The following is a 142,045-nucleotide window of genomic DNA, read 5'->3' as shown; positions in this document are numbered from 1 at the left end:
GAGGGACACGGGGGAGTGGAGATGCATGGGGGAGTGGAGGTGCAGGGGGAGTGGAGGGGCACGGGGGAGTGGAGGGGCACGGGGGAGTGGAGGGGCACGGGGGAGTGGAGGGGCACGGGGAGTGGAGGGGCACGGGGGAGTGGAGGGGCACGGGGGAGTGGAGGGGCACGGGGGAGTGGAGGGGCACGGGGAGTGGAGGGGCACGGGGAGTGGAGGGGCACGGGGAGTGGAAATGCACGGGGGAGTGGAGGGGCACGCGTGGGTAGAGATGCATGGGCAGGAGGAGGTGAGTGTAGGATCTGAGGACATGAGCTGGCAGAAGAAAAAGGACTCGGAAACTGTGGCTCTCCACTTCCTGGTGTCAGTGGCAGCATGGCATTAAGTAACGAAAGTCTCACTGGCACACATGACAGGCTGGCAAAGCGCCAAGGGATGCTCGCTAAGTGATGGCCGCGGTGTCCCAGCAGCACGGAACCCTGTCTCACTCCAGCCATTAGAGCATCACACGGAGGACACGGCCCGTCAGGTCTGTGCTTCCCTGTAGGCTGTTTGGAGGAGGGCTCTCCGATGTGCTGTAAACACGTATGTTCTTGTGACTTGGCACCATGGCTCACCTTTCACCCTCAGCCAACAGAGCCCACCCAGCCCCATCGCTGGCCTGCTGGGCATGGGCCAGGAGGATGTCCCTTGGCAGTGGTGCACATTGATCCAAATGTCCTGGCGTGCTGGAGCCAGGGACCCACCGAGACTACCCCTCACCCACGGGTCCACGAGACGGGGGTTTTCAACAGCTGGCATTAGCAAGTGGGGGACTTCCACAGCGTCCGCTGGGCTCCCCCCGAGGACCCAGAGCATGCGGAAATGGCCGTGGCAGGCCGACATCCTCCAGAAGAGGCTGTCCTCTGGGGGACTCTGATGATCTGTAATCAAATTGTGTTTCATAAAAGAGAAAGTGTCCAGAGGTTTCCTGCGTTCTTGCAAATTACAGGTAATGGAGTTAACAGGGAACAACTGTAAATCAGATGCCAGGAGGTGAGAGGAGCCCAAGGTAACCACCTCTTCGGATGCTCGTGTGTGGAATGCGGGTCCTGCTCACGCAGCAGCCAGGCTGGAGGCTACCTTTGCCCCAAACCACGGGTTTACATGAAAACCATCTCCGCTGCACCCGAGCCATGTGCTTTGAGCCAGTCTCTGGCCCTGCTTCTCATCTTTAAAACAAGGAAGGTCTGCAGGGTAACCAGCCATCCCTGTCGGGGAGGGAATATTCCCAGGGCACAGGACTTCAGTGCTAAAATCAGGAAAGCTTGGGACAAATCAGGACACGGTGGTCCTCCTATTGGCCTTCCCAAAGTCCCTGCGGCTCCAAGGTTCTGCCATTATTCTGACTAACTCTAATATCTTGGCAATTGCTAAATTTCAAGAACCCGTGAGCCTGCAACAAATGTGTGGCGAGCCCAGGAGAGTTTCCAGCACACAGTAGGGACTCTGCAAGTGCCACCCACCCCTTTCTGGGTTCCTGGCCAAGCACTGTCACCTCTGACCTTCGAGTCCTGTGCCGGTGAAGCCTCCAGAATGTTACGACCCACTGTCCTCACTGCAACCCCAGGGCTGGCAAATTTCTATCTTCCAAGTGAAAAAATGGATGCCAAAGCCGTTATGAGATTTGCTTGAAGCCACAAGAATCCTGTATAATAAAGAGGTGATATGCAAATTGACCATCATGCCCTTGCACAAGATGGCTGCCCCCATGTGGTCACAAGATGGCCACCACAAGATGGCCGGCAGGGGAGGGCAGTTGTGGGCAATCAGGCCAGCAGGGGAGGGCAGTTGGGGGTGACTGGGTCTGCAGGGGAGGGTAGTTGGGGGCAATCAGGCTGGCAGGGAAGCAGTTAGGTGTTGATCAGGTTGGTAGGGGAGTGGTTAGGGGGTGATCAGGTTGGCAGGCAGAAGCAGTTAGGGGCAATCAGGCAAGCAGGCAGGCAGAGCGGTTGGGAGCCAGCAGTCCCGGATTGTGAGAGGGATGTCCAACTGCCTGTAGGATCGGACCTAAACCAGCAGTCAGACATCCCCTGAGGGGTCCCAGATTGGAGAGGGTGCAGGTTGGGCTGAGGGACACCCTCCCCCTTCCCCCCCCCCCCCCCGCTCCAGTGCACAAATTTCATGCACCGGGCCTCTAGTGTTAAATAAAGGAGCTAGGAATCCACCCCAGGTCCTCTGTCCCAAGCTTAGTGGCTCCTTGGCCAGACCAGGCTGCTGTGTGCCTCACATGCACACACCCAGGTGCACAATGGTGCCACCCGTGGATGGCACCATTGTGCCTGCAGACCAGTGAGCTCAGGCCTCGGATGCATTTGGGCCCCCATACCCAGAAGCACCTGTTCTCTGCCTGACCCTTTTCTCCAGAGCTCCCCAGACCTCCGTGCCCACTCACAGCTACATGGGCATCTCACTGCCCAACAGAGGAGGCATGGTCAGCTTCCCAGCAACCTCATGTCCAGGTGTGGGCCTTGCCCCACAGCATGTGTCCCCCAGAACTCAGTTCTTAGTCCTCCTCCTCACTCCCAACAAATGCCCAGGAGGAAGGGAAAGGACCTAGGAGAGTCGACAGGGAGAGGGAAGGGCAGGCTGCCCCGCCCTGCCATCGTCAGGGGCTCCGGGAGCAGAAAGCCCTGCAGCAAGGCGTCCTCCGAGGCCCAAATTGGGCTAGAGAACCCTGAGACTCCAGGCGAGGGAGAAGGAACCCCAGGAGGCACCGAGCCAGGAAGAGGTGGCAGTGTGTGATTTTTAATTTACTTTTTCTTGCCCTGAGACAAAAATTAATTTGAGTTGGGGGAAAAAAAAAAGAGTAACTTTTCACTTGACTTTTGAAAGTAAAATTTCTGCAACTCTTTTTCCACTTAACAGAACATTTCCTCAATTTCTAAGGCATAATGTTAATATGCACTGAAGATGGGGAATTCCCTGGGCTCAGCTCACATATCACTGAACTGGTTTTTTTTTTTTTTTTTTTGGTTTTTTTTTCCTTAATTTTCTAGTCATACTGGCTGGGTTATGCTAACAGGAGAGTTAACAGCTAATTTTGCTACAGGGAAGATAATAACAGGAAATGATCTTTAATAATGAATTAAACAGACTCCTTGGATCCTGGTTTCTTTTATTAGATAAGGTCAACGGCATCTTAAATGAGCAAATCTATCCTAGGCCGGCAACGAGATCGGAGAAAAGTGTCAGGCGGACTTACAGGATCCAGCGTGAGCTCCTCGACCAGATGGTAGAGCGTCTGGCACAGCGGTAAGATCAGGAGCTTCAGGTGCAAAACCAGAACTAACCCACACCAGTGGTGTGACCTTGACCATGCCCCGCCTCTGTGATGTTCTCTCTGGAGCTGTCCATGGGGATTATAATCCCTGCCCCCCTCCTCCCCACCCCACCCCCACCCCCCGCAGCTGTGTGATCATCCTGAGGAAATCACGAAGCCCGGCCCGTGCTTGGCTCACAGTGGGTGCCACCGTGGATGGCACCATTGTGCCTGGCCCATAGATTAGACAGAGGATGAAACAGTTTCGTGTGCGCTATGTATGATAGCCCGAGGCTCACCTCCCTTAACACAGACCCTCCAGACCAGATTCGCCTCATTGCAGGACAAGGAAGGTCAAACATCTCCCAAGGCGATGCTCTGAGCGACAGGGAGGACCGTGATCCTCAGGCAGGTCTTTGGACTGCAACTTATTTCATCTGCATGGTCCTCATTCTTCAAACTGGTTGTCTCCACTTCATTTTTTATTTTATTTTTTATTGATTTCAGAGAGGAAGGGAGAGGGAGAGAGAGATAGAAACATCAATGATGAGAGAGAATCATTGATCGGCTGCCTCCTGCACGTCCCCTACTGGGGACTGAGCCCGCAACCCAGGCATGTGGCCTTGACGGGAATCGAACCCAGGACCTTTCAGTCCGCAGGTCGACGCTCTATCCACTGAGCCAAACCGGCTAGAGCTGGTTGTCTCCACTTCAGACCACACAAATATTCCAGTAAAAAGCTTTTTCAGGACACATCACCAATCTGAGCATCATTATTTATTTATGAGGCATATACACGTTCTACTCTACCAATAGCCACACACACACACACAGAGTCAAACATAGAAAAACAGAAGAAACAGATACAAACTAAAAGTAGATGGAAGTTTCAAGTTCTGGCGGGAAGAGGAAGGTGTAGATAAACTGGAGGAACGGGGAGAGCCAGGCAGAGCCCAGGAAATCAGCACTGCCTTGGGGCTGGGAGCGGCTAGTCCTGCCTCCTGGTTTCATCAGGGAGGCAGCGGAGGGTGGCAAGGTTGGGGATGTGCTCAGGCCACACACAACCCCCCGCTCCAGGCTCCCTGTCTGGTTCCCTTTCTACCACTAGATAGAGGAGGGCTGGTGCTGATGCCAGCTGGCCCTGGGGAGCCACTGAGGGTGTAAGAGAGAGGGCAGCGCAGCACGCAGCCTGCTTCTGAATGCTTACCCAGAATCTTCCTCAGGCGGCTGTTTCATCCCAGCCAAAGCGCTGGCTCAGGTCCTCTTAGCCAAAGCCCACGTGTGGAGGTTCCGGCTCCCGGAAGTTTCCAAAGCGGGGGATGTAATTATGATGTTTTAAAGCAAACAAACACTCACCCGGGTGGGAGGAGTGCATATTTATTTGACTAATTAGAGGGAAATTCTCTGAGAGGAGGCACAATAACATCAGCCTCTTTTTCTTTCCTTCGGTAATCCTAATTGACATTTTTCCTTGACATTTTATTAGTAGCCCATCTTTATTTTTATCGCGCTCTCAACAAGGTACCAAGCAAAGCATCACACTCACCGGCAATAAATGCGTGTGACTCACGCATCGCGGAAATGGCAGTGGCTGGAGCGCCAGTTATCAGCCCGAGGCAGGCGGGAGGGCAGCACAGTTTATCGTGCGCTGTGTCTGCCAATTTGCTGCCTGGCTACCGAGAGCGCTGGTTCTGCTTGACCCGGCTCCCAGAGAGGCCACTGTCAGACCCCCCCAGCGCTGCTGTCACACCCCAAGGACCGAGACGGACACGCAAGTCAGCAGGCACCCAGCCCCTCCTGCTACTCCCACATGCCCGCTGTCCATCCCGGAAAGAGCTGGGAAACTGTGGTCTCAATTCACACAGTTAACACATGTTTCTGAGAACCCAGGATGAGTCCAGCTAAGATGCCAGGCACAGTGTGCCTGAAAGAGCAACGTGGAATCCAACAGATCTGGGTTCGGGGAAGTCTGAGCCCCGCTTTTCCATCCATAACATGGAGATTAAATACCTACACCTCATGGTGGTTCTGAGAATTGTCGGGAAATTACATGAAGCACTTAACACACGGCTGATGCCTTCACACCTCCCAGGAAGAATGACGGACAGCCGGCGGAAAATACAATTTACATAGCTCAGGGAACCTCACAGCAGGGCACCGTGGGTACATAATAAGTGTCCTGTTAGATCCCATAAAAGCTCTTAGTGTTGGACAGCGAGGCAGAAACACAAATCATTATAACATGCAGCTGGCTCCGAAAGGTTGGGCAGTAGGGAGCCACTGAAGGTCGTTGAGCAGAGGCGTGTGATAATAGCTGTACTAGGCAGAGAACCAATACGGCCTGTGGCTAGGCCACATGTGTAAAATACACACACTGGATTTCCATGACTTCATACCAAAAAAAAAAAAAAAAAAAGAATATAAACCTCATCAGTAGTTTTTATATATCGATTACACGATAGTATTTTGAACATATCAGGTTACATAACGTATTATTAAAATAGTTTACCAACTTCCTTTGTGGCTACTGGAAAACTTTGAATTACATGTGGCTCATGTTATGTTACGATTGCACAGCAGCGCCCAGGAGTGTTTGCCGGACAGATCAGAGCCGAGAGCAGCTGGACACACCACATCTGGGCCATGTCATTCCAGCCAAGCTGTGCTGTCCTGTCCGCCCAGCCCGGCCTCCCCTGCTGCCGGTCCAGAGTTAACTGCAAAGAGCCCGGCCCCTGGGTGTGCTGGACCACGCTCGGACTTTTACAGAGAACATCCGGGCGGCGCTCTCGAACGCCGTGTTATCCAGGGCAGGGACGGGCGCCTACGCGCCTGGCTGTCGGCCTGTGCCCTGGTGGCCGTAGCTCACGTGAGCGGCAGCCGTGTCACAGGTAAATGACAAAGCAGCCAGCCTTTTCCTCTCCGACGGGCACCCAATGATTTGTTTTCCGGTGAGCATTTTCCTTGTGGAAAGCTCTCCAAAGCCTGCAAGCCTGATCCCAGCAGATCCCGTGCGTGGTGCTCCCAGGGATGGAGAATGGGCCAAGCACATACCGTTCCCCTGCACCTGGCTTTGGGCTGCACGCCCCAGGCTCAGATTTGAAATTAAACTAATAATGCCGCTGTCCTCCTGAACCTAAGCCTCCCCCTTTCTCCCTCAGCAAAATGTGCCAGCTGGATGGCAGGGTCTGGAACGTTCTGGGGAAGGCCTGTGACCAGATTGGTGGCGTGCCTGTGCTTTGCAGTCAGGGGACCTCCTTGGGAGGCCCAGCTCTGCCTCCTGCTGGGTGCACTACCTGAGGCAAATTACTTAGCCTGCCCGGAGCCCCTGGGGATGTTTTGTAAAATGGGGATGCAGAGAGAGGCCATCTCATGGGTTGTTGGGATGGTTAAATCAGATAAGGGGAGAAAGAAGCAGAGTGCAATCCTTGGCACCTCGTAAGCACCAAATGAAGTCATCCATAAATGAAGACCCACAGTGTGTTTTGAAGATGTTGGTCCAGGCCTCAGAAGGTGTTGGTCAGCACTGGGGCTTGATATCTCTCCCAGCTGCTAACTCGCCCTGAGGGATTCTGAGGCTTCTTCCCGATCAGAGGGTCTGTACCGGGAAGAGGCAGGGGCAGAGGGGTGAAGGTGTCTTTGGACAGCTGGGACTGGGGGGATGGAGGGGGGATGGTCAGGAAATCTGGACAGGATCTGAAGTAGGATGAGGAACGTTGGGGACGGAGCATTGACACTCACCCATTGTTAGGCAAGAGCTAAGATGGCTACTGATCCGCACCCCCAATGCACACACCCAGTTAATTCCCCCTCCTGAGTGTGGGCAGAACCTGGGAACATGGCGGTATTCACTCCCCCGACTAGGTCACATTACCTGGCATATGCTGTCTTTTAGTCCATCACAAGGAACATTACCTTGGTGGGCCTGACCTAACCAGGTGAGCTGTGAGACGAGGGTTTGGAGGTCCGAGATGGAGGAAGTCGGAGAGAGGTGCCCTGCTGCCCTGAAGGAACACACGGCTGAGCTGCGAGGAGGGGTCAGGCGGCAGGGCCTGGGCAGGCTCCGAGAGCGGAGAGCGGTCTCCTGCCACTTCCAAGGTGACAGGGACCTCGGCCCACGCACAGGACTGCCTGACACAGGTGCACTTGGAGGAGGTCCAAGGCTCAGACGAGGACAGAGCCTCAGCTGACCCAGAGGTCTCATCCATGGCACCTGAGATAATAAATGTGGGTTGTTTTAAGACATGTGTTTGGTGATTTGTTATGAAGAAATAAAACACTAATACACCCATTCTGCACTCCATTTCACCCCCTCCCACTTGGATCAGAGAGTGTATTTAGTCAACCCTATTTGCCTAAACCCGTGGTCGGCAAACTGCGGCTCGAGAGCCACATGCGGCTCTTTGGCCCCTTGAGTGTGGCTCTTCCACAAAATACCACAGCCTGGGCGAGTCTATTTTGAAGAAGTGGCGTTAGAAAAAGTTTAAGTTTAAAAAATTTGGCTCTCAAAAGAAATTTCAATCATTGTACTGTTGATATTTGGCTCTGTTGACTAATGAGTTTGCCGACCACTGGCCTAAACCAATCAGCTGAATCCCACCCTCTCTCACATCAGTGGTTGATCCACGGTGGCCATGTGACCCAACTGGCCCAATCAGAGTGCAGCCCAGGACATCAGCCTGGTGGTTGGGGGAAGAAACCGCCTGGGGGTGTAGGGTTGGAGGGAATGAACAGCTGCTGAGGAGGGCAGCCCCACAACCTTCTGGACTTGCGAGGTACACTGCTCCTAAGGACCCCCAACCTTGCACTCTCCAGAATTCCTTTAATCTCCTGTATTGCTTAAGCCATTTCGGTTGACTTTTCTATCTTTGACACTAAAAGCATCCTGGCTGACACATGGGGTGTATGAGCATCCCAGGTGCAGGCCCTGCTGTCCCACCAGCTGCCTCACAGCTGCCTTGCCTAACAGCAATAGCAATAATGCCTCATGCTGTCCTCTGTCCATTCAACAAGGGCTGATTGAGGACCTCTAAGTGCCAGTAACTGCATGGCTGGGATGGAGCAGGGAAGGGCACCCCAGCCCCTGCCTTGCAACGTCACAGCCAGTGGGGCGGCTGGCATGCAGACCCCCAATTACAAACTGTACCCCTGGTGCAAGGCATACTCGTGCCTTGGCCAAATGGCTGAGTGTCGAAATCCGCATTCAGTCCCGACTGACACCAGATGACACAGTCCTGGAATGTACTTCTGGGATGAAAGGACAGCTCTGGCATCTTGCTGTAGAATGTCGTTATTGTTACAATTTCATCATTTACGCTTTTAGCAGTTTGAACATTCTTAGGGCAGGAGCCGTAATTCCTCCACACTGTCTAAAGTCAGGTGGCTCCAGGGCCTCTCAGCTCGAATTTGTGATACCAAATAAATGCTCCCTCTCAGCTGAGGACAGGAGAGAAGCAAGATATTTGGGGTTGCCTCATCTTTCCCCAACACTTTCTCTTTTCTTTCTATGCTATATTCTTAGGTACATTTGGAAAAGATCAATCAGGAACTGCACATAATTTTGGAATTTGTTTCTCCCTATTCTGAGATAGCAAAGGTGACACATTCCACTTCCAATTCATCCTCCCAAGATATGAAAAAATTCCCAAATATTTCTTGAAATCTTCATGACCTAAATAGAATCCTAGGTAGGATTAAATAAATAAAAATTAAATGCCATTATTAAAGTTTATTTTGTTATGAATATATAAAGTTTTGTGTAATTAATTCAGGTACAATAGCAATTCTAGAAATATTATAATTGTGATATAATCTAATTTCTATTATTCTGCTCTGCATTATTATTTAAATTTTATAAACGGTTGGCTCAGAAAGAAAGGAAATAATATTCTTCCTAAAGTTATCTCATTAATACTCTCAATATTTGCATTAATTGTTTTGCTATCTCCCTATTTATTTGTCAATTGAAAGTCTGTTAAGGTGACTTAGCAAATAAAATTAACTTTCAAAGCCAGAATTAATTATTGCAGTACTTTACTCTTGCAATAATTTACACTTTAATTTATAAAATTTCAAAATATAAACAAAAATAAGTGACCCTCTGATACCTCAAGAATGCTTACCTATATATAAAAGTGAATATTTACATATTAACCATAAATACAAAAACGATATAGTCTCACATCATTACTTAATTTTTATGTAAATTAGATGGGATGACAGCCTGCACTGATGACTCACAATTTCACAGATTCCAGAAATGACACTGAACTAAGCATTTGCCTGTTCAGCCACCCAAAGCTGAAGATCAAAGCCAAACTCTCTTTCATCCCTGCATCAGTGAGGGTCTAGCCAGGGAAATGGAAATGCCTTGAACAGAATTAATACAGAGAACTGGTTATACACGTGTGATGGTTCATTGTATGTGTCAGCTTGACTGGGCTGCAGGGTGTCCAGATATTTCATTTAACAGAATCTGGTGTGTCTGTGAGGGTGTTTCCAGATACGATTAACATGTGAATCGGTAGACGGAGCGGAGCAAATCGCCCTCCCCAGTGTGGGTGGGCCTCGTCCAATCCATTGAAGATGGGAATAGAACAAAAAGGTGGGAGACGGGGGGATTCTTTCTCTCCGCCTGTCTTCCAGCTGGGTTATGTGTCTCTGAACTCAGACTGGGGCTGAAACTATACCATCCGCTCTCCTGGGTCCCCAGCTGGCCAGCTGCTGATCTTGGGTTTCTCAGCCCCCAAAATCCTGGGAGCCAATTCCTTATGACATATATTTTATATATAATTGTATAATTAAACCGGGGCCAGTGGCATTCGGAGGTCACACGGGGTGTATTTCACCCAGGGGAGGGGCAGACATCTCCGGGTGCCCTGCCCCAGGAGAGCAGGAATCAAGGTGTAACACCCAGTGGAGGGGGAGGGAAGGTTCCACAAACCCAGCCTTGGCTGCTGGGCTCCCTGAGGTCACTCCCGTGGGTACCCAGGTATTTTACCCAAATGCCAATGAGAAAACGGCCTTTGCACAGCTGTGGCTACAATCAGAGCCTGTTCAGAACGGCGCTGAGGGGACCCCGGAGGCAGGTCCCAGGCGCACAGGGACTCTCCGCAAATGTTTACAGAATAAATAAATCAACAGAGTGGGGGAAATTGGTTTGGGATTTGTCAAAAGTTCTGATTGAACTGAACTCTCTTGTCAAGACTTAAGAGATCATTAACGGATGGAAAAATCAATATGTTTTAACTGGCTGTTACGTGCAAGGTACTCTGTTAGACACATGGAGACAATAGAGCAAAGAATGAATGGGCCCTGCCCTCCATCTGCTCCCAGGGGAGGGTCGTGGGGAACAACCCAAGGGCCCTTGGGTTTGAGTCTTGGCTCCCCAATCCAATAGCTGAGGGCATGTAGGCAACTGTCACCGTTTAGAGTCTTTAAGCCTCGGTTTTCTCATCTGTGAAATGGGGGCAGGAACAATAACCACCCGGCAGAGCTGTGTGAGACTGAACGCGATGATGCTCGAAACATGCCTGCCGGCGCGTGGATGAGAAAGGCAGCTGCTGTTTGTCTAGTGCAGTGGTCGGCAAACTGCGGCTCGCGAGCCACATGCGGCTCTTTGGCCCCTTGAGTGTGGCTCTTCCACAAAATACCACGGCCTGGGCGAGTCTGTTTTGAAGAAGTGGTGTTAGAAGACGTTTAAGTTTAAAAAATTTGGCTCTCAAAAGAAATTTCAATCGTTGTACTGTCGATATTTGGCTCTGTTGACTAAGGAGTTTGCCGACCACTGGGCTAGTGTCTGTGTCGCCACCTCACCGGCCCCCGGTGAGCCCCTCTACAGCAGGACGACCAACTCCAGGCTTCATGACGGTTGGATGTAGGGCCTTCCTGTCATCTTAATCACATCTGCAAAGGCCCTATGTCCAGTCAGGCCATACACACGCACCCCACGGGTTAGAAACTGAACATGTCTTTCTCGGAGACACTCTAACCCGCAGCAACCAGGAGCACCCTCTCCTCCGATGTCCACGTGGTTCACTCGTTCTTTAAGTGCATTTCAGGCTCTGTTCCAACCTGACCTCCCCAGGAAGGTCTCTGGACCCACCTCAGCTGTGGCGGCCCTCCCCACGCCAGGCCCTCGCCCTGCTTCCCTTTTCTTTATGGAACGTGCCACTCCCTGCTATGTTACATGTATTCGTGTTTGTCATCGGTCTCCCCCGGCTAGAACATAAACTTCCCAAGGGCGACGGTTAGTCTGGTATATAGTTGACACTCAATAAATGTTTGTGGAATGACGGGGTCCACGAGTGATGGTACGTTAGTGACTCCACCGGGCCTGGAGTGTTTTCTAAGAGAATCTGAAAGGAACCGAAAGCCAGCCTCATGCACCCACAATTTCTCTGACACACACACATACTTACCTGCACCCAAACACACACATACATACCCTAACACATACGTATTCACACTTACACAAAATCCTCACACATATACTCCTCGAGATCCATGTATGCACACACACACACACAGAAAAACACATGCACACACATTCACACACAACGCTCACCTGCACTAACAGACATTCTCACCCTCACAGACGAACACACGTGCACACTCACACGTGCGCGCACACATTCCCGGACATGAACTCGCATGCACACGCTCACAGCTGGGCCCTGGCCCTGTTCCTGTGCCTCCCCTGCTTGTCTGTCCAGGAAGATGAAATAACCGCTGGCAGAAAGACAGGCTGTAAAACCCTCAGTCTAATCCGGGCTCCCCGCCCATCGATTCCCTTCTGATGCTGCCGTCAGGCGCGTCTGTTGCTGCGACGTGCATCTGATCTCGGCGGAACCGCAGGACCAGTCACCCGGCCTCACACGCGCCCTGCTCGCCCGGACGGGGCTCCCTGGGCCTGACGCCATCTCTCTGGCGTGGCTGATTCTTTCCTCCCGCACAGGACACGGCGTGGAAGGGCTGGAGCACCAAGGCCAGGAACGTTCCCAGCGGCCACCCCGGGCGCGGGCATCAGCATCCTGGGTCTCCCTGCTGTGACACGGGGATAAACATCCCTGGGCCTCGGGACGGGGACGGAATGGAGAGATGAAGCCGAGATCTACTGGAGTCCAGAGAGCAAGACAGAAGGAGCCAAAAAGCAAGTGGACACCGGCCGGCGTGGCTCAGTGGTTGCGTGTCAACCTATGGACCAGGAAGTCACGGCTTGATTCCCGGTCAGGGCACATGGTTGTGGGCTCGAACTCCAGCGTGGGGCATGCAGGAGGCAGCTGATCAATGATGCTCTCTCATCACTGATGTTTCTCTCTCTTTCTCTCTCTCCCTTCCTCTCTGAAATCAATAAAAATATTTATTTTTTTAAAAAGCAAGTGGAGGCAATTGCAGAAAAGGTGTAGGAGCGGGGCAGGCAGAGGGTAAAACAGGAGGCTGCATCTAATTTCGTGTCTGCTCGGCTTCTCGAGGTCTGAACATTTGCCAGGCGGTTCTGAACCCCGGCTTTTTAAAGAGCCCTGCCGCACCCCACTCTCGGCTACTCTGTGCTTGACGGTCACCTCTTGCGGACCCACCAGTGTGAATTCTGCATGTACATGGAGACTAATATGTCTGAGTTAAACCACACAAGACCTGTCTGCCAAATGGGTGCATTTTGAGGCTGTGCGTTCTCATGAGATGCAGTCATGCTCGGCGACCTGGGCCTGGTTCGTGACCCTCCCTGGGGCCTCGGGGCGGGCACTCGGCAGGCCCTCGGACGTTTTCTGAATGATGCTCCTCCCCATCAGCCAGGTCCTGGCACCTGAACCAGGTGACTCAGGAGCCTTTAGTGAAGGGACTTGTATGTATTCGTTTCCTAGGGGTGCTGTTCAAACAACAGAAACTGACTCTCTCTCAGTTCCAGAGGCCGGAAGTCAGAGATCCAGGTGTCAGGCGGGACCATGATCCCCTGGAGCCCAGGAGAGGGTCCTTCCTTGCCTCGCCCAGCTTCTGGGGGCTCCCACGCCCCTTGTCTGCAGTGGCATTGTTCCCATCGCTGTCTCCCCTTCATATGGCCTCTCCCTGTGTCTCGGTGTCTCCTCTCCTGTTCCTACAAGGACTCTTGCCATTGGATTTGGGGCCCACCCGGATAATCCGGATGATCTGATCTCGAGACCTTTAACTTAATTACATCTGCAAAGCCCCCTTTTCTCAATAAGGTCACCGATTCTGGGGCTTCAGACACAGACCTCTTTTTGGAGGCCACTATTGGATCTGCTACAGGACAATTGACAGGCCTAAGGCAGGCTTAAGGCAGACCAACAAGGGAGGGGCCAGCAACTAGCACCCTAGGCCTCATGGGGTGATGGAGGGAGGGGGACTAGACCATGGAGAGTGCGATAAGCACGGTTACCCCTCAGCTCAGCAGTGGGGAGCAGGGACGAAACCCCCAGTTTTCTCCCTTCCGTCCCTGGTCCCCTGCTGCTGCCTCCACTGGCCAAACTGAACCCCAAGCCAAAGGGGGCAGGGATCCCAGGTGATCTGGCCATGGTGGGCAGCACCCCGGCACATGGGAGCCTGGAGAAGCATCTGCCAGGGCAGACGTGAGTATCCTACGCACCCCGTTTCTTGCTCTGAAGCCCTCTGGCGCGAGCAGTTTCCCCGTGAACGAGCATCGAATTCTAGGAGAGACGAAGACTGGGTATCTGTGGGGTTTGCATCTCTTTCAAGTCGCTCCAGACTGGAACCTCTTGTGCTAACCCTTGAACCTTTTCCCATCCCTGTCCTAAGTCATGGTGGCACCTCGTGGGATCTGGCCAGACCCCCACCCCAGCCACACCAGAGAGGAAGAGACCAAATGAGTGAGACTGAGGGGGTAGGGCAGGAGAGTCCATGGTCCTGGGACTGAACTGGGCTGGAGCCAGCTGCCCGGTCCCCTTTACGGACCGAGCAAGGAGCCTGGAGCCAGAACACAGCCGGGCCGAAGCTCACGGCCAATGCCAGGCGCCCCGCCCAGCACGCTGCCCGGCATCTGGAGCCAGGACATCAAGGAGCTGCTAACACTGAACTCGATGGCCTGGGACCCACCTGGCCAAGGGGCCCTGCCCCCACCAGCCCTCCGGGATTCCACCCAGAAGTGTCACCTTCTCCCCCAAGGCCCAGGCACAGAAGCCCCGCCCCCTGGGCTGCTCTACCTGCTGCCCACGGAGCCACCCTGCCCATCACATCCGCCGCTGGTCCCTGAGATGCCAAGGAGCAAACGCACCGCCAACATCACACCCTGCTCAGCGGGGGGCCCGGGGGCCCTCCAACGCCTGTCACATACCCTTCTCCAATCTGACCCCCCTTATCTCAACTACGATAGATAAATGCCCAGCCCCCGGGAAGGGGAGTGCTTTCACAAACCGAGCATAATAAACCGGAAAAGAGCCGGCCGACGGGGTCAGAAAGCAGTGCCCAGGAGGGGGCTCAGAGCCCTGCTCCCGGCCCTCCCCCGTGGCCCCTGTCCAGGGAAGAATGTTCTGGAAGTGCCCTGCTCACTTGGCGAGCACGGTTAAGAAGGCCCGCTCTGTGCCAGGTGGGAGGATGCAATGCCTGCCACCCTCCCGCAGCTCCCAGCACGCGGGGAACTGTCTGAGCTGCTAGCAGCCAGCCCAGAGCCATGTCCTTGTCGCCCGGCATGTCGTGGGCACAGGTCCTGGACTCTCTCTCCCCACCGCCTGTCAGCCTCTTGGAAGGGCCGGGGCCGGCCGGCCGGCCAGCGGGAAGCGTGGTTAAATCCGCCCTCTCCGCGGGAGCCGCACATTCTCATTTTGCCTTGGCAGGGACGCGAGCGCCGACGTGCCAGGCCATCGTGGGGACCGAAGCACAGAGCCAGGGCCCGGAGGGCGGAACGCGGGAAGAGGCCGCTCGAGGTGGGACTGCCACCTCCCCTGCAGGTGAGCGCTCAGAGTTATCTAAGACCGAGGGCCAGGGCCCTGCTCTGGGGGCCCAGGGCTCCAGGGGAGAAGGGAACCCTGAATAAGACACCGAAAGTGAGGGGCCTCTGTCTGTCCTGAGTCCGCTCTGGCTCCCGCCACCAGGGCACTGCTGCTCTAATGGTGAGCACAGGCCTGTTCACATCATCCCATCCGGTCCCTGCGAACCTTCCCCTCAGGCCTGGGGTCAAAGGGCAGAGCTGCCAGCGAGAGGGCAGCCCCCCGGCTTGCCTGAACCCAACTCCTGATTCCGCCTCTTGGACAAGTCACTGAACCTGCCTGAGCCTCCGTTTCCTCATCTGCAGGGTGGAGCTAGTAACAGGACCGACCTGAGAGGCCTGGGGGGTCAAGCGGGCTGAAACTGGAAGGCGCCCAGAGTTAGTGCTCATTAAGAGACAGATGTTGGGATCATTACTACCATTATTGTGGTTTTCAAATGAGGAGCTGAGGGTCCACGAGGGACACCCAACAACACACAGTGAGCTGGGAGACCCCGACCCAGGGTGCGGGGCAGGCCCCCCCGGGTGCCTCCCACATTCTGGTAGACAGGGCTCCATCACAAACAACACGTCCTTCCCGTCGTCCAGAGAAGGCTGTGAAACACCGTCCTGGGCGCGGATGAACACACAGCCCTCCCTCTGTGTCATTTTGGGGGGAATCCTGGCTGTGTGACTTGAGGGAGGTGACCGTGCCTCTCTGGGCTGGTTGGCCGCCTATGAGAGGGTAGAACTAGATGGTTCCGCCACCACCAGAGACCAATCCATTTCAGCCCCACACCCCCACGGCCCCTCCCACCCCACACCTCCCAGCCCCGAGCGAATCCGACGCTCAGCGCGATTTAACGAGGCCTGCTGCTGCTGAGGCCAAAGCCGGGGATGTCAACTTGGTGGAAATGTTTAAGTCATGGAAACAAAACTTTCAGGGCTGAGGGTGGAACACGAGCCGTTTCAACATGTATTTTTAGGGCCCTGTGCAGGCCCGAAGTGCCTTCGGTTCGCTTAGAAACAAAACCATATGTGTGCCGCAGGTTTGCCTGATCAGGCGCGGGCGTGCCTGGAGTAAAAGTGGTTTCCCCACCGGCTTTCCTGATTTGTGGGGGGAAGCCAAAAGGTTCTTCAGAACAAAGAGAAGGTCCTCGCCTCCCCCCGCCCGTATTCTGTTCTTCCCTTTCTCCTTGGCCTTCGGTCCCTGCTCTGAGGGGGTGTCTGAGGGGCCCTGGGAGGTCTCCAAAGCCGGGGCAGCCAGCCCTGACCGCAGCCTGAGCCCCGCCCTGCAGCTGGAGACAATGGCTTCCAGATGTGCACAGGCCCGGAACTGCCCCCGCAGCCAGGCTGGGGGGCCCAGGGGCAGGAGGCTCCCAGGACCCACCCGCCCACCTCCCTGAGACAGACATTCCTCTCGACCAGGGGACACTCCTGAGATGGGGTGTCGTCCCAGCCTCTGCTCTCACACCCCTCGCACCCCTGCCACAGCCCACTGGCTGGTTCTGTCCCCAGGAAGGCTCGGGCCCAGGACCGCTTTCGTGTCTGCAGAAAAGGGTGTGGGGCCACGTGGTGTGTATGTCCACGGCGTCGCGCAGCGATGGCTGTGGGTCTGCCCAGGCGGAGGCCCCTGAGGCCTCCTGACCGCCACCAGGCGGCCAGGCACAGAGCCGCTTACGGCGCCCACACCTTCTCTCCTCGGCACCCCGCCAGCGCCCCACTCAGTGGATGCTCGCTGCCCACTTCCAAAGAAGCCCATGAGCTCAAAACATTAAAGGGCTGGGAAGCAACAGAGCTGGAGCGGGAGCCAACCCCGTGTGACCCCGCAGCCGGAGCCCTGAGACTGGCCCAGCCTCCTCGGGCTCCAGGACACACGTGGGGCGGGCGGGCGGCAGGTGTAGGGTGGGCAGGGCACCGCCCCTCAGCCGCACCTGGACGGCACAGCGGGCGCCTGGTTCGCCTGGTTTGCCCACGTGAGCACAGGCGGGCCCTGGCTGAGGGACATCAGAACTTGAGGACCCAGCACCCACACACATACACAGGACCACACACGCGCACACAGGAGCCCCCCACCCCTCCCGCTTCCTGTCCTTTAAAGCCTCCTGGGAAGGTTCTAGAACTTCCTGTCTCTGCCTCTTGGCTGTGAAGGACTCCAGCCTTCCTGGAAGTGGACAGCATGTTAGTGATGGCGATTACAGCGTATTCACACCCCCAGGTGGCGCTTGGACGGAGGCGCACAGACAGGAAGTGCACGATCGATCGCTTGGACGCAGCTCTCGCACAGGCGGACCGCGCCTGCAGGCGACTCAGACACACACATTCCCGGCCGCAGGGCCTCCTGCAGGCCCTGGGCCGCTCAGCCCTGCTCACCACAAGCCCAGAGTCTGAGCAAAGGGAGGAGGACAGAGGGAAAGAGAGTCAGAAGAGAACAAAGGAGGAGGAGAAGAGAGAGGAAGGTGGGAGGGGATGGGGGGAGGGTTGCAGCAGGCCCCCATCTCCACCCAGTGAGTGCACCAGGGGCAGCCCATTAGCCTCCAGGTCTGGAATCAATAAATCTACAGTAAATCTGGTTCTTATTAGCTGTGTGACCTTGTGCACATTACTTAATGTCTCGGAGCCTCGGTTTCTCTTTCTGTAAAATGGGGCTGATGGAGCAGCGTGTCAGGGAGAAGCACAGAACACGCAGAGCAGTGTGAGGCACGTGGAAGCTGCGTGATGAGTTGGAGGAAAGACCCAACAGGGCTCCTGCAGGCCCCGGTGAGGCCATACGGGTGCCGGGCCAGGCACGGTGGTAAGTGCTCAGGATGCTAACCGCCACGGTCTCTAGTCCTGCAGTCATCTTTAGCATACGCTGGGCACCCTGCATCTTCGTGGCCATTGTCTCATCGGCCCCTCCCACAACCGTGCAAGGGCTTATCTCTTTATCCCTATTTTGCAGGCGGGTTAGAGGCCCGGAGAGGCAGAAATCGCTGCTCAAGGGCACACAGCTGGCCAGTGGCAAAGCCAGGATGGAGGAGGTCCCTGGAGCCTGCATCTTTTCCGCTACCTCACTACCGGGTGGGGCATTTCAAGTGTAGGGTGTGATTTTTAGATATTAAGTGAAGGGATGATGCTAACAACTACCATTTACTGAGCAGCTGCTGTATGCCAGGACCTGTGCGGAATGTGTTGGTCCACGAACTCTCACCATGACCTCATGAAGTATTAGTATTGGTATTAGTACCCTTGTTTTTTAAACGAGGAAACCGGAGCACAGAATGGTTGAGTGATGTGCCCCGGGTCACCAGCCGGTAAGGGAAGGGCCCCCATTCAAGTGCAGGCCGTGTCCCCAGACATGTGCTCTCAACGCCTCAGCGGGAGACAGATCAACCTCATACATATGGTGATATGGAAATCCCGAGGACATTTTTAAAAATGCATCGCCGAATCAAAAGCAAGGTGCAGGACAGCCTGTGTAACGTGCTGCTCGGTTGCCAGGGGGCACAGAGACATGGGTGCTTTCATCTGCACAGAGGATCCGAGGCTACGCAGGAAGCTGGGGTTCCTGCCGCCTGGGGAAGAGCCCCTGAGAGCCTGGGTTTGGGGATGGGGCCTGGAGAAGGGTGAGGGGGGAGGTTCACACTTCTGCACCCTTTACCATTTTTATAGATGCCTTTGAAAGTGTGGCTGTGTTAGCCCCTCTTCAGAAAGAATTTATTTTCATTACGTTGTCAGCTTGATGGAGAGGGAGGCCTGGGCAGGTCGGAGGCTGCACCCCTGACTGGGGGCCCCTCCCCCGCCTCCCCAAAGCTGAGCAGTACGGGGTGGCTGGCCATGGCTCCAGGGCCTTTCCTGGTTACCTCTCTCCAGGCCAGGACTCAGATTACGCAGAGAGGCCTGCACGTGTGACCTGCTGCGCTCCAGTTGGAGAAATGACCTTTGCATCCTGGAGAGCGCTCTAGAACTTTCTATAGCTCACTCTTGCCTCCCCTAGGCAGGCGGACAGTGGAAGGCCTCTGACCTGCGGGACACCTGGTCCAGGCTGCCTGCCCTCGCTGTGGTTGCCCTCGCTGGCGGTTGGCCCCAGCAGGACCAGCTTCTCCATCAAGGCAGTGATCATAGCCTGGGGGGAGCACCCCAGCTCTAAAATAGTGAAGACCCGAGGACTGCGTGGCCCCTGCCAGCCTCAGGCCCACAAGCTGCCCACAGCTCCAGGCCACACAGCCTTCCTCCTCAGGATTCCCCCCCACCCCCTCCACCCCCCTCCAACCCCCCCCCCACCACACACACACACACACACACACACACACACACACACTCCCTTCCCCAGAGCTTCCCCCACGGCCCTGAGCCCCTGTGGCACCTCCCAGGGCCCCACACAGACCTAGTCGCAAACACCGTACAGTTTCACACCACTTCGGAGGCACATGCTCTCTGAGGGGCCACAGCTCTCAAAGGTCTGCATCTCCAGGCACCGGATCAAAATGCACATCCGAGGCCCACCTTGGAGAGTGGAGCCTGCGCGTGCACACTGAACTCTCCCTGGCTCTGACCCAGCCGGTGAGTGGGCTCGGGGACAGCCCTGTCTGGTTGGCACTGAGAAGCCCCAGGGCGCCTGTGGGGTGCCCAGGGAGAGGGTCTGGGGCAGCACAGACAGATAGTCCAAGGCATAGGAGAGCGGCTCCTCCAGAGAGGAAGGAACAGAACCAAACCCAGAGTCTGCTGCTGAACCGCAGCCAGAGAGAAGGGGGTGGGGGAGGGCAGCTAGCTCTGACCCGGCAAGTAGAGGGACCTGGATATGCTGCGCACGGGTTCCAGGACTCGGACCCAGAAGGCTTGGGGCAAAGGAATGGCAGATGTGCAAACTGAAAGGCAGTAGATTTCAGCCAGGTCCCACCTTCGGCAGGTGGGGCAGCTAACTCCCCACCGCGAGGGCCTGGAGGCTGGGGAGCTGGCTAGAGCAGAGCCCCGGCTGCACTGGGCTGGGTTGTGGCGGCAGCACTGTGGGAAGGCAGACAGGCCGCCGGCCGCGTGGCCACAGCGCCCCCTGGCGGCCCTCGGGATCAGCGCCCAGCCGCAGCATCGCGACCTCCCAGAATGGCACACTGAATGAAGGTCACCGCCTGTGCTGGCCTGGGCTTCCCAGGCACCCCGCCCCGCCCCGCCCCGCCCCACCCCGCCTGACGAGCAGTGAGATGGCTGTCATCTGGTGTCAGGCTCCAAGCAAACAAAGTCCCCTTTTCTATATATTTTTAAAGGGGACAGCAGGTGCCCTCTCCTATCACCACCCCCCACCGAAGTGAATGGATGTTCCTCCTCGTGCCATTTTACTTCTTCTCCAAAACAGTGGTACCTAATGTGGAATCTCAAATCCCCCTGTCCTCAGAGGACCCTAGTTTCATCTCAGGCAGTAGAGGGCATGTCTAAAAACTCCCTTTTTCTGTGCTGAGTTTAGGCTCCTGAAAGGACACAGCCCACCTCCTGCCGGGCATTTCCATAGCAGGTAACACCTCGCACCTCTTCATTGCTAGGAGCTACGGTAAACCATTTCCAAGTATGATTTCTCACATCAGCCTAGTATCATCCACATACGAATGAGGTGAAGGAAGTTGCCCAAAGTCACGCAGTTAGAGGGGAGGAGAGGATTTTAACTCCGGCAGTCTTGATTCCAAAAGAGAAAGGGGGATACAAGGAAGGGCGGGCGGTAAAGAAAGAGAAAACTCCCTCGTAAGACGGGGCAGGGCTGGAGTGCCCGGTGCCTCCTTTCCCTGAGGGACCAGAGCACCTTGTTCCAAGTCTCTGACTCCTTCACAGAGCCTGGCATCAGGGATCAGACTAGGAAGCTGGGAGTCCCGGAGGGGGCTTGCCCACCGTGAACTGCCCAGGCCAAGGTCCGGGCAGCGGAAGGAGAGATGGGGAGAAGCGGAGTTCTTCCCCATCCCCACCCGCCCACCCAGGCCTCCCTGTCCATCCTGGCTGGCTGGGGATGGGTCCACCAGGATAGAGAAAGAAAGAGGCTTGGAGAAGAATGGAACATGGAGCTTTTGCCCATCGAAATGATTTCTCCAACCTCCATCAAATGCCTGTGGCCCGTTGGCTTGCTGTGGCTTCACATTCAGCAGGGTCCTCCCCGCCCCTGCCCCCAACCCCTACCCAAGATGCAAGAACAGAGTCCTGAATGCCGTCTGATCATTTCTTTGCCTGACTTTGAGCACTAGAGGTCCGGGGTCCGCACCTTCTCCTCCTGGCTGAGATCTGAAATCTGCACGGTCTCGCACACACCTCTCCTGGCGGCCTGTTGTCAGCAGGCTGCGGCGCTGAGCCCCGTGCAAAGGACAAGTCAGCAGGGGAGGGAGGGGGGACGAGACCAAGACGGGGCTCCTCGATGGAACTGGAGCCCTCTTTGCGGTGGAGAGACTACCGTGGGGTCCAGCTTCCTGCCTGTGGATGGGAGATGTAAGAAACCAGGCAAGGCCTCCTCCACTGTGCCAAGTGGGCCTCACGCCCCAAGACCAAGAGTGGGGTGAATCTTGGGGAAATCTCCAGAGGGAGGGGGCAAAGCGAGGAGAGGGTACCATTTGCACACATCCCAGCAGTCTGATTGCTCCCTGCCATTACCACCAACTCTATTGCTTATTAAAACAAATTATCGGAGTTTCTCTGCCCTTCTCCCACTAATGGTAGCTCACCCACTAATTTCCCCAGAATACCCCAGAAATGAAATAGGAACATGTTGACGCTCAGATATATTCCCCCCACACCTTGGTTATAAATGGCTGGGCCGTGGTGCAGGCATGCTGGAATCTTAGTTCTGTGGATCTGTGTGGACAAGAAGAGTGTGGATCCAGCAGGAATAGAGGTCTGGGGGGACCCTTTGATGTCTTCCAAGAGTAGCCTCGTGCCTCCTCTTGCCAGCCTCAGGGCCTTTGCACATGCTGCTCCCTCTGCCCAGAACTGAGCTCTGCCCACCCCTTCCCTTTCCATCCAATGGTGAGTCTTCCTTCAGCTGCAGGGAAAAGGTCACTTTTTCAAGGAAGCTTTCCTGGCACTGGTCTCCCCTGAGTCTATGACAACGCTTCAAAGCACTAGGGTCCAGGTGGATTCTGGGGGGTCCCCAGAAGGCACAGCCTGAGGCCAGGACTGGAGTGCAGGTCGTTTATTTGGGAGAGGTTCCCAGGGAACAGGAGGGAGGGGGTAGGGAGGGTGACACGAGGAAGACGAAATGAGTCATTAAAGGAGGTGTGTGGGCACCGGGGGCTCTGCTCGGGCCTCCTGAGGAGCAGAGAGAAGGCCCCAGAACTAGTTCCCTCCAGGACAGGAGCATGTACCCCCCAGCTCCTGGCCCCGCTGGTTGAGAGTTGTCCTGAGGGGTGGAGGGGGGTGGGGGTTAAGGTGCTGTATCAACCATATTTTCTTCTTTTCTGTATACTTGATGTTCTGGCACGTGGGGCCTTGATCTTGGAGAGACTTCCCCTCCCAGAGCCAGAAAATTCCTAGCGAGAGCAGATGCCTCCCCTGAGAGCCGGCCTCTGCTAACCAGACTGGTACTGAGCCAGACCCCCAGCCGTCTCCTCGGGCGAACTCTCACATGCCAGCCAGGACCAGGTGCTAGACAACTAAGGACCACCCGTAGCCCAGAGCCCAAAGCCCGCCAACATTACTCAAATGACCCTACCCTACACGTGCCCAGCTTACCCACCTGCCTCGCCCATTCCTTCCCGTGACAATCCTCCCGGTGTCCACGTGGCTTAGCACACCTGATTAAAGCACACCGCAGGTCCCCTCTCACACCTGCCCACACTGCCGGCGTGCCCGGGCTGAGAGGGCCCCCCCACATCGAGAAGGTCCTGAGGCAGGAAACCGGCAGGCGCCTGGTGCACAGGTGGAGCGGGAGGTGGCTCTGAGATGTCCCAGAAGTGGTCACAGCCACCACCGCTGGGGCTGACGTCAGAGCTGGCCAAGGACTGTGAGGAGCAGGGCCCAGAGGGGACCCTATAAAGCTGACCCTGGAGGAGGAAGGTGACGGACAGTCCAATGTAACGCATTCAAAGGGTCCCGGTCACTTCGGTCCAGCGGTCAAGTCCATCCCCAGTGGGAATCCAGCCACAAGCTGAGGGCCCCATACACAGTCCAGTCACCCAGGTGCCAGGACTGGCAAGAGCTGGGTCGGGTGGCAGAGCTGTCAGCCCAGTAGGGAAACTGAGGCACAGACTAAAGGGGCTCATGAGATGCGAGGTCTTCCCCCCAATGCCTTGCCTTCCAACAGGACTCCTCCCCAGACCCAGGGCAGAGTCAGGTGCGGGTGGCGTGGTGAGCACAGAGACCCAGAGATCACACTGGGCCGGCCCAGGGTGAGAAACCCAAACAGAAATTTAAAAAAAATAAATCCATAATTCTCTTCCCCTGGCCTTCAGAATGTTCCAGAAAAGTCTTTCCTGGAATCAGATTCATCGTTTTGAATGGCCACCGTGGGCAGGTGGGACCAGGGTGCCACACCTCGGGGACATCTTACACCTCAGGAACTCCATAAACGTGTAGGTTACCAGACATTTCCAGCAGATGGCAGTAAAGACACCCGTGCTTAAAAAAATCCCCATTACAAGAATTTTCTTGAGGAGGGGCCGTTCCTGCCTAGCGTGTGTAAGTGCGCGACTACCTCAACAACGGGATGGGGCAGCAGTGACCCTGTGTGACTTCCAACGGGGACTCCTTAAAGGTCACGCAGCTTCCTCCGTCTTCTCTGAAACGCCCTGCGTGCGGCTCGGAGCCCCATGGGAGGAGCTCCCCTACCCTGAGGCTGCTTGGCTGGGAGGAAGCCGAGCCAAGTGGAGAGACCACATGTGGGCAGTCTTCCGGTCATCCCAGCCCAGATAGCAGACATGAATGAATGAATGAATGAATGAATGAATGAACGAGCAAGCGAGCCTCCAGGTAATTCTAGGCCCCCACCTTCGAGTCACCCCCCAGTTTGGAGTCTTCCCAGCTGACAAGCAGTCCCCACTGTACTACCTGAACTCTGACCCACAGAATCTGCGAGCGCAATTAACGAATTGTTTTTGGCTGCTGCGTGTTGCTGTAATTTGTTCCGTGGCAGTGCTGACGGGAACAGGCAGAGTCCAGGGATGTGCTACATAAATCGAGAGGTGGAAACACCCTTGCTATTCGTACAGACCTAAGCTCAAATGTAAGTTCGCTATTGCCAGTTGCTTCACCTCCCTGAGCCTCAGTTTCCTCATCTGTAAAGTGGGGACAATACCTCCCTGGTTGTGCAGATTTAAGCAGCTGCTGAAATTATCCCCCATGAACTCTGAGGGGGACGGGCCGGTGCAGATGTGAGGGCTGGTGTTTTGTTTCATATGTTCTTGTGCATTTTAGAGAGAGAGGAAAGAAGAGGGAGAGAGAGATAAAAACATCATTGATGAGAGGGAAATATCATTTGGGTGCCTCCTGCACACGCCCTACGGGGGATGGAGTCCACAACCCGGGCATGTGCCCTGACCGGGAATCGAACCGGTGACCTCTTGGTGCATGGGTCCATGCTCACCCACTGAGCCACACCGGCCGGGCTGTGAGGACTGTTTTGATTACGACACCCAGCATCAACTTGTGGGTGACAAAACCAGTTCTGGCATGAATGAAGATTCCATGTCCTTGTAGACTAAATGAAGAATCTGGGGTGTGGCCCCAATGGCAGAAATCAGTGACATTTCATTTATCTCCCATATGTTTGGGCTTTAATTGGTGATTTTTTTAATGCATGGAGAAATTCACTGTCAAAATGCAGACACAGTGCATGCAGATACGCTGAAGAGGCGAGCCCGGCATCAACTCTCCAATGACTTTTCCGAAACGGTGACTGAGCTTGTGTCGCAGTTCAGCACACGGGGCCGCTGCTCCGGGAGTCTGGGAACTTGGAAAACAGGATTCTAAGCGTTTCTACCTGGGGAGAAGGGGTGAAGGTCCGTCCCAGCCCTGGACAGAGCCAGCAGCAGGCTCGGTGGCCTGTCACGTGGCACTCCAAGCACGGGGAGCACAGAGGGGCCTGCAGGGACTCCCAGGTGGCAGATTCTGACTCCAGGAGAGAAGCGTTCTGCTCATTTCCGCACGTTACACGCACAGCCTGGGTGTGCGCAGGACTCAGGGAACTGGGGCCCCTGAGGCTGGGCGGCCGGGTGAGCATCAGGAGAGAGCTCTGAGGGGGGACACGCCTGGGGGACCCCCAAAGACGTCAAACATCCCTGGATACCAACAGGTGGATGAGGGCAGGGAGAATATGAAGGCTGCCCCGGAAGGGCAGAGAGGGGCTCAGGTGAGATAGTGGGGGGTTCTCGGAATCCCCAGGTGAGGTTTAGAGGTCCGACAATAGCAGCTGGAGCCAAAAAGCCAGAGAAACAGGGGGTGGCTGCAAACAAGCAGACAGGCACGGCAGGAGGCTGGGATGGTGCGAGAGAGGCCAGATTCCATACAGGCAGGACAGCAGACCCCACCAGAGAGGGCCGCTGGGGGCTGAGTGGGGCCCCTCACTCTCGGCTTGGAAACAGCTCCTGGGCACCTGCAGAGCGCCAGCCGCAGAGAGCGGACATGCGTGGCCCCTGTGGGAGGAAAGATCTCTTCACCAGGAGGGGCCTGGTGCCCTCCCCGCCCTCCAGGCCACATGCTCATCTCCTGGGACTCTGTCATTCTTAGGGGTGTCTGCTCCTGAAGCCAAGAAACAGCTAGGGCCCGGCCGCACAGCTCATTGGTTGAGCGTCGACCTATGAACCAGGAGGTCACGGTTCGATTCCCAGTCAGGGCACATGCCAAGTTGCGGGTTCGATCCCCAGGAGGGGGCGTGCAGGAGGCAGCCCATCAATGATTCTCCCTCATCATCAATGTTTCTATCTCTCTCTCCCTCTCCCTTCCTCTCTGAAATCAATAAAAATATATTTTAAAAAAAAAAAAAAGAAAGAAAGCAACAGGCAGAAAACGTGTTTCCTCTAATAAGTAAACTCTCCTTGCCTCATCCTTGCCTCCAAGAGGATTCTGGTAGCACAAAGCCAGGCGGGTTTGTTGTGTGTGTGTGTGTGTGTGTGTGTGTTTCCATAAACAAGAGCCATTTCCCCAGCCTCGTGTTAAACAGAAATCTATTCTTCAGGACAACTCTTGTTGTGCTTTGAAAACAAAAACCTGCCGGTTGTGAGGGCCTCTGCCATCACCCAGAGGATGGGGACAGCTGCTCCCAGCGCAGAGCTTGCAGGATGGGGGGTGGCCGTCCCGCCCCACGCCACCTCCCTGCTGACCGCGGGTGCCCACGTGGCTTCCCCAAAGCGGTGTCAGTGTCCCACTCAAAGCGGCCGCCGGGGTCCCTCTCTCGCCTGCGTCCAGGGCATTCCGGGGCCTCCGCTCTCAGCCGGGCCCCTAACACTTGCAAGCGACGGAGCCAGGGCTGCGCCGCGCGTGCTGCGGCTCCTTTCTAACGAGGTAGCTCATATCGCAGAGGCAGACATCCAGAAAATGAGCTGTTCCGCCCCAGCGAGGCTCGTCGCAAACAGGAGGGCTTGTTCTTGTCAAAATTCCCCAACATCCCCTGGGTGTGAAAATAATAATCCCCTCTCGGCCGATGGACTGAGCCAGAGCGGTGTTGGAGCAGGAGCCACGGCAGCGGAGTAGCAGAGCACTTCGCACATGCGCAGTCCTGCACCGCTGCTGGGCAGCCCCACACGCTCCTGCTCGCCCAGGGTCAAGGTCCCCATTCATCCCAAAGGAGGCGCTCCACCAGGCCCGTATCCAGGGCCTCGCGGGCCCAGACAGGGAGCAGGTTGGTTACAGAGCATGCGCCTGACCTGCAGAGAGGAAGCTGGTACCGAGCTCAGTCACAGGGTGAGGATACGTACGGGCCGGGGGAGGGGGAGGAAGTGGCCTTTCGTGGTCCCAGAAAAGCCATCAGGCCCAGGGATGCAGTTGCCATGGGAATCAGTAGGTGCTCAGTCCACAGCAGGGGCGGAGAGGTGTGACCCAGCAGGCCCTTAGCTGGGGGGCAGGAAACCCATGGTTGAGAACCTGCTGTGTCCCAGACCCCAGGCTAGAATCTAATCCTCCCCGGGACCCTGTTTTACATCAGCTTCACAGCCACTTCGGGGCCAAGACAGGACGAACCCCATGTTTACTGAGGGACTGAGTGTCCCCCCAAAGTCACCCAGCGTGCAAGTGGCGGAGCAGGGCTGGACCAGGGCCACCTGACCCCGGAGGCTGTCCCCTTTCTGCCACGACAAGGATGCCCACCTGGGAGCAACCTGCGACCTGTGAACCCCCAGGTCAGACACACGATGCCGCTCTGAGTCTCCAAAAGGCCCCCCACAGAGCTGCCCTGCAAAGAAACGCAGGCAGGCAGTGCTGGGGAGCCCCCTCTGAGAACACCTCACAGGGCAGCAGGCAAGGACAGGGGCCCAGCCAGGAGTCCCCAGTTCCTGGCTCCGGAAATGAACCCCCACAGCCAATGATGGCGCTAAACCCTCCTCCCGGGGAAAGGGTATGCCTGCAGGCTCCACGCCACAGATGCTCTTTCTGGGCCCATCACCACCACCTGATTGCTCCCCACAAGCTAACAGACGAGAGGGTGATCAGAGCGGGTTCCCTGGGTGGACAGCCTCCTCGTGAAGGACACTTACTGCTGAGTGGCCCCAGGAGGTCCACCTGAGAGGGAGGGAGGAAGGCGGGGCAGCGGGAGAAGCCGGCCCGCACGCCGTGGGTGATGCGGTGGCCACTGAGGCCTCAGGTGATCCCAGGATGTCCCTGGGAATTGTCCTAAATTGAGGCCGTGGGGACCAGGCTTCCTAACCACCCCTCCTCCACCAGGCAAGTCCTTAGCTCTGAGGACTGTGGGCGAGGCGGTTCCCCAGGGTCAAGGGCAACTTCCAGTGAAGGAAGGAGCTGCAAGATGCTCCCAGAATCTGGGGAATAGGTGCGAAGGCCCTGACGACGCCCGGGCGTCCACGGCAGAGAACTCTCCGGCCCAGGCAGGTGGCGGATGGCGCCTGGAGGGAGGAGGTGTCTCCTCTCACTTCCAGTCCTGGCAGACCCCCCTTCCCCCGCCTACACACACACACACACACACACACACACACACACACACAGCCCTCCGTGCCTCCCTGGGTCCCCAGGGGCAGCCTCCCCTCGCGCAGGCCCCAGCGGGCCTCCCCAGCCGGCCTGTCTCCCCCACAGAGCTGCTAACAGACACATCAAAGTCGCAGCACATCACTTTCCAGAAGCTTTGAAACCCGTTTCTGAAATGGCTGTGCCCAGGCAGATTAAAAGTCTCCCGACTGAAGCATCAGAAGGCCGCGGGCATTGGAACCGAGTGGGTGGGCTCGCCACGACCGAGCAGTGGAGAGCTTTTGTGCGCCAGGCAGCGGGACAGAAAAGCCGGGATGAAAATGCGTGGTGTGTCCAAGCAGCCGAGGCTCAGCGCACACAGCTCTGAAGCGGGGAGGTGAGTGTCAGGGCCCCAGCTGGGTCAGGAAAATGAGCAGATTGCCAGGGAGAAGCCAAAGAAATTCATTCATTCACGCAATCGGGAATTCCTGCGGAAGTCATTGATGTGTGCCTACTAAGTGCCAGGCACTGTGCAGAGGGAAGAGGACAGACCTGCCCTGACCTCCAAGTTGTGGACAGCCTGGTGGTGGAGCCAGACAGACAGTCAAGTGCGGAATGTGCTGAGATCCCAAAGCACAGGGGCCATGGGACTCAGAGAAAGTCAGGGGGGGGCTTCTTGGAGGAGGCAACGCCTAGCTGAGCCCCCAAAGGACGTGCAGGAGTGAATCTGGTGACGGGGAGTGGGGAAAAGAGAGCATGCGTGAGGTGAGAGGGAAGAGAGGTTTGAGAGAGTAGTGGAGAGGAGTGAGGCTGGGGGTGGGGGAGGGGACACGAGGTGATCATGACGGCCAGGGAAACACGGTGGACTTCATGGGGAGGGCAGTGAGGAGCCATGGAAGGGTCAGGAGCTGGGGCATCAGGGTAATGAGCCACCCTGCCAGCCACCGAAGACCCACCTCTGGGTTCAGAACTCTGGCCCAAGACGGGAGAGGGCCGGTGGGCAGAGGGGAGCTTGAAAGACCTGGCCCTGCATGGTTTTGTTCTTTTGTACAAATCCGGCCCCCTCTCTCCTAAGGCAGGGCCTGCACTGTGCATGGGAAGGGGCGGGGGGCGGGAGGAAGAGCACTTCAGAGTGTGGGCCTCTGAGCCAGAGCCCGCTATCGCCACCCCGGCTGCTTCTTCCTACCTGGGAACCCCTGGCTGCGAGCACTGGGCTTGGTGCATATCGGCTGCTCAGCAGATCAGTCCTAAGACCAGGGCCTGGCCCCGCAGTCGGCTCCCCCATGGGAAATAGAGCTCTTCCCAGACGGAGGCCCTGCAGGAGCTCCGTGACCCAGGCCACTGGCCGGGTGCGGCCTGGACTGCGGGTCCTGCGGGATCTCCGAGCGGGAAGGGTCCGAGAGCCTCAGGAGGCCTCCACAGAGAAGCAGCGGCCTGGGGAGGAACGCCGGTGCTTCGGAAAAGGGCGACTGCACGCACACGCCGACTAGCAGATAAGAATGGTGGACGCGGAGGATGGAGGGAGCCAGCTGGGGTCAAGGATGGGCTGGCGGCTGCCCGCAGGGAGGGGGGAGCTGGCTGTCCTGCCAGAACATTGAAAACTAAGCAGACAGACCCACAAGATGAACTCCCCCAGGAAGACGACTGAAAGCCGCATGTGTGACCCGAACGCTGTGTAAATGCTGGAGGCAGATGAGCCAGAGAAGAATTCTGTGGTTGGTCCTGACGTGGGTCCTGGAGTTCCTGCCTTTTGCTTGTGTTTAAAGGATGGAAACCGGGGCTCTGCCAGAGGAGGAGGTGCTCCAGGTTTGGGCAAAGATTAAAATCTTAGCACCCAGCACCCTCAGTAAGTACCTGGGGAGGGATGAGGAAGGGAGGGAAGGTAAGGAAAGGAGGGAGGGAGGAGGGGAGGAGGGAGGAAGGGGAGGACGGAGGGAAGGGAAGATGGAGGGAGGGCGAGAGGGAGGGAGGGAGGGGACAGAAAGATTGGAGAGCTCCTTACTGTTGTTCAGGCGCACCCCTGGCCTGCAGTTGGAGAGTGACTGGCTCCCTGAGGAGACCCGCTGCTCTCACCAGTGTGTTCACATTGAACTTCAGCAGAAGACGGGGCCATCCATGCTAGGAGGCTCCAAGGTTAGCATTGCCAGGACCTGGTCACCCATTTTACAGATGAGGAAATAGAGACCCAGCAGGTTTAAGAAACACAACTCGGTCATTAAACCTGTTCTCTTTCCCAATACTCCACTGTTCCTCAGGTGGGCACTCAGAAGACACTCCATGCCGTGAATCAGATTGCTACATCTCTCAACGGAGTGGGAAGTCCTTGGCTGCAGGAGTCGTTCCTTTTACTTCCACGTCTCTCTCCCGACGGTCCCTCAGCTCCCACAGTGCCAGGCACCGTCCCCTGCAAACCAGAGGCGCTGAGCCACGTGGGGGCGGGGGAGTGGGCAGTGCGGGCAGGAAGAGGACGATGAGGAGAAGAAAGCCACTGCAGCAGTGGCAAGGCAGGTGCTCTGGAAGGCTGCCCGGAAGAGGCCATTTTGAAGTCGGCATGTGCCGCCCAACATGTCACTGTGCTTCTTGTACTTAAGAGGGAGGCAGGTTGGTGAGGAGGGACACAGGCGCAGCTCAGAGCCTGGGGCCCCTGCAAAGACCGTCCCCCTCCGCCAGGCAGTCAGCAGCCACGCTGTCCCCATCCCACATAGAAAAGCCAGGGATGCGGGACCTTGGCCGAGAACCTTGGCTCCCCCTAGTGGCCCTCCGGGGCATCGGCGCCCAGCAGGGCGGGGTCTCCAGGAAGCCAGGCCTCTGGCCAGAGAAAAGGAAGGTCGAGCCCAGCGAGGCAGTGAAGGAGCTGAAATCCCAAAGGCAGTTGCTCCCCTGGGAACCCTGGCAAAGGGCGATGCTTATTGAACTGGAGCAGCGACGGGAAGGCGTGAGGACCCGGCCAGGGCCCTCCTAGGCTGGTTGCTGCTGCGGGTCCATGAGCGGGGTTCAGCCCACGGGTGGGGGCTGCGCCTCAACTAGCTGGGCCCTAGAGGCAGGGCCAGGAAGGCAGCTCCGTGAAGCTGAGTGGGACGTGGGGGGACCGCTGGGAATCCGGCCCCAGGGGGTGTAACTGCACGCCAAGCGCTTCCTTTACATGCAGTTGGCCTTTAACACACACACACACACACACACACACACACACACACACACAATTCCACGCCGGAGGCTGTCGCGATCCCTAGTGCGGAGCGGAGGAGACCGAGGCTCAGAGAGACCAAGGGACGCACTCGAAAGAGCTGAGTCCCGGCGGCGGAGGCAGACCCATGTCTGTCTGACCGCACAGAACTTCCAGGTGCCAACTGCCCGCCCACTCTTCCCTCCCCTCCAGGCTCTCCCCTCCCCCGTCTCATGCCTCTGCACCCACACTCACCACGGGCTCGTCCCAAAGCCGCCTCTGGGGCCAACACACGGCCCCTTCTGTTCCCAACCAGACACCTGGGTCCCACCTGCCGCACCCATAGGGCGTGATGCTTCCCTCCATGACACTCACCATCTGTCCTTTTCAAGCGGCGATTGGATTGTGTTATTTTGGCCATAATTGTGTTCTGCTTCCATCATGGCCAATGACCTCTCAGCGGCAGCCTGGATAAGGGATGAGATGCTCCCTCCCCCCGCCCCATCCCCACCCCTACCCCCCACCCCCTACCCCCGGCAGGGAAAGCAGTGCTCTCTCCAGGGCCCCTCAGCGCCTCGCGTGTCCAGCTGCTGCACAGACCTCTCACCACTTTCCATTCTAACGCCGGGAGTGCACGTGTGTGCCCTGGTCTGCGAGCCCTGGAGGGCGGGGCCGTGCTTGGTTACTGGCAGCATTCCGGGAGCCTAATGCCCGCCCCAGGAGTGGTGGCACTAAAAGAATTTGTGCTGAGTGAGCGAGTAGGGAGACGACACTGTAGGTTTCAAAGCAAGATGTGGCAGGGCTGGGCCCTAACTGGTTTGGCTCAGTGGATAGAGCGTCCGCCTGCAGACTGAAGGGTCCCAGGTTCGATTCTGGTCAAGGGCATGTACCTTGGTTGTGGGCACATCTGTTCCTCTCCCTTCCTCTCTGTAAAAAAAATCAATAAAATATATTTTTTTATTTTTTTTTTTTTAAAGATGTGGCATGGCTGGGATGAAGTCCGTAGTGATGCAGGTACGATTGAGAGCTGCCCACGGGTTTCTTTTTTAAATATGTTTTTTATTGGTTTTTAGAGAGAAAGGAAGGGAGAAGGATAGACAGGTAGAAACAACGATGAGAGAGAAACATCATCTATTGGCTGCCTCCTGCACGCCCCCAACTGGGGATCAAGCTTGCAACCCAGCATGTGCCCTGACCGGGAATCGAACTAGTGACCTCTTGGTTCCTGGCTCGATGCTCAACCGCTGAGCCACACCGTCCGGGCTGCCCATGAATTTGATGACTCCCTCTCGGTCCTGGCTGTATCAGTAATTCTGGATGAGACATCTGACCTTTCTCTACCCCTCAGTTTCCTCATCAAGAAAGTGGACTTAATTGCAACACACGGCCACCCTCCAGCCTCCTCCCAGGAGCCAATGACACAGCACAAGGCCCTTTACGAGAGTCTCAGCTCTTTGATCCAGCTTCTGGGCTGTTCCCAGGGGTCGGGGCATTTTCAGGAGCCGGGTGCCAGAGGCCCCTATTAAACTGAGCTCCCAAAAATGAGTGAAACGTGGGCGGACGGATGGAGAGGGGAGGAAGCATGTCCCAGGTGGAGAACATGATCTGGGGAGACCTTGGCGGGAGGGAGAAGGGCAAAGACACAGCACCTTCCGCACACCTGCTGTACGCACGACATGCTCCGCTCTCTCGCTCCACACGCCCGGGATCACCGGCAATCACAGGGAGGGGCGGCAGTCGATGTCTGCTCACCCCTGACACCTTTAAGAACATGAAGAAACGAGCTACAGGCTGGGGGGAAATATTCAGACCCACAATACATACAAAATTCCTCCTACGCATCTACAGGAAAAGGACAACCAACCCAATTTTTTTTAAGCGTCGAAAGCCTGGACTAGACATCGCAAAAGCAAACATAGGAATAGGCAATACGCACGTGAAAATAGGCTCAGGATTATTCCTCATCACAGAAAAGCAAACTAACGCCACCACGAGACACCACCGGCCGTCCGCGGGAGTGGCTAAGGAAAAAGAGCCCCACCAGCAAGTGTCGGCAAGAACACGGAGCCGCGAGAACCCCCTTACGCCGCCAGCAAGTGTGAAGGGCGCGACCACTCTAGAGGCTGTCTGGAGATTATCAAGTCGAACACACACCTACCTGCAGCCCAGCGGTTCCACCCCAAGTATCTCCCCAAGACGAATGGGGATACAGGTCCCCATCGAGCTTTGTGCATGAACATTCACAGCAGCTTTATTCAAAATAGTGCAAAACTGGAAAGACCCCCAATGTCCGTCAGTAAGTGAAGGGGTACACACACACCAGGGCGTCTCTATTCCCCCGAATACTATCAGCAGTACAAGTAACGCACTGTCCCTATAGGCAACCATGTGGGTCAACCTCGGAAACACTGAGCCGAGGGGAAGAGACAGCCCACACACGTATACACGGGCACCATACACACACAGGACTAGAGGCTGTACAATCCCATCTCTACGGAGCCCAAGAGCAGAGCGCGCCTACGCTGACACCCGTCGGAGCAGCGGGTGCCTCCCCCGGGGGCAGGAATTGGCGGAGCAGGGCCGTGAAGAAGGACGGGAGGGTTCTGTCCCTTGCTCTGGGTCTAGTTACCCAGGAGAACGCAATTGTCAGCACTCACTGAGCTGAGCGCTAAGATCTGTGCATTTGAATTGTATTTCAATGATCCCTCAATGAAAATAAAAGTGTATCATCAGACCATCTAGGCCAGTGATGGGCAACCTTTTGAGCTTGGTGTGTCAAACTTCGCCAAAAAACTGAGCATAACTCGGGTAGTGTGTCACTTGGAGGAAAAAACATTATTTCGCAAATGTTTCATCCTCAGGAGCAGCAAATGTGTCATCCTCGGCATGCGGCCGCCTCAGCGGCCCCGTGTCATCAGAAATGGCTACGCGTGTCAGTGCCGACACGCGTGTCATAGGTTCGCCATCACTGGTCTAGGTTCCAACCCTCGCTGCGATCCTTACCAGCTGGGTGACCCAGCTTAACCTCCGAGACGCCACTTCCTTGTCGATAAGGTGGGGCTGGGACCGCTCCTACTGGGTGTGTCACGGCGACCCCGTGAGACGACCGAGCGGGAAGAGCCTGCCGGGGCACCCCGAGCCTCGGCAGAGCACGCAGTACGTGTGACCCCGGGAACGGCGGCTTGCCCAAGGTCCGCGGTGAGGCCAGTGGAGTGCGGTTCAGGCCACCGTGACCCAAGGGCGTGGTGCGGACAGACGCAGGGAGGAGGACCAGGAATGAGCCAGGCACGAGAGCCGCCAGCCCACCCACTGGCCCCGGAGGCTGCGGAGAGGCCAGACGCTTAGGGAAAGCCCAGCGCCGGGGGCCCGGTGTGCACCGCAGCCCAAGACAGAAACCGAGGCTGGCACTGCCATTTAGGACTGAGGCGTGTTTCTGGGCTGCTGGGGGCCAGCAGGAGAGGACAGACGGGTGCTGCCAGTATCTGTGGTGGGAGTTCGTTCCCAGCACGGAGAGCAGGGGACAGGGGCTCGGATGGGGGATGGAGTGCTGTGGAGCCATGGAGTGCGTGTGGGGAAACTGAGGCATGTGCCCAGGCCGCACATCAGGCTGAGGGTGGGCGGCTTCCTCTCCCTGGCTTCCCTGAGCCCGGGGGTGGGGTGGAGCCTGGCCCCACCTGCCAAACACGCAGGGCCCCTCCCTGGCTCTGGGTCCCCGGCAGACCCGCAGCACCCACCTCCCGCTGATGTTCCCGGCGCTCACCCCTCTGCAGGGCCCTGAGGTCAGAGGCCATGGGCCCGTGGAAGGGGCCTGTCTCCACAAAGGGCACTAAGTGATGTGTGGTCCCAGCACGGGGCCCGCTGCACCCGGCACCTGCCACCCTGATTCCGCAGCCTGGTTCGGGCTGGCTCACAGCGCGGGGCGACCCCGGCACCGACACACATCGCTGCAGGCAGGACAGTGACCACAAAAAAAGGACGAAAAAGCCTCGCCATGATGTATCAAGCTCCTGTGAGGGGCCCTAAAAGGTACTTCACAGACATCGCCAATATTCCCAGTGACCCTAAAGGTTTCGTTGTTTCCACACCAGGAAACTAAGGTTCAGAGAGGGTAAGGAATTAGCCTGAGGTCACACAGCGGGTTAGCAGCAGACCTGAGATGTGAACGCAAGGCAAAGCCCATGTCCTCACCGTGCCTCGGACCTCCTGAGGGTCCCTCGCCCCGGGGGGAGGGAGGGGATGTGACCAGCCCCGCACAGTAGCTGCTGTTGACTCTGGTTCACCAGCCCAGGTTTCGGGAGCACAGCCTGCTTTATCATCGCATCAGTGGCTGGCTGGGCCCAGGGGTGACCCGGTGAGAGCCCACCTCCCAGGAGCAGAGGCTCGGCCATCACCGCCCAGGCGTGAAGCCACACTCGTTATTTATTACCGGAAGCCAGGAGGCCTCTGCTGCCCTGAAGGGCCCAGACGCCCTGTGTTCCCCACCACGTCTCTGCGGCTGAGAATAGTGAGCACCTACTACGTGCCGGTCACGTACTAGATGCCAGGCACCACGCGAGACATGTGGAGGTGGGTAATGGGGGGGGGGGGGGAGACAGATGTGGAAATAGGCAAAGCTAAAGGGTGGCAGGCTGTGGAAGGGCTCAGGAGTCACGGAGCCTCCACCTCCCCGGGCACTGACTGGCCGTCCACCCCCACGCACACAAGGACACAGTGGGTCCTCTTCCCCCACGGCCAGCAGAGCACAGCTGGCTGGGTGGGGCTGGCCAGGCCGAGGTGGGAAGTAAGGACAAACCTCAGCAAGGACTGAATGTTGCAATTTAAACATTATTAGAGGGGGGAGGGGGAGGGGGAGACAGACAGACAGGGCCGTGAATCAAACGGCATAGGGGGCAGGGGAAGCCAGTAACAACCCTCCTGGCCCTGAATCAGGCTGCTCCTGCTCCCACACGGCAGCGGGGTAATAGCAGGGACATGTAATTAGCGGCTGTTATTACGTTAGCGTGTGGGATCCATGCTGATAAATTCCCGTCTGTGAGAAAGGCTGGGACAGGGAGGCAGTGGGAAGATGGCGGGGGCAGGGGTCTCCTGGCTGAGCCTCGGACCTCGCAGAGGGGCCAAAGCACACCCAGGACCCCCGTCCACCACCTCCCACCGGCCTCCACGTCTGGGGACTGACCTTCCTCCCCAGGGTCGGACCAGTGCACCCTGCTGTCTCCTCCCCGTCAGACCTTACCTCCCTCTCCTCCCCCCACCGCCCGCCAGCCTCTTCCCAGGGCAGTCCGGATACTCACTACTCCCCATCAGCTCTCGGAAGACGTCGTGCGTGTTAATAAATTCAGGACACTTTGGGATCCTGAGCAGCTGCTTATTTCAGAGCAACATTTCCACACGGTCCAGCGGGCAAACACTCCCCGGACCTGAGACCAGCGGCTTTCAGAGCAGCTTATCTGGGTCTACCAGGGCTGGGGCGAGGTGTCCCCCAAAGCTGCCACCCACCCATGCACAGAGTAGAGGCCTGCAGGTGGGGGGAGGGATGCTGGGTCGCCCTGGGGGTATCTAAAGCATGAATCTCAAAGCATCTTCCGTGAGCCACCCGTGTCACCTCCAGGGCCTGTAAAAATGCAGATTCCGGGGTGCAGTCCTGCTGCATCGCGGGGAATGGGGGGGGCCTGAGAATCTGTTTATTAGCCTGGATACACTTCCCCGACGATTCTGATTCAGGCACACGTGTGGGAAGCCCCAACCTGAGGGCATGGCTAGCGGGCACGCAGCCACAGTGAGAAGAGCCAGATGTTAGGAGGACACTTGTGCAAAGGCCCTGGGGCCAAGCTCCTGCAAGATGCCAGACCCCGCACACGCACCACCCATGTGTGCGTTGCAGGCATGCAGCAGGGTGGGGCGGCCTCCATGTCCATTTTGCAGATTAGGAAACTGAGGGTCACAAAGGTTCAGGTCTCAGCTCAATGGCATCACTTCCTCCCAGAGACTGTGCCCGCTGGGTTACCCGAGCCCAGTCCCTCCGTCACAAGGATGTGTCCACAGCACTTAAACCTGATTGAAATTACTGTGTGTAGTAGTGTGTTTATGCCGACAGCGACCTCGACCATCCTGTCCTTACGGCCCCGGCACCCAGCACCGAGTCTGGCACCCAATCGCTGTGCCGGAAGGACAGAGGTAATGAGGTCAGGGCTCACAGCCAGGTTTGGTGACACCAGAGCTGTCCTGAGATGGTGGCGCCGGGCAAGGCCATGGGCAGGGTGGGCACCAGTCAGCAGGCATCACCTCCAGGTGCCGCCAGTCAAGGAGGCACAAAGCAGGCAGGGTCCACTTCCTCTTATGCTGCTGAGGAGGTGAGGCCAGTGAAGTGAGGGACCATCCCCAGCAAATGAAGACCAGGCAGGTCCCCACACCCTCTCTTCTCCCCTCCTCTTCCCAGGGGTGGAATTCTTCTCCACAGGCGTTCCGGGGGCGGAATCTGGCCTGGGACCAAGGTCAGCCAACACCCAGCCTTCCAGGGTTCAGGAAGGGTCCGCTGAGCTGGGTGGGGCGGGGGAGGAATGTGGGCAAACAGCCCGGTCACGGCCATCAGCCAAAGACAATTGCAGCCGAGCCTCCTTCTCGGAGAGACTAATATTGATGCTGCATGTTGAGCAGCTGCGGCAGCTGGTCCACAGCGAGGCCTGCAGACCTGCCCGCCCGCGCCTGCTCCCCGCCCGCGCCTGCTCCCCGCCCGCGCCTGCTCCCCGCCCGCGCCTGCTCCCCGCCCGCGCCTGCTCCCCGCCCGCGCCTGCTCCCCGCCCGCGCCTGCTCCCCGCCCGCGCCTGCTCGGGCCCAGAAAATGGACAGTTAGCAGGCAGCAAATGGCACGTCCAGCCCATTACTCCACTGCCGAGACCAGGCCTGTTGGGGGGGAACAGCCGAGGGGCAGTGGCCTCGGGGCACAGCCGCCCCCATAACGCAGCTCCTCCCGTGCACGGTACTCCGCTTGGCCCCCGGGCCCTTCCGTCCCATCCCATGCACCTGGGCCTGGGCAGAGGCCACGGCAGAGCCGAGGGGACAGCTGTCAGGGAGAACTTCAGGGGGGCACCACAGGACAAGGGGGCATGGCTGGTGCAGGGGACACGGGGACTGCTCTGGGGGAGGGGGTGGCACAAGGCCTGGCCAAGCTTCAGTGGGGAGGGGAGCCCCCGCTCCTCTCCTGGACTCCAGGTCCGTAAGAGTCTTGGATCCCCACTCCTGTCAGAACGGCTGTGAGGGAAAAGCCCCAGGTTCCAGGAAACTATCAGGGGCCTTAATGCCGGTTTATTAACCCAAACCCTCCTGAGGGGCTCCCGTTGCAGGCTCAGCACCAGGCACAGCGGATGTCAGGGACCCACCCCGCCCCACCCCGTCCCTGCCCTAAGGACCCTGAGTCCCCGTAGACTCGCCCAGCCCCAGGCCACGCTCTCCCCAGCCCTGACCACAGTGGCCTCTGCATGGAGCTCTCTATGTAGACCCGAGCTTCCGGAAGGCGGAGGCAGGAAGGAGTGTTTCCTGCATCCCTGCCCAGGCCCAGCCCAGGCCCAGCCGGTGCAGGCAGTCAGGCCCCTGCTGAGTGGCAGGCACCGGGCTGGGCACTTTACCTACGAGGCAGCATCGCCACACAGTGAGCTCAGTAAGGCCGGGGGACGCGCCCAAGTCACACAGCACACACGGCACACCCAGCGTCTCGGGCCCTGCACCCAAAGAGGCGTACAATACTTACAACCACGCGTGCACACTCCTGTACTCAATCCCCCGTCTGCCTACACACATAGGTCCATACACAGGTACACACACACCTTCCATAGACACAACCCACCACCACACAATGGAAGCTGTGGGCTCGAATTCACACACACACACACACACACACACACACACACACACACACGGAGTGCTGTCCCTCGCAATGCCCAACTTCGCAATTGCACCCACCGCTTATATTTAGAGCATTTCTCTGGCTCCTCAGTGGAAAATAAATTTCTTTTCACACCTTCCAGATGTGTTATCCTTAGCCTGGTGCCAACTTCCATTTAACAAATGGCACCCAAGGAAGACCAAGAAGTAGAAAGGGAGGTGTCCGCCCGGCAGATGGGGGCGCCGAGCTCCCCAGTGGCCCCCTGGCTTGCCACTACGCGTATCTGTGTCCAAATTTCCCCTTTTCACGGGGACACCAGGCATATTGGGTGGGGACCCATCTTAATGAATGCATTTTAATTTGATGACCTCTGTAAAAACTCAGTAAGGTCCCATTCGACCAGCCGGCGTGGCTCAGTGGTTGAGCATCAGTCCATGAACCAGAAGGTTCGATTCCTGGTCGGGGCACATGCCTGGGTTGTAGGCTGGACCCCCCAGCAGGGGGTGTGCAGCCGAGCAATGATTCTCTCTCATCACTGAGTTTCTTTCTCTCTCTCCCTCTCCCTTCCTCTCTGAAATCAATAAAGAATTTTTTTTTTTTAAATAAGGTCCCGTTTTCTGGTCCTGAGGGTTAAGACACCAACATCTCTCTTTGGTTGGGGGGTAGGGGGAGACACAATTCAACCCATATGACCCCAAGACCAAACCACCTGAATAACAAGCGACAGAGGCTGGGGTTCAGCCTCGCCCCACGGTTCCCAGCTGAGCAGGGACATGGCCCCAATTACGGAGGCCCTAACATTTTTCCCAGAAAACCAAGGCTCTCGCTTGTCCACCACAATAACAGATAATAATATTTACTATTCTGACAGAACAGCCTTCCTGGCAGGCGAGTGGCTTTATTGCTGTTCCTGGCCAAGGGCGGGCGCAGCCTTTTGTGTGGAGGGGGCTCGTTAGAACTACATCCGTGAGGTCCGCGTGGGCTCATTTCAGAGTTCGTGGATAACGGCGACCTTTCATAAAACCCGTCGGCTACAACTCTAAGCGAACAAACCACTGTCCACAAACACTCTGGCAAAGGTAGTTTCCCGTAACAAACACCCATCGCCTCCAATGTGGAAGCCTGCAGTCCGTGGAACGGTTAAGCTAAACCTTTCAATATTTCGGGAACGCTCCTGGTCCCCCTTGGGAAGTAGGCTGGGACAGGAAAGCAACTCTATGACGACAAGAGGCAGAATAAGCACGGGTGTCGCTGGAATGTCGCGGCGGCGGGGATGTAAATATTTGCTCTCGTCGGTCTGCACGGAGGCTGGTGGCTCGTCCAGGGTGTTGCGTTCTCCAAAGTGACTGTGCCCTCTCGAGGCACCTGCTGCTGAGGCTGGCAAACCCCGGCCTCGACCTGATGTTCATCAAGCCTGATTCTACAGTTTATCATTTTTAATTCGACACAGCCACTGGGAAACTCCCCCGGGGTCCCTTTCAGATCTCATGACCTTGAGGGGGTCTCGGGGCGCCTGCAGTAAGACAGACGCGCTGCGTGGAGCATGGGCAAAGGCTCGGGGGCTGGTCTGCCTGGGCGGGAATTCCACCTCTGCCCGGCACCAGCCACATGGCCTTGGGCAAAGTATGGTCATGTCTTTGCGCCTCAGTTTCCTCATCTGTAATGTGAGCACAATAATAATACCCAGTTCACTAGATTGTTGTGAGAGTTAAATGAGGTAATATAGGGGCTTTGGATACTATGGTGGGTGTGCCTCCCACTTGGAAAAGGAAAGTCTCACTCCCCCAGCTGCTGGGCCTGCTGCCAGAAGGTGGCCTTTGCCTTAGGCCCGTGGTCGGCAAACCGCGGCTCGAGAGCCACATGCGGCTCTTTGGCCCCTCGAGTGTTGGCTCTTCCACAAAATACCACGGCCTGGGCGAGTCTATTTTGAAGAAGTGGCATTAGAAGAAGTTTAAGTTTAAAAAACTTGGCTCTCAAAAGAAATTTCAATCGTTGTACTGTTGATATTTGGCTCTGTTGACTAATGAGTTTGCCGACCACTGCCTTAGGCTGTCCGCTCTCTTTGGGGAATTGTCTCAGCTGCAGAAATCTGCCCAGGCCAAGGTCACACGTCCTTGCAGCCTGTGTGAGTGATGGATCCATGAAGTTGCCTTGTCCCCACTCAGGCAACTCTGGAGGACCGTCCAGCTGCAGAGCTGTCTATGGGCTGGATGACCCCCTGCCCAACCCTGCTCCCCACCCTCTGGAGCCTGGAATGCTTGAGAACTGGCTTGAGAGGACACTGAGGAGTCACACAAGAACCTGACCCTGGCTGGTCCAGAATCTCCGAGCAAAGAACTCGCGTCTCATTCTGAAGATGATGGGGCTGCCCACGGGAGCTCCTGGGCAGGGCACTGGCCAGGCCAGACATGGTGTTTGGAAATATAACCCAGGTGGCTGGCCTGGGGGATGAGATGAAGGGGTCCCCTGGCCACAAGGCACATCTCTCCGGTCTGGGCTGGTCATCTAGGGGGCGGCAACCTGGGTATTGCACATCGAAGTGAAAGTCAGGCCAGGCCGGCATGGCTCAGGGGTTGAGGATCAGCCTATGAACCAGGAGGTCATGGTTTGATTCCCCCGGTCAGGGCACATGCCCGGGTTGTGGGCTCGATCCCCAGTGTGGGGCGTGCAGGAGGCAGCTGATCGATGAGTCTCTCTCATCATTGATGTTTCTATCTCTCTCCCTCTCCCTTCCTCTCTGAAATCAATAAAAATATATCTTTCTAAAAAGTCAGAAGACAAAAGACAGAAGGCCCACAGTTGTTGAAAACCGGAGAGCTGGAGCAGTTTCCTTCTCAACAGCTGTGGCTACAGGCGTTTGGATGCAAATCTTTAATGGAATGTGCTTCTCCCTGCTTCTCCTTGTGTTATATCAACATATGAGGTGGCCGCTGCAGCATCTGAATGATCCCGGGACTGGCTCAGCAAACGGCAGCCGGCAGCCACGAGCCACAGCTGGACAGCCCGTTTCTCGATGGAATTTCCAGCCATAAAAAGGCCCAGCTGTTCCGGGATGGTTTTGTTGGTGCTGAAAAGATGCCAGGGCTTAGCAAGGGACTATCGAGAAGGCGGTGTCTTAGCGCGGGCTCCCTGGAAACAAACGCTGGGGTGGGGATGTGCTCACAGGAGGTTTGTATCAGGGTGGGCTCCTGGGAGACACACTGGAAGAAGAGAGGAAGGCTGGGCTGGGCAGAGGGAGAGGCTGACCTGCGATACAGAATCAACGGAGGCTTCAGCCAGTCTTACCAGAGGTTTGGAGCCGGGAAGGCCTCGCATGGAGGCTAGCAGGCAGGCCCTGATGTCCCGTGCACCAGCCACTCATTGCCACAGACCTTCATCTGGGAGGAGCTTCAAGGGAAGTTCCCACCAGCCGGGCCATGAGTGACAGGCAGTGAATGACGCGGTTGTGAACTGATATACTCAGGGCTAAGGGATATGGTGTGTGAGCCCTAAAGGAGGGAACTGAGTCAAGCACCCCAATATCCACCACAGTGAGGACTGAAATCATCCTCCTGGTCCATGTTTCCCCCCCCCCCTTCCCCCTCCTCAAACTACAGACCGTGCAGCCAGAGCTGGATTTGGGGACAGGCAACACTCAGAGGAGGGGACTGTTTGCCCAATTCAGTCCCCAAACTAGGGTTTCTGCAGTCGTCGGGGTCGGCAAAGTGATGTCCACGCTCCAGGCTGCCTTGCTGGACGGGAGGCCAGGAGCCGGGGAGCAGCCACAGAGCCCAGCTGGGGACCCAAGGTAACCCCAGAGAGCCAGCTCGACTGTGGACAATCTATGTGGGTGGTCCATCCAGACAAATGTCATCAAATCGTTTCTATTGATTACATGTACATCAAGGTACCACAGACTCAACAGGGAAACTTTTCAAAAAGGTACATGACCCCCAGTTCCTGCCTCAGAACGCCTGGGATGGGCCTTCAGATGCTCCTGCCCAGGCCTTTGTGAGACCTTCCTCCGAGACCAGCCTGAACGGATCGGTGTACGGACCTGTGTGAGTTGGGGCCACAGGCGGACTTGTGTGAGCTGGGGCCACAGACGCAACGCTGAGAGGGCTCCGGCGGCCATCACTACTGAGCGTCATGAGTTGAGCGGGAACATCCTGCACACTAAATGGGGAGAGCGCATGCCCTCCCCTAGGGGGCGCTCAGGACTCAGTTCCATCCGATCGCTGCGAAAAGGGAATGGGGTCTCAGCAAGACCAGAGCTTTCCGGGTAAATTAGAAATCCAGAATTGTGTGTGAAATGTCCTGATTTTAACCATTTCATAGCCACCTAAACCCAACCCGCAGGTCTGGTTCTGTTCTAGGGACACCAGTTCATGACTTCCGGTGTAGACCACCCCAGATGGAGCAGGGAGAGGAGCCCTAGCTTGAATTCCTAGAAGGCCCCGACCCAGTAGCTCCGTTGGTTAGAACGTGGTCCCGATACACCAAGGTTGTAGGTTCGATCCCCGATCAGGGCACATACAAGAATCAACCCATTGCTCTGCACCACTCTCTCTCCTCCTTCCTCTCAGTAAACACAAGCTGCCATAGTTCAGTGGCGGAAAACAACACGAGTGTGTTATTGTACAGTTCTGGGGGTCAGAAGGCCAGAGTGGGTCTGGCTGGGCTAACAGCAAGCTTTCGGCAGGGTGGCCATCTCTTTCTGGAGGCAATCTTCTTCTGGGGAGAATCTGAGTTCCTGCCTCTTCCAGCCCAAATCCCTTGGCTGTGGTCCCTTTACTCCATCTTCAACGCCAACAGTGGCCGGCCCAGTCCTCCTCACATTGCCTCTCTCTGACACCCGCTCATTCTCTCTTCCTCTTCCACGTTTAAGGACCCTTGTCATCACACTGGGCCCACCAGGAGAATCCAGGACAATGTCTCTATTGTAAGGTCAGCTGATTTGCAGCCCTGATTCTTCGGCAGCCTTAGTTCCCCTTTGCCATGTGGTACAACCGACTCCCAGTCTCCAGGGATTCAGATATGGACACATTGGGGAGGCACTAATTCTGCCTACCCAGCCCCTAAATTAGTATCGTGGGCCTGGATAAGTCAGCCCAGGGCATTAGTGTTCCCACTTTACAGTTGAGAAAACTGAGGTTCAGAGAGTGCAAGCAATTCACTGGAGGTCACACAGCACGGAGCTGAGATGTCAGCTCAGCCTTAACTGCCTCTGCAGTGGGGGACGGGGTGGGCAGCTGTGGTCAGGGTCCTGGGGAAAGTCACACCGGCCTAGCAGAGCCACCTGCACCAGCAGAGAGGGCTCTGTGAAGGGTCTGGGTTTGGTGGGGAGGGCGGTGGCTAGATGGCAGGAGCTTGGCCAGCCCTTCAAAGCTCCCAGTACTCAAGCAGGAAGGCAATGCTGGCAGGCACTGGCAATGAATGGGGGTGAAGGGGGTGGAGGGGGTGACGGGGGCGGGGTGGAGAGGACTCCATGACTGACAGCTCAGCAGATACCTTCCTGCACCAGTGTGCTGATTCTTAATAAAACAGAGTCATTTATCTCTGACGTCTATGACCGGAGACAGAAATCATGCTGGGGGAAATGTATTACTTTTAAAATACCCATTTGTTTCCTCCTCGTCACCTACCAGGAAGCAGGTGCAGGTAGGAGTTATTTATTTGAGGTTCCTATTAACTGGCAATTAAGTTGCTAACACACTATGAAGAATGCAACGAGGCGGGTGAGAGCATTCTTCTCGGGCTGTGCAAGCAGGCCTGCAGAAGTGGCCAGAGACCCCGCTACCCCCCTGTGACAGGGCACTGTGACCCAGCGAGCCCACAGAGGCCAATAGTGGGCGGCAAAAGCCAAGGACCCTGAGCTCTGAAACTGGGAACTTGGGGATTCAAGAGGCACCAGGGAAGGTGATGGTGGGTCACCCTTCGGCTGCAATGGGGCTGGCAGCCGGACCCAAGCATGGCGAGGAAGGGGAAGGCTCCAGGGGTTGAGGGTGGAGCCCCAAAATAGTAGTTATCGTTCACCCCCAGAATAGTAATTCCTGCCATTCCCACAGCGCCTACTGTGTGCTGGGCACTTGGCTGACATGTATCGGCATGCTGACTGCGGGTGGCAGTGTCCTTCCGTCTCACAAAACCCTGCCAGAAGTTTCCCCAGTTTTCCAGGTGAGAAACCCAAGGCACAGAGAGGTCAATTCACCTGCCCCTGATCACACAGCTCAAGAGCTGAGACTCATGCTTAGGTGGGTGGGCACCAAGGGCAGGAGGGACAGACCTCTTGGGCTGCCAGGTTGGACTGAGCAACCAAGAGTGCCAGGGGGTGCCCAGCCACTCCCCCCTTCCCCAAATCTACCACCCACTGCGGGCAGCCCTGCCTGGGTCTCTGTTGCTGCCGCCCACCCTGCCATTGACAAGGGCCTCGGGCTGGGAGCAGAAGGGAGGCGGGTGGGGGAGGCAGGGTCACCCCTCGCTAGCTGCCTGCTCTGACCCCTCACAGATGATTCCCCGCCCCCCCTCCCCATATGATTGCCTTTCCGCTCGCTTATTAGCCAGGCTGTCATAGCAACAGCTCAGTTGAGAAGATTGATTTCTTCTATTTAAGGTGAAAGGAGTTCAGTCGGGAGGCCCCAAGCAAAATCCTCCCATCTGCTGAAAAGACCCTGCTTGACGAAGGCGGAATCCAGAGAGCTGGAGCCCTCAGGTGAGCTGCGGGCCTTCTCGGCTCCTGGTTCCCGAGGCAGCGCCCTCCAAGCCGAGGAGGACAAAGGCACGGAAAGCTGTGTCACCGGGGACAGGCACTGCCATCACACCCCTCCGATTCCTAAATCGGAAACGGAGGCACCACCACGTGGAGAAACTCATCCCCTGTCCACCCCTAAATCTATAGGACGCTTCCCTGAACCTACTAACAGGAGTCGTTTTTCTCCCCCGTAAATTCTCTGAGTTTCTGAGACCACGTCATAAAATGAATTGTCATAGAGCCGGCCACGCTCTCCCGCAGGAACAATGTAAGAGGGTTGGTGTGGGCTCCTGATCAATGACTGGGCATCCGGTACTTCATAACTATGACTAACCCTGTGTCACAAATATAAATGTACCACAACTACAAACGTCTTAATAATCAGCCGAAACATAAACTGTAGAAGTCCTGTAAAATTTGTCACAAGTCCCAGCACTTGGGAATAAATACAATGCGCACATTTGTCACAGGAGAAACCCCAAAGTATTATAAATAATGCATACATTCAGCGCATTAAAAAATAGAGTTCTTCTGTATCATAAACTTAACTTTAAAGTAATAAGTTGCTATAGCAGAATTATAGGGCTGCAGAGGATGGAGGGGCCTTAAATATTACTTATCCGAGTCCCTATCTGATGCTGGCATCCTTGCCACAACAGCACTGCCAGATCTTCCAGCCTCCACTTGTACATTCCCAGGGACGGGGAGCTCACTACCTCCATGGCCTCCTAGTCTACATTAGACTTCCCTGTAGACTTCCCTGCTCCCCACGCATCCTGCGGTTGCTTGAAAGGAATACACAGCACTTCAGTCAGGGTCTGGCCAGGGCAGAGCCAGCAGGCCTTGAAGGAGGTCCTGCCCTTGGTTAATCCTCTGTCTCCTACTAGTTATATGACCAGGCAAGTCATTTCATCTCTAAAAGCCTCCATTGACCCATCTGTTGACTGGGCATTGATACTAGTACCTACCTACCTATAATAGTGCACTGTTACCAGGACCAAATAAGCTGACCCATGTCCGCTAGCATTATTTTCATGAACATTACTATCCCAAACCGCTGACCAAGTGTCCTCAGTTTCTTCCATGTGTACCTCCCCTGTCTTTGGGCAGTTGCTCCTGATTTTCATTTTAAAGCTCAAGTGCAAGGCCTCCAACTCATCCTTGTAATGCTGCATATTGTTATTTTAAACCAGTGGATGGAAAACTGCTAGGAGGAAACATCAGGGATATGAGGGGATTCTGGCTAAACCAACCTAACAGGATTCTTTTTTCTGTCTTTCTTTTTTTATATATATATATATATTATATTGATTTCAGAAAGAGGAAGGAAGAGAGAGAGAAAGAGAGAGAAACATCACTAATGGGAGAGACATTGATTGGCTGCCTCCTGCACCCTCTTCTGGGGATCGAGCCTGAAACCTGGGCATGTGCCCTCACTGGGCATCAAACCGTGACCTCCTGGTTTACAGGTCGATGCTCAGCCCCTGAGTCACACCGGCCGGGCCTAACAGGATTCTTGATGATCAGACCTCACCTGGGGGTTGGTGCGGGATGAGGGACCTGATCAGACTCAAGGATGAGCAGATACCGAGGGTGGAAGGTTCTGGTTAACCTAACTTTGCAGGGTTCTTACTAAAACTGGATTTTACAAGGAAGTGCACAGATGGGCCAAAGAGAAGGTTCTGGAGCCTGACTATAGCTTACACTAAAACCCACCACCATTCCACTCTCCTTTTCTCAAAGGACACCTTTTGGAAAAATGGACCCAAGTCTCCCAAAAACGTCTGTCTAAGCAACTGTCAAGGGTCCCGGGAGAACAGACACAGGTGGTTCTGAAAATGCTCGTCAGTTCTCCTCAACGGCCACTAGATGGCAACATTATGCATCATTTGCTTTCCAAAGAAAGCAGCTTGGGGAACCAATACCGGCTTCTAAATTAATCAAAAAGTAATACAATGAAGGAAGGAGGGGAGGGGAAGGCAGGGACTTTGAATTCCAGCTCCCCCTCCTCCGTAGCTATGCAACCTTGCACACGCCCTTTAATCCCCAAGCGCTTCTGCACCTATAAACCCCAGTGGCAGGACCTGCTCCTAAGGCAGTGATTAAATCCCTGGGTGCATATTATGCTCTCCTGGGGAGCTTGAAAAAAAATGGTTGCCCTCCCAGACCAATGAAATCAGAAACTCTAGGTATGCCTTCCCCCAATCTGGTATTCAGAAGAAGAAAAAACTACCAAGAGAACTGCAGAGTGCAGCCTGGGGGATGGGGGGAGGGAGAAGGAGGGAGACACTGCTCTAAGGTGTACTTCCCTTGAAGCTCTTAACTACACAGATCTCTGGGCACCATCCCCAGAGTTTCTGACTTAGCTGGTCTGGGTTGGGGCCCAGGAACTGGCAGGTGATGCGGGTCAGGGCCACAGTTTGAGAGCCACTGCCATGGAGAGAGAGGAGTGAGCTCACACATGCAAAGCACTGAGCCCCACGTCTGGCACCAAGAAAAGCCTCCATCGATGTCGGTTACTCTTCTCCTTAACCCACGGTTGTGTTTCCAGACCACATGGGGGTCACTCTGGCACCCACCTGGGTCCAGCTCTGAAGCTAGACACCCTGCCATCTACCAGCTGCATGCCCAGGAATGAATCTCTGAGCCTCGATTTCACATCTGTAAAATGGGACTAAAACCCTCTACCTTGCTAGGATGTGATGAGAGAAGATGATATATGTAAAGTACCTGGCACAGGATAAATCGCAAGAATTGGCAGCTAATCTTCGTGGCCTTGGGTTAGAAAATGATTTCTTAGGTGTGATACCGAAAGCACAACAGACAGAAGAAAAACTATATATATAAATTGGGCTAAATGCCACTTCATTCTATTTCTAAGGACACCACCAAGAAACGATGACAACCCAGAAAACGAGAGAAACCATACATCTGATAAGGGACTTATATCCAGAACATATAAAAGCTCTTACAACAAAAATAAATAAATATCTCAACTAAAAATGGGCGAATAATCTGAAAAGACATTTTTCCGAAGAAGATATACAAATAGCCAATAAGCATGCAGAGATCCTCAACAGCATTAGTCACATGGGAAATGCCAATCAAAATCACAGTGAGATACCACTTCATGTCCACTAGGATGGTTAGGATAAAAAGCAAACAAACAGATATTAACAAGTGCTGGTGAGAACGTAAGGAAAATGGAGTGTTCACATACAGTGGGGCAGCTGCTTTGGAGATTTTGTTTGGCAACGCCTCGAAGGTGAAATTTAAAGTTAATCTATGACCCAGCAATTCCGCTCCTAGATCTGTACCTCAAGAAAATTAAAAATTGCCCTGGCTGGTTTGGCTCAGTGGATAGAGCGTCGGCCTGCGGACTCAGGGGTCCCAGGTTCGATTCCGGTCAAGGGCATGTACCTTGGTTGCGGGCACATCCCCAGTGGGGGGTGTGCACGAGGCAGCTGATCGATGTTTCTAACTCTCTCTCCCTCTCCCTTCCTCTCTGTAAAAAAATCAATAAAATATATTGGGAAAAAAAGAAAATTAAAAATTGGTTCACATAAAAACTTGTACACACACATTCATAGCAGTCTTCTTCACCATGGCCCAAACGGAAACCCGGAGGTCCATCAACTGATGAATGGATAAAGAAATGTGGAACATCACACACCAGCACAGTACTGAGGCATGAAAAGGAATGAGGTTCTGATACATGCTACCATCTGGATGAACCCTGAAAACCTGCCACAAAGACCACAGACTGTACGATTCCATTTGTATGAAATGTCCATTATAGGCAAATCCTTAGAGACAGGAAATAGGTTCGTTGTTGCCGGGGATTGGGAGAAAGGGAATGGGAAATAACTGAATAGGTTTCTTTTGGGGCTGATGCAAATGTCCTGGGACCAATTCGTGGTGACTGATGTACAACTCTGTGAATATATCTTTAAAAAACAACGACTAGCATGCTTTAAAGGGGTGAGCTTTATGATGTATGAAATATATCTCAGTACAGCTGTGATTTCTAAAAGGAGAATACCTGCCCTAGCCGGGTTTGCTCAGTGGATAGAGCATCGACCTGTGGACTGAAGGGTCCCGGGTTTGATTCTGGTCAAGAGCACATGTGTCTGGGTTGCAGGCTCCTCCCTGGCCCAGGCCCTGGTCGGGGCACGTGCAGGAGGCAACCAATCAATGTGTTTCTCTCACGTCAATATTTCTCTCTGTCTTTCCCTATCTCTTCCACTCTCTCTCTCTGAAAATCAATGAAAAAATATCCTTGGGTGAAGATTTAAAAAAATAAAAATAATAAATAAAAGGAGAATATCTATATTCTTTATTGTTGTTTGTCATGGAGAAGATGGTATTTGGATTGGATTTCAGGGAGCTGGCGGGGCTAGAGCTGCTTGGTGAGGTGGAATTCCAGGCAGTGGCGGTGGCACATGCAAAGGCCCTGTGGCCCAACAGAGCCCTGTGCTTGCAGGGAACTCCATCCCCAACACACCGGATGTGGGGCTCCAGGGGACAGCAGGGCCTTGAAGGCCAGGCTAAGGAGCTTATACCTTGTCCCAAGGAGTGAGAGATAGTGGCTGTCACATAAGAATTGGCACCAAACAGCAGATTGGTGAGAATCGAGGTAGGAGGGGGTGAGGCTATGCATGACCCTCCAGGGGGGAGGGAGGACCAGAGTGGAGATTCCAGAGCTGACGGCCTGTCCGGGGGACTGCACACGCCCCCACCCCACCAAACCCCACCCCCCTAACCCCAGTCCTCCTCCACTCCAGTCACGGCCCACCATGTGTTTCCTGTGAGTGGCCCCAGCCGGGACTGGGAGTAGGAAGGAAACTTTTCCAGAAAGACAAACAGGCCGAGGACGCTGTTCTCAGAGTCGGTCCCTGAGCCCAAGGCAAGGCAACCTGAGGGGGCAGCCAGGTCCTCGGCACCAGGGAGGGGAGAAACAGCCCCCACAAAAGATCCCCGCTTCCTCCTCTGGCTGGTCCCCCCACCCACCCCCACTGGTTCCCACAGGAGAGCCCAGCACTGCTGCCCTTTCCTGCCACCAGCCTGGAGAGCGCTGTGTGTAGGCTGAGTGACCAGGCACAGAAACGGCCCTGGGGGTGTGAGCTTTGGCACACGGGGCCGGTGGAGTCTCTTGTTTCCCTCGTGGTTCTCGGTGGCATGGCAGGCGAGTAAGGCTGGGGGGTTCCCCAAGACCTCCCCCAGCCTGAGGGATCCGCTGCCCCGGGACCAGCTAGGCTCCCTCTCTGCCCTGGCTGGACTGTGCCCAGAGCTCTGCCTCCGGCCACAGGGGTGAGGGCAGTGGAGGTGGCCTGGAGAAGGGACGGGCTGGGCGGGCAGGAGGCGGACGGCCCAGGCGTGCCCAGTTCTGGCCCTGCGGCCACACTGCCGTGCCTCGGGCCGGTGCCAGGGCCGCAGCTGCCTGCCCCATTGAGAGGCAGCACTGACCAGCCCCTGCACCCCCTTCCTGCCCCCCAGATGGGGAAGCCTCTGATCCATTGTTCTCCAGGAGGACACAAGGAATGTGGGGCCCGGAGACAGGAAGTCCTGGCTTCCGTGGGGGGAGGTCTCTCCGCCAAACTCAGGCCTGTCCTCCCGACGACGGGGAGGCCTTGGTGCCTCCGTGCCCCTCCCCGCTCGCTGAGCCACGCCGCAGCACGGCCTTGACCTCTCTGTGCCCCTGCGGGAGACGAGGGTGCAGAAGGCTTGCTCCATGGGGTAACGGGCAGATGATTCCAGATGATGGAGGGGGAAGGCTCCCCAAAGCCTGGCCCTCCCTGGGCTCAGCTACACCCCTCAGCCCCACTCATGCAACCTAAACACATACCTGGCCACAGCCATGTGGGTGCCTTACAAATCCCATGCACGCTCTTGCATGTACACATGTAGCCACACAACTGCTAAACAAATGCACATGTGGTGCCCGCACCCTTATCCGTGTGCACGTGTGACAATGATGTGGCATCGCTGTCATGACTCATGTTTGCTGAGCACCTACCGCATGCCAGAGCCTGCTCTATGCACTTCACTTGAATCATCTCAATTCCTCCTTCCAGCAGCCCCATGAGAAAGACACCCAATCACTCCCAGTTCACAGAAGGGGAGGCTAAGGCACCAAGGCTCCGTGGCGTGTCCAGGATCAGGAGAGCTGTGAGCGGCGAAGGCGGATGTGCCCAGGATCTGGCATGGGACACCCCCCTGAGCCCTCACGTCCGTGGGCTCCTTGCTACTCCCACGACCCAGCTCCCCTCACGCTTGGTTTCCTAGCAGCCCTCCCTGGATGCTGTGAGAGGAAAGTGAGAAACATCTGGGAAAGTGCTCGGCGGGGGAGGCATTGTTCTCTCGTCCGGAATTCAGCCCCTGGGCAGCCGGTCCTTTCCTGGTCAAGGAGCGGCCTCGCTCCCGTCCTCCCGCCCACCCAGCTCCACGGACTGCCCGCTCAGCGGCCCCGACTTGTGGTTCCAGCCTGTGACCGCTCCCTGGCCTGACCACGGGCCGCCAGCCTGGACGGGGCGATTCTCCTAAAATTCAGGGCTCCCCAGGCCCCTGCTTGGGGGGAGGCACCCAGGCGCCCCGCTGCCTGAGCTCTCAGCGTGGCACCAGTTGCCTTCCACTCCCCGGCTTCATCCCCAGCCAGGCCCTCCCCGAACCTCAGAGCTCCCGGTGGAATGCCTTCTCCTTCCCTCGGCCCAGCCTTCCCGAGGTGCTTGGTGAGCTCCTGACCATCCTCCCCAGACAGCCAGGGGACTCCGTTGTCCAGCAGCTACTCAAACAACCTCCTGTGCACACACCCAGCAGGGGGCACACACCTCGGCCACCAGCCTGGCCCCACCCAGCACAGCACACACTGGGCATCTGTCTCTCCCATCAAAGAGGGGACACAGCAAGGACCGGCCTGAGACCCCTCTGTGTCCTCTATGCCCAGCTCAGAGCTACGCAAAATTTGGGCATCAAAATGCCGGCATCATTAAATTAACTTTAAGTACGAACTGAGCATAAAACATTGTTAAGCAATGGCAGGTTGTCAGGAGTAGGAGGCTATCGAGTGAGCACTAAACTAGGAACCGAAAGATGAAGGTTGGAATCCTGGCTCTGCTACTCAGGAGCTGTGTGACCTTGGGTAAGTTACACAGCCTCTCTGAGCCTCGGCTCCCTTACCAGGGAACACGAATAGTATTTGCAATGCCCAGGCGGTTGTGGAGAATTGTTACAGACATGAGACAATAGGGCAGGAGCCAAATAGGTGGGATAGAGCCTTCCGGGGGGAGGAGGGGGGGAAGGCAAAATGCTTTCCAGGATGGGACGCTGGGAAGGCTGGATGGGAGGGTGAGCTGAGCACTGCACTAGGAGGGTGTGGGCAGGCAGAGGCAGAAAGAAAAGGGCATCAGGTGGCAAGGACAGCGTGGGCACAGGCCTGAGGCCAGGGCAGCTCAGCCTAGGAGTGCATCCAGGGTGTTCTGCAAGGCTCAGCACTCTCATTTGAGCCCTGGTTTGCTTCCCTGGGTCTCCACCCTCAGCCTGGCACAGCGATGGGCACCACCCAGGGCTAAGAGATTGGCTGACTGATTACTAGTAATTGATTGGTTGAGTGAGTGCCTCCTGGAAGCCTTTGAGAAAAGGACCCACTGTGCACTGCAATATACCACGCCTTGGGTCTACTTCAGCATGCCAGTGGTTCATCCACCCATTCATTCGTTTATTCGTGTCTTCATTCATTCAATGGCCCCTGCTCTGTGCCCACTCAGCTCTGGGCACCCAAAAGTGAGCTCTTCCCATCCCTGCTCTGAGGAACTCTCCCTGTTCCTGTGAAATCACAGCTGCTCCTTTTTGCTGCTCTTCCTTCCTCCCAAGTCCCCAAAGCCCACTCCACACAGACCCCCATTCCTTTTCCCCTAAAGGTTGCAGCCACCCCCCTTCTCCCCTCCCCCCAAACCCCACAGCAAAGCCTAGGAGCTTCCCCAAGTCCTACTGGGCATTAATGCAGCAGCCTCGCCTCCAAGCCCTGCCTGCGCGCTCACAGCTCACAGGTCACACTGCCCTTTCCTCCTCAGACTATTACAAAAAATTCTAGAGGAAGGAAGGTTTCCAAGCTCTTTGTGAGGCCGGCATCATCCTAATCCCAAAACCAGATAAAGACGCTACAAAGAAAGAGAACTACAGGCCAGTGTCCCTGGTGAACGTAGCTACTAAAATCCTCAACAAAATATTAGCAAATCGGATCCAGCAACACATTAAAAAGATCATACACCATGACCAAGTGGGATTTATTCTGGGGATGCAAGTCTGGTACAATATTTGCAAATCAATAACTATGATACATCACATAAACAAAATGAAGGATAAAAAAATAACATGATCATATCAGTAGATGCAGAAAAAGCATTGGACAAAATCCAGTACCCATTTATGATAAAAACTTTTAGCACAGAGGGAAGAGAGGGAGCATACCTCAACATAATAAAGGTCATATATGACATACCCACAGGCAATGTCATACTACCTGGGCAAAAACTAAAAGCATTTCCTTTAAGATCAGGAACAAGACAGGGATGTGGGTTTTCACCACTCCTATTCAACATAGTACTGGAAGTCCTAGCCACAGCGATCAGACAAGAGGAAGAAATAAAAGGCATCCAAATTGGAAAGGAGGAAGTGAAACTGTCATTATTTACAGATGAGATGATACTGTACATAGAAAACCGTAAAGACTCCACCAAAAAAGTACTGGATTTAATAATAGAATTTGGCAACGTAGCAGAATACAAAATTAACACCAAGAAATCAATGGCATTTTTATACACCAATAATAAACTCTCAGAAAGAGAGACCAAAAAAAAACAATCCCAGTGACTTTTGCAACAGCAACAACAAAAGGACACCTAGGAATAAACTTACCCAAGGAGGTAAAAGACTGTACTCAGAAAACGATAGGACATTGAAAAAAGAAATAGAGAAAGATACAAACAAATGGAAGCATATACCGTATTCATGGAGAGAAAGAATTAACATCATTAAAATGTCCATACTATCCAAAGCAATCTGTAGATTCAATGCAATTCCTATTAAAATATCAACATCATATTTCACAGATCTACTGTAGAACAAATATTCCAAAAATGTATATGGAGCCAACAAAGACCCCGAATAGCCTCAGCAATCTTGAGAAAGAAGAACAAAGTTGGAGGGATCACAATACTGAATATCAAACTATACTACAAGCCCATTGTAATCAAAATAGCCTGGTATTGGCACAAGAACAGGCATATAGATCAATGGAACAGAGACTGCAGAAATTGACCCACGCCATGATGGTCAATTAATATTTGACAATGGAAGCAAAAGCATACAATGGAATAAAGACAGTCTCTTCAATAAATGGTGCTGGGAAAAACAGACAAGTACACGCAAAAAAAATGAAACTAGACCACCAACTTACACCACACACAAGAATAAACTCAAAATGGATAAAAGAGTTAAATGTAAGTCACGAAACCATAAAAATCCTAGAAGGAAACATAAATAGTAAAATCTCAGATATCTCACGTAGCAGTATTTTTGACAATACATCTCCTAGTGCAAGAGAAATGAAGGGGAAAATAAACAACTGGGACTACATCAAACTAAAAAGCTTTGGCACAGCAAAAGAAACCATCAACAAAATGAAAAGGGAACCCCACTGTATGGGAGAACATATTTGCTAATGATACATCTGATGAGGGGTTAATTTCCAAAATAGATAAAGAACTTACACAACTTAACACCAGGAAAACAAACAATCCAATTAAAAAATGAATAGACACTTCTCCAAAGAGGACATACAGATGGCCAATAGACATATTTAAAGAATGCTCGAAGTCATTCATCAGAGAGATACGAATTAAAACTACAATGAGGTATCACCTCACACCTGGCAGAATGGCTACCACCTATAAATCAATAAACATCAAGTACAGGCGAGGATGTGGAGAAAGGGGAACCCTCGTGCACTGCTGGTGGGAATGCAGACTGGTGCAGCCACTGTGGAGAACAGTATGGAGTTTCCTCATAAAATCTAAAATGGAGTTGACATTTGACCCAGCGATCCCACTTCTGGGAATATATCTGAAGAATCCCAAAACACTAATCAGAATGAATATATGCACCCTTCTATTCACAGCAGTGTTATTTATAACCGCTAATGTCTGGAAACAGCCCAAGTGCCCATCAGTAGGTGAGTGGATTAAAAAAGCTGTGGTACATTTACACCATGGAATGCTATGCAGCTGTGAGAAAAGAAGGATCTCTTACCCTTTTCGACAGCATGGAGGGACCTGGAGATTATATGTCAGGTGAAATAAGCCAGTCAGAGAAAGACAAATATCACATGATCTCACTCATATGAGGAATCTAATGAACAAAATAAACTGAGGATCAAAATAGGTCCAGAGACACAGACGCAGGGAACAGAGTGTCAGCTCTCAAAGGGAAGGGGACGTAGATGTAAGGAGGGGACAGGAAGAAGTTAACCAAAGAACATAGATGCATATTAGTATATGCATAGCCCATAGACACAGACAACAGCGTGATGAAGGCCTGGGGTGGGGCAGGAGTGGGTGGAGGGAGAAAAAGTGTGTGGGGGGGTAACGAATGGGGGATATCAGTAATACTGTCAACAATTAAAAAAAAAATTTTTTTAAGCCACCTTTAAAAAAATAAAATAAAATAAAAAAGTCTTTACATGCAGGCTAGTGCATTCCAGTAAGGATCTTGAAACCGGTCAAGTGACGGTCTGGTTCTACGTCATCCTGGCTTTACATCTGAAGGTCAGATCTCCCAGACCTGGGATGACTGAAGGTCAGGGACTGCACCTTCTGAAGGGAGCTGCTAGGACTCTTACACAAGCATGCGGTTTATCTACAAGCCACATCCTAGTCAGGGTCAGCATTTACAGAAACCATGTCCAAAGGATGGTGGGGAGGGGGGGGTCACCATTCCCCACTGTACAGACACAGAGGACAGGAGAGCTGGGTGGGTGAGGAGACGGCCCCTGAATGAGAGGCCTGGTTCAGAATTTCTTTATTATTATTATTATTATTTTTTAATCCTCACCCGAGGATATTTTTCCATTGCTTTTTAGAGAGAGAGAAACATAAAGAGAAACATTGAAGTGAGAGAAACACATCGATTGGTTGCCTCCTGCATGAACTCTGACCAGGGCCCGGGCTGGGGAGGAGCCTGCAAATGAGGTACCTGCCCTTGACCGGAATCGAACCCGAGACCCTTTGGTCCTCAGGCCGACACTCTATCCACTGAGCCCAACGGGCTAGACTCTGGTTCAGAATTTCTGTCCCACCACCACAAGCTCCGGCCGTGGCAAGCACTGAATTCCCAGGCTGTTTCCTCATCTGTATAATGGGAATCAGACCAGTGCCGTCCCCCAGCGTCGGCGGGAGCCTGGAGGAGAAGTCCCTGCGGAGAGCTCAGTGCACGGCCAGCACACACAGGCCGCAGTCCTCACCCATGAGAGTGCAGACACTGCCTGGGAGGTCCCGACATCAGGTCTCGGGGGCCCACTGTCAGCCACTCTGCCTCCACTGGCCTGGGGAGGGGCCAGGAATCTGCATTTCAGCACATACTCCCCCCAGTGATTCCGAGGCAGGTGGAGCAACAGCTGCTCAGTAAATGCTCGTGGTGGCCCTGGCCGGGTAGTTCAGTTGGTTAGAGTGCCGTCCCCATACGCCAAGTTCGCGAGTTCAATCTCCAGGCAGGGCACATACAAGAAGGAGCCAATGAAGGCATGGATAAGTGGAACAACGAAGTGATGTTTCTCTCTCTCTCTCTCTCTCCCGCCCTCACGCCATCTAAAATCAATAAATAAGAATTAAAATAAATTAAAGAAAGAAAGAAATGCTTGTCATTACCCTCATTTATTTTTGTTGTCTCACTTGATGCTCAGGACAATTCTGCAAAGTCTGACCGGGTAACCCACTTCGTAGGTGCAAGAGAGGCTCAGAGAGGCAAGCCAGCGGCCCCAGGTCACACAGCCAGCCGTGGGCCAGGGGAGGATCGGAACTGGGCCTGCCAAGCCCCAAAGCCAGGCCTCTCCAAGCAGGACGTGCCAGGGCCCCCTCCCTGGGCAGCTTTTGTCCTGAAGAGGCTGGGTGGGTGTCCCCAGGCCCCCCCCCCACCACCACCACCTCCATTGTTGCTTCCTCCTCTGACTGCTAATCAGGGCTCGCACGCCATCCCGTTTCCTGCCGGCCTACCGACTGCCTCATTTGCTCCCGATGGCACTTCCTGGCCTTGTGCCTTCCTTCGACTTCCTTTGCCTCCAGAAGGGTTAGATGGGGCAGAAATCGGGCCTGAGGTCCTCGGGGGCACGAGCCTCCCTGCTCGGACCTGAACTACCTGGGCATGGCGAGCCTGCCCCCACCCCAAGGGCACAGGCCTGGATGGCCATCCCTTGTTTACAACAGGGCAGGACAGCGGGTTTCAGGGCAGAGCCCACTTCCCCACAGACGGGAACACAAAGGGAATGGGCAGACGGTGCCAGGATAGGCCCCATCACTCACGGTCTGCCACCAGCACCAGGTCTGAGGCCGGCAGGAAGTGAGGCCCGCCCTCGCTGTGGGCACGTACAGCAGAGGCAGGGCTGGCCGGGCAGGGGTGAGGGGCCGGAGCACCAGGGGCGCGCTGCCGGCTCCGCTGTGGTCGCCCCTCCCAACCCCCCCCCCCCCCCCCCCCCCCCCCCCCCGGTCCAGCAGGAGAAGGCAGGGTTAATCCTATCTGAGAAGGAAACACTAGGCTTTGTTTGTTCATTCCACAAACAGTGATCCAACGTGCTGATCCCACTCAGAGGCCGCCTCGCCTCAGGACGCCTCCTCTCCAGCAGGTCGCCCTTCTCCCTCCAGCATCGCCTGGCTTCCCTGACCCTGGGCAACCCCCCAACACACATAAACACAGCTTCACACACACACACACACACACACACACACACACACACACACACACACCAGCCCTAACCGGTTTGGCTGAGTGGATTGAGCATCAGCCTGCGCACGGACTAAAAGGTCCTGGGTTTGATTCCGGCCAAGGGCATGTACCTCGGTTGCAGGCTCAATGCCCGGCCCTGGTCGGGGCGCGTGAGGGAGGCCACCAATCGCTGTCTCTCTCTCTCTCACATGGATGTTTCTCTCTCTGTGTCTGTCCCCCTCCCGTCCACTCTCTCTAAAAATCAATGGGAAAATGTCCTCAGGTGAGGATTAGCAAAAAACAAGCAACAGAGAGCCTCCCATCTCTCTGCCCCCATTCACTGCAAGTCTCTGGCAGGAGCTGTGACCACGCCTGCCTCCCCCCCCACCACCACCACCCCCCCACTTCACTAGCCCCCTCTGTCTTGTCCACTCCTTTCCATGGAACCTCCTCTGCCACCGTCACTGATGGCCTCCATCTTCCAAATCCACACTCGCTTTTCCAAGGCTAACCCAGCTGGCGCCCTGCTCTTCCGCGGTGTCCCGGCTTCCCTCCTTCTTCCCTGGGCGCTCTTCACTCGAGCTACAAACCTCAGAGCCCCAACCCTCCCGCCCTGTAAGCACAGGCACCGCCAGAAAGAAGCTCCCAACTTCCAAACCTCGTCTCCAGGCCGCCTGTACCCACCCATCTCCAACTGCCAACTTGGCATCGCCACCTGGGTGTCCAAGGGCCATCTCACACTCAACATGCCCCAAACAGAGAAATCTTTATCTCCGCCTCCCCAAGAAATACCCCCACGCCATGCCCCATCTCCAAACTAGTGTCCACTCGCTTACTGAGCGCCCCTGGGCAAGGCCCGCCCCCTCCCTCTCGGTCTCTGCCCAGCTGGGTGATGGAACCAGTTCGGGGACTTCCCACCCCGTCATTCATCCGTGGAAAAACAGGGGCTACTGCTGAAAGGACAGACTCCCACTGCGCGCCCGGGGAGATTCCAGCTGGCCTGGGGCGGGGCCCGGTGTCTGCAGTTTATAAAAGCTCCTCGTAGGACTTTCATATAAATCTGAGACACCCACCCTCACCCCCTGCCCCCATGAGCTCTGGTCCTGCCTCAGCTTCCCTATCTTCCCAGCTGCCATTTGAATCTTATTTATCTCCACAGGCCTGTGGGGTTAAAGGCTCTGATTGTCCCCATTTTACAGATGAGGAAACTGAGGCTCAGGGGGGCACGACTGGCCCACAGTCACATCGGAAGCAGAACCAGGACACTTGACTCCCTCCGATATGCCTAAACCCACACAAGGCCAGGCTGGCACTCTGAGTGGGAACCCATGCCCACCCCACCGCGGAGAAGCCCACGGGCCCTCCAGAGCCAGGAGCTGCTGTCCGTTCCCCTTCTGCCGCCCACCACACCCCCAGGGCCCCTGAGCCTCCCCAGATCCTGCGGAGTCTGCCCTTCCCCCCGGGGGACATGCGGTCACCTGGGAAAACCGGCTCTGGGACCCAGGCTGACCCCAGCCGCGTCTCTGGCTCTGCTGGGGCCCGGCTGGGTCTCAGGGTCCTGAGCTTTAAAATGACACCTGCCCTCGGGGGTCACAAGAAGGCTGATGAGCTTAAGGCCCCAGATTTGAGGCCTGGGGTTAGGGTGTGAACTGAGTGTCCCAGGCAGGTCCGTGGGGCTGGACACGGCCGGGCTGGGCCAAGGTGGCCGCCCACTGCGGGGCCTGCCTATCTGCAGCCAGCGCGGCCTCACAAAGAAACAATAACAGGAAACCAGCCCCGGGGGAAGTGGAGCCGGGCCAGCTGGAAAACCTGAAGGGCGGCAGCCTCACTCGCCGCTGCCGGGTGTGGCGCCTCCATCAGTGGAGCTCCGCGGGGCTGCACAGCGCTCAGACAGACAGACGGCCTGACGGCCTGACGGAACACAGACACCTCAGCCTGCAGCGCGGTGAGTGAGCGCTCCCAGCCCCGACCCGGCCCACCCATCGCCACGTGCCCAAGACAGGAGGTGCCTCTTGCTCTCATGCGGGATGGCTGCTGTTGGGGTCCCAGGGAAGACGGTCTCCCCCTGGCACAGAGCAGGGCTGGGAAGCACCAACGGGCATCCTCAGGGCTGAGGGAGGCGGAGGACTAGGCTCTCCCCACGTAGACGCTCCCACTCGTGACTCCCCTCGGGGGGCCGGGCTCAGAGAGGGCCGGATGCCCAGCACGCCATGGCCTGACTGGCACCCAGGCCTAGGCTCCCCCTGGATGCCCCTTCCCCCGGGAGAGGATTACCTGGGGCGTGTCATCGTGCCCGCCCCGCACCGCTCTGTGCTGGGAGAGGCGCCCTGGAAGGGGAGCTCTGAGCCTCAGCCCCGCGGCGCCCCCATTTTCAGAATGGACAAGCTGAGGCTCACGTCTGGGTACCTGAGGCCCTGCCTGTGGAAGCTGTGGGGCCCACCCTTTCTCCCCTGGCACCCAGATTCCCACGGCCCTCACATATTAGGGAGGCCCCTCAGAAGGTCTTGAAGGCAGTGGCCTCGGGTGGGAGCCCAGCCCGGGGACGGTGGTCCTGGGTGCCGGTCCCAGCTCCACCACTCACTTCCCGGTGACTTTGGGGAAATGACGCCGTGTTGTCAAACCTCAGTTTGCTGGTCTGAACAGGGAGGACGGGTCTTTTTACAATCCACGGTGGGCCCTGGAGGCGATGCTCGTTACTTACTACCAACAACCACCCCCAGGAGTTAGCCTTTCCCGTTTCTCGGAGGAGGAAACTGAGATTTGAAGACGTTAAGTAAGAGCTGGGGTGGGGGGTTCGGACCAGGATGTTGTACCCCGAAGCCCAGGCTCTTTCTTCTCCGTGTCTCGCCGTGAAACGAAGCACACGGTCTCTCCGTGAGTCTATGTCCGAGGCAAAGTGCACGCCTGGCTGCAGGAGATGCCACAGTGGGGCATCTTCGAGAAATCGCAGCTGAATGTGCCCGCTGCCCCCGAGCTGACTGTGGCTGTGGCTGTCATAACGGTTTTGGCCCCCGAGACCAGTGGTTCCCAGCAGGTGAGAGGGAGGAGGTGAAGGCAAGAGAATCTGAGCTCAAACCCTAGAGGGCAGCAGGTGACCTCTGGGAACCTGGGGTCAGACAGCCCTGCCCACTGTGGTGAGGGGTCAGGGGAGCCATCCACTGTCCTGGAAGGGGTTAACCTGCCCGCCCCGGAGTCGGGACCTGAGCGATTGTGCTGCTGAACAAGGGCCGGACATGGGGCAGGAAGCTGGAGGGGCCGAGCTTATTCTCTCCCCAAGTTAGATGACTCACAGCTCAGCCGCTGCCTCGGGATGCAAGGTGGACACAGTGGCCACCAGCTGGGGAGAGCTTGGGCCCTTACCCGTGCAGACCACACCTGCTCCATCGTCACTTTTCTGCACCCTCTTGGTGGCCCTGAAGTACTAAAGAATGCCCATTGGACGGATGGGACCACAGAGGCTGAGAGAGGCTGAGTGGTCAGTCCAAGGTTACAGTAAGAGGTGGAAGCAGGATGTGAGTGAGGCCAGCTCCTTCTGACCTCACAGCCCCTACCACACTCCATAGTCAAGCCTGGAGAGGGGAGAAGTCGGGGAGGGTTGCACCCTGCAGTTCAAGCCATAGAAGCAGGGACCAGGATGAGCCAGGAGCCCTATGAAAGGAATATTCTAGGAGACAAGTCCTGACCTGAAGTGCTTGGCTTCTGGCTGGATACTGAAAAGCCCACCTACCAGGTCCAATATGATGTTGGGTGGAGAAATCATAGCAGGCTTCCTGGAGGAAGAGCAGGAGCCCCTTAGGATACTGGGTCCACAATCTGATCCTCTGTCTCCTCTCTCTGGGAATGAACCCAAACCCCCCTAAACTCATTCAGGGACCTCCAGATTGCCCATGAGGGGCCACAGTATAACAGTCAGATCCTGGCAGGTGTAGGTATGAGGAGGAGGAGGAGGAGGAAGCGGAGGAGGAGGATGAGGAGGAGGAGGAGGAGGAGGAGGAAGGGATCAGGGGACGAGGCCAGGCAGGGCAGAGGATGAATGAGACTTCCTTCAGGAGAAGAACAGAGGGGAGTAGGAGATGGACTCAGGGCAAAACCAGGAAGGGAGATCAGGTGTGAGCTGGCCAGTCGAGTCCATAACCTCTAGGCTGGAGGGAGTGAGTAGATGAGGGTCAGGACACTTACTGAGCACCTACTGCATACCGGGTTTCCAACCCATGACTTCATTCAATGCTCCTCACTAGGGAAGCAGCTATTATTGATGAAGCAGCTAGAGCTCAGAAAGGGTAAGGGTTGGGCCTCAGGCCACACAGCTCATGATCGGCTGGGCAGGTTCAAACAAGCAAGTGGTGGTGCGCACTCATTCCGCCGCCCCCACGAGGGCCTGAGGGTCCCAAAGTCAGGAAGCCCAGAGGAGGCTCGCACAGGCTCTAGGATGGGGTTCCCTCCTTGAAGCCTGGAGACGCCCCATTAGGAGACAGGGGCACAGGCGGGATGATCCTGGAGCCCAGAGATCGCGGCACAAATGTGTTTCAAACCACAAACCAGTTCTGGTGAACTGGTAGAATCTACTTTAAAGATTACATTGAGCCTGGCCAGTTTTCTCAGTGGTCAGAGCATCATCCCACGGACCCCAGGGTCTCGGGTTCAATTCCCAGTAAAGGGCACGTGCCTCAGGTGCAGGTTTGATCCCCACGCCCAGTCAGGGCATGAGGGGGAGGCAACCAGTCGATGTTTCTCTCTCTCTGTCTCTCTCTCTCTCTCTCCCCCGCCCCCCCCCCCTTCCCTTCCACACTCTAAAAAATCAATGGAAAAAAAAATATCCTCACTCCTTGGGTGAGGATTAGGGGGAAGAGATCGTATTGAGGACTCAGGGGCCGAGTTCAAGTTCAGTGGTTGATGAGTGATTTCTACCAAGGAACGGATGAGTGGCAACCCATGAGCTCCGTTTCGCCGGCCCTACTGTGGTAGGTGTGTGTTCGTCGGGGGCCCACAAAAAGGATAATCTTAATGTCCTCAAAGGCTCAAAATCTCAAAGTTGGTGTGTCTCACAACATCATGGCCGCCAGATGGCTACCCGGGGACAGGGAGGAGCTTCTTTGAGTTATACCAACTATCGCACGGCTCTGACCACCCGAGGTATTGTCTGCAACTATGCAGATCTGTTTGGAAACCTGAGAGTGAGGAAGGACGCAGGGACAAGAACAGAACTGACGGCTGAGGCAGGAGGCAGGCAGCAGCGGGGACACTAACACGTCAAGGTCCGGAGCCGTGACGTGAGAGGGACGTTAGATGAAGTGGAGACAGACCCGGACCTGCCTGGTCAGAGACACTCGGCTGTGCTGGGTGCAGACGTCAGTCAGAAGGCCTCTCAGAGGAAGCGGCCTGGGGCTTGAAACGAAGTACAGCATTCACTCAGGGGACACAGCAAGGAAGGACATTCGGGAAGAGGGAACAGCCTATGCAAAAAGCCTGCTGGAGAGAGGAAGAGCCCTGTGCGTTCCAGAACCGCCTCGTTCTCCTCGGAGCGGGAAGGGGCAGGGAGGTGGGGAAGAGGACAGCTGGAGGGGTGGACAGGGGACACGGCGTCCTGCTGGGTTTTGACCCCTGGCTCGGGAGTTAGATTCACCCTGCAGGGGTTGGGGAGCCAGGGAGAGGGGTCAGCAGGGACAGTGGTCAGCAGGGGAGCGGTGTGGTCAGCTCTAAGCGGAGTCAGCTCTAAGCAGTGTGGCCAGTGTGGTCAGCAGGGGAGAAGAGCGGTCAGTGTCGTCAGCTCTCAGCAGAATCCTGAGGGGAGGGGGGCAGGTCTGGGACCCACACGAGCAGGTTCCTGGGCTCAACTGAGCCACAAACCAGGAGAAAGCACTGGGAGCAGCTCATAGCTTCCCAGTCCCACCCCAACACACACCCCATCCCCGAGGCTCCCAGGGCCTCACCCCTCGTCCTCCGGGGTGTGTGGCTGCTGATGCCCAGCTATAAATACTGGGGCTTGACCAGACAACTTGGGAGTCCCTGGAGGAGTTTGGGGATCCCTGGCTCCAACCTCTGCCCTGTGGGGGGGTGGGAGAGTGGTGGGAAGAGCTGCCAGGGCCACACAGGGAGCGAGGGGGGGGAGGTTAGTGGGCCCCCCTCCCAAAGACACACCTCCTACATGCTCTGGCCCAGGCCCTCAGCCCTGACCCCGGGCCCTCGGGCTAGAGTCCAGAGTCTGCAGGAGGCTGTCCTGGGACTAAGTGTCCAGTCCCTCCCCGGCCTGGGGCAGGGCCTGGGGCTGGGCCTGGGGCTGGGCTCGGCTGCCAGGCCTGGTCCCAGCGGACACTGGGCGTGCTGGGTGGGAGCACCGGGGCCAGACCAGACAGCAGTGATCTCAGGAGCTGGTGTGGGCTGATCCCTGGGGACAGGGACGTGGACTTGTGCAGCCACATTTGAGGGTGCGGTGTATCCCCGACCCGAAGGCTCCCTCCACCCTATCCCCAAGGGCCCTCAGCTAGTCAACAGCCACCCAAAGCCTGAAACACTTAGTCCCTAAACCCTCAGCTTTGAGCAGGGCCCTGGTCAGGTCAAGGAGCAAGGTCCGCCCGATGTGAGGGGCAGACCAAGCCAGGGCACCTGCCAGGCTGCCCCGCTGAGTGGCTCCCGGCTGGGTCCAGGCTTCCTCGGGTGGATTTAGCTACAAACAGAGCAGCTCCAGTCCCTCCCTCTGTGCCCTGTGACCCCCTAGTCCCTCCTTTTAAAGAGCACAGAGCCAAGCAGGTCTCGCAGCCCCTCCAAAGCCAAACCCCAGGAACACGTGGGAGCCACGAAGAGGAAAGGAGCAAGGGGAGTTTTTCCTGACGTCCCACAGCAGCACAGAGAGAGGCAGGACTCTCCCTGGACTGCGGCCCTCAGACCCATCCAGGCCTCCCCGCTCTGCCCTCTCACAGCAGCCTGCACCCTCCATCAAAGCACATATCAAAGGGTTTTTTTTTAAATCCTCATCTGAGAATATTTCTCCATTGATTTTTAGAGAGAGTAGAAGAAAGAGGGAAAGACAGAGAGAAATATCGATTTGAGAGGAACACATCGATTGGTTGCCTCTTGCACGTGTCCCAACCAGAACCCCGGGCCAGGGAGGAACCTGAAACCGAGGTACGTGCCCTTGACTGGAATCGAACCCGGGACCCTTCAGTCTGCAGGGCGACACTCTATCCACTGAGCCAAACTGGCTAGGGCCATCTCCATTTGAAACTATAATTTTTATCAAATGTAGCATCCATCTGCCCCACTGGGATGCGTTTGCTCCGTGTGTGTGTGTGTGTGTGTGTGTGTGTGTGTGTGTGGTCAGCGCCTGCCACAGCTGGTGCTGGATAAGTGTTTGCTGACTGACCGAGGGCCCGCCCTCACCCAGGAGTCCGTTTGGAGCTGCCCGCAAAAGTCTCTCACAGGGCTCCAGGGATGGGCATCGTCCCGGATCCTGGTGACAGGGACACGGACACGCACCTGGCCTCTGCGTGCCCAGCACCCATATCTGAGCTGCAGCGCACATCCTCTCTCCCCTCGAGGCAATTGTGACGCAAGTCCCCAGGCTGCTCGCTAGGAATTTCTGAGCATGGACATCACTTCCAGCATCTACAACCTTCTGCGTATCGGTCACCACCAAGCCCGCCCCGCAGCGCCTGTTCCCTCTGAAAACGGCGCGAGCAACCGAGAGACCTGCCTGCCGTGTGTGGCCGAGTCCAGGGCCGAGACAAGTCCGCCCCCAGCCGTGGTCCTGCCGGCAGCTGCAGGGGTGCGGCCCTGGAAAACGCTGCTTCCAGCAGGGGGTACAGTCAATCCTGCCACCTGACTTCTTCTCCCTCAGCAGGAGGGGGAGGAACAATCGTTGGTAAAATCCTTCCCCGGGCACCGTTGTTGATGGCCGAATTTCTAACACAGAAGGCAAAGGACACACATAAACATGGCTTTTCACACTGGAAAAGCCCCTCTGGTCCCACCGAGATTAGGTGCCGGAGGATTTAGAAAAAGATCTAGGCGAGGGTCTCAGATCTACCGCTTCTGAGTTGTTTGTCTTGAGCCTCAGTTTCTTCCTCTGTGAAATGGGGCTGAGAGTTCCTACTCCCTGGGGATAGTGTGAGATCTGAATGAGATGGAACCTCTGAAAGCCCAGCAAGGAGAACAGTTTATTATTATTACTGGGGGGGGGGGGGGACATACGGGGGTGGGGGCTGAAAGGCAGCCTAAACTCAAACCCTGGCTCCGCCTCCTGCTGCTGTGCGGCCCAGAAGGACTCACTCCACCTCTCTGAGCCTCACCTTCAAAATGGGATTCCTGAGGACTGCATCACGGTTTGACCCTGTGCCACTGAGGAGATTCTCAAGGAGGGTCAGCCCCCCTCCACCGCCCAGGCAAGGAAGGGCTGTCTGGGGATGCTACCCGAGGGTCAAGCATGGGGGATGGAGACAGGATTTTATAGGCCCCATCTCCAAGGTCCTGCCTCCTCACTAACTGCTCGCTGACAAGGGAGCTGAGCACACAGACCTCCCCCCCAGCACCCCTGCAGGTGACACACGTGATGCGGGGTGACCCTGCAGGGTCAGTGCCAGTCCCGTGCGTCAAGGGACTTCTCTTCGGGCTCATGTTCGGCCTCCACTGGACACGAGTGGATCGTTCGAAGGGAGCTTTCTGCACACTCAGAGGACGCCTTGTACGTGGAGCCGGCCAAGGCCCCCTGAGGGGTCGGTGACCCTGTGAGCCAGGTGACCGTGGTCGGGGACCGTGGCCTCTGCTTTGTCTAAGTCCAGTGTGGCTGTTTGTTGGTTTGGCTCCTGGCTGCTATCAGCCCAGGGACCACGAGCCCACCCACGCAGGCCCAGCAGAAAGAAAGCTGTGCTCCTCGTCACTGCGTCAGACAGGGTCCTGGCAGGCGAAGTACTGCCCCCAGGGTTTCAAATGAAGAGACCTTGTTGCCCTGGCCTGCTATTCTCAGTGGTTAGAGCATCGGCCCTCGGCCTGAAGGGTCGTGGGTTCGATTCCAGTCAAGGGCACGTATCTCGGTTGCAGGCTCGATCCCCAGCCCTGGCCAGGGCGCCTATGGAAGGTAACCAATCGATGTATCTCTCTCACATCGAGGTTTCTCTCTCTGTCTCTACCCATCCCTTCTACTCTCTCTTTAAAAAAAAAAAAATTTTTTTTTTAAGAGAGGTTGACAGGGATACTTAGAGAGCTGGGCAGTCGGCTCAGGGAACAAGGGGAATCCTGAGGCACATGGAGACCAGCAACAGTGAGAGCCATTCCCGCCTAGGACCAAAGTCACAGAACGGGTTAGGTTGTCTCCAGAACTCAGTGAGGGACTGAGCCGTGGAGGGACGGCCTGACAGGGGCTGTTACCATGGAGACATGCGGCCACAGAAAAAATCGGAGCCAGCACAGAGAGCCGCAGGAGGAAGTACCTCGCTTCTCTCCTTCCATCCTTAGCGCCCCTGCTGAAGCCCCTACTGGCCGAAAACCAAAAGCCAGGGCAGGAGGCCCAGGGGCCAGCCCCTCCCCCCTCACCCCACACCACACACACACACACACACACACACACACACAGAGCAGAGGTCAGCGGAGGTTCAGGGAGAGTGGATCTGGCCGGTTGGGGCCTACAAATCCCCCAACCAGTGACTACACGTGAGGGAACAAGAATGGGGAGTGCTGGGTGGGCATCGCCAGAAGGTCAGTGAGCATTCACACGTGTACGTTTCATCGTCAGCTACTGCTTATTGGCCACGTTGCCAATATTTTCTAACGCAGCCTGGAAACAACCCTGAGAGGCAGATGCGGGTGTTCCCTCTGTTCAGATGATGAAATTGAGGCTCAGAGAGGTGGCGAGTCTTGCGTGCCGTCCCCTGTGACAAGGGGCGGGGGGGGGCGCTGAGGTTCCGTGGACCACGGGGCCTGTGGTCACAGCGTCACCCTGCACTGTGGGAGCCCAGAGAGGCAAGACCCGGGAGTGGCGTGTGGCTGGGCTGTGAGGCAAGGACCAAGGACAGTCCCTAGAGGAGGACATGTGGACTCAACTCTGAAGGACAAGTTCACCGAAGAGGGAACTCAGGGAGAGGGGGCACCTGTCCTGGGCCACTCCCTTCTCTGCCTGCCTGCTCTCCTTCCTGTGCCAGGGGGGCAGGTTAGCGCCATCCACACTCTGCAACCCTCCGCCAGCTGCTCTGGGCCTGCTAGCTCCCCCAGAGTCATGCAGGCAATTTCGGTTTCCTCCCCTCCAAACATGCTGCCCCCGCCACCCCCCGCCACCCCGCACCCCCAGGCCCCAAATCTCAGGAAAGGCCCTGCTCCCCAACTGTTCAGGCCAGAGACTGGGAGTTTCCTGGACCCTTTCCATTCCTCACCCCCACAGCAAGTCCTGCTAACTCCACCTCACAAATGTATCCAGGCCTAGTCCGCGAGTTAGAGCATCGGCCCGAGGACTGAAGGGTCACCCGCTTGATTCCGGTCAAGGGCACGTACCTCGGTTGCAGGCCCAATCCCTGACCCCTGTCGGGGCACGTGCAGGAAGCAACCAATCAAGGTGTCTCTCTCACATCAATGTTTCTCTCTGTCTCTACCCCTCCTTCCACAAATAAATAAATGGGGGGAAAAATATCCTCGGGTGAGGATTAACAAAACAAAACAAAAAAACATACCCAGTGGCCATCCCCTCCTAAACCTGGTCTGAGACATCACCCACTCTCACTTGCACCAGTGGCTGCCTCCCCGCTCACCTCCCCTCACTCAGCCAGGCCCCTCCCTCCCCATGGCCAACTGCACAACCCAACGGCATTCGCTTTCTACAGCTGCTCTAACAGACCACCCCAAACATGGTGGCTGGACACACACAAGTTCACTTATTTATTAACTTATAATTCCGGAGACGGGAAGTCTGGAAGGGGTCTCGTGGGCTAAAGTCGGGGCTGCGGTCCTGCTGGCAGCTCCAGGGAGAATCCAGGCGCTGCCCTGCCCAGCTTCTGGAGGTGCCCACACCATGGAGGCCCACAGCATTCCCGCCCATTTCTGGGGTTGCATCTCCTTGGCCTGATTCTTTCCCCTCCTTCAGGGGTCGACCCACACCATCCAGCACAATCTCTCTATCTCCAGATCCTTAACTTAATCACATCAGCTGAAAGCCCTGCTCTCAGGTATAGGTTCCAGGGGGATGAGGGTGTGGACATCTTTGGGGGAGGGACCATCACACTGGCCTGGCCGCCTCCTCTTGCGCCCCACCCTTCCCCACTGTTCCTTTCTATCTGACCCAGGGGCCTTTTTTTTTTTTTTTTTAATCCTCGCCTGAGGATATTTTTCCATTGATTTTTTTAGAGAGAATGGAAGAGAGAGGGAAAGATAAAGAGAAATATCAATGTGAGAGAAACACATCGATCGGTTGCCTCCTGCACGTGCCCCGACCAGGGCCCGGGGCCTGGGAGGAGCCTGCAACCGAGGTACGTGCCCTTGACCAGGTACGTGCGGCAGGCCGACGCTCTATCCACTGAGCCAGACCGGCTAGGGCCCAGGGGCCTTCTTTTGAAACACACTATCCGCTTTTCTACCTCAGGGCCTTTGTACTTGCTGGCCCTTCTGCCTAGGACTTCCTTCTGTCCCCTGAATTCCTGGGACTGACACTCAGGTGTTGTCTTAAGTGTCATCTCTCTGAGTCCTTCCCTGGCCTCTCGGGCTCAGCCTCTGCCCCCTCTGCTGCAGCCTCCACTGTGGTCCCCCGGCACCTCTCATCACTAGCTGAGGTTTTCCGCATTCACTCATTTTCCAGGTGCTCCCACTACAGGGTGTGCTCCCACGGCGGCTCCTGACTGCCTCGCTCACTGCTGCGCCCCAGGGGGCTCGATACCCAGCAAGGCTTGCACCCTGTCCTGCTCAGAGGCCTGAAATCGCTCCCCGTTTCTCACTTTCAATTCTGTTTGTTTGACTTTTTCTCTTTTGAGTCACTTCTCACTTGAGGGAGGAAGAAAGAACCAAGACTTGTGGTTCCTTTCCAGGCAAAGAAGGAAATGACCCACCGGGCCTGTGTCCAGGGGAGAGGGTGGGACAGGGGTCATGCCCGCTGCCTCCCCTGAGTCAGGACCAGCTTCCTGGCCGGGACTCCCCACCTCCCCACGTCCCTGCTCACTGCCTGCCTCTTGCCTGGAATGGCTGCCCTTTCCAAATCCTACATCAAAGGGCACCTGGCCTCTCCCACGTCACCCGCCTCGTTTGTGACTAAGAAACGTGAGACGTGAGACGTGAGACGTGGAGGCAGGCGGGCCTCCCCCTGGGCACATGGCACTTGCATTCTGCGGCCTGCTCTGCCCCACCCCGACCCCAGCAGCCACTTCCTCATAGGCCAGTGGCTTGGGCGTCGGGTGGGGGCTTTGGATGCTAAGGTCAGCAGTCCCAGAGGCCACGCGGGCCCAGGGCAGACACCCTCAGCCCTCTCGGAGGCCAGCCTGGCGCCAGTGTCTCAGGGGAAATGTCACTGGAGTTCGGACATCTCCTGGGATGTGCGGAGTCCAGCCTCTCCCCTAGACCGCTGCAGGGGACAGCCCTGGAGGAGGCCTCCTGTCCAGCACCCCGCAAGCCCGTGTCTCTCTGGGCAGGAGCCCTGGTCCCACGACTACCCACCCGCCTTCTTGCCCCGAACCATCCCAGGGGCTGCAGGTCAGTGACAGGGGGACCCAGCAGGCAGGATCGATGGGGTCAGTGATGGCCAAGGTCACAGCCTCCATCCACCATGGGGCAGTGGGGAAACCCCTCTTCCTGGACTTCTGGATGAAGCCAGGCCCCCACCGATGGGTGACCCCAGATCCCAGTGCAGGCTGATCCGAGGGCTGCCTTCAAGGGCATCCAATCCGGGCAATGGCGGGGGCCCTGCCCTTAAAAAGCCCCTATGCTTGGTTTCCTGTTCTCCCATCTTCGTCTTGAAATTCTTAATAACTTTTGAACCCCACATTGACATTTTGCACTGGGCCCTGAAAACAATGAAGCCAATCTTGCAAGTCCAGACTGTGAACCCCCACCTCAAACTGTGAGCCCCCCTCCCCCTTTTTTACTCATCCCTCAAACTCCCTTCATCTGTCGTCAACTGTCAAAATACTCTCCGTATCTGTGAGTCTGTTTCTGTTCTGCTTGTTTGTTTATTTTGTTTTTTAGATTCCACACATAAGGGAAATCATACGGCATTTGTCTTTCCCTGTCTGACTTATTTCACACTGCACAATACCCTCTAGTTCCATCCCTGTTGCTGCAGATGGCAAGATTTTATTCTTTTTTTATGGCCAAGTCAGACTCCATTGTATGTATGCACCACTTCTTCTTTATCCAGTCATCTACTGGATACTTCGGTTGCTCCCATATCTCGGCTATTGTAAATAATGCTGCAGTGAACAAATGGATGTATCTGTCTTTTCGATTTTGTGTTCTGGGTTTCTTCAAATACCCACAAGTGGAATTGCTGGGTCTTTCTTTGCCTCTTGGTATAAATGGGCAGTTACAGAACAGTCATGGGGATGTAAAGTACAGCACAGGGAATATAGTTGATAATATTATAATTACTATGTATGGTGTCAGATGGGTAGTAGTTTTATCGGGGTGATCACCTCATAAGTTATATAGACGTCTAATCACTGGGTTGTACACCTGAAACTAATATAACATTGTACATCAACTGTGAACCTGAAACTAATATAACATTGTAGGTCAACTGTTAATTGAAAAATAAATAAACAAACAAAATAGAGAGCAGTAGGAAAAAGCATGAACCTTTGGGTCAGACAGACTTGGTTCAAATCCTGACTCTGCTGCTTACCGTCTGAGGGATCTCAGAAATGCTACTAAACCTCTCTGTTCCTCCGCTATAACATACGGGTTACAATTATACCGACCTGGAGGGTGCTTGGGAGGATTAAATGAGATAATACAAAGTGCTCGGAACTGTGTTCCACCGTCAGCCCCACCACTTGCTCCAACGTGAACGTCACTTCTTTGTATGTTGATTTTCTCGGTGTAAAGGGAGGATAACTGGGTGCCCACTGCGTAGGGCTTAGGGAGCGGCCATCAGCATCAGCATCACCCTGTCCTCCAGCCCTCCTCTGGGCCTGCCTGTGGCCTGCGCTTGCTGCCACACCAGCACATGTGACATTTAAACAGGAATTATTTCTGGGTCTACCTTCCCCTCCCAGACTTGGAGCTCTTTGGGGCAGGAACAGAGCCTGGTTCTGCTGGCATCAGCAGAGGGAAAAGGATGAAGGAGTGAACAGATCAGGGGAGTTCAGGTATCCCTGGGGGCTGCTCATTCCCTGGAGTAGTGACCCATATGCCCTGATGGCGTCTCCTGTCTTTCCCCAGATCTGTGCCTCCTGGGAAGATGCATTTGCCCCTGGTACTGCTGGCCACAGTGGGCACCTGTCTAGGCCTGCTGATGGCAGCTGCCACAGGCACTCACCCTGCCCAACTGGACACCCCCAGCAGGCTACCCACCCACCAGCGCCAGAAGAGACACTGGATTTGGAACCAGATGCACATTCAGGAAGAGAAAAACACCTCACTGCCCCATCACGTGGGCAAGGTAAGGCTCAGGCCCAGAGCAGGAGAAGCTCGGCAGCACGGGGACCACACAGTGAGGGTGGTGGTAGTGGTGGTGGTTGCCGGGGTTCTTTTCCCAGCCTTACAAAGGGTTCAGCATTCTGGAGAAAGGGGCTTCGCGTAGATGATTACAGAGTCTGGAGACGAAAGATAATTTTGAAAGGCATTGGGAGTCAGAGGAGCTTCAGCTAAAGGAACTGAAGACTCCTTCCTCGACTCAGGACCCTGCTTTTATTTAACACAATTTGTCCTAAGGCAAGGTGGAGATAATACCCTTCAAAGGGTAGGGTATCAAAGGATATTTTTACAGAAGCATTGTCAGTTTGGGGAATAGCCTACAGCTGTTCAGGTGTTTGGCCACCAGGAGGCAATAAAATGCTCTGAGCTGTCTGGCAGCAAACTATTATCCTATTCAGGTTTGGGGGAAGTGCCATTTAGCCATTTCCAATAGGTAAACTACATATGTGGTTCACCCTTGTTGAGTCGCTCAAGCTTTACCAACCTTTTGGTGAAACTCTAGTAATTATTACATGCTGGAATTGGTTCCCAGTAGGTGGTGAAGGTGGTGGTTGTGGGGTTGGGGATGTCAGCTGTGAGGGTAATGGTTCTGGTGGTAGAGATGGTGGGGGTGGTAGAAGTATTGGTGTTGGTGGTTGAGATAATGAAGGGAAAGATGATGTGGTGATGATAGTGGTAATGATGATAATGGTGGTGACGATGTTGGTGGTAGTAATGGTGATGGTAATGGCAGTAATGATAGGGATGGGGAAGAGGAAGGTGGTGGAGGTGGTGATAATGGTGATGCTGAAGGGGAAGTTGGTGGTGATCATGGTGATCATGGAGGTGATGATGGCAGTGATGTGGTGGTGCTTGGGGTGGTGATGATGGTGATGGTAAAGAGGAAGGTCATGGTGGTGGTGGTGATAATGGTGGTGGTGATAGTGAGGAAGAGGAAGTTGGTGGTGGTGGTGATAACGGTGGCCAGGAGAGTGATGGTGGTAGTGGTGGTGTGTTGTTAGTGATGTGGTTGTGGTGGGAATGGTGGTGAACGCTATGGTGTATTTCCTCCCAGACCTTGGTCTGTGGACCAAATATCACTGGTGGAAGGGCCACCCCAGGCACAGGCTGAGATGACCAGTTCAGGGCTTAGGGCAGAGCAGCCAAGCTGCCATAAAATTTTCCCGTCTGAGAGGTTGGAAAACCTGAGCAGCCTTCTACAAAACTGTGCTGGTGACCAAGTTAATCATCCAGGCCATAGTTTGCCAACCCTGGCCTATGCCTTTGCAATTTCTCCAAAAAACCTTTCTCTCAGACTCTCCCTCCCTAGTTTTCTGTCACCCTACACCACGCCCCAGATTCTAGAACACCCACAACAAGGTCCCTGACTGACACAAACCTGCCCTCCAGGGCTCCAACCCCCACTTCCTCCCTCTTTAAAACATGCTCATCCCCAGTCGCCTTCCTAGAGCTCAGAGTGACAGTGAACTGACTTCCTGTGTCACACTGTTCCTGATGTCAGAGCCGTTCCAATTCAGATGAATAGCTCTAGCGGCGGATTTCACACACAATGACAGGTAGATGGACTAGGTATTTTGAGAGTGTTCAGGGAGGAAAGCATTTCTTTCAAGTGCATAAATTCTCACTGTGTCAGTTTCTTGGAATCCAAACGTGGTTGGCTGCAGAAGTACCAGATCAACGCGCTGATGAGAGGAAGTATGGTGCCAAGCACTGGCGAGGCTCTGGGGAGACCACGGTGGGCAAAGATAGCATGGCCCCCATCCCTGTGCAGCTCGTGGTCTTAGACAGGGGCTGGCAGAACCGGCCCACCGCGTGGTTTTATACATACAGATTTATGGGCACAGTCACATGACTGACACATTGCCGTGGCTGCTTTCATGCTACGATGGCATATCTGAGTTGTTGTGATGAAGACCCTATGACCTACAAAGCTGGGAATATGTGTTGCCTGGCCTTTTACAGAAACAGTTTGCCCAGCCTAGTCTTGAGGGATAGCAGACAGAGGGCCGAGAGCCCCGCAAACAGCACTGATGGAGGAGCCCTGTGGTTATAGAGAAACGGACTGGAGAGGACCCTGGATGGAGGAGGGCGCAGTCCGGCCTCCCATCAGAAATGCCCCAGCAGCTGGGCGAACCCATCCACAGCCCCGCCAACAGCCAGCTGACTGAGCCCAGGGTCTAGTCTGGCTCCCAAAAGGGACTTGGAAGTTTAAATCGCTCGGTGTGGCCACTCCAGGGGAAAAGACGCTTGCCCAGGACAGAGTCCTAGGAGAGCGCAGGCCCTGGAAAGCAGAAGGTTCCTGGCTCCAAATGTGAACACTGTGTCATAGAGGGAAATATCACCAACCCACCCACGTCCTCTGTGATGAGGTAATTGTGCCATGAATCAGCCACTGAAGAGAGTGGCCGGCTCCAAGGAGATCTGCAGGGTGAGTCAGAGAGAACCAGCAGAGAGCAGGGGGCACCTGTGTCACACACCGCCTGACCCAGCAGCGTTGGAGGGCTCACCCAGGAAGAGCGTCAGGCCTGCCGTCATCTGCCATCAGCGTTCACTTGGCACCTGGAACTGGGCTGGGGGGCAGAGGAGCTGAATGCAGTCCCCACCCCAGACAGAAGCAAGGGGACATGGGAGGGACAAGGACAGGGCCCCAAGGATCACCTGCTGACTCCCAAAGATGTCATCTGAGGGAAGGAAGTCCCTGTGTATCAAGGCCAGAGCGCAGCGCCTTTGTTTACAGAGCTGGTTGGACAATGGGCGTGAGGCCTGGGCCGACTTCTGAATCCACAGATATGGGTCAGCGTGGCTTTGGGCATTAATACCTTATGTCCAAATATACTGATCATTTTTTTAAAAAGTATTTTAAGTAAACAGATTCTTTTACATGTTTTTATTGATTTTACAGAGAGAGAGAGAGAGAGAGAGAGAGAGAGAGAAAGAAAGGGAGGAAGGGAGGAAGGGAGGAAGGGAGGAAGGGAGGAAGGGAGGAAGGGAGGAAGGGAGAGGGGAGAGAGAGAGAAACATGGATCAGCTGCCCCCTGCATGCCCCCTACTGGGGATTGAGCCTGGAACCCAGGCAAGTGCCCTGATGGGAATTGAACCTGTGACCTCTCGATGCTCCGCCAACTGAGCCACTCTGGGCAGGGCTACAGTGGTAATGTTTAAAGAGGAGGGCTCCCCACAACCTATACCCTCAGTCTAGTTATGGGGGAAATCTCAGACAAATTCCAACAGAAGGACATCCTGCACCAGGCCATCTCTACACGGGCAGGGTCATCATCAGAAACACTGAAAGTCTGAGGAACTTTCACAGCCCAGAGGAGCTTATAGAAAGCTGATGACTGGATGTAATGTGGTGCCCTGGATGGGATCCGAGAACAAAAAAGGGGCATTCCATAAAAACTTTAAAAATCTGCATAAACTGCCTACTTGGGTCAATGGTTATGTAACAGTATCGGTCCATTAATTATAACAAAGGTACCAGACTATTGTAAGATCTATATATATAAAAGCCTAAACAGCTGTTATGACCAGACACCCAGACGTCCAGCCGGTAGCTATGATGCACACTGACCATCAGGGGGCAGACGCTCAACACGGGAGCTGCCTCCTGTTGGTCAGTGCACTCCGACAGCCAATCTTCTGTGGTCCCTACCCCCCCACCCCCACCCCCCAGCGAGATGGCCCTGATTGGCCCTGACTGCCAGCCAAGCCGAGGGACCCACCCATACACAAATTCGTGCACTGGGCCTCTAGTGTTAATAACAAAGGAAATTGGGAGCAGGAAGCATGCATACTCTGCTGGAGGAAAGGAAAACAGAAGTGTGTATTCAAATGAGCTCTTACGCAGAATTCTAATAGAGCAGATCAAAGCTGACTCACTCCCCCTCACATCCCATCCACGTGGGTCCTAGCACACCCGATCAGAACCAAGTTTGGAACTGATCCTAACCCTTGTATCCTAACCCTGAGCAACTCACACAGGGCCCCCGACCGTCCCTTCAGGCCACCGGTGACAGAGCCTCACTGTTCATCAGATGACTCAGCCACTGGGCACAGGACCTCCTCATGGACCCCCCTGCCTGCCCCTGCACATCACAGCCCTGCTCCACGAAGCTCTACCACCTCCCACTGCTGCCATGCCGCTCTCCCTCCCTCCCACCTCACGCCCGGCCCCACGTCCTCGCCTTGCAGTCTCTTCTCTACACTCTGTTATATGGCTTCTCATCCCACCACCCCCTTGATGCCGCTCCCACCAAGAAATCCAATGACTGCACGTTGCTAAACTTTTCTTTCTTCCTTCCTTCCTTCCAAGAATATGTTTTTCATTGCTTTTCAGAGAGACAGTGGAAGGGAGAGAAGGAGCAAGGAGGGAGGGAAGGAGGGAGGAAGGGGGAGAAAGAAAGAGGGAGAGAGAAACATCGAGGTGAGAGAGACACATCAATTAGTTGCCTCCCAACCTTGCCCCAACTGGGGATGGGGAGCATAACCAAAATATGTGCCTTTGACCAGGAATCGAACCTGTGACCCTTTGGTGCACAGGCTGACACTCGAACCACTGAGCCACACCAGCCAGGGCTGACCACACCCTTCTTGATGCTCCCTTTTCTGTCTTGACACCCATTCTTTCTTGGCCAACAGACATATGAAAAGATGCTTAACTATCAGGAAAGCACAAATTAAAAACACAATGAAATATCCTCTCACACCTGTCAGAAAGGCTATTATCACAAAGACAACAATAACAAGTGTTGGGGAAGATGTGGAGAAAAGGGAATCCCCGTGCACTGTTGTTGGTGGGAATATAAATTGACGCAGCCACTATGGAAAAGAGCATGGAGGTTCCTCAAAAAATTAAAAATAGAACTACCACATGACCCTGCAATTCCACTTCTCAGTATTATCCAAAGAAAACAAAAACACCCATTTGAAAATACATACGCACCCCTATGTTCTGTTCATGCAGCATTATTTGCAATAGCCATAATACAGAAGCAACCCACATATCCATCGAAAGATGAATGGATAAAGAAGATGTGGTACATGTATACAATGGAATATTAATCAGCAATAAAGAGAACGAAATCTTGCCATTTGCAACAACATGCAAGGACCCTGAGGCTAGTGTGCTAAGTGAAATAAGTCAGAGAGAGACAAATACCATGTTATTTCACTTACATGTGAAATCTAAAAAACCAGATTAACCAAACCAGAAGAAAAACTCACAGATACAGAGAACAAACTGATGGTTGCCAAAGGGGAGGGCGGTGGAGGAATGAATGAAAAGGGTGAAGGGGACTAGGAGGTACAAACTTCCAGTTATCTATGAGTATAGAAAGCCAGCAACCGGAACGCCATAACCCCCAGAACCCCCGATGGCTATGACGCCCACTGAGGTCAGCAAACCCGCCAGATCAGGGGGCAGGGCTGGCAGCCAACCTCCTGCAGCCCCTTCCCCCCTCCCCCACCTCCTCACCGCCCCCCCCCCGCCCAGCCCCCCCCCAGATCGGCCCCTCCTACCCCGATCAGGAGCAGGGCCGCCAGCCAACCACCTGTGGCCCCTCCTCCCAGCCGGCCCCGCCCTTTATGGGCCCCCACCACCCTGATTGGTCGCGGCTCCTCCCCCCAGCCAGCTCTGCCCCCGATTGGTAGATTGGCACCCCCCCCCCCACTCCGATCAGGGGCAGGACCAGCCGGCCAACCACCCATGGCCCCTCCCCCAGGCCGCTGCCCCCCCCCATCACCCCCCGGGGGGAGGGGCTGTGGGCCGATGGGGATGGTGGGGGCTGATGAGGGTGGGGCCAGCCCACCACCTACACACCCACAGCCACCGCTGCCCATTGCCAGCTCAGAGCACCTCTTCTTTCCTAGATCATGTCCAGTGAGAACCGCAAGAACACCAAGTACGTGCTGAGAGGAGAGGCGGCGGACAAGGTCTTCCGGGTCGATGAGGTCACGGGGGACGTGTTCGCCTTTGAGAGGCTGGACAGGGAGAAGACCTCCCAGTACCACCTCACTGCCCTCATAGTGGACAAGAACACCAACAAGGAGCTGGAGCCCCCGTCCAACTTCGTCATCAAAGTGTACGACGTGAATGACAACTGGCCTGTGTTCACTCACCAGTTTTTCAACGCATCTGTGTCCGAGATGTCAGCTGCGGGTATGTGCTCGGTCTGTCCCCCTCTCCTCTTCGTCCCCCACCCCCAGCCTGAAGCCACCTCTCCATCAACAACTTCAACGCCTGAGGCTAGGACTCAGTGAGTTTAGGGCAGTGATTGTAATGACCCTAGCCATAGACTGAGCCCTGATCCTGATCACAGGCTGAACCCTGACCCTAGTCATAGACTGAGCCCTGATCCTGATCGTAGGCTGAACCCTGACCCTAGTCATAGACTGAGCCCTGATCCTGATCGTAGGCCGAACCCTGACCCTAGCCATAGACTGAGCCCTGATCCTGATCATAGGCTGAACCCTGACCCTAGCCATAGACTGAGCCCTGATCCTGATCGTAGGCTGAACCCTGACCCTAGTCATAGACTGAGCCCTGATCCTGATCATAGGCCGAACCCTGACCCTAGTCATAGACTGAGCCCTGATCCTGATCACAGACTGAACCCTGACCCTAGTCATAGACTGAGCCCTGATCCTGATCATAGGCTGAACTATTACTATTCATTCAGTTCCACCCTAAGCTCCCAGGAGGTGCCTGAAAAGGGTTCGCTCCCCCCACCCCTTAGTCCGGGGCCCTGGCCAAGGCCCTGGGACCAGACCTTCCTATTAAGTAGGGGGATCCTGGTATTCAAGGGGGAAAGAGCTGTAACCCCCACCCCTGCAGGGGCCTCTTCCCATTCCCGTTTCACCTTCCAGCGCAGGAAAGAAGCATCCCCTCACCCTCCCAGGTTTCTCCTCTTGACCCCAACCACATGCCCCTTCCTCACCTCCCCCGGAAACGGAAGCCGCCTGCTCTCTCTGCCCCGTCCAGGCCGATCAGGCTGGGCCTCCCCTGCTGCCAGCACTTTGCCCCCATGCAGGCTCCTCAGGACATGAAGCAGCCTTTTCGCCCTGGGGCCCTGGGGGAGGTGGGTCAGGGGACACCCATCTGGGAACAGGGTGGGGGGATGGCAGTCACAAGGCTGCAACCCCTGGATTCTCGCTCCACAGGGACCTCCGTCTTCCAACTGACCGCAGTGGATGCAGATGACCCCACCGTGGCAGAGCACACCACCATCATGTACCACATCCTGAAAGGAGACGAATATTTTGGCATTTCTGACTCTGGTCTGTGAGACTGACCCTCCTGTGGCTCGGGCGGGGGGTCGGGGGGAGCGTATATTCCAGGTGTGGGTGCTGAGGGAAGCCCAATCTGGCAGGGGTCACCGACAACTGAGCAACACTGTGCTAAGGAGGTGGTTGGTATCCCATGTTAAGACAAGGTGGCTGGTGAGGGCAGAAGGAAGCAGACAGGTGCCCCAAGACATGGACTCCAGTCCAGGGAACAAAATCAGGACCCAAGCGTGGACACAGGAGGCAGGAGTGGAAGCTGGTTACAGCTCTGGGTGCAGGTTCAGACAGACCTGGCTTCCAGGCCCAGCTCTCCCACTCGCCTTCTCTACAGACCTCAGGGAAGGCCACTAACCTCTGCAAGCCCTAGTTCCCACACCCCAAAATGGGATGCTTCTACTCATCCTGCATGGTAGTTGTGAAGTATGAATTAGATATAATGTATAGAGAGCGCATGGCCCATTGCAATTATACACTCAGTGTGGCTTTAAGAACGGTAAGGACAGCCTGGCCAGTTGCTCAGTGGTTAGAACCGAAGGGCTGTGGGTTTGATTCCCGGTCAAGGGCACGTAACTTGGTTGCAGGTTCCCCAGCCCCAGCAGGGGCGCGTGCGGGAGGCAGCCAATCGATGTGTCTCTCTCCTGTTGATGCTTCTCTCTCTCTCTCCCCTCACCTCACCTCCCTTCCACTCTCTCTGGAAATCAATGTAAAATACATCCTCGGGTGAAGATTTAAAAAGATAAAAAACTGTAAGGACTGAATCTTCGGAGCAAGATAGGCCTGAAGGGATGGCAAATACACAACAGACACACCACACCCCGTGGGCCGCCACGGTGGGCACACTGATCCATCACAGCCCTCCTCCACGCTGAGCCTGGGGGCGCCTCACGCTCTTTCTCAGCACAGTGCTCCCGGCAGCTAACGGTTTGGGCAGCTCTGGCCTCGAAGTGCAGGGGTGGAGGCAGGGGTGGTTGGCCCGTGTCCCTCAGCCCTGGCTGCACACTAGAATGACCTGGCGCTCTACAGTCAGGTGCCCTCTGGAGAAGGCCTGGGCACCAGCATTTTCTCCAAGCTCCCCAGGTAACATGGCTCCTACTGGGACCCTTTCTGCAGGACTCGTCTTCACAAAAGTCAGCAACCTGGACCGAGAAACGCAGGCCCGGTACCAGATCGTGGTGGAAGCCCAAGATGCCCAGGGCCTCCGCGGGGACTCAGGCACGACCACGGTGCTGATCACGCTGGAGGACATCAACGACAACTTCCCCATCTTCACCCAGAGTGAGCCCCTCCCCTGGGACCTGGGCAGGGCAGGGGGCAGGGGGCGGGATGCTCCAGACGCGGTGACCTAGGACCCGACCCCTCACCCCACCCCAAGGTGGGCCTAGGGCTCAGGGAAGTCACTTGGGCGAAGAGAGGGGCCCTGCTCCCCATCCCCGCACACATTCCCAAGGCTGTCCTACTGCCCCCTGACTCAGAACACTGAGCCCAGCCACAGACTGATTCTCCCCAAAAATGTCTGACAAGAGCTTTTCACATGCCCTGGCAGGGGAGGGGGGTTTGAGGAGGAAGGTGATGGCTCTTCACATGGACCCTCTAATACTGAGGCAAAGTCAGAAGCTCAGCCTCCCCAAGGACAGGCCAGTTTTCCTGAAGTGGCCTCGTTGTGCATGGCTTAAGCTCCCGGGAGGTGGGACTTGTCTCCTTGTCTCTCTTGTCAATGCATAACTCCCCTAGCAAAGTGCCTGGCATACAGTAGGTACTTAATAACTAATTGGATGGGTAGATGGATGGATGGATGGATAGAGGAGAACTATTTTGCCTTGAGACTGAAAATTCCAGTGGCATTATTATTATTAACTAGAGGCCCAGTGCAAGGATTCGTGCACTGGTGGGGTCCCTTGGCCTGGCCTGTGGGATCAGACCGAAACTGGCTTTCTGACATCCCCCGAGGGGTCCCAGATTGCAAGAAGGTGCAGGCCAGGCTAAGGGACACCACTGGTTCACCACAGGGGCCAGGAAGGGACTGCGGGAGGGTTTCAGGGCATGTCCAACCCATCTTACCCAGTCCCAATTGGCTGGACCCCAGCAGCAAGCTAGTGCCTGCCCCCTGATGGTCAGTGCGCATCATAACGACTGGTCGAAGGGTCAAACGAATGGTCAGACACTTAGCATGTTAGGCTGTTGTTATATAGGACTATTATTATCTCCCCATGCCCATTTCCCACATCAGAATACATTAGGGTAATAGGAGGGACAATTGCCTCGTGGATCTCATTAACCCAGTGCCCTCTGGGGCGCCCTATCTGCATCAGCCAACTACGTCTTTACGGTGCCTGAAGACATCCGTGTGGGCAGCCCCCTGGGCTCTCTGTTTGTTGAGGACCCAGATGAACCCCAGAACCGGATGACCAAGTACAGCATCGTGCAGGGAGAGTTCAGGGACACCTTCACCATCCAGACGGACCCCGCCCACAACGAGGGCATCATCAAGCCCACAAAGGTTTGCGGGCGGGGGGGCGATGGGGACAGATGTGGGGTTGGGGGCTCCCAGCATCCCCAGAACTCGCCCAGGGCGGCTACCAGGTCGGAGGCCACCAGAGGTGCACTCTGGGTCAGCTTGGGACGGTGTAGCGAGGAGAGAAGGCTCGGTGCCTTAGGCTGGGTTATGCCTGAAGCAGACCATGAGGCAAGGATTTGGTGTAAACAGCTTACTTGGGAGGTGATCCCGGGAAGCCCCAGGAGCAGTGACACGAGAAAAGGAGCAAGATGAGTCGGCTTCTGGAGGGGTGAGGAGGAGAGGACGAAGCAGGCAAGGGCAGGAGAAGATTCTTGAGCAAAAACATAAGAAAAGACTCGTCCTTAAGGAGCTGTGGCTAGAGCCACTGGCCTTTGATCCCCTCGAGAGCAGGACTGGGGCTGGTCCCTGTGTGTCCCCAGTATTGGGAACAGGGCCAGGCATAGAGCCAGGCTTGAGGGTGGAGCAAGGAAGCAGCTGAGATGCGATGGGGGGGGGGGGGGGGGGCAGCTGCAGACCGCCAGGCCCAGCCACTCTTGATGGCCTTGGAAATATCACTTCTCCAGGCCTCAAGCCCCTCATCCGTAAAATGGGTATCATCCCTGAACTACCTCGCAGGACTGCTGGCAAGATCACGCACCACATGCTTGGCTCTGAACAGGCGCTCACCACCCTCTTCCCTCCCACAGCCCCTGGACTACGAACGCATCCAGCAATACAGCTTCACCATCGAGGCCACGGACCCGACCATCAACCTCCGCTACTCAAGCAGCGTCTCCGCCAAGAACAAGGCCCGTGTCACCATCCATGTCACCGACGTGGACGAGCCCCCCGTCTTCCAGAAGCCCTTCTACCACTTCCAGCTGCAGGAGAACCTGAAGAAACCTCTCATCGGCTCGGTGCAGGCCTTGGACCCCGACGCCGCGCGGAGGAGCATCGGGTAAGGAGGGGGTGAGGAAGGGGGTGGTCATGGCAATCCTGGCCTGGAGGTCCTTCCGGCTGCTGGACTGAGCCCAGACCCAGAGGGAAAACCTCCCGGCACGTACGTGGGAAACGGCAGAGACGGGACTAGCAGCCACGCTCTCCCGCTGGCCCACGTGCCATCTCTCCGACCCTCCGGGACCGTGTCCGGTGAGCACCGCCTCGCACAGCCCTGGCCACCGGGCGGCTCAGCCTTGAAGGGCCTGTTCTTTGGACCCTGGCTCCCCCAGGCCCCATCGAGGGAGACCTGGCGGTCAAGAGGGCAACCAGCTAGACAACACATGTAAATCCTCTCCGCTCAGCATGCTTTATTAAGTCTGTCTTCCCAAACACAAGAGGGGAAAGTGCTCATTTCCCAGAGAAATGACACAACGATGGATAAGGAGACATCAGTAGCCCCCACTCCCGGGTAACGCCTGTTCACCAGAGTCGTGTTTGATGTGGTCCTATCACGCCTTTCTTCATGGCAAACGGCGAGATACGTTAATGGCAGATTTGTTGTTGGCTTGTCCGGTTTGGGGTTTTTTATTGTTTTAAATTTTTTTTTTTTTTTATCCTACCATGCCCATTTCATCACTACTTGTTCTTCTGTCTCAACTAGACTCCTCTCTTCTACCCTCTGGGACAAAAGATACAGTTCTAACTCGTACTTTCTAGAGCCGCTTAACATTTGATAGTCTGAATTGAATCCAATCCCATGTTATTCCAGAGGATTAACCGATTGGACCAGCACCATGGAAGTAACTCCTCGTTTTCTGACCCTCTTTATATACTGGGTTCCTGTCTGTATCTGAATCTAGAATCTATTTCCGAATCCTCTATTGTATCTATTCTCTGGCAAAGCCATTCTGTTTTATTGTAGCAGCTTTACACTGAAACTTGGTATACAGAGGGTAAGCCCCCCCCCTCCCTCCCTCCCTTTTTACTTTACATACTTTTTATGCACTCTAAAACAGTCTTTCTTGTGAATTTTTTAATTCTTTACCCAGTTTTTTAAAAACACATCGGAATTCTAATGATGTTTACATATCAATGTCGGGGCAGTTAATGTTTCTATGTTATCGTCGTCTCCTTTTTTTCTTTTAATATGTTTTATTGATTTTTTACAGAAAGGAAGGGAGAGGGATAGAGAGTTAGAAACATCGATGAGAGAGAAACATCTATCAGCTGCCTCCTGCACACCCCCCCACTGGGGATGTGCCCGCAACCAAGGTACATGCCCTTGACCAGAATCGAACCTGGGACCTTTCAGTCCGCAGGCCGACGCTCTATCCACTGAGCCAAACCGGTCAGGGCTATTGTCATCTTCTTAAGGACAAACATGTCCCTCCCTTCTGGCTACATCTCCTACGTTCTGAAGCTACTGCTTTCGTGGCCATTCCACTCTAGTCTGTGATGATCACTTTTCTTCTTCATTGACCTAAAGGTTAATTTAAGATTGATTTTTTTTATTTTCACTTACTAGTTATAGGGTATTTTGTATTTCTGCTTTAACTTGTTTTGTGATGTAATATAATTGTATCTGTGTTCATTTATTTTCCTTGAAGCTTTTGCTTTATGTATTTTAATGTTTCTAATAGTTGATAACTATTTTACCTTCACTACAACTTGTAACTTTTATCCTATGACCTTACACAGTTTGTTCCGCTTAAACATTTGCCTTCAATTCCACGTTGCCTGATGTTAAGTTTGCCAGTCCTGTGTTCATGTTATTCGTGTTTGCCTGATATAAATTTTCCAAACTTGACTTTTAACTTTTCTAGGTCAATTTGGCATTAAGTTGTCTTTCAAAAATACAATGTAGTTGACTTTGCTTTTTCATTGAAACTGGGATGCTTTGTGTTTAACCTATTTATATTTTTCATCATAAGTGACATGTTTAATTTTATTTTTTTATCTTGTTTTACATTTCCCATTTCTCAAACTTAATGGGTTTTTCTTTTCCCCCATCTATTTTTTTCTCCAAGATATTTGGGTACAGTACATTCATTTTTACTTTTATCAGTGGAATTTACTTCCATCTGTAAAATTATAAATGTTTCCCAGGACTTATATTTTCTAGTTAAAAATCTATCTCTCTCTCTCTCTCTCTCTCTCTCTCTCTCTCTCTCACACACACACACACACACACACACACACAAACACCATTGCCTTTTTATATATAATAATAAATCAATAGTTGCATTTTAATTCCTCCCAAGTTTTTGCTTTATATTCAGACATTTTTCAATTAGATGAAGTTTTCCCAAAAAAAATTTTCAGGAACTATCTTTGTGGATGATAGCTATCATTCCTGATTTCTTGCATGTTTACAAATACCAGTGTTTTTGCCTTCTTATGTTCATAACATCTAGATGTGCTTGTCTAATACTCAGATTATAGACACTTCACTCCAAAACTACTATCAATGTGTTCTAGCATTTAATTTATGGGGACCTCCTGGGGTGAATCTGGTTTCTCTTTATAAAAATGCTTTTTTTTTTTCCTGACTGGACTCTTCAGTTTCTTCGTATAGACTGGAAATTCAAAAATGTCGTCAGGATATACCTAAAATCTGATCTCTTTTTAAAACCATGCCTAATATCAATGGCCTCTTTTAATCTGTAGATTCAGGCCTTTCTTCAGATCAAGAACGTTTCCTTTCATTATATCTTTTGTTAGTTCTTCTGTTCCATTTGCTCTGGAACTTTCTTCAGTAGTAGCAAATAATTATTATCATTATAATTATAGTTTTCCTCTCTCTTTTCACCTCTTCATACCTTTGTTTATGATTTCTGGAAGAATTGTTCAGTTTTACTTCACAAATATAATTTTCTTTCACTCGCTTCTTACCTCTAACAGCTCCTTTTTTTTTTTTTTTTTTCTTCCTGGATCTTGCCAACTATCTTTTCATTCATCACAAACATGATCCCAGCTATAGCAGTTGATTAAAGTGCCACCTGCCTCAGCTCTGAGCACTGCTGATGGAGTCTCAGGCACCACCCTCACATCGGCGATGACAACATCGCTAAGATCAAAGGGATCACCCCGCTTCTCTGCACCCCTCTGGGTGGTAGGGTGCAAGGGGCAGTGAGAAGAGGATGGAGGAGGAGGAGGCAAGGAACAGACCCTGAAGGGCCTTGTCTGTCATACTAGGGATGTGAACTCAGCAAAGAGCAATAGAAAGCCATGAATCTCTCTCCCCCGGGCAGATACTTCATCCGCAGGACCAGCGACAAGGGCCAGTTCTTCCAAATAAACAAGCAGGGGAATATTTACAATGAGAAAGTAGTAGACAGAGAAGTCACTCCCTGGTATAACCTGACTGTGGAGGCCAAGGAACTGGATTCTAGAGGTGAGTAACCCCATCTGCCAGGCATCGGGGCTTTTCTCCTTTCCTTCCTTCATTCACAATTGGCATCACCTGTCACGGTGGGTCTCTGGAGGTATGCTAAGCTCCTACTGAAGCACCACTTGGCTGGGATGCTAGACAGCCTCCATCCCCAAGTGGGGATGGACCAGCAGCATCCATATCCCCTGAGACCTGGTTATCAGGGCCAAGTGCCAGGCCCCACAACCTCAGACGGAATCAGAATCTCATGCACGGTACGGTTTATGAAGCACTGTCCCCATGACAAGAATCACCTAGGGCACCTCTTAACGGAGGTTTTCAGACCCCTCCCTGGAGGTTCAGGTCCAGTGAGCCAGAAACGGGGCCAAGAAATATGCACTGGACAAGTGCCACATGATTCTTACCATGGATTTTGGAAAAGGCTGTTTGGGGGCTCTTTATGTCCCAGTTAGGGATTGAATTCAAAATCTGCAGCAGGTTCTAACTCCAAGATGGTTAGGTTCTCCAGAAATTAGTGTAACAATTGCCAAAGGGAAAGGCAAGTGTTGGAGTTTGCACCCTTTGCCTCTATGAGAAAATCAGCACTGCCCTGCAGAAGAAAGATTAACATTCCCGCCTCACCCAGGAGACCATCCCCGGAAAGGGGGAGAAAGCGGGACTTGGCCAAGGCCCCCCCCCCCCCCGCCCCGTGCTACCCACATCCCCAGTATGACAGCCAGGCCGACTGCGATGGACTCCTGTGTTTTTCAGATCCATCTTTAGCCCTTTCTTCCCCATCTATTCACAGTCATACAGTTTTTAAACTTTGAAAGTAACTTAAATTTTAAAAGTTATTTGTCGTTTCTTTTAAAATATGGAAGATACAAGCTAGGAGAAGAAAACGATCCCCCCATAATCCTGCCATAGACAACTACTGTTCGCACTTTTCTGTGGTCCTTTTTCTATACATATTTTTACAGAAGTAAGTTTATAATATTTGTATAAAATCTTATCCTGCATTTTTACTTAACCTAATTTCAGAACCATTTTCTCATGGTTCTAACCCGTCGTTTTTTAAATTACATTTTTAAAATGTAATTTACATGGGCATTATAAACGGCCACATATTTCATTCTTTTAAAGTGGTATAATTTATTGACCCAATCTCACTTACATTGTTTACCTTTTAAATCATTTTGTAATTAAGTAATTTAATTTAATAAATTATACTTGTTTAAATTAATTTAATTACTTAATTAAATCCTTCGATTAGTTTGGTGATTCCTTAACTCAATTTTACTAAAACCTTTTTAAATTCCCTGAGATTACCTTTTCATTCTTACAAGTAATTCTTTACTAAGCATCCTTGTGCATGAAGCTTGACCCCCTACCTCTTCCACTCATTTCATCCAGAATACCCTCCCTGGCCTGTCTTCCATAGCCCCCCCTTCCTGTGAAAAGGGCACCCCTCCAGGAGTCCCCTCCACACATCAGCTGAGCCCATTGCAGTGACAAGTCCTTTCCCCCTGCAGGGAACCCCACGGGCAAAGAATCCATTGTACAGGTCCACATCGAAGTTTTGGATGTGAACGACAACCCCCCAAAGTTTGCCAAGCCCTACGAGCCCACAGTGTGTGAGAACGCTGAGCAGGGCACGGTGAGTCTGGCTCAGGTGGGAGGACAAGGCGGTGCCCACCTGGGACAGGCTTCAGAGCAGCACCTCCCACCCGCAGTCAGTCGCTTAATGTAACCTGCATAACAGCCTTGAGGAAAGGTGGCATTATCCCTACTTTATAGGTGGAGAAACTGAGGCTCAGAGAAAATACGTGGAAAACAGATTGGCGGGGAGGGGGCTGGTACAAAGAGTATGTTTGTGGAGGTCATTTAAGTCAGTGTTGCAGGTGGGAGGCAGCCATGGTCAGGTCTAAACCCAGAGTCCCCATCCCTGAACTCCAGACAAGCCCAACACCATCACTGACCACCCCCATCTTCCACACTCCAGCTGGTGGTGCAAATCTTGGCAATAGACGAGGACATAACGCCAAAAGATGTGAAGTTCAAATTCTCCCTGGACACCAAGGACAGCAACTTCACCCTCACGGATAACCACGGTACGTCCACATGAACACAGTTAGCCTGGCTCTTAGGAGGGTCAGGACTGAGGTTATTTGAGTATCGAAGCACCAGGGTCAAGGCTCGAGCCAACAAACTGGGGGCAAGGCCTCACTGGGGTTTTCATTTGATGGCATATTTTGTACAACTTCTGCCAAATACCTTATTGGCCTATACAATGGTCAGAGGTGCCCTGGCCAAACTGTCAAGGCCGCATAGCCTGCCATTCCCCATAAGAGACTAGATGAACAGAATAGATATGGGGTGCAGACAGTCATACCAAGGTTCCCAAACTGGCCAGGAGATTCCTTCTCACACGCACTCTCTGAGCTCAGCATAATGACAAATTACTCTACAACACGGAACTTTGAGGTCACTTCCAAAAAGTCAAAACTGGAAATGTGGAATTCAGAATGCCAAGGAATCAGAAAACTCGGTCTTAATTCAATTACAATAACTACTTACCACCCCAGGCCCGGGACAGGATCCGTCCGCCAATCACAGCCCAGAGAGTCCTATGATGTCAGTAGTAGCCAATCAGAGCTCCCAATGAGCAAGCGCTCAGGAGTGGGATCACGCTGAGTTGATTGCACTCCAGTCACTGGTAGACAGGTTTCCGTAGCTTCAACAGCTTCCTCAGAAAACAAATAAAAATAAAAATCCCCCTTATATCTAACTAGAGCAATCAATCACCCAGCATGGGGTGGCATTCCTGCCTGTCCCTGATTGGCAAAACTGTGGTTGGTGAGGATCCCTGTAGAGAAACAGCCACTTCAAGGTCAGGATAAGGAAGGTCGGGAAAAGGGGTCTCTGAGAGTGGGGCAGACCCAGAGGATCGGCCACAGCCTCCCCGGGGGACAGGGAAGGTGGCCATGACGTGTTGACAGTCAATGACAGATGACTCAGCGTTCACTGTCTTTAGTAGTAACTAATGTGGCAAAAAATACCCATCACCCCATCCCAAGGTCCACCTCAATCTCACCTCAGAGAGGTCTGCAAGGGGGTAGAAAGCTTAAGTGCTACCCCAAAGAACCCCCCTGTGCGGCCAGGAGGCAAGCTTGTTGGTCTTGGATTCACTGAGCGTGAATGTCCTGCTAGAACATTAAATGGGTATAGTGAGAAAGCACTCGTTTCTCCCATAGTGTCAACGGCCATATTGTTTACTCTCAAGTGTAATAGACAAGGCTACTTAATAATGAAATGAACTGGCCTTCATTTGAAATCTAAAATATGGCCTCCTTTGCTTTTGGCTGGCTTGCTGAGCAGGCCAACCCTACACAGCGGTCAAATATCTCCTCCAAATCCTGTTCCCTCCCCTGACTATCAGTATCATGACCTCCCAGGAAGCCTACAAAAGGCGGATTATCTGTCCTCTGCCCAAAGCCACTGAGTCAGAAATGTGGAAGGGGGAGAGGGACGCAAGGAAAAGGAGGTGGCTGGGAAGGGGTGAGGTCTGAAAGCCTGCAGGTTTAAAACGCTCCCTGGGGGGGTTCTGCACAGGAAACCATGGATTGGAGCTGGGCGGGAAAGTCAAATTTGGGCCAAAGCACAGTCCCAGGTCCAGCCTGCCCCAGACATTCTCAAGTCCCTATGGAATCATCCCCTCAGCATGCCCAGGAACGTAAGCGTTGTTTTTACCCTCTGACCAATTTGCAGGGATAACAGAAAGCGTCTCAGAGGTTAGCCCGATCTAAAAGACTTTTAAAAACTTTATTTCCCCGCTTATTATTTGTCAAAGCTTAACACAATGCATTCATTAACTGATCTGAAAGAGAGTCACCTATCATTAGAGTGGAGTTAGGGAGGAAGGGATCAGGCATTATCAGTTGCCCACAGAAACAGAAAACAGGGATTTTACATTCCGGCCAAGCCATGCTTAGGAGATAAGTCAAAGGAGCTGCCCAAAATACGCCCCCTCTGGAAGAAGAGAAGGCTGAAACATAAGGCAGGGGACGCAAAGAACACAGAGGCACCCCAGGTGGCACATGGGCGGGCACAGTCCAGGAGGACTCCCAGGAGGAGACCAGCCACACTGTCAGTGTGGACCAGGGGCCAGGCACTCCAGGCAGCACAGCCTGACTCTGAGGCCCTGGTGCTTCCAGACAACACGGCCAACGTCACGGTCAAGTACGGGCAGTTTGACCGGGAGCATACCAAGGTCCACCACCTGCCGGTGCTCATCGCGGACAACGGGAGGCCGAGCCTCACGGGCACCAGCACGCTGACGGTGACCGTGTGCAAGTGCAACGAGCATGGCGAGGCCACCTTCTGTAACGGGAAACTCTACCAGGGCTACAACATCATCCCGGTGCTGGTGGCCGTCTTCCTGTGCATCCTCACCATCACAGGTCAGTGCCCGGAGGCGGGAGGGGGCGCGGAGGGGGCTGCTCCGAGGGAGGGAGAGGCCAGGGATCCAGGACAGTCCTGCCTCCTGCCCACGGGATCGCCCTGAGCCAGCCCCCACCCTGAGCCCCAGGGAGATAGGACGGCCAACTTCACCTCCCCGGGTGCCTAAGGATGGGGGGCGGGGGCGGGGACAGGGCTCAAGGACCCTCCCCCACTTCAAAATTCTTCCTATATGACATTCAACTTACTGTGCGCCAGGCACCATTTCTTGGCATCTATTTACATGGAAACTGTTTTGAAAACAGAGGATCCAGTTCATCTTTTGGAAAGAAATGCCGAGTTTAAAAACGTGTAGTTTTGATGATCTCCAGGAGCTTTCTGGAGCTTTCTTTCCGTTTAGAGCAGCGGTTCTCAGCCTTCCTAATGCCGCGGCCCTTTAATACAGCTCCTCATGTTGTGGTGACCCCCGAACATAAAATTATTTTCGTTGCTACTTCATAACTGTAATGTTGCTACTGTTATGAATCGTAATGTAAATATCTGTGTTTTCCGATGGTCTTAGGCGACCCTAATAGCGGTTCTCAACCTGTGGGCTGCTGTAGAGCCTAAGACCATCGGAAAACACAGATATTTACATTACGATTCATTAACAGTAGCAACATTACAGTTATGAAGTAGCAACGAAAATAATTTTATGGTTGGGGGTCACCACAACATGAGGAACTGTATTAAAGGGCCGCGGCATTAGGAAGGCTGAGAACCGCTGGTTTAGAGGCTTCCTCCTGCCTCGGTATCACTTTTTTCCTGGTTAGGAGCATTGCAGGCCTTGCCTTAGTTTGGGTTTCCCAGGAAGCACAACCTAGGATTGGGGTGCAAGTGGTTTATTTGGGAGGTGCTTTCAGGAACCCCAGAAGGAAGAGGGGATGCAAACGGGAGACAACCAACAGATCCATGTTGCGCTTTCACCATGATATTTCTCTCGGTCTCTCTCCCTCTCCTTTCCCCTCTCTCTCTTAAATCAATTTTTTTAAAAAGAAAGAAAAAGAATCTGAAAAAAAGAAAAAAAGAAAAGGTGGCAGAAGATTTGCCACAGTGGTATGAGGAGGGAGGAAATGATGCAGGCAGAAGAGATGAGATTGACACGAGGAGAGAATGAACTTGAGGGAAGCCCGCTGGGTACCTCTCCCTTCCCACCCCTACCAGGCCTCTGACAGCCGGGCCGGACCACGGCAGGGGGGTGGGGGGGGCCGAGACTCTGTCCCATGGAGGTGGGGAGGTGGGCCCACCAGGTGTCTGGACCCAAGCAAACCTGTGTGGGGCCAGGGTATCCCCGGGAAGTGGCCGGAATTCCCAGGGGTGAGGGGGGCGCAGGGGAGGGTCGGGCCCGCCCGCGGCTGACTCCTCCTGTGCCCTCTAACCCACGGCTCTCCCGGGCAGTGATCACCGTGCTCCTCTTCCTGCGGCGGCGGCTCCGGAAGCAGAACCGTGCCCACGGCAAGAGCGTGCCCGAGATCCACGAGCAGCTGGTCTCCTACGACGAGGAGGGCGGCGGCGAGATGGACACCACCAGCTACGACGTGTCGGTGCTCAACTCGGTGCGCCACGGCGGGACCAAGCCCCCGCGCGCCACGCGGGACGTGCGGCCATCGGTGTACGCGAAGGTGCAGAAGCCGCCGCGGCACCTGCCGCCCCCCAGGCCCGGGGAGCTCGGGGACATGGCCGCCGTGCTCGAGGTGAAGAAGGACGAGGCGGACCACGACAGCAGCGGCCTGCCCTACGACACGCTGCACCTGTTCGACTTCGAGGGCTCCGAGTCCATCGCCGAGTCCCTCAGCACCCTGGGCACCGGCTCGTCCGACTCGGACATCGACTACGACTTCCTCAACGACTGGGGGCCCAGGTTCAAGATGCTGGCCGAGCTGTACAGCACGGACTCCCCGGAGGAGCTGCTGTATTAGGGGCGGGTGCCGCCGGGCCTGGGGACCCAGACCATGGCGGCTCCAGCCAGCTGGACACCAGGCCTGACCTGGAAGGACAGCACCGACCCCCCCAGCCCAGCAGCCCTTCCTTGTGGGTCCCAGAGACCTCACCACCCTGGGTAGCAAACGCCAGGGCCCTGAAATGTCCAGGAACCTGTTTGAGCGGTGGCTACCCCCAAAACGCTGGGAAATCCAAGCTGGGGGTCCGCCTGGGCTTGGACCTCCACAGAACCCTGTCACCAGGCCCACAAGTCCCATGCAGAGACTATTTCTCTGGCTCCTCAAAGAGCTGATGTTCAACTACCAGAGACAGGTCTTCCCCTAAGGTCCCTAACACCCCCCTGACCCCCCCCCCCCCCCCAGTGAGGCTGGGGAGGCCCTAGTGCCCGTCTCCCTGGAGGCAAAGGGCAGGACAGAATGACCTGTGGGTGACACTCCCCGCAGCCCAGTCCCAAGGGAGCCCAGGACCATCCATGCCGCCTGCCCTGCTTCAACTTCCTCACACCCTCCCCAGGCCCCTCCCACTCCGAGGCCCCTCCCCCAGACCCCTCCCACTCCGAGGCCCCTCCCCCAGACCCCTCCCACTCCGAGGCCCCTCCCCCCAGACCCCTCCCACTCCGAGGCCCCTCCCCCAGACCCCTCCCACTCCGAGGCCCCTCTCCCCAGACCCCTCCCACTCCGAGGCCCCTCCCCCAGACCCCTCCCACTCCGAGGCCCCTCCCCCCAGACCCCTCCCACTCCGAGGCCCCTCCCCCAGACCCCTCCCACTCCGAGGCCCCTCCCCCCAGACCCCTCCCACTCTGGGGCCCCTCTCCCCAGACCCCTCCCACTCCGAGGCCCCTCTCCAGGCCTGCGAAGAGGGAGGAAGGGGCCCTTGGCAGCTATCAACGTGGGTCCTCAGGGGCCCTCATCCGCCTGCCACACCAGTTCCTGGACTGCACTGAGCGCTGAGCTGCAGCCTACGTCAGGGAAGCGGCTTGCTGAACTGTGAAGCAACTGTGAATGCACCTGGAGGGACACTGAAGATCACGTGTGACAGACCAGAGGGTGAGGGCCACCCTCCAGAGAGGGCCTGGAGGAGCGTGACCCCGATTTGAGCCTCACTGACACGCCTCTAGTTTTGCCTGGGAAGTGGGAACAGATGTGCCCAGAGCAGAACACCTCTTCCCATCTCTGCCTGGCCTGGTCGTTCATTCCTGCTGTCTCTTCTCTCTCTCTCTCTTTCTTTCTCTCTCTCTCTCTTTCTTTCTCTCTCTCTCTCTCTCTCTCTCTCTCTCTCTCTCTCTCTCTCTCTCTCTCTCTCTCTCTCTCTCCTCCTTATCTCTGGACTCAGAGGCACTCAAGATATGATCCACAGCAATTGGCAACTCTGGCCAATGTCCAAACCCAACTCTGACTGCACAACGGAGCCAGGCCATTTGCCTTCACACCTCGTTGTTGCTGCATCTCAGGGAACCCCAGCAGGGCCCTGTCCTTCAGGCACACCCTGCGGAAGGCAAGGCCCCCGTCCCATCCAAGCCCCTTAGTCCTCTGCGCCTCTCCCCCTTTCAGCCACAAGGGGAACGTTCCAGCACTAACGCACCTGGGAGAAGTGGAATCACTCAAAGGGAGGGGCAGGGATGGAGGCAAACCAGCTCACCCTTGGCCATGACTAAGGTCCCCACTCTGAAGGCCCCTTACATATCAGGGGATTGTAGATAACACTGACTTTATTTTTAACCAATAACTACTTTTTTTATAACTACTTAATTTTTTACTAATAATACTTATATATGTCTAGGTCTCACAAACATATAAGATTTTTTGCATAACAAGGTTGCTATTTAGATTAACAATTTTAATCCAGGTGTTTTAGTTGAATAAACAAATTCCTGTAACCTTCTATTTCCTATCATTGTCATAATTGCTCTAAGGATATTGACTATATATTGACCACACTGGTGCATGAAATATACTGTATTTTTTTATATACCTAAATAAAGATCTTGAAATTCTTCCATTTCTAGAGCTGAGAGAGTGAGCTATTTTTATGTATTTTTTATTAATTTCAGAGAAGAAGAGAGAGGGAGAAAGAGATAGAAAATCAATGACAAGAGAGAAACATTGATCGGCTGCCTCCTGCACACACACACACACACACACACACACACCCCCACTGGGTATCGAGCCCTCAACCTGGGCATGTGCCCTGAACAGGAATCAAACCGTGACCTCCTGGTTCATAGGTCAATGCTCAACCATTGAGCCACATGGGTCGGGCAACAATTATTCTTGAATTGTCTATTTTCCCTTCAATTCTATCCATTTTTGCTTTGAGTATTTTTGGTGTCTGCTGTTAGGGGAATGTAAGTTTAAATGATTTTATCTTCTTGACAGATTGGCCCTTTTAGCATTATAAAATGTACCTCTTACATCTAGGAACAATTTTTATTTTAAATCTATTTTGTCTGACATTAGTCACTCCAGCTTCCTTTTGGTTACTGTTTATATGGTATATCTTCTTCCATCTTTTACTTTCAACCTACTTGTTTCTTTTAATATAGAGTGTGTCTTCTGTGGACAAATTATAGTTGGATCATGGCAGTTTACCCATCGTGCCAATCTGTCTTTTTATTAAAATGTTTAATCCTTGTCTGTTTAACGTAATTACCAATAAGATAGTTCTGTCTGCCATTTTTCTATTTGTTTTCTATGTCTTATGTTTTTTGTTGCTCTATTACCCCAATACTGCCTTCTTCTACTTTAAATAGATATTACCTAGTGTAGCATTTTCATTATCTTGTCAAATCTTTTATTCTAGTTTTTGAGTTATTTTCTTAGTGGTTCCCTTGAAGATCATATTTAAAATCTCAACTTATAAAAATAGAGTTAGAATTTGTACCAGCCTAATACAAAATTTTGCTCCTGTATAGCTCCACTACCACCCTCTCCTTTGTACTGCCATTGTCATACATAATACTTTTTATACAATGTATGCCCATCAACACAGATTTACAATGATTGCCTTATGCAACTTTAAAAGTTGTCTTTTAAAACATACAGGAGGGAAGAGTTATGAACAAGAAAATGTCTATTTGAACTTTTATATCCACCTATACAATTACCTTTACTGCTGATCTTTCTTTCTTTTGTGGATTGAAGCTATTGTCTAGAGTCTTTTCATTTCAGCCTGAAGGACTCACTTTAATATTTTTGTAGGAAGATCTGCAAGTGAGAAATTCCTACCATTTTGTTTATCTGTAAATGTCTTTATTTCTCCTTTATTTTTGAAAGATAGTTTTGCCAGACATAAACTTCCTGGTTTGTAGGCTTTTTCCAGCACTGTGAAGGTCAGCCCACTGTCTTCTGAGGAGAAATGGCTGTTAATCTTACTGAGGAAGCATTGTATGTGAAAAAAAATGTTTATTTCTTGCTCTTTCCAATATTCCCCGTCTTTGCTTTTCAATCATTTCAATATGATGTGTCTAGGATAAATTCTAAGGTAAATTCTTATTTTACTTAGAGTTCATTGAACTGCTTGGATGTGTAGATTAATACTTTTTTCAAACTTGGGAAGTTTGGGAGCATTATTTCTTCAAAGTCTTCCTGCCTCTTTCTCTCTCTCTGCTGGGACTCAAATTATACATATTTTAGAATGCTTGCTGATGTCCAATAGTATCTAAGGAACTATCAATTTTCTTCATTTTTTTTTCTTTCTATCCCACAGATTAGATCATCTCAATTCACCTATCCTTAAGTTTGCTGATGCTTTTTTGAGCCAACTCACATCTGCTCTTAAGCTCTTCTAGTGAATTTTTTATTTCACTGATTGTACTTTCAACTCCAGAATTCCTATTTGATTCTTTTAATTTTTTTATTTTTTATTTTTTAATCCTAACCCAAGGATGTTTTTCCATTGATTTTTAGAGAGAGTGGAAGAAAGAGGGAAAGACAGTGAGAAACATCGATGCACATCGATTGGTTGCCTCCTGCACATCCTCTGACCATGGCCCAGGCCAGGGAGGAGCCTGCAACCGTGGTACATGCCCTTGACCAGAATCGAACCCAGGACCCTTCAGTCTGCAGGCCAACGCTCTATCCACTGAGCCAAACCGGTTAGGGTTGTTTCTTTTTAGATGCTTTCTACCTCTTTGTTGATATTCTCTATCAACAAAGATGGTGAGACATCATGCTCATACTTTTCTTTAGTTCTTTACACATGGTTTTCTTTAGTTCTTTAAGCATATATTAAGTAACCGGTTTAAAGTCTTTGTCTACTAAGTCCAACGTCTGGGTTTCCTTGAGGATCGTTTCTACTAATTGCTTTTTCTTTTCCTGGGAATGGACCATACTTTTGTTTTTTTGGATGTTTCATAGTTTTTGTAGCAACCTGCATATCTAAAATAATAAAAGCGTAATATGCTAATTAGACCAGACGACCTTCTGGATGAAGCCAGGGCTGCGCGGGAAGCCCAGGTCCCGAGTGCCTGCCAGCGGCCAGAGGGAAGCCCAGGTTCCAGGTGCCAGAGGGAAGCCAGCGGGGGGAAGGAAGGCCTACTCTGGCATCGGGCCTCTAGTTTTAAATAATGAGACAACTGTGAAACCAGATCCTTGTGCCCTAGGGGTTACTGTTGTGACTGTTTAGTGGCTGTCCTAAACTAATACTGTAAAGTTTGTACGTTCTGTTGTGTGTGGCCGCTGGAGCCTCTGCTTGGTGGTGGTCAGCTAACAACTGGCAGAGTTCCCTTAGACCAGTGGTCGGCAAACTCCTTAGTCAACAGAGCCCAATATCAACAGTACAACGATTGAAATTTCTTTTTGAGAGCCAAATTTTTAAACTTAAACTTCTTCTAACGCCACTTCTTCAAAATAGACTCGCCCAGGCCGTGGTCTTTTGTGGAAGAGCCACACTCAAGGGGCCAAAGAGCCGCATGTGGCTCGCGAGCCACGGTTTGCCAACCACGGCCTTAGATGCCTGGCACCAGTAAGTCCCTGGGTGTTTGCTGAGGGCTGTGTGTGCACGTTGGGGAAGTCCTTCCATGCGCAGGCAGGCAGTTTACAACGCTGCCCTAGCCTTCACTTTCTGGTTGCACAGAGCCTCAAGGTCAGCCAGCGCTGAAAACTTGGAGCTTTTCCAGGTCTTGCCTGGGCATGTGCACAGCTTTATACATGTGAGTGGCCTTTCAGATTCCCAGGAATATGCCCAAGGTTTTCAAAGCCCACTGTGGACAGCTCATTCACCAGCTATTCCTTCTAAGATTTTTCATCGGTGTCTTATTTGCCCCAGATGTTATCCCTGCCTTAAGCAGCTTCCATGTTACACAATTACCATTGATTGTTTTCAACAAATACTCTCCCAACAAAAGGCTATTCGCATTGTGCAAGCTTCCAGTCAGGTTAAATAAACAAAACCTTTAAAATGAGGTTTTCTCCCACTGTCTAGTTTGGCTCAGTGGATAAGAGTGTCGGCCGGTGGACTGAAGAGTCCCGGGTTCGATTCCAGCCAAGGGCACGTACCTCGGTTGCAGGCTCGATCTGGGCCTGTGAGGGAGGCAGCTAGTTGATGTGTCACTCTCACATCAATGCTTCTCTCTCTCTGTCTCTCCCTCTCCCTTCCACTATCTCTAAAAACCAATGGAAAAATATCCTCTGGTCGGGATTAACCAAAAATAAGTAAATAAAATGGCCCTGACCAGTTTGGCTCAGCGGATAGAGCATCGGCCTGCGGACTCAAGGGTCCCAGGTTCGATTCCAGACAAGGGCATGTACCTTGGTTGTGGGCACATACCCAGTAGGAGGTGTGCAGGAGGCAGCTGATCGATATTTCTCTCTCATCAATGTTTCTGGCTCTCTATCCCTTTCCCTTCCTCTCTGTAAAAATAAAATAAAAATAAAATCAATAAAATATATTTTTAAAATAAATAAATAAAATAAAATGAGGCCTTCTGGGAAAACTATCTGGGCTTGGGCTTTGGTCTCCCCTTCCGCTGGTTGCTAGGCTGCTTGTTTTCACTGTGATTGTGGGGCCACTGAGTTTCAAGACTAGGGTAATTTTTTTTTTAATACTTTTATTGATTTCAGAGAGGAACGGAGAGGGAGAGAGAGAGAGAGAAACCTCAATGATGACAGAGAATCATTGATCGGCTGCCTTTCTGCATGCCCTCTACTGGATATCGAGCCTGCAACCCCGGGCATGTGTCCCGACCAGGAATTGAACTGTGACCTCCTGATTCATAGGTTGATGCTCAGCCACCAAGCCATGCCGGCTGGGTGAGACTAGGGTAATTTGAAACACACCCAACTTCACTGTGCATACCAAGATTTAGCCATTTTCCTAATAGACACTCCCCAAATTGTGGTTAAGTCTTCAATTAATTCCAAGGTTCTGAAAATGTGATTTTGACCATTTTTCCACTGTCCTCGTTGCCTTAATGGAAGAGAGGGTTTCTTTATTCTGCCATTCCTGCTAATGTAACCCCCTCATCCTGGTTTCTGAGCTCAGTTTTCCTGTCTGAAGGGCCTGCTCCCTGTTTGCATAGTTGTCTAACCCTTAGGATCCATGAGATCTGTCCACCACCCCCTCCTCTTCCAAGAAGACTCCCAGGCCTCAAGCCCAATCACAGGAGCAGCTGGCCCTGGCTTCCATATCCTGGAGCTTCTGAGGGTCACAATATACCCCATAATCCCTCCTGGCCCCAGGGGCCCCAGCCTCAGTGTCCAAGCCTGGCTCTCCTACCCTGCCCCACCCTGCTTTTGCCTAGCCAGTCCTGGAGCATTAAACAGTGCCATCCCTAAGTGCCCTGGTTCCAGGCACCTTCCAAGCCAAGAATCTTTACAACAAACCCTACTGTCCTCTAGCTGATGGGCCCTGAAGGAAGGGTGGGGGCAGAGCCGGCTCTGAGGGAGAAAACAAACCTCAGGCACCGCAGCTCTGCCAGGCAGCGTGCCTCGGGCTTCCCTGGGTGGAGGCAGAGGGACCTGTGTGGTCGGGCCTCGGTGGGTGAGGACACTTCCAAGCCTCCATTGGTGGTTGTTCATTCTGGACTCTGCCTCCTGCCCTGCTTTCGCCATCCCTCCCCGACTGTGGAGGGGGTGGGCCTCAGGCTGGGGAACTCCAGCTCCACCTGGGGCTCTCCTGGGGGCATGCGTGCTAGGGATGGGGCCAGAATAAAGGGAAACATCTCTCAGAGTCTTAAATAAGGGAACCTGAGAGGCCCTTTGTCCAACCCCATGGCCTTTCCTCCTTCCCTCTGCCACCCTTTAGTATCATTTGTCTACGCTTCTCTGTAGGGATCTGTATCGTTTGTCTGTCCTTCTCTGCACAGATCTGTATGTGTGTCCTCTGCTCTCTGCAGTCTGTATGTCATTCTCTACACACAGCTGTCTGTCCTCACACATCTGACTGGCTCGCTGGCCTCCCCACGGCGCCCTGTGGGTGGGTGGCAGCGCAGCTGCTGAAGCCCGCTGGGGGGCGCACAGCCACTTGGAGAGCTGCGGGGAGATAGGGGGGAGAGGAAGGGCAGGGGCGGCCGGGCGAGGCTGCAGCAGGACAGGGCCAGCCAGGGAAGCCCACGCGGCCTCCACTCGGGAACACAGGCAACTGGTCCACTCCGTCTGGCCACGCCTCTGTCCCGCCCCTGCACCCAGCGACGCCAGAACAGAGCCACCACGCAGAAGCCTCTGCGCGGGAACCAGAGCGGGAATCCCAGCTGAAGCCAGCACAGCAGCGCGCACAGAGCAGAGGAAGCAGCCAAGCGAGTAAGAAGCGTGAGGCCTCGGGTGGTGCTGCGGGGGCCCCAGGAGGGGGTCCCGGCCCCCTCTTCGCTCCCCCGTCCTGCGGCGGCCCCGCGCCCCTACAAACACCTGGGGTAGCTCAGCGCTAGGAGGGCGGGCACGAGGTCTAAGCGGAGCCGAAGCGCGCCCCGAGCGCGATCCCCGAGGATCCCAGACTCCTGGCCGGTGCCCCCGTGCAGGCCACCCGGACCCGCCACGCTGGTTCTGAACACGCCATCGGGTCGCGGGGAAGGGGTCTGCCAGGTTCTTGCCTGAGTCCCAGACGAGCATCCACCCCGCGTTAGGGACATAGTCCAGTCTCCCTGGCCCCTTGCCGTCGGTTTGGAGGGAGGATCCCTTAACATCCTACCCAAGAAGCGGGGGACTAGGATGCACTTTGGGTCGGGGTGGAAGAGAAAAGGGGGTCTGGGCTTTGTGGAGTTTGAAGCTAGAACCCACTCCCCACCCTTGAGCCAGGAAGTTTAACCCTCCGGCGTGCGGGTCACCCAGGCCATGCCCCCCTCTACCCCTCCTTTCCCTTCCCCCATGTCCCCCTCCCCCGCTCCCCGCTTCTGTGCCTGCCGCCTCCGCTGGTGTATCTCAGTACTGAGGGTGGGAGAGGGGGCGTCCGCGCCGCACCTTCTCCACTCCGGCTGCGCAACGACAAACCACAGAGCTGCTGGCCCCACCCCTCAGAGCTGCCACCCCACCCCTCCGCGGGCCCGCGGATGCAGTCCTCCTCTCTCCATGCCTTCCTGGGGCTGGAGCCTGGCTCACGAAGGGCCCGGCCCTCATGGTACCACGCAGGAAAGGTCATGGGCTCTGAGTTTCACCTTCCGTCTTTGGGAGTAATCAGACGCCTTCAGGGACCTGGACATGCTCTGAGCACAGGGGAGGGGGCAGAAAGGCCAAGATCTGCTCTCGGCCTCCTGAAGGGAGACACTCAGACCCTGGAGGGCTTCCGGAAATGGGCTATGTCATGTGACTCTGGATAGGAGCTTTACCTTCCAGAGCCTCAGTGTCCTCTTGAAAATGGGAACAATATTTCTACCTCCCAGTATAGTTGAGAACTACAGAAAGGCTTAGAAAGGTTAAGGGCTACCTAACTTTGCTACTATAATATACTTAACACAGCCCTGGCTGGTTTGGCTCAGTGAATAGAACTTTGGCCTGGGGACTGAAGTGTCCCCGAGTTCAATTCTAGTCAAGGGCGCATGCGTAGGTTGTGGGCTCATCCTCAGTAGGGGGCGTGCTGGAGGCAGCCAATCAATGGTTCTCATCATTGATGTTTCTATCACCCTTCTCTCTTCCTCTCTAAAATCAATAAAAATATATATATTAAAAAGCTCTGATTTAAATATATATGTGTATATATGTATATATATATACATATATATGTATGTATATTTAAAACCACTATGACTCATCATAATTGAAGAGTTTGTGCATCTTACCTTAGATCAGTGGTCGGCAAACTCATTAGTCAACAGAGCCAAATATCAACAGTACAATGATTGAAATTTCTTTTGAGAGCCCAATTTTTTAAACTTAAACTTCTTCTAACACCACTTCTTCCAAATAGACTCGCCCAGGCCGTGGTATTTTGTGGAAGAGCCACACGCAAGGGGCCAGCGAGCCGCCGTTTGCCGACCACAGTCTTAGATGATATGTAAATTACATGACTGCAGTTGAGCCGGGCACCACTGACAGGGCATTTCCCACAGCTCACCTCTTCCTGCGGCCTCGCAGAGGGCTGGCCACCCGGTAACACAAAAGCCGGGAGGTCGCTGCTGCACATGTGCCGCCGCCACCAGCGCGGGCGGGGCCGCAAAAAGCACCAACCGCGCCCTCCCCAGTGAGCTCCGGGCGTGCCGCCCCCACGCGAACGCGCCTTAGCGTAAACCGAATGCGGCAGCCGCTCGGAGGCACCGGGTCACGCGGGCTGCGCAAACGCCCAGCCCGGAGCTCGCCGGCAGCGCAGCCCGGAACGCGCCAGCCACGGGAACGCGCCAGCCACGGGAACGCGCCAGCCACGGGAACGCGCCGTAGCGCCGTCAGTCGCGCGAACGCCCGCAGGCTCCAGCTGCACGAATGCCCCGAGATGCCAGCGGCACGCTGCGCCATCCAGCTCATACCACAGAAAGCCATACATAATGCCTCCTGTCCTAAGAAGCCCGCCCCCCACTTTACCACGCCCCACAAAATGGGCCTTCACCTCAGAACCACAGGACGCTGTGGGAAGAAAGAGGGGCTAGCAGGGGTCCGCGACGTATACACATGTGTGTGTTTTTTAACTTTGGGAACGTTTGTTATATGGGCACAACTTGACCATATTGTTTGAATGACCAGCTTGCTCCATTCCAATCAATAAACATGGTATATCTCTCCATTCATTTATGTTTTTAATATCTCTTAGCAACGTTCTGTAGCTCTCTTTGTTGTTTTCTACTTTTTTAATTTAATAAATCTTTATTGTTCAGATTATTACAACTGTCCATCTTTTTTCCCCCCTTAGCTCCCCTCCACCCGGTTCCCACCCCACCCTCTGCCCTTACGTCCCCCCACTGTCCTCATCCATAGGTGAACGATTTTTGTCCAGTCTCTTCCCGCACCCCCACACCCCTTCCCCCGAGAATTGTCAGTCCACTCCCTTTCTATGCCCCTGATCCTATTATATTCACCACTTTATTCTGTTCATCAGATTGTTTTATTCCCTTGGTTTTTAGATTCACTTGTTGATAGATACGTATTTGTTTTTCATAATTTTTATCTTTATCTTTTGCTTCTTCCTCTTCTTAAAGAATACCCTTCACCCTTTCCAGGCCGGCGGCCGCAGCTGCTGGTACCACCATTGCCGCCTGGGGCCGCGAGCTGAGCAGAGGCCGCAGCGCAGCGCGAGAGCCGCCCGCCGGCCGCCCGGACTGTGTCCCCCGCTCCCCCAGCCCGCCCGCCTGGCGTGGCCGCCCGCCACCGCCCTCCTCCTCCTCCTCCTCCTCCTCCTCCTCCTCCTCCTGCGGCCCCGCTGCCCCACGCCCCGCCGCCCTCCGCGCCCCGCGGCAACCCCAGTCCCGCCGCGCCCCGCCGCCTGCCGCCCCGCGCCCCGCGGCACCCCCAGTCCCGCCCGCGCCCCGCTGCGCCCCGCCGCCCCGCCCCCGCGCCCCGCGGCACCCCCAGTCCCGCCCGCCTTGCGCGGCCGGGCCGCGGGCAGCAGGGCCCGGGTCTACGCCAAGGGGAACAGCCTGAGGAGCCTCCCGTCCTGAGCTGGGGTGATCCAGAGATTACCAACGGGTTCGGAAACTTGGTCGGGGAAAGTACAGTGAAGTTTCCGAGGCCATTAAATCAAAAATGAGAGAGTGGTTGTAAAAAATTCTCAAGCCAGTGAAGAAAAAGAAGGTAAAAGGAGAGGTTAAGATTCTGGAGAACCTTCGTGGTATTTGCATATATCAATAATACCGATTTTAGGCGGTAAGATCTGAGCGCGCAGCCGGAGAGCTCGAGCCGCCTTCACCGCGAGACCCCATGATCCCTATGCCATGCCAGGTGCATTTTTTAATTGGATAGAACTGTGTTGTTTTCAAGGCCAGCTGCGAGATAACCACTAAGTGCACATAGGGCTGGCTCCTTAATAAAAAGGGAAGTTCTACTTGTAACGGGGCTTAGAATTTGAATTCATTTTCTCTAAGCCCACCGCGGTGATTAAAGTGAATCTCTCCAACCTCTCCTGCATTGTTTAATTGTTCCGAATCTCTGTAACAGGAACAGAGAGTGGACTGCCAGATGAAAACGCCTCGGTGGGAGCCCTCCTTCGCCACCTGGGACCCACGAGGCACTCCCTGCCTCCTCCCACCCGGTGTCCATCCCCTTCAGGGGTTGTTTTGAGTGGCTGGAGGCGTGGCGGAGGAGAGAAATTCCCTTGTGACCCCCCTGAGCCCCAATGAGACCCAAGAACCCCTGGCGACTCCTTGGACACTTTTCACCGTGTTCTGTTAAGGGGGCTTAAAGAAGGCACAGCTAGAAATTCCCCTTTTCAGGCTTATCAGAATCTGAGATCCTTATCTCTATAAGAAGAATGTAGCATTCTGAATTTCAAGCAGCTGGAGGCCTGGGAACAGGGTACAGGGCCTGCTCCCTCCTCCCTCTGCCTTTTTCTAAATATTTTAAAATAATAAAAGGTTTAAACGTTAATTTAAAATTATAAAGATTTTTATAAAGGTTGTACATGTGATGAGAAAGAGGAACAGAGAAAGAAAGAAAAGGCCATCAGCAAATAGGAAGGAATTAGTATACCTATTATAAAAAGCAGGAGCACTGGAAGAGAGAATGTCCTAGCAAGTTACCTAGAGAAGCAGAAAGGGGAGACTCAGACTCCAAGGGTCTTTAACTTAGAGGAAAAAGACTGACAGGACCGGGGTTCCTTTCCATTAAGCCCCCAGGGTAACCTTACAAGTGGGGGGCAAACCTGTTAGTTTCCTGGTGGACACTGGGGCAGCCTATTCAGTCTTGACAGAGCCGATAGGACCCATAACCTCTAAAAAGACATCAGTCCAGGGAGCCACCGGACAAACTGCCTGTTTTCCTTAGACATCAAAGAGGACTGTAGACTGGGGTTCGCGGACATTGCTAAACCTCTATACTGAAGTACTGAGGGAATGCAGCCGCTGAACTGGACCGAAGTGGAACAACGGGCCTTTGAGGAGCTAAAGAAGGCTCTCGTCTCAGCACCTGCCCTAGCCTTGCCAGACGTCACGAAGCCCTTCCACCTCCACGTGAGTGAGGTAAGGAGCATTGCCAAAGGGGTTCTCACTCAGACTCTAGGTCCCCGGAAGAGACCTGCTGCCTATCTGTCTAAGAGGCTAGACCCCGTGGCAGCAGGGTGGCCAGCGTGCCTCTGGGCAGTGGCCACCACAGCATCGCTGGTGAAGGAGGCAGATAAGCAGACTCAGGGCCAGGAACTAGCCCTGACCACACCCCATGGTGTGGAGGCCCTCCTTCGAGGTGCTCTGGAGAGATAAATATCAAACACCAGGATCACCCAGTGCCAAGCTCTTCTCCTGGACCAGCCCCGCGTCCGGTTCCATAAGACACTGGCCATCAACCCTGCCAGCCTGCTTCCAGATGATGATCCAGAGGAACCCATTCATGACTGCAGAGAGGTAACAGACGCAGTACAAACAGCTCGCCCAGACCTGACAGATGCCCCGCTATCATCACCAGATGAGGTACTGTTCATAGATGGGAGCAGTTATGTTTAGGATGGCATCCGATATGTAGGGCCAGCGGTAGTCACCTTGGACCGCACCATTTGGGCACAGTCTCTGAACAGGGGGACATCAGTATAAAAAGCTGAACTTTTGGCCTTAATCCAGGCCCTCTGATGGGAACACAGCACCATCCCCCAGGAAAGAGGGTTACCAACTGCAGTAAAAAAGGACATTAAAAATAAGGAAGAGATTTTAGCCTTATTAAAGGTCATCTGGCTCCCAAGGGCAGTTGCAATAATACACTGCAAAGGACATCAGAAAGGGGAGACAATTGAAGCCAGAGGAAACAGAGCCACAGAACAAAAACCGCCAAAGAAGCCGCCCAAAAACCAGTGGGGCCTTTACACGTCTTAGTAACCCTGCGGGACTCCGACCTACGACGGACCCCCTCCTACACCAAACAAGAGGAGGAATTGGCAGAACAGAAGCAAGCCATCAAAGGACCAGATAGTTGGTGGATCCTACCAGATGACAGACTGTTGGTCCCAGAGGCTCTAGGTCGGACGTTAGTTGCCCAGTTACACCAGGCTACCCACATAGGCGTAGATAAAATAATTAGAGACATAGTCACTAGAAGTACTCTCTGTGCACAAATAAATACTAAGCAAGGTAAGAAGATCCCCCTGGGAATTTGGGCCCCAGGAAAATTCCCCAGGAGAGCATGGGGAGGTGGATTTCACAGAGATTAAGCCACCAGCATCAGAGTACAAGTACCTGCTAGCTCTCATAGACAACTTCTCGGGTTGGGTTAAAGCATACCCCACTAGGACAGAAACTGCCTCTATAGTTGTCAAAAAATTACTCCAGGAGATTATACCTAGATTCGGGCTGCCAGTAGCCATAGGATCAGATAACAGCCCCGCCTTTGTAGCCAAGTATAGCTCAAGCCTTAGGCCCAGAATCTGGATAGGCATGAGCAGGACTCTAAAAAGGTACTTTAACTAAATTTGTCCTAGAAACCGGTGAAAACTGGACCAACCTCCTGCCCTTCGCCCTCTTATGGGCCATGTGTACCCTCTACTGGGAGGGGTTCCTCCCTTCTTTTTGAGGTCATGTATAGTAGACCTCCCCCCCGCATCCTTTCCAGCGTCAGGGAGAAACTGAAAGCTGGAATTCATAACCATTCCCTTACTCAAGTCCTTACAGGCTCTGCAGTATACCCAGAGAGCCACCCATAAGCTTGTTCGCGATGCTCTGCCAGTGCCCACTGCGGACCCTGTACATCCCTTCCAGCCCAGGGACTCGGTATGGGTAAAGAAGTTCACTGCCCAAGGACTGACCCCAACCTGAAAGGGATGCTACACTGTTATCCTGAGCACGCCCACGGCTGTTGAAGTAGACGGCGTCCAGACCTGGCTACACCACTCCCAGCTCCTGCACCAGGAAACGGCCTGGATCCTGGCAACCACCCGGGAGGTCCCTAGCCTGGGCTCCACGCAGGCCAGGAGGAAACTCGACACCTGCAGGAGAGGAACTGGACTTCACTGTGGACAGTACCGTTGGGGACTGTGGTACTAGAGGCCTTGGCCAGAAGCGGGAGACGAGGTAGAAATACAAACTGTCCCATGATTGGGCCCGTAAGTTTCAAGACAAGGGGGGAATGAAAGGGCAAAGCAGGACAGCACAAAATGTACTGTACCCTCCATCCTGTGTAGCTATGTATATGACTCCTTTTTCTTAGAAAACCGCGAGAATATAACAGTTGCATAAACCTGCCAATAGGAATGTAGAGAAGTAGACTCAGTCCAAATTAGGCAAGCTGCACAGTACCCCCCCCCCCAGACCCCTGCCCCTGCCCCCTGACCAATCAACGGGGCCACGAACTTTCCCCCGGTCCACTGCTTTGGACCCCCCTTTTTTAAGCCTTTGTTCTCTCTCTCTCTCTCTCTCTCTCTCTCTCTCTCTCTCTCTCTCTCTCCCCACCTCGCCGCTGCGCTGGTGTGTGTGTGGGGGGGGGGGGGGGGGGGGGGGGAGGACTGAGCTCAAGCTAGCTTGAATACAGACTCTTTGCTTTTGCATCGGACTTGTTTGGTTCCCTGGTGGTTTTTCTTGGGGACCCCGAATTCTGGGCATAACATTTATAAATCGAAATGACGCCAAAAAAAAGGTGTATCTGTGCATCAGACTGCCATCGAGAAGAATAGCCCACCGGCCCAGGTGGAGTTCCTGTAGAAGGGAGCCGTTATGCGGCTGATTGGCGCCGATCCAGACGCGGTTACTATGGCAGACGCCACCGTGGACCTCCCGGTAATTACACCGGGGAGGAGGAGGAGGAAGGGAGCGGCAGCAGTGAAGGATTTGACCCCCGACACACACCTGCCGCTGACGGGCTGTTCTCTGGGGCCAGGAGTCAGCTGCGCCGCCCCCAGTATCGCCCTCAGTCCCTTACCACGTGGGACAGACCTTTGACCGTCACTCACGGAGCTATCCCCATCCCAACAGAATGCAGGCTGGTGAGGTTGGAGTCCCAGAGGGAGCTCAACTTCAGGGACCGGTTCCTCGAAATCCAACTTACCGTCCCCAAGGTACCGTAGGGGACCTCCTCGCCCACGACCTGCCCCAGCTGTGGGAGAAGCTGAAGATAAAGAGAATCAACAAGCGGGCCAGGGTCCAAACCAGCCATCGGTCCGCCGCGGATACCGGCGCCCGTACAACTATCAACTATCGGCGCGCCGTCCCCGAGGAATGCTCCTTCGCAAGATGGCAAAGGGACCCAGGCAGGTGACGTGCCATCTGAGAACCCTGCTCCGGCCACCGGGCAGAGCAGTGCTGAGTAACATCAGGCACCTTCACCGTCACTAGGCGACCTGAAGAACTAATGACCACTCAAAAAACGAAAACAAAAAGCAGACACGACCTTACCAACGCCAAAGAAACAGCCAAGCAATCAAGTGGAGGACTAATAACTAAGATGCGGACATTGGAATGTTTACGATGCTTCTTTACGAAACAAGTACAAGACGAGAGTGTCAGCCAATGTTTCCAGCAGTTTTTCTGGAATGCCTGCACAGAAGACAAGAGAGCAACCTCCCCAGTTTCGGCAACCACTAGGTTTCTATTTTTTTTTTCCTGGTTTTTACTGTTTTGGTAATACGAATTGAAAGAGGAAATATTAGTACTACATGGGGAGAACCCCAACCAAAGAAATCTGAAATATATAGTAAATGCCTTTTTGTTCGCCTTTCTGGTTCCTTTTGGATGCTGGTGCTAAACTTCCAAGTGTCGTGATTTAAAAAGAAATTTTATGCTCTTCTTATTTATTTCTAGATGAGGGGAGGATAACATTTTTGCTTTCTTATGCGACTCTCTGAAAATGTGCAGCATGAAGTTCCTAAAAAATAAAATTTTTACCCTTGAAAGGAAAAAAAAAAAAAATACAGATTTTAAGCAACTTTACCAGATCCTGACAGACTTTGATATCCGGTTTTATATATATGAACTACGTAAAGCTCTGGATTACGGCCACAGCAAGGGAATCATGCGCAGGGATGTGAAACCTCACAATGTCACGATAGATCACCAACAGAAAAAGCTGCGACCGATAGACGGGGGTCTTGGCAGAGTCCTACCATCCTGCTCAGGAGTGCAATGTCCGCGTGGCCTCCAGGTACTTCAAGGGACCAGAGCTCCTTGTGGACTACCAGGTGTATGACTACAGCTGGGACATGTGCAGTTTGGGCTGTATGTTAGCGAGCATGATCTTTCGAAAGGAACCCTTCTTCCACGGACAGGACAACTATGGCCAGCTTGCTCGCATTGCCAAGGCCCTGGGTACCGACGAGCTGTCTGGGTATCTGAAGAAGTATCACATAGACCTAGACCCGCACTTCAACGATATCCTGGGACAACATTCACGGAAACGCTGGGAAAACTTTATAGGTAGTGAGAACAGACGCCTCGTCAGCCCCGAGGCCCTATTAGTGATGGGAACCTCTGACACGCGTGTCAGTGCCATTTCTGATGACACGCGGCCGCTGAGGCGGCCGCATGCCGAGGATGAAACATTTATGTTATTTAAACTATAAATATCGCGAAATAATGTTTTTTCCTCAAAGGGACACACTACCCGAGTTATGCTCAGTTTTTTGGCGAAGTTTGAAACACCAAGCTCAAAAGGTTGCCCATCACTGCCCTAGATCTTCTGGACAAACTTCTGCGATACAACCATCAGCGGAGACTGACGGCAAATGCGGCATTGATGCTTGCCAATAAAACCAACCAACCCAACACAAACCTTGAAGGAAAACTCCAGTGTGATACGGAGAAAATTCTAGTCATTCCTTCTCAACGCAAAGAAGAGTAAAGACCTCAAAGTCTGTCAAAAAGAAAGAAACTCCCCAGTCCTAGTCTCCAGGGCGCTGACGCTCCAGCAGCGGGCGAGACGCTGCACCTAGTTCAGGATCTGAGGGGCCGCTCCCTGTGGGATGCATGGGAGATGGGAGACTCGGAGTTGTTGTGCACTGACCTGTGTTTCACAGGAGACCACTGTTGAATTAACTCGTTCGGTCAACCAGCTCTGAATACCTGACTTCCTGTCTATTCCACTGTGGTCTGGGTTTCCTTGGGTGAGATTCAGGCTCAAGTTTTAGCCGCACGTCAGCAGCCTGTACTGACACACCAGCCTCACTTACGAACAGGAGATATTAAAAGAGCGACAGCATTTTTTTTAAAACTCTTTTACAAATTCATGTTTTATGTATTTTTTTATGACATGAGCTCTCTAGGAAATGTACCTCAGCCCTGCAGTTTCCTCTAAGCGTATTAATTTGGGAGCAAACTGCAGTCACTCTCATGAGTCCCCTTGGGTGTCAGCAGACGTCACTTTAAACCCTGTGATGCCACGAACAGGTCCATCCGTCTCTTCAGAAGTTAGATGCTAAGTGCATAACTTGGAGCTCACTGTAACCTTTGTTGATTTGCCTCACCATAAAATCTTGTTGCTATTTAAAAAATATATAAATTAATAAAGAATACCCTTCAGCATTTCATATAATTCTGGTTTGGTGGTGATGAACTCCTTTAGCTTTTTCTTATCTGTGAAGCTCCTTATCTGACCTTCAATTCTGAATGATAGCTTTGCTGGGTAATCTTGGTTGTAGGTTCTTGCTATTCATCACTTTGAATATTTCTTGCCACTCCCATCTGGCCTGCATAGTTTCTGTTGAGAAATCAGCTGACAGTCGTATGGGTGCTCCCTTGTAGGTAACTAACTGTTTTTCTCTTGCTGCTTGTAAGATTCTCTCTTTGTCTTTTGCTCTTGGCATTTTAATTATGATGTGTCTTGGTGTAGTCCTCTTTGGATTCCTCTTGCTTGGGGTTCTGTGCGCATCCTGGACTTGTAAGTCTATTTCTTTCACCAGATGGGGGAAGTTTTTTGTCACTATTTCTTCAAATAGGTTTTCAGTATCTTGCTCTCTCTCTTCTTCTGGGACCCCCATAATTCTGATGTTGGTACGCTTGAAGTTGTCCCAGAGGCTCCTTACACTATCTTCATATTTTTTGATTCTTTTTGCTTTTCCAGAGGAGTGTTTTTTGCTTCTTTGTATTTCAAATCTTTGACTTGATTCTTGCAATATTCTAGTCTGCTTTTAGGTCTCTGTATAATATTTTTTATTTCAGTCACTGTATGTTTAATTTCTAGTTGATCCTTTTTCATATCCTCGTGGGTCTCGTTAAATTTATCGGCCTTTTCTAGGAAATTCTTGAAAAACCTTATAACCGTGGTTTTGAACTCTATATTCCAGTAGTTTGCTTTCCTCCATTTCCTTCATTTGTGACCTGCCTCTTTGTCTCCGCATTTTGACTGCTTCCCTGAGTTGATGGAGTGGCTTTGTGTGCTGGGTGTCCTAGCAGGGCCCAGTGGCTCAGCCTCCCCAGTTACCTGAGGTGGGCACTCTTGGTGTGCCCCTTTGTGGGCTATGTGTGCAGTCTTGTTGTAGTTAAGCCTAGATTGTTGTTAGTATCACTGGGGGGAGTTGACCTCCAGGCCAATTGGCTGTGAGGATCATCAGCTGTGTCTCCGCTGGGAGAGCTTCTGCGCTCAGCTTGGATGGGGCGGAGTCTCAGGGTAGAGCAGACAGCCTTGGTTTCCTGTCAGCCCCGCCCTAAGAGGCCCCTGTGTCTCAGTGTCCCGCAGCAATGGCTGCAGGCTCCTCTGAGAGAAGGATGCTCTCGAGTTTTGCCCACTGCCAGACAGTCCAATTTCTCCCCGAATGAGTCTGGGTACCCAAAGTCTCACCCAGAACTGGATTTCAGTGCAGTCGGGAGGTTTTGTTTCCCTCCCAAATGAGAAAGCTAGCCGCGCACTTGCTGCCTGCCATCCGCCATCTCCACGCGCCGCGAGTAAGCCAGCCACGTATTCAGCCACCCGCCCTCTCTGTGCACGCATGTCTCTGCACCTCTGTCCTCCACAGCTCCTCTGAGTCTCAGTGTCCTTTTCTCTTTCCTTCTAGTTGTAGAATTTCCACTCAGCCAGCTTTCCTGTGGTTCTGGGTGATAGACGTTTTGTCTTCCAGTTACAGTTTTGAAATTGTTGTGCGAGGCAGCAGTATAGGTGTTTACCTATGCCGCCATCTTGGTTTCTCCTCTACACATGTATTCTTAGAAAGCACATATCCCAGACCCTTAGAGAGTCTTAGTGAATTTTCTGGTTTGAAATCACACTTTCCCAAGCAGCTTACCACACCAGGGAGATTTCCCTACCAGGCCTGGGGAGATCATATCTCCCCTTCCTTCCCCCTGCCAAAAAGCATTGGCTGAAATTTCGGGCACCCTTTTAAAGGGCCAACGCACAATATTCCCTGTGGAGCCACTCAGCTTGTGCTCCAACAGAGGGAGGGTGAAGTGGTAAACGATGGTGTTGGAATAGATTGGACCAATGAAAATGATCATCAACCCAAAAGACTCCATCAAAAAACTAATAGACTTAAATGAATTCGGCAATGTAGCAGGATACAAAATTAACGCCAAGAAATCTATGGCCTTTCTATACACCAATAGTGAACTTACAGAAAGAGAGAATAAAAAAGCAATCCCATTTACCATCGCACCAAAAAAAATTAAGATATCTAGGAATAAACTTAACTAAGGAGGTAAAAGACCTATACGTGGAAAACTACAGGACACTGAAAAAAGAGATAGAGGAAGACATAAACAGATGGAAGAACATACCATGTTCATGAATTGGTAGAATCAACATCATTAAAATGTCCATACTACCCAAAGCAATCTATATATTCAATGCACTCCCCATTAAAATACCAATGGCATATTTCACAGACCTAGAAAGAACTCTCCAAAAATTCATCTGGAATAAAAAAAGACCCCGAATAGCCACAGCAATCCTGAGAAAGAAGAATAAAGTAGGAGGGATCTCAATACCAGATTTCAAGCTGTATTACAAAGCCACTGTTCTCAAAATAGTCTGGTACTGGCACAAGAACAGACATATAGATCAATGGAATAGAATAGAGAATCCAGATATCGACCCAACCACTATGCTCAATTAATATTTGACAAAGGAGGCATAAACATACAATGGAGTCAAGACAGTCTCTTCAATAAATGGTGTTGTGAAAATTGGACAGATACATGCAAAAAAATGAAACTAGATCACCAACTTACACCATACACAAAAATCAACTCAAAATGGATACAGGACTTAAACGTAAGACGGGAAACCATAAAAATACTAGAGAAATCCACAGGCAGCAAAATCTCAGACATATGCTGAAAGAACTTCACTGATACTGCCCCTAGGGCAATGGAAGCTAAAGATAAAATAAACAAATGGGACTACATCAAAATAAAAAGCTTTTTTACAGCAAAAGAAACCATCAACAAAACAACAAGAAAGCCCACTGTATGGGAGAACATATTTGCAAATGTTATCACTGATAAAGGTTTAATCTCCAACATCTACAGGCAGCTTATACAACTTAATAAAAGGAAGCTAAATGATGCAATAAAAAAAAAATGAGCAATGGACCTAAATAGAGTATTTTCGAAAGAAGACAGAAGGAAGGCCAAGAGACACATGAAAACATGCTCAAAGTCACTAATTATCCGAGAGATGCAAATCAAAACGACAATGCAGTACCATCTCACACCTGTCAGAATGGCAACCATCAACAAATCAACAAACGACAAGTGTTGGCGAGGATGTGGAGAAAAAAGAACACTCATGCACTGCTGGTGGGAATGCAGACTGGTGCAGCCACTGTGGAGAACAGTATGGAGTTTCCTCAAAAAACTGAAAATGGAACTCCCATTTGACCCAGTAATCCCACTCCTAGGAATATATCCTAAGAAACTAGAAACGCCAATCAGAAAGGATATATGCACCCCTATGTTCATAAGCAGCACAATTTACAATAGCTAAGATTTGGAAACAGCCTAGGTGCCCGTCAGCAGATGACTGGATCAGAAAACTATGGTACATCTATACAATGGAATACTATGCTGCCATAAAAAAAGAAGGAATTCTTACCATTTGCAGCAACCTGGATGGAACTGGAGAACATCATGCTAAGTGAAATAAGCCAGTCAATGAAAGAAAAATACCACATGATCTCACTCATTTATGGACAATAAAGAACATTATAAACCAATGAACAAAAAGATAGATACAGAGACAGTAAAGCATCAAACAGACTGTCAAATTACAGCGGGAAGGTTAGGGAGAGGTGGGGAAGATAAGAGATCAACCGAAGGACTTGTATGCATGCATATAAGCATAACCAATGGATGCAAAACACTGGGAGGTGAGGGCATGTATGGGAGTGGGGTGGAGGGGGAGGGGGCAATGGTAAGATATGTACACATATAATACCTTAATTTAAAAAAAGGAAAAAAAAAAGAAAATGATCGTCTACTAGTTTGTCAAATGTGTATAAAGTTGGCTGATATCAATGTGCCAGCTAAATGTAAAGAGCTCAATCTTCAGTGGACAAAGCGTACTGTCAGTGAATTTTATGAACAGGGTGACGAAGAGGCCAGCCTTGGGTTACCAATAAGCCCCTTCATGGACCATTCTGCTTCCCAACTGGCCAACCTTCAGGAATCCTTTCTCTCTCACGTTGTGGATTCTCTATGATTCAGCCAGACTGATGCCAGGGAAATGGGTGGAAGGCAGTGATGAGTCAGGAGACAACGATGACCCAGAAGAAGAGGAGGAAGAAAAAAAAGCACCAAATGAAGAGGAAATCTATGAAAATCATGAATCTCCAAGAAAGAAAACTTTCAAAAGGAGGAAAACCTACTGCCAAATAACTCAGCACCTCGTGCAGAACCACAAGATGTGGAAGAAAGTCATTGAAGAGGAACAGCGGTTGGCAGGAATCGAAAGCCAATCCCTGGACCAGTCTCCTCAACAGCATTCCTCAGAACACATCCAGGCCATCAGGGAAGAAGAAGAAGAAAAGGGGAAGCTGAGAGAAGGGGAGACCCTAACCCCATAGCCAAACCAGTGACAGTGGATAGAATGAGCTCTGCCTCGAAACCCAGTGACTTGTCACAGACTCTTTCCAAGCCAGCACAACACTTAGACACAACACTGTAGAAATACGAGTAGATGGGCAAATGGTCATTGCATTTGGGGAAGTCTTCGCATTTTATATGTTTATTTTTACAGTGAGATACATGGTTAAAAACTCTTGCTCAGAGAAGCTTTCACGTTGCAACACCAGAAAAAAAAAAAAAAAAAAAGAAGAACCCAAACAGGCTGACGCCCAGACACATCATAATTAAAATGCCAAAAAATGAAAGACAAGAATCTTAAAGGCAGCAAGAGAAAAGCAAACTGCTACCTACAAAGGAGTCCCCATAAAGCTGACACCTGATTTCTCATCAGAAACTCTACAGGCCAGAAGGGAATGGCATGAAGTACTCAAGGTAATGGAAAGCAAGGATCTGAGACCAAGATTACTCTATCCAACAAGGCAATCATTCAAAATAGATGGTCAAATAAAGAGCTTCCCAGACAAAAAAGGCTAAAGGAATATATCACCACCAAGCCAGCATTACAAGAAATGCTAAAAGGAATGCTGTAATAATAAGAAACAGAGCCATACAGAATTAAAATGACAATAAATAAGTACTATCCTATATAACAAAAGGCTAACATGCAAATCGACTGAAAGGCAGAATGACCCGTCGCTATGACACAAACTGACCACAAAGGAGCAGACACTCAATGCAGGAGCTGCCCCCTGGTGGTCAGTGCACTCCCACAGGGGGAGCGCCATTCAGCCAGAAACCAGTCTCACGGCTGGCGAGGGCAGTGGCAGTGGCAGGAGCCTCTCCCACCTCCATGGCAGCACTAAGGATGTTCACCTGACAGCTTAGGAACAGGCCTAAGCTGGCAGTCAAACATCCTCCAAGGGCTCCCGGACTGCAAGAAGGCGAGGGCCGGGCTGAGGGGACCTCCCCTCCCCCCACGAGTACACAAATTTCATGCACTGGGCCTCTAGTCATTAATAACCCTAAATGTAAATTGATTAAATGTTTCAATCAAAAGGCATAGGGTAGCTAAATGGATAAAAAAACATGAACCAAATATATTCTGTCTACAACAGAACCACCTCAAAACAAAAGACACACACAGGATGAGAGTGAAGAGATGGAAAATAATTTTTCCATGCAAATGGAAAAGAAAAAAAAAAGCTGGAGTGGCAATACACATATCCAACAAAACAGACTTTTAAATGAAGGCCATTACAAGAGACAACAAAGGTCACTACATAATACTAAAGGGATCGATCCAACAAGAGAATATAAGCCTGGTAAATATATATGCACCCAATATAGGAGCACCTAAGTATATTTTTTAAAAAACTTTTAAAGAACTTTAATGGAGAGATCAACAACAATACAGTCATCATTGGGGACTTTAACACCCTGCTGATTTCACTGGATAGATCTTCCAGACAAAAACTTAACAAGGAAACAGAGACTCTAAAGGACACACTGGATCAGATGTATTTAATTGACATTTATAGTACATTCCACCCCAAAGCAGCAGAATATACATTCTTCTCAAGTGCACATGGATCATTCACAAAGATAGACCACTTCTCAGATCAAAGTGGAATGAAATTAGAAATCAACTACAGTAAAAACACCCAAAAACATTCAAACACATGGAGGCTAAATAGCATGTTATTAAACAAAGAATGGGTTACCAATGAGATCAAGAAAGAAATCAAAAACTTCCTGGAAACAAATGAAAATGAACACACAACATCCCAAATGTCTGGGACACAGCTAAAGCAGTCCTGAGAGGGAAGTGCACAGCACTACAAGCATGCCTCAAAAAAACAAGAAAAATCTGCAATAAACTATCTAACCCTATAACTTAAAGAACTAGAAAGAGAACAAGAAAAAGCCCAGAGTAAATAGAAGGAAGGAAACAATAACGGTTAGAACAGAAATAAATAACATAGAGATTTTAAAAATATATATACAAAAGGACAATGAAACCAAGAGCTGGTTCTTTGAAAGGATAAACAAAACTGATAAACCATTAGCCAGACTCATCAAGAAACAAAGAGAAAGGACCCAAATAAAATCAGAAACGAAAGTGGAGAAGTAACCACCGACACCACAAAAATACCAAGGATTGTAAGAAAATACTATGAACAACTATATGCCAACAAGCTGGACAATGTGGATGATATGGACAAATTCCTAGAAAAATATAATCTCCCAAAATGGAATCAGGAGGAATCAGAAAACCTGAATAGGCCAATACCAACTGATGAAATAGAAGCAGTAATCAAAAAACTCTCAGCAAACAAAAGCCCAGGTCCGGATGGCTTCACAGGGGAGTTTTACTAAACATTCAAAGAAGAACTAACACCTATACTCCTCAAACTATTTCATAAAATCCAAGAGGAACACTTCCAAATTCTTTTTATGAGGCCAGCATTATCCTAATTCCAAAACCAGATAAAGACACTACAAAGAAAAGAGAATTACAGGCCAATATCCCTGGTAAACATAGATGTTAAAATCCTCAATAAAATATTAGCAAATGGCATCCAGCAATATATTAAAAGAATCATACACCATGACCAAGAAGGATTTATTCCAGGGATGCAAGACTGGTACAATATTCACAATTCAATAAAGGTGACGCATCACTTAAACAAATTGAAAGACAAAAATCACCTGATCATATCAATAGATGCAGAAAAAGCATCCAACAAAATCCAACACCCATTTTTGATAAAAACTCTCAGAAAAGTGGAAATAGAGGGAGCATATCTCAACATGATAAATGCCATATATGACAAACCTACAGCCAACATCATACTCAATGGGTAAAAACTAAAAGCATTTCCCCTAAGAACAGGAACAAGACAGGTATGACTGCTTTCACCATTCTTATTCAACACTAGAGACCTGGTGCACGAATTTTGTGCACTGGTGGCAGGAGGCGGGGTTGTCCCTCAGCCCGGCCTGTGCCCTCTTGAAGTTCAGGACCCCTCGGGGGATGTCTGCCTGCAGGGAGCGGGCCTAAGCCAGCAGGAGAACATATCTCTTGCAGTCCGGGACCCCTCGCTCCTTACGGCCCACCTGCACGCTGCTCCTTACCACTCGACTCGCTGCTCCTTAGCACTGCCAAGGAGGCTGGAAAGGCTCCCGCCACTGCCCCTGCGCTCACCAGCCATGAGCCCGGCTTCTGGCTGAATGGCGCTCCCCCTGTGGGAGCGCACTGACCACCAGGGGGCAGCTCCTGCATTGAGCATCTGCCCCCTGGTGGTCAGTGTGCATCATAGCGACCAGTCATTCTGGTCTTTCCACCATAACAGTCACTTAGGCTTTTATTACATAGAGTAGTGGCCCGTTGCACAAAATTCGTGCACAAGGGGGGGGGGTGTCCCTCAGCCCAGCCTGCACCTCTCCAATCTGGGGCCCCTCGGGGGATGTCTGACTTGTGGGATCGGGCCTAAACCGGCAGTCAGACATCCCTTTCACAATCCAGGACTGCTGGCTCCTAACTGCTCACTTGCCTGCCTGCTTGATCACCCCTAACCACTGAGACCGCTGGCCTGCTTGACCCCAACTACCCCCCCCACCGGCCTTCTCGCCCTCAACTGTCCCCCTTGTGGGCCTGATTGCCTCCAACTGTCTCCCCGCCAGCCAGATTGTCCCCAACTGCCCCCCTGCCGGCCTTGCTCACCCCCAACTGCCCTCCCCTCCTGGCCTGATCACCCCTAACTGCCTCTGCCTTGGCACCACCACCATGGCTTTGTCCAGAAGGAAGTCCGGAAGGTCTCCCGGAAGGTCTCCCAGTCTAATTAGCATTTTACCCTTTTATGTTAGCACTAGAAGCCCGTTGCACGAAGTTTTGTGCAATAGACTTTCCTTCACCTGGCTGCCAGCATCAGTTTTCCGCCACTACCAGTTTTCCTCTAGCCACCTGCCGATAGGAGCGCCTCCCGCCAGCGCGATCTCTGGCCTCCTGCCACCCGCCAATCGGAGCCTCCAGAAGGCTGGGGGCGGGACTCAGGGTGGCCAATGGCGCTGGCTGGAGGCGCTCCAATCGGCAGGTGGCTAGAGGAAAACTGGTAGTGGCGGAAAACTGATGCCGGCAGCCATGCAATCGGCCACCCCGAGTTCCGCCACCGGCGCCTTCCCCGGCCCCATGTGTCCTCCCGCAGCGCTGGCCGTTTAGGCCGGTGAGAGGAGCTGGGGACGGGGACCCCCCCACACTCCTCCCGTCAGCCAATCGGCCACCCTGAGTCCCGCCCCCGGCGCCTCCAGCCAACCCAATCGTGGGCGTAGCGGAGTGATGCAATTTGCATATTACCTTTTTATTATGTATGATAGACTAGATGCCCAGTGCACGGGAATCCTGCGCTGGTGGGGGCGTGGCCTGCGGGAATCAGCTGGCTGTAGGAGCACCGCTCATCCTGGTCAGCTGATTGGCTGTGAACCCGCCCTCTGAGGGCTGCTCCTGGTCCAGCATCTTCAGTGAAGCCAGAGCATTTGTCTCTCCAAGGGACCCAGTCGGGGCCCAGGGACAATATCATTTAGAGGCAGCGGAGTAGGCCTCAGTCCCTCAGCAGCTACGAACTGCCTTCCAGCCTCCAGGGTCAGCTCTGCAAGCCCAGTGGTGGCACTGAGTGGCCTGCAGGCGTCCTTAGGAGGCGGCAGGGAGTGAGGAGGAGGAGCCTGAGGTGAGGAGGCGGATTGCAGCCCAAGTTCCTGCCTGGAGGCCTGGGGTAGCCCTCCCACGGTGGTAGGCACTGACCACCAAGGGGCAGCTCCTGCATTGAGTGTCTGCCCTCTGGTGGTCAGTGTGTGTCATAGCAACTGGTCATTCCACCGTTCACTCCCAACTTTTATTATATAGGATAGTACTGGAAATCCTAGGCACAGCGATCAGACAAGAAGAAATAAAAGGCATCCAAACTGGAAAGGAGGAAGTAAAATTCTCATTATTCACAGATGACAAGATATTGTACATAGATAACCCTAATTACGCCACCAAAAAACTACTGGATGTAATAAATGAATTTGGCAATGTAGCAGGATACAAAATCAATACCCAGAAATTGATGGCTCTTTTATACACCTCTAAGAATGCTCAGAAAGAGAAACTAAGCAAACAATCCCATTTACCATTACAACAAAAAATTTAAAATACTGGCGGTGGCTGGACGCGGCCTGAGGGTCGGCCAAGCTGCCGTGGAGGCTCGCCTCACCCGCGGGGGAAGGGGGGGGGGGGGGTTCCATGGCCTGAGCTGCCACATCCACCGCGGTGCGAACCCTGCTGCCGGCTGAGGCCCGTGGGGCCGCGAGCGCAGGGTGGGCGGCGGCGGGGCCCACGACGCGGAGCACTAGGTGCTGCGGCGCTGCCCGGACATCAGCGTCTCGTCAAGATCCTGCTGCTGGGCACAGGCGAGAGCGGCAAGTCCGCCTTCCTCAAGCAGATGCGCAACATCCATGGCCCGCGTTCGACCAGAAGGCGCTGCTCGAGTTCCGCGAAACCGACAACATCCTCAAGGGCTCCAAGGTCCTCGTGGACGTGCGGGACAAGCTGAGCATCCCGTGGCAGCACGCGGAGAACGAGAAGCATGGCATGTCCCTCATGGCCTTCGAGAACAAGGCCGGGCTGCCCGTCACCTGCGAGCTGTACGTGCCGCCCTGGGCGCCCTCTGGGGGGACTCGGGCATCCGGGAGGCCTTCGGCCGCAGGGGCGAGTTCCAGCTGGGTGAGTCGGTGACGTCCTTCCTGGACAACCTGGACCCGGTCGGCCAGCTGAACTCCTTCCCCAGCAAGCAGGACCTCCTGCTGGCCAGGAAGCCCACCAAGGGCTTCGTGGAGCACGACTTTGTGATCAAGAAAATCCCCTTCAAGATGGTGGACGTGGGCGGCCAGCGGTCCCAGCGCCAGAAGTGGTTCACGTCCGTCCGTCCTGTTCCTGGTGTCCTCCAGCAAGCACGACCAGGTGCTCGTGGAGGACGGACACCAACCGGCTGCTGGAGTCCATGAATATCTTCGAGACCATCGTCACATCGTCCTCTTCCTCAACAAGACGGACCTGCTGGCGGGAGAAGGTGCGCAGTGTCGCCATCAGGCAGCACTTCCTGGGCTTCCGCGGCGATCCGCTGGAGGGCGTGCAGCGCTGCCTGCTGCAGTGCTTCCACCCCGGCGGCGCCAAACCACAGCAAGGCACCACGGCCACCTACACAGACCGCTTCGGGTTCCACGCCGTCAAGGGCACGATCCTGCAGAACCTCAAGGACATTGTGCTGCAGTGAGGCGCGCCGGGCCGCGCGATCCGGCCCCGCCCTCCTGTTCCCGGCGCACACGCAGCACGCACCTGCGGGAGCCGCCACGCCCGCGCGCTTGGAGGACTGGGGGCTGCGATGAGCTGCTGAATCCTGGGGAAGGTACACTACTGAGACTCCGGCAGCAGCTGGTGAGACTCTGTGCTGTCAAATAGCACAGCTTCATACAGAAATGCCATTGCTGCTGCGACAGCGCCATGGCGCAGTGCACGCCTGCGCGTGTCCAGGTGTATGTGCGCGCGCGCGTGCATGTGTGCGCGCATGTGCGTGCGCATTCTCTAACGCCAGCGCAGACCGCCGGCCTGCCTGGCTCTCCCTCTAAGCTGCAGGGCTTCCCTGCCACTGACCCAGAGCCCGGCCGCGCGGTAGTGTGTAGGCGACCCAGTGCGCAGCCCGGGGGTCTCGGTGCCCCTCCCAGAGGGAACGTGTTGCCTTTTAAAACTCCTGTGCCGTGTCCCAGAGCCCTGCCGGCTGTGAGATGGAGCCCAGGGCCCAGCCTTTGGGGTGCGGTGGGCTTCCGGCGTGTCATGCCTTAATGCGGGGGGGGGGGGGGGGGTGGGAGGGGAATGGGGGGGTGTGCGCTGTCCACACAGTGCTTGGTGGTGCTCATTATTCCCTACCGCCCTGCCCTGACACCCCCTCCCCCTTCCCCCCGCGCTGCAAAGACACACCCGCCAGCCTTGCAGGTGACTGCTCCTCTGCATCACCTCGTCCCTTCTCAGGCCGCCCTCCATCGGGTTCTGTCCAGGCTCTGCCTTTAGAATTCCACACAACACGTGCTCCCAGCTTGCAGGAGGGACAGCTGTACAGTGCATTGCATTCCACAGCCCCCTGGTCACTCCACTGCCTGAGTCACCTTGCTGTCACCGTGTTCAGCGTGAAATTCCTCGGTGCGTGTGCTGAGGGTCGGCTCTGGTTAGAAGGAAGTTGCTGTTTGGGTGCTGCCCCCTGCGGAGCAGAGGCTGTGGCCCAGGACCGGCCCACGAGTGGCCTGGAGGGGAGGGGCGCAGCGCGGCTCAGGCAGGCGGTTCTGAGGTCGTGGTCGCCTTCGGTGGCGGGGGCGTAGGGTCTCAGGGGTGTGAGGAGCGGGCTGGTCCTCCCCGGCTGGGAAACGGGGCTCAGGAGAGGCAGCTGGGCCCTGAGCGCTTTGCCTCTAGGCAGGCTGACCCGTTTGCTCCCTCACTTTTATTGAGTGTGAGGGACTGTGACCGCATTGAGCCTGGAGGCCTGGACCCTGACCAGCTCGGCCCACCCCTCACCCCTGTGGGCTTCTCCTGTTATGCCCAGAATTCGGGGTCCCCAAGAAAAACCACCAGAGAACCAGACGAGTCCGATGCAAAAGCAAAGAGTCTGTATTCAAGCTAGCTTGAGCTCAGTCCCACACGCACACACACTACACACACCGGCGCAGAGGCGAGGTGGGGAGAGGAGGAGGAGCCTTGGGAGAATAAAGGCTTTAAAGGGGGTCCAAAGCAGTGGGCAGGGGGAAGGTTTGTGGCCCCGATAATTGGTCAGGGGGCAGGGTCAGGGGTCTGGGGGAGGGGGGTGTAACTGTGCGGCTTGCCTAATTTGGACTGAGTCTACTTCTCTACATTCCTATAGGCAGGTTTATGCAACTGTTACATTCTCGCAGTTTTCTAAGAAAAAGGAGTCCTATACATAGCTACACAGGATGGAGGGTACAGTACATTTTGTGCTGTCCTGCTCTGCCCTTTCACTCGCTGAGCCCCCCGGCTGAGGAGGGCGTCCAAGGCGCTGCTCTAAGTCCTGGGAGACGTCCTAACCGGAAAAGAGGTTACTATTTGTGAGGCTGAACTAAACCGTTTACAACTTGCTACACATAGACTAGCCCTTGTCTCTAAAGCCTCGGCTTTTGTAATTTTTTATCTTAATTTCACTGTCACCCTTGATTGTTGTCTTTTGTATTGAGATGTTGGAGGAGCAGGAGATAGTGGTGCCTCATCCAGTATTGCAAAAATGTAGCAATAAACTTCCTCAAATAAGGAAAAAAATTTAAGATACTTAGGAATAAACTTAACCAAGGAGACATAAGACCTGTACTTAGAAAACTACAGGACATTGAATAAAGAGATAGAAGAAGATATAGCCGAAACCGGTTTGGCTCAGTGGATAGAGCGTCAGCCTGCGGACTCAAGGGTCCCAGGTTCGATTCCGGTCAAGGGCATGTACCTTGGTTGTGGGCACATCCCCAGTAGGAGGTGTGCAAGAGGCAGCTGATCTATGTTTCTCTCTCATCGATGTTTCTAACTCTCTATCCCTCTCTCTTCCTCTCTGTAAAAAATCAATAAAATATATTTAAAAAAAAGAAGAAGAAGATATAAACAAGTGGAAGAATATACCCTGTTCATGGATTGGTAGAAGCAACATCATTAAAATGTCCACACTACCCAAGGCAATCTCTAGATTCAATACAATCCCTATTAAAATACCAATAGCATATTTCACAGATCTAAAACAAATATTCCAAAAAAGACCCTGAATAGCTGCAACAATTTTGAGAAAGAAAAAATTGGAGGAAACATAGTATCAAACTTCAAGTTATATTACAAAGCCACCATAATCAAAACAGCCTGGTACCGGCACAAAGAACAGGCATATAGATCAATGGAACAGCACAGAGACCCCAGAAATTAACCCAAGCCATTATGCTCAATTAATATTTGACAAAGGAGGCAAGAGCATACAATGGAGTCAAGAGAGTCTCTTCAATAAATGGTGTTGGGAAAATTGGACAGATACATGCAAAAAAAAATGAATCTATACCACCAACTTATACCATATACAAGAGTAAACTCAAAATGAATAAAAGACTTCAATGTAAGTCATGAAACCATAAAAATTCTAGGAGAAACCATAGGCAGCAAAATCTCAGACATCTCTAGTAGCACTATGTTTACAGATACATCTCCTAATGCAAAGGAAACTAAGGAGAAAATAAACAAATGGCACTACATCAAAATAAAAAGCTTCTGCACAGCAAAAGAAACCATCAACAAAAGGAAAAAAGAGCCCACTGTATGGGAGAACGTATTTGCCAATGATACATCTGATAAAGGGTTAATATCCAAAATATACAAGGAACTCATACAACTTAACAAAAGGAAGACAAACAATCCAATTGAAAAATGGGCAAAGGGCTGAAACTGGTTTGGCTCAGTGGATAGAGCGTTGGCCTGCAGACTGAAAGGTCCCAGGTTCGATTCCAGTCAAGGGCATGTACCTTGGTTGCAGGCACATCCCCAGTAAGAGGTGTGCAGGAGGCAGCTAATTGATGTTTCTCTCTCATCAGTGTTTCTAACTCTCTATTCCTCTCCTCTCCCTTCCTCTCTGTAAAAAATCAAAAAAAATATATTTTTTTAAATGGGCAAAGGACATAAATAGACACTTCTCCAAAGAGGACATATGAAAGAGACATATGAAAAAAATGCTCAAAGTCACTAATCATCTGAGAGATAAAAATCAAAATGACAGTGAGATACCATCTCACACCTGTCAGAATGGCTACCACCAACAAATCAACAAATGACAAGGGCTGGCGAGGATGTGGAGAAAAGGGAACCCTAGTACACTGCTGGTGGGAATGCAGACTGGTGCAGCCATTATGGAAAACAGTATGGAGTTTCCTCAAAAAATTAAATATGGATCTGCCATTTGACCCAGTGATCCCACTTCTAGAATATATCCCAAGAAACCCGAAGTACCAATCAGAAAGAATGTATGCACCACTGTGTTCATAGCAGTATAATTTACAAAAGCTAAGATCTGGAATCAGCCCAAGTGCTCATCAATAGATGAGCAGATAAAAAAAGCTGTGGTACATTTACACCACGGAATACTATGCAGCAGTAAAAAAGAAGAATCTCTTCCCCTTTGAGACAGCATGGAGGGACCTGGAGAGTATCATGCTGAGTGAAATGAGTCCGTCAGAGAAAGACAAGTATCACATGATGGCACTCATATGTGGAATCTAAGTTACAAAATAAACTGATGAATGGAATGGACCCAGAGACATGGAAGCATGGAACAGTGTGTGGAATCTCAGAGGGAAGGCGGGGAGGGTGGGTGGGTGGGAGATAATCAACCAATGACTTTGAATGCATAACCCATGGACACAGACAATAGGATGCTGAAGGCCAGGGGCAGAGTGGGGGGGGGGGGCTGGCTGGAGGGAGTCAATGGGGAGAATAAGGGGACATATGTAATACTTCCAACAATAAAGATTTAAAAATAATTCTAGCCCTAGCCAGTTTTGCTCAGTGGATAGAGCGTCTGCCTGTGGACTGAAGGGTCCCAGGTTCGATTCCGGTCAAGGGCATGTACCTTGGTTGCAGGCACATCCCCAGTTGGGATGTGTAGGAGGTAGCTGATCGATGTTTCTCTCTCATCAATGTTTCTAACTCTCTATCTCTCACCCTTCCTCTCTGTAAAAAAAAATCAATAAAATATATTCTAAAAAATAAAAATAATTCTAAAAATTGTTTTAAATTTTTTAAAATGAGGACATTGGGCTGGTCTTTAAGGGTCCATCTAGTCCCAACAGCTATAAGATGCCCAGGATGCCATGGCCTGTGGCCGTTGACTGAGGCAGTGGGATCTCACAGGTTCATGAGTCATTAGAACTCCATGACATCTATTCCCAATCAAGGGTCCACCCAGGAGAGATATTTCACCCACCCTGGAGATCCTAGCACAAATTTGCCTTATCCCTGCTCTAGCACCCCATACTCTGCAGCCCAGAGCTCCCCCGGCCCCCAGCCAGAATGGGCACTTGCTCTTAAAGTCACCATCCTCTCCCCTGAGGCTGACAGCCCAGGGGACATGAGCTCACAGCCTGCAAGGCCGGTGGGTGCTGTGCGGGCACCCCATTATCTGTCTGTTTCTGTCTCTGCAGGTGAAGAGTCAGAGCTGTGTGGGCGGATCCATTCACCCTTCTGCTCCAAGATGTCTCTCAGAGATGTCTGCCCCAGTAAGTTTCCTTCTGCATCCTTCTGTGGCTCATGGCCAGGCGAGGGCAGACGTTGGAGTCGGGGTTACAGAGAACAGCGCTAGAATGTTTGGCCAGAGAGCTCCAGGGGTGGATGTGGTATGATGCATGTGGGGAGGGCAACGCATAAGACCCCTGATGTCTGCAAGAGACATCTCATTTTTGTCAGTTTGTCTGTATCATTACTTCCCAACGTGTGGATCAGGGCTCTGCTGAGAAATATTAACGAGGTTACTTTAAAAAAATTTCCATGGCTGCCTGGCCAACGTTGCTCAGTGGTTGAGCATCAACCTATGAACCAGGAGGTTCAGCCAGAGCAGTTCTGCTCCCATCTGCCTGCAGGTGGGGGTCCACTCAGATTTCATCGGCAGCAGGTCCCAGGCAATGGCAGGCCAGCTGCTGGGGGGCTCTCCCCTGCCTCCCTCATCTCTCTCCGTTTCTGCCCAACTCTTCCCAGGTTGTCTGACCGACTCCTTCCCTTTCCTCCCAGCTTGTATCCGCAGTGCTCACTGGGCGCCCTGCGGAACCCCCGCCCAGCACCTTTGTCGATGACTCTGAGCCCCCAGGGTTCTCGTCTGGCCGGCTGGGCTGATGGGGGCGGGTGGATCTTCCTGTTCCAACCTGGCCCCTGGCCTTCTCACTCCCTCCACACCCCCTCATCCTCACTGCTTTAAGCGGCAGCTTCCACCGCCCTCTTCCCCACCCCCACCCCAGCTTCTGCCTGAGTTTCTGGTTCCTTCCTTGGCCTGTCTCCCCTGGGCATCCCCCGCCCGCACACCTCAAGGTCAGCCTGTGCCGAACAGAAGTCTTTGTCTTCCCCTCCAAGCCACTGTTGCTTGATGTTGCTGTCCTGGTTTAGGACACCAGACATTTCAGTCTCTACGGCCAGAAATCTGGGGGGGTGACCCTCAATTCTCCTCCAACACACCCAGCTCTGCCAACTGCCCAAGGAAATCCTGGGGTTTCCGAATTGGGTCAACAGGTTGACGTTTCTGACTTCGCCCCAATCCGGGCGCTCTCTTCAGAACCAACCTGGAAATCACTGCTTCAATACGTGCTTATTGAACAACCGGCAAGTGCATGACTCGAGATGCAGCCGACGCCCTCGCACATTTCTGCAATGGACGCAGAGCGGGCCCCTCAACGCCTCCCTCCCGGACCTAGACCTGCTCTGGGAATTCAGACACCGACCGGGGAATCGCTTTAACTTTCTTAGCTCGCAAATGATCCTGCTCGGTACACGCGAAGATACCAAGATCTCCCATTCAAACCTGGAAGGCTTAGGGTAGGGCTCTCTGAGTGTCCACAGCCCTACCCCCTGCCCATTGGGAGGGGCAAAGGGGAAAGTCCCTAGAAGGAAAAACTAGCACCAACGATTAGGGTCAGAGCTCAGGAGGTCAGGGGCAAGAGCGGGGCAGCTCCCAGGCTGTCCACAGGCTGGCAGCGATCGCAGCCTGGCAGAGCGTGTGGGTGGGCTTGGGTCTCCCTCAGAGTCGGTGCGACGTGGGAGACAGCGCTTGGGTTCAAGTACAACCTGGCACTGACGCCGGCTGTGGAATCTGAACATCCAGAAACCTCAATGTGCTCATCTGTAAAATGGAAACAGTCATGCCAGCCTTTTCGTTTGACCTACCACGGAGAGACCGGAGCTTGCTGCCAGGCACTGCGAGGCGGCATGTGGCAGGTTCTCGGCAGTGCCAGCCTTTTGTCAGACCTCAACACGGGCCCAGGATGGCATGACTTCCTAAAACAGGTTCTTGTAGACTGGATATAAGAGGTCACCTGCTGGCCCTCTGGGATTTGCCCTGGGACTCTACCCCAACACCACAGATGCAGACACTCAGAGGCAGAATGGGACTGACCAGGACACACAACACGTTTGTGCCTGATGCCACCGAAAGTGCTCTTTCCACACGGAGCCCACTGTTCCTGGGGAAGGAACAGCCCTCTTTTGAAACTAAAACTGTTAACCGGAGAAGAAAGCTGTCACAACCGGCCCCCCTCAGCCTCACGTGGAGGCAGTGGACAGTCAGACCAGCAAGCCTTTCCCCTCCTGCCTGCTGCAATCTTACCCCCTCCGGGTCCCAAGGCACCGGGAGACTCTCTGAACATCTGCAGTGAGGACTGAGGAGTTCCTTTCCTGGGATTCTCTGGAGTCGTTTTGTTTGTTTTTTTGTTTTTTGTTTGTTTGTTTGTTTAGTAGAAATGCCAGCTCACAAGAGTCAATAGTTAAATATTCAGGAGTTTCCTGAGCTGTTGCTAAACCATTGGTAGTCAGCATGAAATCCACCATGATGGGAGTATTTACACCAGGGGTATTGACAAACACTACAAATCAGGGATTTCTTTTCCTTCCTTTTTTTTTTCTGAAAGGTGCACAAGTCATCGGTGTACTGAACAAACTAAACTCACAGCTTCCTTGCTCAACATTACATTATGAGATTCACCCATACCACTGAACATAACTGTGGATCATTTATTCTCATCACCATATAGTATTCCATTGTGTGAGTATCCCACAAATCACGTATCCATTCTACTTTAACGGGCATTTGAATAGTCTTCGGTTTGGGGCTGTGAATGGGTAGTGCCGCTGTGAATGTTCTAGGACAGTGCTGTGTAATAGAACTTTCTATGATAATGAAAATGTTCTGTCTTCACTGTCCAATATGATAGCTCCCCACCTTGCCCCCGGCCGGCATGTGTAGATACTGCGCACTTGTTATGTGGCTAGTGCAACTGAATTTTAAACTTTATTTTAATTAACGTTACTAGCTACATGTGGCTAGTGGCTACCATATTGAACTGCACAGTTTTAGGACATGGCTTCTGGTGAATATATGGATGCATTTCTGTTGGAGAATGCATTCCATCGAGGAGTACCATTCCTCTGTGTGTGTGTGTGTGTGTGTGTGTGTGTGTGTTAGAGAGAGAGAGAGAGAGAGAGAGAGAGAGAGAGAGAGAGAGTGTTTGGCTTTAATAGCTAGAGTTAAACAGTTTTCCAGAGTAACTGTGCCAATTCATATCCCCACCAGCCATGTCTGAGAGCTCTAGTTGCTCTACATTCTGCCCACACTTGGTATTGTCTGGATTTTTTCATTTTAGCCATTCTGGTGGGTGGCAGAGATATCACCCTGTGGCTTTCCTTTGAATTCCCTGGTGATTACATGTAGTTTAGCACCTTGGCTATCCTCTTTTGTGAGGCGATGATTGTTTGACTCTTTTGCCCATTTTCCTATTAGATCTTATTATTACTGATTTATAGGAATTCTTTCTATGGTCTGAATGCAAGTCCTCTGTTGGAAACATCACTGTGAAAAATGTCTCCCTCTTTTTGGATTGCCTTCTCACTCTCATAATGGTATCTTTGGGTTAACAGATGTTCTGAACTTTTTAGATATAACATTTATCAAGTGTTATGTATTATTATTTACTTTGCTCATGTTTAACCTTAAACTTTACAGGCAATAATACAGAAGATAAGATTATGGAACACTCCCTTGGAGTTCTTAAGAACGAGGGCTTTACTACTTCACCTCCAAGGTTAAAATTTTATAACGAGGAAAGCCAAGCTGGGCACCTGTTCAGTGGAATGGCAGCCTTGTTAAAGAGGTTTTGTCTGTTATTGAAATGTCAGGTCCCAGGTTAAATGAAATTTAAAGGATTGCTCATAAAATACTTTAAACATTTTCCAAAATCTCATATGTTTTTCAAGTTAGAAAGATACCTCCCATGCTTTAAAATCTCCACAATGATCTCCATAGTTTAAGGACTCTCATAGTACATGTGGCTATAAGCGCACAGCGTGTCACCAACACTCCCTAATAAACAATGAAAATAGTAGCTCTGTGGCATCGCGCCCTCCTTACCCTGGTGAAGGAGTAGAACGATCAGTTATAGCTGCTTGACACCAGCACACTGGCATTCATACCAAGTGTAAAACCCAATTATTTAAACCAGCACGACTATCCAATTCCCAGACAATATGCAGTGTAGAACGGAATTTGTAGATTCAGAAACCTGTGGCGTGTTCTTGGGATTCTTTTACATTATAAATTTTCTTGAGCCTTAAGTAAAAACACTGCGCTAATTTCTATAACCACCATAGTGGCTGAACTTCAGTCGCTGGTTTAACAATACCAGTTTCTGCTCCATCTCAGCACATTCTCTTGCAGTAGGATATTTTTAAGTGCACAGGAATGAATGAAAGGCCCAGCTCTAGACCCCTGTCCTGTCACAAGAGCGCTGGGCATGGCAAGCCGGTGAAATATGCCGGAAGAGAAAGGTATGCACAATTATTTTCCCTCTGTCTAACACTGGCTCTGATTTAGAGTAGAATGCAAAAAACTGATTTAAAAAAATAAAAAAAAGGAACCTGAATGAGGGTCTGTTTCTAAGTTTAATCCAGTCGCCAAGCACGATACTTCATCTGCAAAAGTCTTTGCAGGATGAAAAGTACTACAGCAACACTCACCCTGAAAGACAGGTAATCAGAGGGACCCGGGCGCGGGGAATGTGACTCCCCCTGAGAAGACAGCCTGGTGAATACCGCACTGTTTCCTGTCCGCTGCTGAAAAGGAGCTCTGCAGGGCATTCCCCTTATCACTTATTTGAAGAAAGGCTGTTCTAGGTCCCCTCCATGACCATGAGGGCTAGGTTTCAAAATTCACTTCCTGTGTCATCCCAAGGCACAGGATACTCTGTTAATACTGTGTGACATTGAACGGCGGTAATGGATGGTGCAACTGCTCTCTTGGGTTTTCCCCAAAGAGCAAACCTATTAGCGTGAAACAGCTAATGGAGAAAAATGGATGATTGCACAGGGAAGTGAAGAAGGACCCTTTTGCGTCTTGGGATCCCCCAACCAGTTCCAGACGCCTGTGCAAACAGATACCTCCCTGGTAAGCCTTCTCCAGTGATCCGGGGCAGGTTGCCGCTGGTGAATATATTTAGAAAGTCTTCTTCCAAAACCTTCCAGTTGTTCATGGTTGGTGCCTCTGTATCCTGTTTAAGACGTCCGAGGTCAGGAAGGTGTTCTCCCAGGTTTTCCTCGTAAAGCTTCACCGTTCTGCCTTTCACACTGAGGTCTCTTTTTATAATTTGCAGCTTTCACTGTTATGTATTGAGCACCTACTGTGTACAGACATCCTGCTAGCCAGTGTGCTTTCATTAGTTCATAGCAGAGATCACTGCTCCCATTCTACAGATGAAGCGACAGAGGTTCCGAAATGTGAATTACTCAGAGGGCACCACCTGCTGGAGGGAGGGCTAGGGTTTGAACCCAGGACCATCTGTGTCTTAGGTCGCCAGAGCCTAAGGTGCAGGTCGGCTCTGATGGAGGAGCTCTGGGATCGCCCCCAAGGAAGGTGGCCAAGGAGGGACCCTTCTCCCCAGAGGACCCTGGGGCCATCCACCTTCTCAGGATACGGATGTTGGTGAATAAAAGACCTGGGTCCCAAGACAACTCAGGGCTTCTAAGGAATCTGGGAGGTTTAGGAGGTCAAGGGCTCGTCCCCAAAACACCCCGTAATGTTTTCAGGAATCCACGGTCCGTGAATTACACGCTGAGGAACTGTTCCGTGCTCCCACCACGCCACGCCCCTTCCTAGGAGTCCCTCCCCACCTCTGGGCCTTTGTCCCAATCTCCCCCTGCCCAGAATGCCTCCCGGCTTCACTTCCTCCGGGAAGCCTTCCCTGATCTGATCCAACCCCCAGCACCGCGTGTCTGGGGCAGTTGAGGCCCACAGCCAAGGCCTGTCTGATTGCCCCGGAGTCCCCTGGGTAGGTTTCACCCCTGAGGCAGAAGGCCATGGCTGGAGGCCAGCAAAGTTGGTCCTCATTCTCCATCTTCCTGTGCATCCCCCAGAGCCCTTCCCAAGACCTTGGTGAAGAACTGCCGACCCTTTAACCTTGTGTCTCGGGGGAGGCGAGTCCTTGTCTAGCACTGAGTCTTGGGTTCACTCATTCACTGTGTGACCCTGGGCAAGCCCATTGCCCTCTCTGAGCTCCCCTTTTCCTATCCCTGCGTTAGCTGAGCTCCTAGGCCAGAGACTGCAGAGGAGCGGAGGGGAGGTCAGATCCTGCTGCCAAAGGCTCGTTCGGGACTCTGCGCCCCTCCTCCCTGGAAGAGCGGCCAGGAGAGAGTGTCTGGTCCTGACCTCAGAGTCTCCTCCACTGAGCCAGGGAGGCCTACCTCCCGGGCAGCGGGGTGGAGGAGGAAGGTGTGTGCCAGGTCTGTGCCCCAGCTCAGGATCCTCTCTTTTTGCTCCCAATAGGTTGGCCCAACCATACCAACCACTTCTACGCTGAACTAGAGAACTTGGGGAAGAAAAGTGTGTTTGTGTCTCCTATAATTATGGCAAGTGTAGTCATAGGATTGGTCATCACCATCTCCTGCGTCACCATCATGCTGGGCAGCATGCACTGGGACAGGCAGGCCCGGCTCCCGCCCCGCCGCCAGCGCCACTACCGTGGAGACTCCGAGGATGGCCCAGGTGAGCTGCCGCCCTTCTCAGGGCCTGGCCCTCCCGTCCAATGGCGACTGCAACCCAGGACGCATCAAGGAGGCGGCCGCTCTGCCGTGGGAGGGGGAGGGTGGGCAGGGAAGGCACCCTGAGGTCTTGGGTGATCAGGAAGAGCTCACAGATGCTCACCATGATGTCCTCCAAGGCGCGAGGAGCCTGGTTGTCTACCCAGGGTGGGGCTGCCGGTCAGAGGGAGACAGGTGGCTATTCCCCAGCCCCGCCCACTGTTGGTCCAGGCTGTACTGACAGCTGGTCCAGGTGGTGCCGGGATGGAGGGATGGAGGGATGGATGGAGAAAGGCATAGGTGAGTGGGGTGGGAGGGTCATCTGGTAGGGCAGTGGTCGGCAAACTACGGCTTGCGAGCCACATGCGGCTCTTTGGCCCCTTGCGTTTTTAGCAAAGGCCAGCTTAGGAGTACCCTAATTAAGTTAATAACAATGTACCTACCTATGTAGTTGAAGTTTAAAAAATTGGGCTCTCAAAAGCAATTTCAATTGTTGTACTGTTGATATTTGGCTCTGTTGACTAATGAGGTTGCCGACCACTGCGTTAGGGGGATGAAGAGGTGAAGAGGTGCGGGGAGGTGTGGGGTGAGTGAGTGGATGGATCAATGGATTGTTGGAGAAAGGGATGAGGGCTGGGATGAGGGATGGATAGCTAAATGGGGGGATGGAAGAAATGGATGAATGGAGAGGTAGATGGCTGGCTGGATGGGGGGGTTAGAGGTGTGGGTTGGGTGGGATGTGTGAGTGGGTGGGTGGATGGATGGAAAGATGGACAGGAGGATAGGGGAGTGGATAGGTGGGGTGTCGGATGGGACGAGTGGGTAAATGAATACGTGGATGGATAAATGCATGGGCTGAGTGACGAGTGAATGAATGACGAGCCTGCAAAGTGCAAGTAGAACTGACTTGAGACCATCCCCGTCACAGGGTCACCCTCACGACAGAGCTGGTGGTGAACTCTTGGGCTGCCCAGTCCCGAAGTGCCCACCTGCCGAGGGTGCCCCACCTTTCACAGAATGCAGCCCCCCGGCTCTCTCCTTCCCAGAAGGGGCAGCGATTTAAAAGCAGAGGAAGGAACCCCGTGGTCTTTAATTCTCAGACCACCTTCAAGAGCAGGAAGAGCCTGCCCTGTGAGCCTGCAGGGCTTCTCCCGAGACAGGGAAAAGCAGGCCTGTGGAGTGGTCTGACCCCAGGGGGCGCCATGCACACCGCAGATTAAGTGCTTGGAGGCTCCAGAGCCAGGCAGGGCCCGAGGCTCTCTCCTCCTACAGGACAGAAAGAGCACCTCCTTCAAGCTCCTGCCCACCTCTGCACCTTTGCAAATGCCCTTCCCTACGTCCAGGATGCCATTCCCCATACTTCCCCAACCGACAAAAGCTTGCTTGTCCTTCCAGACCTGGCTCAAATGCTCTCTCCTTTTGGGAGAGTCTCTGCCCCCCCCCCTCCTCCCTCCCCGATTGAGTTGGACCCTCCTCCCTGTACTGTCCTGGCACTGTCCCTCCTCCTCCAGTGGCCCTGCCGCGGGATGGCTGTGTGGCACCAGTGACAGCAGGGCCTGCACAAAGCTCCCCTCCACGGGGGCCCACAGCCCAGCACGGGACCTGACCCAGAACAAGTGGGCTCTGTGGGCAAGGAAAGGAACCACCTTGTTCCCTCCTCGCAGCAGGAACGGCGTCCGCCCATTGTAAAGGCCGGGAGACTGGAGCAACTTGTGGAAGGGCCTAGAAGCCCCCAAGCCTGAGCCTGGTGCTCAGAACGTGGCGAAGGGTCCGCAGTAGTTCCCAAGCTAAAGTCTGAGCGGTCAACCGTGGCCTCGAGGAGAGCTGGACCCGGGGGCACCCCTTTGTTGGGGCCCCAGGGCCATTGCCACACGAGTGACACCTAGCCCTGACCTCCAGAGCAGGGAGAGTGACAGGAGGTCACAGCCCGGCCTTTGCTACCCCACGCCTGCTGTCAGCACCCTGCAGCCTTGTTGCTGTGGGGACCCCTCTGTGGGACTCCCGTCTCCCTAGCCATTTCTGGTCTCAGCTGTGGCTGTGGCACCTCCCTGGGGCCTCAGTGGGGAGCCTGGAGGTGCTGATGCCCGCACACCTTCCTCCAGCCTTCTGGGGGTGCATGGGGGTGGGGCTGCCAGGAGCCTTAGAAAGACGCCAGGGGAGAGAGGAAAAGCACACTGGGCGCCGCTGTGGGCAGAGCACCGAGCTTTGACCTATTGGCATCGGGGATCCCTCTGTCCTCAAACACCCCCTTCCCTGGCCCCAGGGACAGACTCTCTGTCTCTCTCCTTCCACTCCCAGACTTTTTTTTGGGGGGGGTTCCTGTTGCCTGAGGAGGAAAGCATCAAGGTCCTCAGAGCCGGAGCCGGGGCCCTGGGTCCTCTCTCTATACCCACGGCAGCCTCAGGACCACCCACCATCCTCGCTCCAGACCCTGCCCCCAGGCGTCCCCGAGACCTCTTCCCCTGGGGCCCCACGGCCGCCTCACACCCAGGGTGTGCAAAATGGCCCTCATCTTCCGTTCTTACTGTACAACCTCAGGCAAGGTGCTGAGCCTCTGTGTACCCACAGTGAGTCATCTGTGAAATGGGTACACAGGACCCACCCCCAAAGGTTATTGCGAGGACTAAGCTAGACAGCACCCGGCTAGTGAGTCCGTGCTCAGTAAGTGGTGCCTATTTCCATTATCTTTCCCCTCGAACACCTGCTCCCAGGCCACGTAGGCTGGCGCCCCCACCTGCCGGCCGCCGGCCTGGCAGCTCCGAGGTGTCCTCCACAGGCATCCAACGTGGCTGAACTGTGACTGAGTGACAGCCATGGGAGCGCCAAGAGCAGCCTCAGTTTCCCTGGGAGGCCCAGGAAAGGCAGCCCAAGGAGAGGGGTGGACAGCCGTGTGGGCGGTCCTGCCCACCAGGGCCCCCCCCCCCCGCCCCCGCCCCCCACAGGCCCGCGGAACAGCCTTAGCTTTCCCGAGGTCCGGACAGCAGGTGGGATCCTCCCCTGACGACGCTGGCAGGGACGGGCCCTGCGCCAGAGCCCAGCGCCCTGGTGGCCGTCACCCTGCTGTTTCCTGCTTGTCTCCTTCCTGAGCTTCTTCCCCAAGTTCTTCCAAAACCCACCCTCAGCTGAAGCCCTGAAGAGAAGCAGATCTCATTCCCGCTCCCTTCCACGGCATGGTACTGGGCTCCTTTATCCTAGTATAAAAGCAATACGTGTTCGTGGTGGAAAACCCTTAGACACAGGAAGTATAAAGCAGGAAATAAGGGTCGTGGTCCCGTCATCCGGACAGAGCCAGGCTGGCACCTGTGGCATGTTTCCTCCCGGGCGCCTTCTCGCTGCCCTGAGGTGACGCCTCCCCACGTGGTGTAAATGCAGAGAGTTTTGTACCCATGTTTTTCCACTCACCATTGCCCCTAGAGCGGGGAGAAGAGCTTAGGGGCGTGGAAGGAGCAGCCTTTAGAGTTACCCTGAGCCTCCGTTTCTTAGTCTATAGAGTGGGGGCGGCCAGGGTGCTGTTGACTCAAAGAAAGGTCATAAGCCCAACCCCAGACGAGCCCCGCCCTGATGCTGAGCCCTGTCCTCTGGGGGGAGGAGCCACCTGGGAGGCCATTGGTGTTGGGGAGACCTCAAGTCTCAGCCATTTTTTTAAAATATACTTTATTTTTTACAGAGAGGAAGGGAGAGGGATAGAGAGTTAGAAACATCGATGAGAGAGAAACATTGATCAGCTGCCTCCTGCACACCCCCTCCTAGGGATGTGCCCACAACCAAGGTACATGCCCTTGACCGGGATCGAACCTGGGACCCTTCAGTCTGCAGGCTGACGCTCTATCCACTGAACCACACCGGTCAGGGCTCAGCCATTTCTGCAGCTCCCACTTGCCCCTAGCCACCTGGAGTCTTGTCAGAAACGGGGAGGTGGCGAGCTGACAGGGTGAGGAGCCAGGACGGCCAGCGGCCCCTGGCCCTGTCAGTAACGTGCTGTGTGGCCTCGGGCAGGTCCCCGAGCCTCTCTGAACCTCAGCTGTAGAATGTGAAGGTTGTGCTCCACCAGCATTTCCCATGCAGTGTCATTAGATAGAAGGAAGTAAGACCCTGTGGTCAAATGCTGGAGAAGCACACAACTGAATGTGTTCCTCAGCTGCAGGACTTTTCGGAGCCTTTGAGGTGCTAGTATGAGGTCAAAACCCCAGAAGAAATACTTTCAACAATAAAGAATTATTTTTAAAAAATAATACATACATACATACATACCCAGAAGAGAAAGCGGTATACTGAGTCACTAGAATTCATCACAGAAGATCCTTTCTCCCTGGGATATCTTAAGGCCGTGGTCGGCAAACTGCGGCTCGCGAGCCACATGCGGCTCTTTGGCCCCTTGAGTGTGGCTCTTCCACAAAATGCCATGGCCTGGGCGAGTCTATTTCGAAGAAGTGGTGTTAGAAGAAGTTTAAGTTTAAAAACTTTGGCTCTCAAAAGAAATTTCAGTCGTTGTCCTGTTGATATTTGGCTCTGTTGACTAATGAGTTTGCCGACCACTGGCTTAAGGGAATAGAGTGTGGTTGGGAGCAGGGAGTAGGGAGGCCTGACCCCAGAGCCCTCTGTAGCCCTCGCTCCCGGACAGCCTCTTGCCCCCTTGTCATGCCCCAGACCCTCTCCACCGCTCAAAGCTTCCTGCTCACACCACACTCTTCTTTTTCTTTCCCAACGTGGCTCGAGCTGTTCTGTTCCCTCTGCCCAGCCTGCCCACTTCCCCTGGCTAAATCCTAAACAAGACTCAGCTCTGGTAGCACCTCCCCCCGGAGGCCCTCCCTGACCCCAGGCTGGGTCAGGCTGCTCTGTTCCCACAGCCCCAGTACCACGTCTACCAAAGCTCATCACGCACTGCTCAGTCCTGGGCTGTCACATTCTGGGGGGGGTCACTGAGGCCCAGGCCGAATGTCTGTTCCCTGCAGACTCCCAGGAGCACTCCTCCCCCTGCAGCCGCGGGATACACTGCGCCTGCAGCCTCCGGGGAGACCGGCTCGCACCCGCTGGCAGCTCTCACCGGGAGGCGGAGGCCAGCAGGCTGCACTGGCTGCACATGGATGCTCCACCAAGGTAGGAGGCCTCCTGGGGAGAGGGTGTGAGAGGGTGGGGCTCTGGGCACAATGCCCCCCCCCCATGGGAAATAGCAACACCTCCCCCAAGGGGCATAGGTGCAGAAAACATCTGCTCAGCAGGTGTGACCATCTCTCACCCTCCTGACCAAGCAGGTCCCAGGGAGGCAGGGTCTGACTCAGAGATGCCGCCAGGAGACACTCAAGAGGGAAGAGAAAGCTCAGCCCGTTCAGGCCGGGGCGAAGGGTGGGCTGGAGGGTCCAGGCCCCAGCCCCCTCGTTTGTGCCCCCAAAGCCCAAATCCCATCCTCTGGGACGGGGTCAGTGCATCCAAACTGCACTCAGGGCCATCGGGCGGCCCTGTCCCATTGGCGAATTCTCCTCGGGGCCGCTAGGTCCTCTCCTGCAGCCACCCTCCGGCAGCCACCCTCCGGCAGGTCACCCTCCGGCAGGTCACCCTCCAGCAGGTCACCCTCCGGCAGGTCACCCTCCAGTAGTACTTGATCCTTCACTCTCCTCCAGGGGACCCTCGGCCCTCCCGCTTCCCTTCTCCCTCCGCTCCCAGGCGCGGGGAGCGGCAGTGCACGTGCCCTCCCGCCAGAGGGCGCGGTTCAGCCCGCACCTCAGGCTCAGAGGGGCCCCGGGGCTGGAAGGGCCACTTTGGAGAGACTTCAGATCAGGGGTGCCTGGGGCTGCGCCAGGCAGCTCCGCCCACACTCAGGGGCCAGCCGGGGAGACGTTTGGTCCCCAGCATCCCGCTGCTCTGAGCCACCTGCGACCCGGCGGCAGAACACGCGGCGGAGCCGGGACCAGAATCTCGGTCTCCGTGGTTCTGTGGGGTGGAGAGGTGTCCCTGGTCTCGGTCTCCGTGGTTCTGTGGGGTGGAGAGGTGTCCCTGGAGCCGCCATGACAAAGGCCTGGCGGGTCCGAGCCAGGCAGCTTGTCGCTGAGCGCAGGCTCCCAGCTCTGGGGAAAGACCCACACCCGCCCGAGGGCCAGGCCCCAAGGCCCTGAGGGAGCCCCTTCCTTCTCTCCAGCTACGAAGAGTGCACGGGGCCAGGGGCCACTCAGCTGTACCTCCCCACGGAGGCGCCCCCACCCTACTCACTGATGGACACCGACGGCGGACACCAGCCGGCGCACAGCGACCTCCACACCATCTCCGTGGACGCCCTGCCCCCTTACGAGGCTGTGGGGGGGCCTTGCCCTCCACTGAGCCGGCTGCCACTGCCAGGCTCAGAACCGGAGCCAAGCGGCCTCCAGGGCCCCCCGACCCCGAAAGGAAGCCTGGCTTCCAGCCCAGAGATGATTGTGTGAGTGCCAGCAGGTCACGGCCTGCCAGTCCCTAGGGGCTGAGGAAGACCTTTCGGGAACACAGGGGAGCGCGTGCACGCACACATGCACACACGCACACACGCACACATACACACACGCACACATACACACACACACACATGCACACATACACACACGCACAGACACAAACTCATACACACACACAGAAACACATGCACGCACGCACATACACACGCGCACACATGCACACACACACATACACACGTGCACATGCACACGTACACATGCACACAGTACACATGCACACACGCACAGACACAAACTCATACACACACAGAAACACATGCACGCACACAAACTCATGCACACACACACAGAAACACATGCACGCACACAAACTCATGCACACATAGACACAAACTCATGCACACAGACATACACACAAACTCATGCACACACACACACATGCACACACACATTCTTGCGCACACACAGCACTCCTACATGCACACATATAATACAACTTATACACACAGACATATACACACTGATACCCATGTGTACATACACATCCAAACATGCCTCACACATGTGAAGACACATACACAGACGCCCCCCCCCCTCACACGCACCATGCAAACTCATCTGTGAAGGTTGCATTCATAAGGAAGCTCTCCCTACCTCCCGTCCCTCCCCAGTCTGCCGGTCAGGACTTACAGACAGCATGGGAGGAGAGAGGTGCAGAAGGGGCTAGGGCTTGCTCCCGCCTCTCCCGGGCCTGTTTGCCCCTGCCCTCGCCTGGCAGGCGGTGCCCAAACTCTGATTCTGTCTCTAGCAACAGCCTGACCGTCGCAGGTCAGCTGTCTGCCCCACCCCCTCCAAGGGCTGCCTGTCCCCTGGTTGGTGGGACAGGTCTCAGTGGGACTCAGCTACCCACTGAACCTCTCTACCAAGTCCAGGGCAGCAGAGTCACATCACCATCTGCCACTTACGAGGTGCAGACACGGGCCTGCGGGGCTCAGGCACCCCCTGGAGGCCCTTACAGCCCTCTCTGCCCTCACCAAACCGAGTGCCCTCAGCCTGGCGGTGCCAGCCCAGTTATCTCCGGAGCCCCCGCCCTGACCCACAGGGATGAACAGGGCTCCTGGTGGGTGTGCCATGGT

General features: G+C 53.6%; 2 protein-coding genes and 3 pseudogenes across 3 annotated transcripts; all 5 read left to right on the top strand.

Annotated features, from left to right (window-relative positions):
- The first annotated feature begins 60,937 nt into the window (after positions 1-60,937).
- CDH5 (cadherin 5) lies at positions 60,938-94,460 on the top strand. The gene is made up of 12 exons (XM_054710455.1): positions 60,938-60,972; positions 73,368-73,587; positions 79,491-79,779; positions 80,781-80,897; positions 82,014-82,178; positions 83,213-83,400; positions 84,105-84,355; positions 87,588-87,730; positions 89,239-89,363; positions 89,709-89,817; positions 91,921-92,166; positions 93,602-94,460. The coding sequence occupies exons 2-12, from the start codon at positions 73,387-73,389 to the stop codon at positions 94,120-94,122; spliced, it is 2,355 nt and encodes a 784-aa protein (XP_054566430.1). The 5' UTR covers positions 60,938-60,972; positions 73,368-73,386; the 3' UTR covers positions 94,123-94,460.
- Positions 94,461-108,721: 14,261 nt separating this feature from the next.
- Positions 108,722-109,938, top strand: LOC103284682 (Y-box-binding protein 3-like; annotated as a pseudogene).
- Positions 109,939-110,427: 489 nt separating this feature from the next.
- On the top strand, positions 110,428-111,337 carry LOC103284804 (casein kinase II subunit alpha'-like; annotated as a pseudogene).
- Positions 111,338-120,677: 9,340 nt separating this feature from the next.
- Positions 120,678-122,979, top strand: LOC103284805 (guanine nucleotide-binding protein subunit alpha-12-like; annotated as a pseudogene).
- Positions 122,980-123,029: 50 nt separating this feature from the next.
- BEAN1 (brain expressed associated with NEDD4 1) lies at positions 123,030-140,903 on the top strand. 2 transcript variants are annotated; one of them, XM_054710830.1, is made up of 5 exons: positions 123,030-123,087; positions 127,869-127,943; positions 134,237-134,455; positions 139,443-139,587; positions 140,624-140,903. In XM_054710830.1, exons 2-5 carry the CDS (start codon positions 127,919-127,921, stop codon positions 140,901-140,903), a joined length of 669 nt encoding a protein of 222 aa, XP_054566805.1. In that variant the 5' UTR covers positions 123,030-123,087; positions 127,869-127,918. The 2 variants fall into 2 exon arrangements, 1 of the variants encoding a protein (XP_054566805.1); XR_008554964.1 differs by lacking the exons at positions 134,237-134,455; positions 139,443-139,587; positions 140,624-140,903 and adding an exon at positions 130,335-130,457.
- The last annotated feature ends 1,142 nt before the right edge of the window (positions 140,904-142,045 follow it).

This window comes from Eptesicus fuscus, chromosome 21 (genome assembly GCF_027574615.1).
Source record: "Eptesicus fuscus isolate TK198812 chromosome 21, DD_ASM_mEF_20220401, whole genome shotgun sequence".
NCBI lineage: Eukaryota > Metazoa > Chordata > Mammalia > Chiroptera > Vespertilionidae > Eptesicus > Eptesicus fuscus.
The sequence above is the reverse complement of the archived record's forward strand: the minus strand, read 5'-3'. Positions and strand labels throughout refer to the sequence as shown.

Bases quoted from the DNA above. Each gene is read 5' to 3' on its own strand.
- BEAN1 (XM_054710830.1), top strand. From the start codon at position 127,919: ATGTCTCTCAGAGATGTCTGCCCCA. The intron at 127,944-134,236 runs GTAAGTTTCCTT...TGCTCCCAATAG, and splicing joins TCTCAGAGATGTCTGCCCCA to GTTGGCCCAACCATACCAAC. The intron at 139,588-140,623 runs GTAGGAGGCCTC...CCTTCTCTCCAG, and splicing joins CACATGGATGCTCCACCAAG to CTACGAAGAGTGCACGGGGC.
- CDH5 (XM_054710455.1), top strand. From the start codon at position 73,387: ATGCATTTGCCCCTGGTACTGCTGGCCACAGTGGGCACCTGTCTAGGC. The intron at 83,401-84,104 runs GTTTGCGGGCGG...TCCCTCCCACAG, and splicing joins GCATCATCAAGCCCACAAAG to CCCCTGGACTACGAACGCAT. The intron at 92,167-93,601 runs GTCAGTGCCCGG...TCTCCCGGGCAG, and splicing joins GTGCATCCTCACCATCACAG to TGATCACCGTGCTCCTCTTC.